The 125,473-nt window shown below is 41.5% G+C and overlaps 1 protein-coding gene across 5 annotated transcripts; it reads left to right on the forward strand.

Annotated features, from left to right (window-relative positions):
- Positions 1-37,765: 37,765 nt before the first annotated feature.
- esrrga (estrogen-related receptor gamma a) lies at positions 37,766-114,635 on the forward strand. Of its 5 annotated transcripts, none has more exons than XM_058088713.1 (9): positions 37,766-38,146; positions 46,491-46,649; positions 63,016-63,440; positions 71,123-71,251; positions 79,914-80,024; positions 82,484-82,645; positions 106,553-106,659; positions 106,747-106,909; positions 110,138-114,635. In XM_058088713.1, exons 1-9 carry the CDS (start codon positions 38,091-38,093, stop codon positions 110,380-110,382), a joined length of 1,557 nt encoding a protein of 518 aa, XP_057944696.1. In that variant the 5' UTR covers positions 37,766-38,090; the 3' UTR covers positions 110,383-114,635. The 5 variants fall into 5 exon arrangements, with proteins under 5 accessions (XP_057944696.1, XP_057944698.1, XP_057944694.1 ...); XM_058088715.1 differs by having other exon boundaries at positions 37,767-38,150; positions 82,463-82,645; XM_058088711.1 differs by having other exon boundaries at positions 37,767-38,146; positions 82,463-82,645.
- The last annotated feature ends 10,838 nt before the right edge of the window (positions 114,636-125,473 follow it).

Consider the following 125,473-nt stretch of genomic DNA (forward strand, 5'->3'; position numbering starts at 1 on the left):
ATTCACACTGTCATGATCTCTTGATGGCGAAGGGAAAAAGGCTTTGTCTTTTTGAGCGTGGTCGCATCGCAACGTTGTTGTTGATGTTGGACGCAGTGAAACAGTTTGGGTCTTTAAATTTATATACAGTAGTAGAAAGGATGCTTATACTCCCATAAGAAAGCTTATTACCTACTGTATGAAGCTACTGACACTACTGTGGTTACACTGGTAGCATATTTATAGAAGATATGACATATTTCCTTCTTGCAAATTTGACATGCCATGTGTCCGTTAGGTTCTATATTATCATCTGTTAACACTCTTGATTGTTTTGCTCCCTCCATGCATCCCATCTTTCATCCATCCATACCCTGCCCTGTTCTCCGCCTCTTCCCCACTTTCATTTCTTCACGTCGCATAGCAAGTCTGTGAGATACCGAGGAGATCAATGCCTATAGATTAGCTCATTGGAAGCCATTAGTTATGGCATTTTATAAAGCTAGTCATTATTGTGTTTAATCTTGCAGAAAATTAAATTTAGAGTTGTGTACAGTGTTTTGCTTAAAAGTTTTTTTTTTCTCAATCCCCCTCCTCTTGTTCACTTAACAGCTGCCAGACTTGACTTCATTTAGTATTTTACGGCACACGCCATACCTGGATGGGTGTCAGTCCTGATTAACTATCATCTATCTTGTCCACAAGCATTCTCAGCAAGGCTTCAGGAACATTGCTTTGCCACAGGATAGCTCACATACTGCATATTTTTTCACAATGTTGGCAAATCTCTATTGTCTGAGGCGTCAGTACTCAGTGGATTTAATCACTTAAAAGTGATGGTGCTGCTGTTTTTTTGTTTGTTTTTCCTGCCACGCAGTGCTTTTGTTTTCATGTCCAGCATGGTCCAGCTGGGACATTCGCCATCAAGAACTCCCGGGCAACACGTTCTTGTCTTTCATCCCTCTGCTCTGTCTTTGTCCATGCAGATGTCCACCACTTTATTTTTCTATTGTCTTTTTCTTCATTTTTTTAATTGCACTCCCTAGCTGGACCACAGAATACAATACACATACAGTAGAAAAAAGTGGTACCATTTGGAGTTCAGCCATCATTTTCAGACAAAATTTGCCTCAAAAGTCAAACACACCATCGCCATACAGGAAGTTTAGCCCTTCTTCCTCTATTTTTTTTTGCATTTTTTGGAAATTTTTAACTGCAAACATGTGTTTTGCTCTTTTTTTGACTGATTTGTGTTTTTTGTGATACCGCCACAGAAGGCACCAGTGATTGCAAAGAGGAAAAGTGTGACGATAACCATAGAACAGGAAATACAACCTCCATAGACATAGAACACTCAATAATGAGAGTTAAAGAGGTCGTTACCAGTTACACACCCAAAACAAACATAATTTTATCCTTGCCACACCATTTTTTGTCATGCTACATCATTGTTATGTAGCATTAGCCTACATAACTCATTTTCCTCAATGCATTTCACCTCACCTGCCAGCTTGTCAATTTTCTCTTTTGTCCGTCCTTAATATCTTCCTGCTTGCCCTCTTGTCATTGGGTTCCTCACCTTATTCCCACTGCCCAAAATCTGCCCCCCTCCCCCCACATCCTTTATAACTAAACAATAGATGCCTTGAGGTCTCAAAAGATCACTCTCTCAACAAACGTCAACGCCACCCACCCGGTGATGATATGCAAAGTACGGCAAACGGTGCTCTTTTGTTTAGCTTTGGCACAAATGAAAATTGCTAATCATTTTTTTACCCCCTCTTATTTCATGGCATGTAGTTCCTGCCCCTCCCCTGCCAGCTGTCATTGTGGGGATGTGGCACGAGGGGCTGAAAGCTTCATTAGCAGGCGGGACTACATGTTTTGCCCCTTAGCGCTCTTTTCACAGAAAGACGAAAGATAGATAAGAAAGATATAACCTTTCTTGTAATCCATTGTCAGAAATACTACAACTGTAGTACAACTGTACAACTTTTAGCATGCTCATAGATTGGTTCGGATTTGTGTATGTTGTCTGGAAGACTGTGGTGACAAAGAAAAAACTAAGGAACACACTAATTGGCTATTGACAGTTCCATTTTACCATCCACCAGTGTGCGTCAGCGCCAGTGTTCACAACGTGTGTGTGTGTGTCTGTGACACAGCATGCTGGAGCGTCTGAGCCCAGTGGAAAAGCTGGAAGAGTTGCTAATCCATGCAGTTGGCCCAACTGAAAGGCCATTCATATTTTTAGCTGACTGAATCATATTCTGTCATATAGATGTCCAGTACTGGGACACGTGCATTGCTTAAGAACAAAATGGATGTGTGGGTCTGAAAGGAACAAGAGTCAAGATCCATATGTATAAGGTGATTCCCCTGAAAGGGGGTACCGGGGAGGGGGCTGTCACTTTGATTGGCATAACTACAGTGATTTGAAGCTAGAACCATATAACAAAGATACTTCAAACACATTTAATAAACAGGGGATACAGTGTTGAATACTTTATGTGTGTCGGTTGTGTATTATGATGCCAAAGACGATGAAAGAACATCAGCTGCTGTGATTTCTAAAATATAACATCTCATTGTGCACCGAACGCATTTTGCTATATTCCAATTGCATTAGGTTTATTTGCTCAAACAGAAGGAATTTAACCTTTGTATACACCTCATTCCGAAAGAAAAGTGCAAATCCGAATTAACATATAATCGGATTCCCATGAGTGGAATATTTGTTTCCCCAATCCGATTGAGGTATCTTGTACCCGCTCAAACGGAAAGTTGTCAGGGTGCGTTCTTCTTGTTTTTTTTTTCTTCTTCTGTTGTTTATTGGCGGTTGGCAAGCAGCTTTCGGTGTGCATTACCGCCATCTGTGGAACAGAATCTAAACTCTTCTATACGCCATTCACAAGTCCAGTTTTTATTTAAAAAGAAAATATATATCTATATAAAACATGTCCCGAGTTTAATTATAAAATATTAGCAAGATTGAGCTATTCCTGTTTAAATTTATCCCGGGTGCGTTCTTCCAGGTCATACTCAGATATGATGTAACTCGAGATGTTCTTCTGTTTTAAAAATGGAGGCGAGCAATCGGCACTGGACTGCTGTGGAAAGTTTGTTTTTGATCCAAACTAAATTTCAAGACTGGATGAGCGAAAAACCCGCAATACGGAGTTATTCCAAAAAGTGAAAAAAAACTCGGGTAAGCCGATATCACGTGATGTTGATGTTAACGCTTTACTGCGCATGCCCTATTGGCTATTCTGGTTGATTATAGCGGCGCATGTAGACCAGAGATTGGAATATTCCTTTTCTTAGATACCATTGTTGTAGGAAAAGTCATTCGGAAAAAAGAAAAACTCCTCATGTAAACATGAATATTGATTCTAATTCAGAACGTTGACCATACATGTTACAATCCACTTCACAATACAATCAATACACTTTGAGGAACCATATTTTTACATCATGGTTTGGCCGAAGATTAAAGGAAACAAGAGAAAACCAGTTAGTGTAATTTAGCTAAAGTCAACATTTGCCCACCCGTCTTTTGACTGATGCTGATAACAATAAAATACAGTACTCCATGTCCAATTTGTGTCCAAAGTGCTGTTTGTCACTCATCCATAATGACGTCACTAGTGGATATCCGACACCTTGCGCTCTGCATCTTCCGTCTGCAAGAGGGTGCCCCCCAGATTCTTAGTTTGGGCCCCTCAATCAACTTCATCTTTCAGGCGTGTTTAGGTTTGTAATGTCACAGTCAACGTGGGAATTCACGTTTCCCTCAATGAAGCTCTCTCAGCTATACAAGCAGTACGCTGACTACTCTAAAGTATTTTTCTTAGGTTTCATTTGTTTAATATTGTCCATTTAGAAGATATACTCTAATAAAAAATGGGCTTACACACTTTTGTGAGACACTGAATGTATGTGTGTGTACGTTTCCTCTCTCCTCCCTTGAGTGCTGTCACCCCCTCAACCTTTACACCCTCCCGCACCCCCCCCCCCCCCCCCCCCGACCGAAACTAGGTCTCCCACTTCTTTTTCTTCCCATCTTCCTCCCATTACATCGTCTCGTCGTCTCTTCTGCTTTCTTTTCTCTCTATTTCTCTCTCACGTCTTCACAATGAAGATACACTGTACCCCCTCCCCCACCTCCATCACAGCACCCACAGCGACCCAGTCCATGACCACTGACCTCAGGGGTAAATGCAAGGTCCCACCTCACCAGGAAATAAAAACATTAGCTTCGTCCCACCGTCTGACCCCGCTCACCTCCCGCATCTCCCCTCATCCCCTTCCGCTCTCGCCTCTCCCTAAATCCCCTCTGTACCACCTCCTCTTCTCTTTTCTCTTGCCTCACATCAGACACATCTCTCCATCCCCACTCTTACCTTTTTGGTGCCGTTATATTCTGTGATGGAGTTCATCTTACAGAATCAAACTGACTTTATCTCTTATATCCATGGATTTTATCTCAGTCAAACTGAGGATATCCTATAGCTTCTAAATGCAAGGAGTAGTTCATTAATTAATGAAAACAGTTGAGGCAATTAAATTGATTTAATTATAGTCCAGTGGGGCTAACATACTGTATATCCTAATACTTAACTTCTACTAAAAAGCTGAAGGAAATGTACACATTTAATTGAATTTCACTGCGTAGTGGAACCTTTCAAGTCAAACACAATTATAATTGCAATTTGCAATACACATGGAAAAAATATGCACCCATTTGCACAAAATCTCTGGAGTTTAAACCCCCGTCAGGCATGATGTCGCACGAGTTTAACTCTGGTCATAGATTTTGCTTTTATTGCAAAAATGAATACATTTTTTTCCAAACATACCTGATGCTGAGACATGTAATGTATTTTAAAGCATTACACATCCGGAGGTGAGATTCCAAAAGTGTTTTATTGGTTTATTTGTATCATTAAGTGGTTAACATGCGTGTGCCCGTTAAGACTATGAGCATGAAGAGTTGAAGTCGTCCATCATTAGAGATTCCACCGCTCACATGCAAAACTCTGAACCATTGCTCCCTCCACTTAATCATTCCCACTGATTTGTTTTCTGTGGTATGATCATGACCACACAATCCTGAGAAACAACTACAACTACAGTAGTTCACAGTCTTCTTATACAAAATCTACTTCAAAATATCCAAAGTTTGCATATACAGGTCAAAAGCAACTCCAAATGAGTTTGAAGGAATGGGCATAAATAGCATAGAATGAACACTCCTCTTGAAATCTACTTTCAACAGCAGCGTTCCAAAGCTTGCATCGTTAGTGTGTTGGTTTTTCCACTTGAGTGTGATAAAACAACAAATTGTTCCCAGGAGATGGCTCTCCTATCTCCCTCGCTCCCCTTGTTCCTGAGAGGAAAAAAAAAGAAAACCCGACAGTCATTTGAAGCAGCAAGTCAAGTCGACACCTGCATGTGGCTGCTCTCATCTCATGCATATTCATAACTCTGGCTTTCCTTATAGGCTATAGGAGACAAACATGGACTCAAAACTGAGTGAAAACTTGATGCGTTACTTTTCTTAATGTAAACCCACCTCACTTCCACCATGATTCAGTAACTTTTTCGACAAAAACTGCGAAATAAATACCTGAAATACTGGAATTCCGGTTGTTTTTTGTAAGGGAATCAGGTATAAGCTATCAATAATGAATAAATTATCATTGAGTACAATAGGTGTGTTAAAAATGCACTACAAAGTCAGGATGAAGAGAGTCCAGCTTGTCTTTTACTGACTTTAAATATTGTAATCCAAACCTGCACTTTGCACCCTAAGGTGAGGGACATTTTGATCAGCAAATTATTGTGGTATGGTGCGTTCATCTTTCTCACCCTTACGGGTCGATGGCAGTAGGGGCGTTTTTTATACCGATAATCCTCCTGATCAGAGCAGCCGTTTGAAAGATCGGTGCAGCGAGTAATGTGGCCTCCTTGTACCTTTTTACCGTAGAGAGGCTCGGGATGGGTCCTCCATCTTGATGACGTGCTTAACAGAGACACTGAACAGGATACCGTGGTGAGGTGGGTTTATGGTAATAAGTTCTGATAATCATGAGACCAAACCAGGAGAGTAAACAGATACTTTACATGTGAAGTGACGGCAGATGGCGTGCAGTCGTGTAAGGAAACGTAGTAATGCAAAAGAAGAGTACGTATAAAAACGCGAGTGTAAATGTGTGACAAAATGAATAAACAGTCAACAAAAATGACAGCTTCCTCGCCTTTACTCTTTTCTGGGATGTCTGGGATTGCAGCAGCAAAGATTCCATCTGTTAAGGAGATTTCCACGCCTCTGACACAGTAATGGATGTGTACTTTTTGGAATCGCACTGCCCAACCAGGAAGTCATCACTCAACAGTTAGTTAGCTAACAGCCAGCTAAAGAGGTACTCACACTTACGCCATTTGTAGTGTCCTTGGGACAACTTTAGGGCTTTCATTTGAGTGATTCCGGTTCCGATTCTTTTCAGAGGTCGAGTCATAAAAAGTTTGCATGGTTGAAATGAGTATGCTAACCAAAGTTCTTGGATGACATGTCTGAATGTCTCTATGGTGTTTTTTTTTAATGATATGACCTTTTCACGGCTGCATGGTGGAAAGTGGTTAGCGTGCAGGCCACACAGCTAGGAGACCCAAGTTTGATTCCACCCTCGGCCATCTCTGTGTGAAGTTTGCATGTTCTCCCCATGCATGCGTGGGTTTTCTCCGGGTACTCCGGTTTCCTCCCACATTCCAAAAACATGCTCGGTTAATTGGCGACTCCAAATTGTCCATAGGTATGAATGTGAGTGTGAATGGTTGTTTGTTTGTATGTGCCCTGTGATTGGCTGGTGACCAGTCCAGTGTGTAACCCTGCCTCTCACCTGAAGATAGCTGGGAAAGGCTCCAGCACGCTCGCAACCCTTGTGAGGATAAGCGGTAGAAAACGAATGAATGAATGTCAGTAGTGCGTGATTGTGTTGTGGCATAATCAAATGCTCTCAGCACCATGGACAGATCCTGTCTGCACTCTGTGAATAGTAAGGTGGATGTTATGCTGCTTCAAAAAGTGTCCATCTATTTTCTATACTGCTTATTCTATCAAAAAGTGTCACTTATGTTATTTCAAGCTCCTAAACTCATCCAAATCATTTGAAAACCTCAAAGGCTCGTCTTTCTCACCTTCCTTGAGGACATGGTGGGAATCAGTTCCCAATTGCACCAGTTTAACACTGATAAACTCCAGCTTGGCATCTCTTTACTCCAGAGACCCAAAGGTATCTTCACATGGGTGTCACTTCGGGGCAATTTGTGCATCCACAAGACGTTGTCAGCCACAGGGTGAAAATATAGTTCATACAGTTATTCTTATGATTAACTTTTGAATTATATAATGCTTTCAAAATTGGTGAAATAAGTGATAATTAGCTGATGGCAATAACTGGTGACTGCTTAATTGATCCATGTTATCTTAAAATTAACAATATAACTCTTCTACTGTTGTTATCTAACAATCTTTGGGACACTTTTGTGCTAGTGTGACTTTTTGTCTCACTCATCGTCCCTGGTGTGTGTGTGTGTGTGTGTGTGTGTATGAGTGATAGGAAGAAGGCATTGTTGATTTTCACTTTAAATACTAACTTGAAGAGAATATCAGCTTTATTTGAGTTATTTTTCAGTGTCAGACCAAACCATTTTAATATCTATTATTTTATAGCTCATATCAAACATAATGAGAGTTGAAGCTACTTCAGTAAATGCATGTAGAGAGATTGTACCCCTCTTTTTGGCAATCTTGCGTTTCCTTTCTCTGCTCTCATCGGCGCTGCCCCGTCTGCCCTCAGCAGCAAATCTCTGCTTATTAGGGAAAGACAGAGAAACAGAGACTGATGGGCGTGATGGCACAAACACAGACCCAGGGAGCAAATCCTGCTTGTCAGGACTCCCCGTCTGTCTCTCTCTGTGTGTGCGAGATATATTTTTTGCTTATCGGACAGGAAGTGGATCTCTTACAATAGCATTCTGACATTTTCCTGCTCTCTAAATGTGAAAAAGTGTTGTTAAGATTCCCATTCCAGATACGATGCATACAGGCGCACGTACACACACACAGTCATAGACGTCATAGTGCTGTAGATAAGATGCAGCTGCTGTGCTGGAGGTAAAAATCACCTGAGTCAGCCATATGTATTCACAGACGTAAGACAATCATTAAGTTTATGCAGACGTGCAGGTGAACATGGACCTTATATTCTATATTTGATTCAGTTGTACCTCAGATGTCTGTTCAGGGACACCCTTCAACCTGCCTTGTGTTTGAATTTAAAATCGGAAATAATGTGAATGGAAGTTCTCAGTTATTTACACCACAGGTATTTAAGACTTAGTTTGACATTCTTCTTAAGTGTATAAAGAAGTTAACCGCTCAATATTAACAGTCTATAAAAAGACTACATTTAAAAACAGTCATGGCTGTACTAAGGAATCTTTTTCTATTCAGAGTGAAGGTAGCGGACTTTGTGCTTTACATTCCTTATATTAAAACATCATCATATATAACAACATTATATTAAACATCCTTATATTAGTCTGCATCTAAAATCTTTGATATTGACACACAGATCCAAGCAGTCAATTCCTATATGCCTAAACAGGTATTAAGCCAGGATATCTTAGTTATCCTAACTCAATTTATCCACGATCTGGTTACACAAAAGTTGGATAGTGGGGAGTGGGATTTGCTATGACATAATAAGTTACCATGGAAATTGATTCTGTGGAGCTAGCCTGCTCCAGACCAGGCTAATCTCATCACTTCTCATCACATCTCACTCAGCCGTCACCATAAATGAAAGAAAAACCTCAACATTAATTAGCAGTTTGGATTTTAATTATGATGGTTTTAGCGGAGCAGTGTGTGTATTTGTGTACTACTTACAGTTTGCACCAAGTATTGCAGATCGCTTTCTCTCTTTGCTTTATGACTGTGGAAGTGTCACCTATCCTTTTATTTGCTATTTTACCTACTCGTACGCCTCCATGAGGATTTCCACATCGGAAAGGGAAAGGATGCCACTCTCGTTGCCATGGTGAATCTGTGATGGATAGCAGGGTTTATGTAAGGAAACTGCATTCATGCTCTAATTTGGGATGGGTTTCACCTGGCTTGATGAAGGACAAAATGTGTGAAAATTGTATTTTAAACATTCATTCATTCATTTTCTACCTCTTATCCTCATGAGGGTCGCGGGGTATGCTGGAGCCTATCCCAGCTGTCTTCGGGTGAGAGGCGGGGTACACCCTGGACTGGTGGCCAGCCAATCACAGGGCACATATAGACAAACAACCATTCACACTCTCATACCTATGGACAATTTGGAGTGCCAATTAACCTAGCATGTTTTTGGAATGTGGGAGGAAACCGGAGTACCCGGAGAAAACCCACGCATGCACAGGGAGAAAATGCAAACTCCAAACAGAAATGGCCGAGGGTGGAATTGAACTCGGGTCTCCTAGCTGTGTGGCGTATACGCTAACCACTAAAAAAAGAAAATAAGTATATAATAAACCCATTTTCTAAAAATGACTTTGATTTGAGATTGAATTTTAGAGCATGAAAAGCTGCTATGGGAGATATCTATTTCAATGTCGATCTGCACATCTGTAGTTTTTCAGCTGTGCTAAACAAAGTTGCATATCGATATATGCACAACCTGCTTGACTGCTCAGCTCAAGACCCAAATTAGAAATAGATACATATTCAATAAACATTTACAAAAAAAAACCCAGAAAAAGAATGTAAAATTGCCAGTCAAGTAGCCAGAGTAAGTGAGTTGCAGGTTGAAATCAATAGGGAGCGTTTGAATAGAAAAGCTTGAATTGAGTGGTGTTCCCGTTACTTGTGATGAAAGAGAGATCACATATGAAAGAGAGATCACATTTTATATGTACCACAGCGGGGCCAACTATTGTCAGACTGATGAACAAACAGTTGGGCCATCCCTAAATCCCAGTCGGAGGTTACACACACACACACACACACACACACACACACACACACACACACATAGTGAAATCCCTCTGTGTGTGTGAACAAACAGAGGATGAAAGGCAAGACAGAGAGGGGAAGAGCACATATAAGGAGCTGCTGTTTTATTAATGAAACTAGAAACAGGCTTGGGATTCTCAGGATGTGTGTGTGTGTGTGTGTGTGTGTGTGTGTGTGTGTGTGTGTGTGTGTGTGTGTGTGTAGCCTCATAATAGAAGAAACCAAGGTGGGTGCCTGAATTGTATTCCTACACACACATACACACACAGAGTCTCTAATAAATTCAACCTGATTCATTCTCTCCCCTCTCTGGGGACCAAACAGCGGTTTGCTTGATCTAAGGAAGCTTCATGTTACCTCCACTAAATAATTGATGCTCTCCCTCTCTCTCTCTCTCTCTCTCTCTCTGTCTCCCTTTTTTCACTCTTTAAGTTGCACTCACTTGCTCCCTATTTGAGTGTTTTCTGTCCACCTGGTCTCATTTTTGTCTCATGTTTTTCTAGTCATACACACACACGTGTGTTTACAGGTCTAAACTTTTAGACTTCCTGTTTCGTGACTAAAAGACCCATAATTGTTTAATAAATGATTAGAAAAGTAATCTAACAATAAAAGACTATTGTGTATTTTTGTTGAAGGAATTATGTTGTGACAATCGGTTGCCATATAGATGCGCCATGTGTGTGAATATGCTTCTATGTGTGTGAATGTGTGTGCAGGACCTTCTTCCCCCGCTACCACAGGGACCTGACCCCACTAACCAGAGGTTAAGTGCTCCTTCTCCCTTTCTCTAACATTTATCTTGTCCTCTCTGACATGTTATTCCCGTTTCTATTTTCCCTATCCCTTGCATTGGTGTCTTGCTCTGCCTCATTTTCTGCTGCCAGATGTTCACTGGAATGCAGAAGCAAATGCTGATGGCTGATAATGTTGGGATTTAGAGAAGCAGGGTCCATGCATGACACTGTAAAAAGAGAAGGGGCTCGGATGTTGGCCAAAGACATCAGTTCCTCGAGTGGACCCTGAAGGTCCAAAACAAATGTTGGTCAACTTCTAATTTGTTCACACAGTATGTCAAATCCATATTGTTGGATAGAAACTGAATTAATCCGTTCCAGAGTCAACCTCTTTTCATCATTGCCAACCTTTACATTTTTAATCAGGATGTGGCAAGAATAAAAATAATCGATGTTAGGATTGTTAAAGTCAAATGAAAACGTTATGCTTCTCATATTCTTATAACCACTGTGTACTCAACTTTAACTTTTATCAACTTATAGCCAACTTACCCATATTGTACTGAGCAGCCAGGACAGAGACTTTTAGAAAAGTTTTTTATAGTTTGTCAATTTCCTGATTATGAGGCCAACATGTGTGGGGCCGACCAACAAAAATCTGAACCCTTAATTCTTTAGATCACTGTTGTCCAAAGTGTGGCTCGGAGGCCAGTTTCGGACCGCAGCTTGCTGTTTATTGGTTCTCTGCATAGTCTGAAAATGTAATGAATTCATTATGAATAAAAGATATTATTAACTCATTCGCAAATATTTATTTACAGTTTTTTTGCGCAAGAGGCACAAAGAGGTGATGATGCAACTCCACAATAGAAGAGAGCACATTCAGTGCAGTTTGAAGCCGAAAAAAGTGCATTTCATAAGAACTCTGCATGCATCCTTACCATTGAAATACAGAGGCTCTGCAGCAACTAGGAAGTGAAAAAGCATTTGTCTGTGTTGTGTGAAAGAAGTTACATACTGAAGGGAATTTTTATTGCATGCAAACGTTTGCACACGCGGTCCAGTTACCAATGTGAAAATTTGAAATGGTTCATGGTGTTATATTTGCTTGGATGAAATGTGGCACTTTTGCACGATGTCATATGTTAACGTGGTTCCACTGCTTAATGTTTAACAGTAACAGGCAAGTTACAAATTAACTGACTTAAATGACATTCTGCTTCATTCAGAGGTCCTGCACGATAATATAATCATGACCAGAACAGAGGACAGAAACAGGTCTTCAAATTGTGAGGTTTTTGTTTGCCCCATTTGACTAATAACTGATCTTTGACAGTCCCTGTAATCCAACCGTTACTGAAAAAAAGTTGTGCATTTATATTCTTATAGGTACTGTTTTTCCACCAAAAACACTCTTGCTAACCTACCGCTATATCATGAAGAAAAAAAACAACTTCTATCTGCTGTCAATCCCCCAAATTCCTCATATTCATTCCTAGTTGACCACGAGTCATGTATGCGCAGCAGTGGAGTGAAATGTAAAGCAGCTTTGTGTGCAGCACCACACCTCCTGTTTGTGTTTGCATGCGAAGCGAGCATTTTGCCGCTGGTTAGCTCTTCACTACGAGAGACTGAGAGAGTCAAGAGTCCCTAATCCTTGCCATCAGAGACTTCTCCGTACGCACATTCACACACATTCTTATCAGCTTGCCCAGCGAAGCATTAGGATGTGATGTGTGCATGCATGTGTGTATGCGTGTCTATGTACAGTACGTGTTAGCAGGCTGATGAGGGGATACCAGTTTTCCCATGGCAGCGGTAATCCTGTTTAGTGGCAGGTCTGGATATCCCAACTGGTACGCGAGTGCGCTTGTGTGTATCCCATAGCGGTACGTCATAGAGCCCAAATCTTCTATTTGTGTGTCTGACTGCCACTCTGTCAGTCTGGTTGCCAGCGTATTCTTTACTCGGTTTGCTGTGTGCAATTTCATTTGCTTCTGCAACATTCAAATGTTCTCATTTTGAACATTTTTTTTTTTAACAAAGGCACTATTTATTGTTGAGTCTGGTTCCCAAAGCTGTATTATTGGTATTTACAGTATTGCATACGTCGTATTAACCTTGCAATGTTTTAGTTCAAATTGAACCAATCTGATACACAGTCACTTTTTTCAGTCAGTCGACCCAATCAGTGATGGTGCCGAACTGCTTGGGTCTGTAAAGATTAAGTTTGCAATCGCACTTATGGTTTTGTACTCTGGTCCGGACCCAAACTAAAAAGATACTTGGTGCACCCTTGATGCAGTTCGGTTAGCAATCACATTGTTATTTTGGTCTTGTGACCAAAGGTTGCACAGTAAATAACGACTGGATTAATTACCTTTTCTTGACAAATCATGCACCGTAAACCAAAATGTAGTAATAATTATTTGGTACCATATTGGCGCTTCTGAAATCTACAGTAAACCTCGGATATATCGGATTCAATTGTTCCCACTGGTTTTGTCCGATATAAGCGAAATCTGTTATATGCGTATACCGGAAAATGTCCGTTTTACGCATATATCGGATTTATATCCGTTATAAAAAGGCACTTCCTTGACTATGTTTCCAATGTACCTGGATGCGCAGGCAACGCTGCAAACGCTGCAAATGACGTCGTATAGCGGCCTGTCACGATTCGGCGAATCGGAGCGCCACGATGCGGCCATCCGATATATGCGAGGGAAATTTAATGGAAATGCATTGGAACGGGACTGGAGATTTTGTCCGAAATAGGCGAAATCCGTTATAAAAAATCCGATATATGCAATGATTTATTGGAAATGCATTACAGAAAAATCGGTTCTTTTTTATCTGTCCGTTGTGAGCGAATTTCCGATATATCCGAGTCCGATATATCCCAGGTTTACTGTACTTTTAATGAGAAACAGCAATTTTTTGCTACATTTTTTCTTTCGACAGATTTGTCATTTCTGAATGCTTTTTGCTGTCATTTCAACACCGGTCCATATCTTTGGTCAGTGTAGTATTCACATTTGAACTACAATAGTTCACTTGCAAGTGGACCAAGACCCCTTGAGAGATGGTTCTGTTCACACTTAACCAGTGAACTAGAGTTTATTTTAACGAAAACAAGTGTGAACTCACCCTAAGTATTAAATGTGTGTGTGTGTGTGTGTGTGTGTCTGGCATGTTTAGCAGTGCTCTTGTGTTTTGGGAGCACCACGGTGTCTGTTTTCCAGCGTACCAGCGGGGGGCTAATGGAACGGCTTTGTTGGTCTAACAGAATTACCAGCGTTCTCCGCCAAAATCAACTCCAGTCGGCTTTGCTGGCAACATGCAAGGCTTACGGCCACACCATTGAGAGTACCTACCAACAACACAACACAAACACACACACACACACACACACATGATGTGGACGACTCTTGTGAGAGAGCTGGCTCAATGAGAGGATGGGGGTAAAACAAAAAAGCGAGAGAGGTATGAGGTGAAGAGACGGCGAAGGAGGAGGGCAACAATGGGAGGGTAGGGGAGAGAAAGGGGGGAGATGAGATGCTGCAGGGTTATCAGTGATTAACAGTTCCACCCTATAGAACATTGGGTTGGACTTCAAAGAAATAGCTTTTCATTGTTTGGAGGCCCTGAGTGCCACGCTGTTGTTTTTATTTTTTATTTTTTTTTACTTTCTCCGTACCCTCATATGCACTTGTCCCTGTTTAACAGTGAGGGGGAGGAAGAGGGAAGGAAGGTGAGGATGAGGGTCAAGAGTGCCTGACAGAAGACAGACAGTTCACAGAAAGCAAGAAGAGTGGAATGACTCAGTGAATCAGTCGCTGCATGGAATTGATGGTATTGCTGTATTGTGGGATTACATAAGTATATGCGGAACAATGCATATGTGCGTCGGAATGTGGGTGGATCGCAATTAATATAGTAGAAAAAAAAAATTCAGAGTCAGATTGTGTCGTATTTGACCAGTTGAGGCTTGTTTATGGTACTAATTGGTTAAATGGACATATTTCTTGTGAGTGTAGCTGATTGGCGTCTATTTCGAAGCACTCAAGACTTAATTTCGATATACAGTGGTATGAAAAAGTTTGGGCACCCCTGATAATTTTGAAGATTTTCCCTTATAAATCTCTAGTTGTTGGGTTCAGCCATTTCAATTAAATATATCATATACCAGACCAATACCGTGATAGACGAGAAGTCAAAGTTTATGGGATTTACAGAAAGTGTGCAATAATTATTTAAACAAAAGTCGGCAGGGGGGCGGCACGGCGGGCAAGTGGTTTTGCGTGCAGACCTCACAGCTAGGAGACCAGGGTTCAATTCCACCCTCGGCCATCTCTGTGTGGAGTTTGCATGTACCCGGAGAAAACCCAAGACAGCTTGGATAGGCTCCAGCACCTCCGCGATCCTCGTGAGGAAAAGTGGTCGAAAATGAATGAATGAATGAAAAGTCAGCAAGTGCATAAATTTGGGCACCATTATTGATTGGAATGCCAGGGTTGCCCAAACTCATACTATAAGTCTATAGTATATGTATACTATATATTATATACACACAACATTCCTCTGCTGGCAGCAGTGAATAATACATTGGAGTTCAAAAGTTGAGATAAGGGAAAGTGATAAAGGATCATTGGGAACGCTGTCTTTAATTCTTGACAAACACTTAGTGGAGGCCTTTGGGCTCACACTTGGGATCAGGCATGTGTGCCTGCATACCAATAGCAAACACTGTCACTCCTCATCCAACTCAGACGCTTTTGATGTTCTTGTCAGTGATGTGAATGTGAAGAGCGAGCACAAGGAAAGGAATAGGACCAGAAATAAGGAAGAAATCAAGGTTGCTGGATGACAATGTGGAAGGAGTCATTATTTTTTCAGTAAACTAGAATTTTTCTCACACGTTCCTTCCTTTGGTCTTTTCCCTCTTGGTCTGGCTGGCTCTTTTCCACTTTGTCCAACATCTTGATCACAGGGAGGGGAAAAACAGCTGACGGGAAGAGGAAGAGAAAACCAAAGAGGAAGACAATGGATTCCTGTCAGTAACATAATGGTACATGAGTGAAAGTCTTGAACTTGGCCCTCTGTTGCTGTCTCTTTGTGGTGGTGCAGGGGTGTCCAAAGTTTTTCCACCAAGGGCTGCATACTGAAAAGTTAAAAGATGCGGGGCCCACTTGGATATTTGTATAAACTTTCAATGAGTTAGTGAATGATTTGCATTTAATATTAAATGCATGCAACTTGTCAATGTTGTGCGCTGCCAGTGTCAATGCTACTCATATAACTACGACAACAATGGTAACTAACAATGGTGAAAGCATGCATCTGGACTAACTTATCCCTGCTTGAGCCATTGCCTGGTTGTAGGGGTGTCATGTCAGCCTCGCTACAAAAATCTCAGCAAACTGTAATGCCCGTGCTTATGGCTAAGGAAGACATAGTCACAGTCAAACAAGTGGAAAATGCAACACGTTTTAAACATACTCATACAACCAGAGTTGCACGATCATGCTCTGCTAACCACAGTTCCACTTACACTAGCTGACGAGTAAACATTCTCCGAGTTACAAATGACTTTCCAAGTTATTGGTTCGGTGACTTCAGATGGCCTCTTCCGGGACGGGTGGGTTTTTGTGTTTATAAAGAAATACCACCATGAATAAGAAGTCCACTGGGGAATATTTTCATACACAAACGCACCTTTTCCTAAGGATGGCAGCATTTCATTCATTCATTCATTCATTTTCTACCACTTTTTCCTCACGAGGGTCGCGGGGGTGCTGGAGCCTATCCCAGCTGTCTTCGGGCGAGAAGAGGGGTACACCCTGGACTGGTCGCCAGCCAATCACAGGACACATGGACAAACAACCATTCGCACTCACATTCATACCTATGGACAATTTGGAGTCGCTAATTAACCTAGCATGTTTTTGGAATGCGGAGTACCCGGAGAAAACCCACGCATGCACAGGGAGAACATGCAAAGTCTACACAGAGATGGCCGAGGGTGGAATTGAACCCTGGTCTCCTAGCTGTGAGGTCTGCGTGCTAACCACTCGACCGCCGTGCCGCCATTTCATTCACATTATGTCAATTTTTGCATGAAGAAGATTCCGGGAATCACATGGCATTACGCAGCGCCCTCTCTTCCAATCTTGCTTGTCTTTGGTTCCTCCATTTTTGGGTACCTTTGGCAATTTTTACTCTTTAATGGCGCTCTGTAAAGGAGACATTGCCTTGTTCAAAACAGTAGCTAAAAATGTCAATGTAACAAAGCATTAGTTTAGATATATATGTTTATATGTTTATATGTGTATTTGCCAAAGTGCACATGCACTGGCAGGCACAACCCCCCCCCCCCCCCCCCCCCCCCCCCTGCAAGATGATAAGTGTGTTAAGAGGCAAGGAGAAATTATTAATTATCAGGCTAATGGGCACTAGGCTAAGTTCTGCTTCATTAAGCTCAAGGTGTTTATGTGGGCTTGTTGTGATGTGTATTGGTCGGGGGTGTGGGGGGTAACAACAAAGATAGGTGAACACAAATTTGCATACACACACTGTTGCACGCCATTCTTCCTTTGCTTCTACCAAGCGACGTAAAAATGTTATAAAACAGAGAGCGTTTGATCTGGTGATACCATTAGACCACAGCTTTTTCATCTGATGGCTTCTGCTTTAACCCCATTTAGAAGCTGCCAATCAGCATCAGCAGCAAGTGGTGGCAAAGCAAGTGTTCACCATCTACACTCCACAGTCTGACAACACTAAGTGGTGATGCACTGTGCTCCCACTCCATCCCTCGCAGGGTTGTGCTGGCACCAGTATGATAAGTAAAACCAGCAGTGACGTTAATCTGCCTGACTCCCACTAGGAAAGATAGATAAACAGTGGGTGATTTGACATGCATTGGGTGGGTGAGACTATGAAGAGAGTCAAACTGAGAAGTTGTTGTTGCCATTTGGATTTGATGGATGCAGGCTGACTTGGTGTAAGAACACACGTTAGAGGTGCTATTTACATTTGCTTCATTCGTTATGCCTGACATGGAAAATAAGCTTTCACTGCTATTTGATTGCATTGGTTTCAACAAGTTCATGTCTTTATGCAACACACCATGCATACTCACACAATTGGAGCCATTCATTTCAAAGACATGCATGGTATTTTTAGAGGGAAAATACATTTTTAGAGGAAAAAACAGGTCTGAAAGTAGCGGTTTGTGAATCCATGGTGGGACACTGGGCTGTTTCTGCACGTAAAAGCTAAAGATAATGCGGTTTTTAATGATTCTCTAATGCAGTGTTTTTCAACCTTTTTTGAGTCCGTTCTTGAAATTTAGTTTGAATCAAAAACAAATTTTGGTTAGTCCCATGCCGATTGCTGGCCTCCATTTTTAAAACTGAAGAACGTCTGGATCTGCGTGTTACATCATATCTGAGCATGCGCTGAAAGAACGCACCCGGGATAAATTTAAACAGGAAAAGATCAAATTCAATCTTGCTAATATTTTATAATTAAACCCAGGCTATGTTTTATATAGATATATATTTTCTTTTTTAATAAAACTGCACTTGTGAATAAAGTATAGAAGGGTTTAGATTCTGTTCCACAGATGGCGCTAATGCATACGAAAGCTGCTTGCCAACCGCCAATAAACAACAGAAGAAGAAAAACACCACGAAGAGGAACACACCCTGACAACTTTCCGTTTGAGCGGGCACAAGATACCTCAATCGGATTGGTTAAAGGAATATTCCATCCCTGTTCAATTCTTTCCGTTTGAGCAAATAAACCAAATGCAATTGGAATTTTTGAGTCCATGTATACTATTGACATGATATTTGAGAATGATGATTAATAAATGTTAATTATAAAAAGTGATATTGGATAATTCCTCACGGCACACCTGACGGTTTCTCAAGGTGCACTAGTGTGCCGCGGCACAGTGGTTGAAAATCACGACAATAGGACAAAAGAAATTGTCCTTTTGTTTGATGTAATATGCATAATATTGTTATCATTCAACAGGCCTCATAGGCATTGTATGCGCTGTGTATTCTGATTCCTTGCCTACCAACATCTCGATGACGGTGTTCATACTGGAATAGATGCATAAGCTGTATGCTGCTTTGCCATTTTTCTGTCACGTTTCTTGGAAAATGTAAATTTGTAAAAAAAATGTAAAATTAGCTTTGAATGTGTTAAAGTATGAGAAATAAGAAACCCTTCTTACTAGCAAGTCTAGTTTTGTGCCAACTATGTGTATTTGCGTGTTCACATGTGCATGTATACACATGTGTTTCCCTATAAATAGCACTAATGGTAACATAAGCAGGGGCTGAGGCGTAGTGGTTTTTCCCCATTGATTGGCTAATGCACACGTATTTCCACTTCTTATGCATACACATAACTTCTGCACTGACAGATGCCAAAAAGTTGATTTTTAGTATGACGTGTGGTAGGAGTGTGTACATTAAGTGGTGGTGCTCCACCAATTGCATACATGCCATTGTATGTGTGTGTAGTGTGTTCTAGAATTACCCAGAATGCTTTAGTCATTGACTGCTTGGCTAATGGTGGGCTCTGTTTTCCTCTGATGGACATTGACTATAGGTCTTCTTGTCAATAATTGTTTTTAACAGCTATTCTAGAGTTGCGTGTGTGTGTGTTGACGCAAATTGAACCCCCCCCCCCCCCCCCCCCCCCCCCCCCGATGATATTTACATCCCACCCAAGCCTTATTCAGTTCATTTTTTAGGTGTCTCTCTTCACTCTTCTCTTATCGCTGTCATTTTGGTCTCCCATACCCCCTGCAAGACTATCACCACTCCACCCAGGAGACCACTCATCTCTTCCTTCAACCCCCCCCCCCCATTCTATCCATATCCATCCAATCGATTGCAACTATTCCTGGACTCCTGTTATCCCACTCTGGTCCTGCTCAGGTTTCCCTTCCCTTTCCTTCTCACCATAGTCAGTCTGCGTGGGCTGGGGCTGTTTGGAATACATCCATGCATCTCTTGCATGGTAATTCATTGAGATAATAACACATTTAGACTCAATGTGACTGGACTTGTTAGTAGTATTAATGATCAATAAGAAACTGTCAATCCTATGAGAAAAGATCATACTGTAGATAATACTGTTTATAATTTATATAATCTGCAATAGCCATACTCTAGTCACTTCATTGCAATACTGTACATATTACTGTTATTATATATTGTCACATCCATACTGTGCATACTGTTTATAATCTGTATAATCTGCAATTGCCATATTATAGTCATTTATATCCCTGTACATATCCTCACTGTATTATAGTCATAGCCTGTTATAGTTTGTACATAGATCTGTCCATTTTTCTACATTTACTTACTACTAAGGTACTTATAAAATTGCACTTCTGGTTGGATGCTAATTGCACTTTGTTGCCCTGTACCAGTGACATGAGCAATAACAATAAATTTGAATCTAATCTAATCTAATCTAATCTAAAAGATGAGGCCTGACTTCTAGAATGGAGCTCTAGACCGGTTATTCTTTGCTGCTCACTAAATTATGACTAACAAGAACCGAGTAGAATTCCGAAACATAATATGGTGTTTCAATTAGTTGTAAGAATTCCCCAAATTCTTCAATGATGCTTTGGTTGTGGAAAGTAGAAAATCCGAATTGTATTGTCAACTGTGGTGACCATACAGTACGTTATCACATACTACAGTATTAATTGGCCCTGTACCCTAGAAACCGCCCATGAATGATACGGGAAAAGGCCGAAATGATACTGTGTCAAAGCCCAGGGCAGTGATACTGATAAAATATAGAGTTTAACCATGTCCAGTATCAGCCCCCGTAGCTGTCCACTCAGAGCGCGCTGCTCTGGTATCGTGCCCGTGAAACAACCAATCAGAGAACAGCGCACGAGCGTGAACACACAGTTTACACTGTTTAGATATAATACATGTAATAAACTGAAAATTTTCTGGAAACAAAATGGTCTTTTGATTAAATAGTACGTGATAATAAGCTCATGATTAAATAGTATGTGATAATAAGATCATCACATGGTTTGTCTGGTATCAGGCCCAGTATCATGCCATGTGATAACCTATAAGTATCAGACTGACCAGACTGGACCTTCGTGTAATTTGAAGCAAAGTACCAACACATCGGTCGTTCCCATTGCAGTAGGCCGTGTTTCATTTCCCGAGTTGTGTGTTCATCCTAGCTCGCAGCAGAATGTAGGACAAAGTAGATCATTGAGACCTCGAGATGCCTTTCTGGGGCCAGCAAGGGCGTTAATGTTGTGAATATTCTGTGTCATTGGACTAAGTCCTCTGTGCCTGTATTAGTGTCCATGTCTTTACCCGAGCACTAGATTGAATGCACTTCCACACACCTCTATGATAATGAAGTGACACACACACACACACACACACACACGGTGGGACAATCAGGTCATTCCAAGGTAAAAGGACTTAGATATAGTGAAATATTCATACTTTAGAGGTGCTGCCAGTGGGTGTGTGTCTTTAATTGAGGTCCTGATGCCTCAAGCAAAATGCTTCAGCGAAAGCCAGTCACCACACACACACACACACACACAAGTACGGCAAGCTGGCTGTACTATATAACTACATGGATAAAAGTTGTCTCTATTTACAGTAGTGAGCTATAGTGGAATTAATGTAATTATCAGATGACTGTTTTGTGTTGTGTTACCATTGAGCAGCTCTTTTCGCTCTTTGCTACCTTATCTACGTCTCTGACCCGATAAAGAGTCAGCAAATATGTTTTCTCTTAATTGCCCGATCGTTTCCCATCGCTTCTCTTCTTTCCATTTCAATCTGCGGCTAATTTCCAGCCTCCCCCTTTCCCCGTTCTCCATTCTCCTCCCACTCGTATTTGGAAGTCCGACAATAATTTGAGGAGCCAAGGATGGGAGGGAGAGAGGTGCGCTCTACCCTCCATGCCTCCTCCCCGCCCCTCTTTTCCTCCACCTTCTAATCCCTTAAAAGCACTTATGAGATTGGCGCTGCCCGCATGCCTCTGCCTGCTTGTCTGCCCGTTGGTTGCCACGGCAGCTGATTGGAGGGAGGGAAGCTCCTAATTGGATCATGAGGGTGTGATGCAGGCGACAGCAGCCACATTATGGGGAGCTGACTTTGTGCAGAGTAACCCTGCCAGGATGACCCTATCCTTATGTGTGTGTGTGTGTGTGTGTGTGGGTAGACTGACCTCAATGTGACTAAGAGCCTCCACTTACTAAGGCCTGCTGGCTGAGGCTGTAGTGAGTGAGCGGATAGGTTGATGAAGAGATGATAAGAAAGTGGAAGCAAAAGAAAATATAAAGACATTTAATTACTTACATATACTTTCTACATGCTTATTTCTTTTCCGCCAGTCAATGACGAGGTAGTTGTAATGACATAATGCGGTGTACCACTTCCCCTGAACTTACTGTGTGTATATTGGTGTCTTTCACTTTGGTGCAAAGTGACTGTGATGACCGTTAATTGACTTGCCACGTTATAGTAAGCACCGCCTAAGCTGCGCCTTCATTTTTCCCCCAGGATTTCATATCTGCTCTTAAATGAATCCTTTACAAACAAACACACATTGACAATATGTTACTAATATTTGCTATGTAGTTATAAATAAAGAAATAAAATAATACATAATATAAAATAATCAAAAAGTAGGTGCTATAATATGCATAATAAAATAATATATTGTATAGTTTAATAATATATTTTTGTATTGTTATAATTTATTTTGTTTCAATAATTTGTATACTACATTATTTTATGAATAATTTAAACTTTCATTAAAAAATACAATTATATATGCCATATCAATCATGGCAAATTTTTTCGTGTGGCTTATATGACCAACCATCCACCCCTCTACACCCACCCCAACACACACACACACACACAATTATTATGTACTTGTTCTGTTTTGGTCAATTTAATTCTAAAACCATAATTTATTTAATTTAATTTATTTCATAATTTATACATTTATTTATAAGTTGATGGTTGTCTGTCGTCCTGCCATTACTGTGACTTCAGTGCTCAGTAGACGTCTGTATAAATGTGTGTGTGTGTGTGTTTGACCATGAAATAAAAGTGTGAATTTGTGACTGGGTCAAAACCATGTTCACAGTAAGTGTGCACAAGTGCAATTTGCCTTTGTGAGTTGGTTTGTCTAAGTGTGTCAGTGTGCGCACGTGAATGTGTGTGCGTGTGTGTCGGTGAAATGCAGTGGTACAACCGGGGCGTCTGATCCCTCCACCTTTTAAGAACATCAGAGGGTGTGAAAAGCACTGATTGCCCTAACCACTCTCATTGGGACTCAAACCCCTGGCTTAGTTGTGCTTGAGCGACTTTGGAGAGACAAGGCAAGGGAAGATGGAGACACGTGTGTGTGTGAGTGTGTGTGTGACACAGTGAGAGAGAAGAGAGGGGAAGGATGAAGAAGCAACAAGGGGAACGCGCAATGGTTGCAGGAAGAGAGTTAGAGGAAATGAAGGTTAGCGAGGGGTTGGGGTAGCGACGGGAAGAAGACAGACACACAAACATACTGAGTGAGGACCGGTTACAGAAAAGAAAGTGAAAGAGGGAAAGTTGAGTGGGGAATGATTTGTCACTTGTTTGGTTTTGTGGTGCGATTGCTCTGCTTGCGTTGTTCCTTTGAGCAAGTGCAAATGCACATCATCTGAACCCAGGTGCACTTCAATCAGCTGAACTCGTTCTATATATTATTTTAAACCACTACAGTAATCCAGTTAATTGGTTCCAGACCCAATCGTAATATAGGAATTTCCGCAAGGTCGGATTCAATATTAATAAACGGAATACTTTCCTACTTAGAGCATGGAAAACGTGTTTACGACTTTCTAAATATACATTATTAGACCTAAAATAACACCATATAGTCACCTTTACAGTCCAATTATTTTTTATTTACCTCACATTGTGCAGGCCATGGAATCACTACAGGGACGAAAGATGGCTACATAGAAAGCTACGGAGCTAACTCGTCGGCCTCTCCAATTTAATTAATCTAAACTTAAAGTGTTTCAAACAGAGTGGTGAAGAAGGACAAACAAGTCAAAAAAGTTACCACTTCCACAAAGAATGAGAGGAGAACCTTTTTTCACTCAATCTCAGCCATGGCATGCGCGCTCGGCTCTCATCGCAAAATGTTTCTGGTTTTATTTTATTTTCTTGAGTCTGCCAACTTATGGGCCAATCCAAAAAAAGGGACAGTGGGAGCACTAAACAAACTGTATCAAATTTGAACACCATGAATGATCTTTTAATCCGAATTAGATTACTGAATTGCAAGTGTGAACACAGCCTAACCCCACAATGTAGATCAGGTGCAGGGATTTCCTTTATCAACAAATGCATGTTTTGACCAAAAAAACTTTGTGGTAATGGTCTTGCTCAATTACACATACTCAGAGAGAGAGCAAGGGAACAGTGAGATGGACTCATGTTGTTAGGACACACCCACACACACACACACACGTATCCACAACCACACACAGCATGGCCCAATAAATTTATAAGAGCCAACAGGGTCATAAGGTCAGACATCAGGGGTAACCCGAGTCCTGACCCCCCTGGTTTGAGTATTGGGGCTCAGAGAAACACATGTAAACACACACACAATGAATGGAAGAGTATAAGTAAGATGTGGATGATTCATGAATTCATGTTGTAATAGATGTAACAAGTTCATATAGTTGTTCATTGATAAAATGTATATAAAATACTTCCGATACCCCAGTACAAAAATCACATACACACACAGGCCCATCAAGGTGGAGGTCAGGTGTGGGGGTATGACTGCGAGGGTCTCTAATAGGTTCCCTTGACACATGATGTGTCAACACTGGGGACAGAGATGTCATCTAACACACACACACACACACACACACACACAGGTACACACAAAACAGACATAATACAATCCTAGAGAACAAACCAAGTTTATTTATACAGCCCCTAATCACAAAGGGCTTTTAGCAAAGTATACACTGATATAAATACCATAGACATATAAACTACAATGAATGAGTATCTTATATGCACAGAGATACTTTCATCTGTCTAAGTTGCTGACAGAAGTTTGTTTTAACTCTGTTTAGTATACCGTATGAGCAAGGCTATGGAAGATAATATGCATCCACTTGCGTGTGTGTGTGTGTGTGTGTGTGTAAATGTGTGTGGTGTGTCGTTATGGATTGCCACGTTGTGGACTTGACAGGATCATAATTACGAGCAGTGATGAAATCTACCAAGTGGTCTGTCCCTGCATGGCTGCTTTGTGCGTACGTGTGTGTGTGTGAGTGTGTGTGTGTGTGGATGCACCCGCCATATTTGTCATCCATGGCAGCACGCTCCCTGTTAGCACACAGGAACCATGATCACACCTCCATCTTCCACTAATAGGATCACGGCAGACAAGCAGAGAGAAAACGATGAAGAAAGATGAGATAAATGGAGAGATAGATAGATAGAAGGATGGATAGAAAGAAGTGTTGTTGGAGTGAACATGTTGGAAAGATGAGGAGTCAACAGAGAGGCCTCAGTGAGAGAGAGAGAGAGAGAGAGACCAGAGAGGCGCTCAATTTGCCATCACGGGTGCAACGGGGCAGAAAGTATCCAAGAAAGAGTGCGTCCAGTGTGTGTGTGAGAGACATGGCAAGTGAGTGTTGATGTGTGTGTGTGTGTGTGTGTCTAAAGAGGGAGAAAAGACAACTAATTTGAATGTCAGATAGAGGGAATCGTGGCATGAAGGGAGGGGAGGGATGAGAAGAATGAATATGGATTACTGGGATGAAGATTCTATTATTTTCTGCCCGTTTCTCTGATCCCTTTGTCGCATTGCTATAGGCCTTTGTGTATGTGTGTGTCAAAGTGTGATACAAGTCCAGAAATGTGACAGAAAGAACACGTTTGTTTTCTTAAGATTCGATGAAAGTAAAGGGGCAAATTAAAGTGTTATTATATTAAAAAGCTCTAAGTCACTACACACCGGCAGCAGGAAAACAAATATTGATTTTCCAATTCTTGGGATGTCATAATGCTGATGCGTTATGTTAGTGTTTTTTTTTACCCCCCTCCTTGAGCTTTTAGCATTGGAAGCACAATATACAGTACATCATGACACAACACTGTGCTTCCTTCAACATAGTGAGAATTTCCTCTTCATTCTATTTCCCCTCAAGCCCCTTCCTTCCTTCCTTCCTTAACATCCTGGTGTCTCCTCTGATGCGTATTGTTCCTCCTTCCCCCCACTGTACACACATTATCAATCTTTTTTCCCCTCCTTTGACTCCCTCGCTCTCTGCGCTTGAGTGGCGAGCAGACAGAGGGAGCGAGACAGATGTGAGTCTCAGCTAATTTGTCCTGACACATTGAGATGCTCAGGTGGGAGAGAGGTGTCAAACAACTTCAGGAGAGAGAGAGAGTCTTTTGTAGGCAGGGAGCGAGCTAAAAGGGGGGGGGGTGACAGTACAGACAACCTTATTACATTATTAGAATAGTAAATAAAATATATATGTAGACTTCTATTATTTTCAGCATGGAGAAAAACATTTTGTTTGTGTGAGGTGAGCAAGAGGGAGGCCAGGATCGGGGGGGTGCTGGACCCCCATGATTGCACCCTGTTCCCCCTGTGTGGCGACAGAAAGAGAGCGAGAGAGAGAGAGAGAGTGGCATGGACAGAGAGAGATGTCTAATCTTAGAGGGTAAGGGAGCGTGGACTCCCGAGGGCTTGTCGTGCTCAGCACCTTGTTAACCAGACGTCTCTTCTTCCATCTCTATTTCCATCTCTCTTTTTCAGCTTTCTTGCTCTCTTCCTCTGTCACTGTCTTGCTCGTTCACTTGTTCCCTACATCTCTTTTTTTTTTTACCTCGCTGTCCCTTTTGTTTCTTATACACTCATCTTCCCCTTTGTTCCTATACCACTGTTTTCAATCGTTCTTATTAAACTACCATATTTCCTCATCTAGTAGTGGCCTCTCTTCTAAAGAAGACACCATGACCCAATTCATCAGCATCCAATTGAAGATATAAACATCTCATTTCCATAGGCATTCATTTCCCCCCTTTGGGGAAACACAACAATGGCATTAAGTGACTATTAATTACCTACTGTAACTGACCTCACGGTAGACATAATTACCACAACATGCATTACATACACAGCAGACATGCCATCTGTAAAGCTGAAGTTTACAAGTTTATGCAAGGAAAGCTTTTTGAGTGGATTTACAGTTATCCCTCACTCTATAAAACTGAATGAATAAAGAAACATGGCTGTTTTGTTTTTAACTACGGCCCATTATTAGTCCAAACTATTGAAAGTTGCATGGAATTTGCAGTGGCATGTATGACATGAAAAAAAATGTTCTCCTCCCATTCTCTGTGGAAGTGGTACATTTTTGGCTTAATACTTTGTACTTCTTCCCTACTCCATTTGAAAAACTTTATTTATAACTAATGAAAGTGCGGCTGCACGGTGGGCGTGTGGTTAGCTCGCAGACCTCACAGCTAGGAGACCCGGATTCAATTCCACCCCCGGCCATCTCTGTGTGGAGTTTGCATGTTCTCCCCGTGCATGCGTGGGTTTTCTCTGGGTACTCCGGTTTCCTCCCACATTCCAAAAACATGCTAGGTTAATTGGCGACTCCAAATTGTCCATAGGTATGAATGTGAGTGTGAATGGTTGTTTGTCTATATGTGCTCTGTGATTGGCTGGCGACCAGTCCACGGTGTACCCCACCTCTCTTTCCCGAAAACAGCTGGGATAGGCTCCAGCACCCCCAGCGACCCTCGTGAGGATAAGCGGTAGAGAATGAATGAATGAATGAATGAATTGGAGGCTTAGTAAGCTCATTAGCTTGCTATATGCTAGCAGCGTCCGTCTCTTACAATATGTCCCTGCACTAATCTCGTAGCCTGTGCATTTGTGGGTGTAAACAAACAATAATAAGAGTGTAAAAGTGGATATAGGGGTGTTATTTCATACCTGCAGGGCTCTAATAATGATAAACAGGTTTTCTAAGCCCTTACCATTGTTGGATCCGTAACCAATTATAACGGCGATAAACAAGATGGCCTTAAAGCATGTCTTTGCTGCGTGTTTACCTTGCTACCCTATATGCACAGTAAGTGGTACTAATTAAGAGCATTTTTCTGAATGACACTGGGTTGTGTTTTAGCTCATGAACACCCGGGCCTCTGATTGGGCCTGCTGGGCATTAGACCGTTTGGTGCTGAGCTTTGAGCTTCCAGGATGCTGTAAAACAATGTGAGAAGCACTTTCCTCACATTCAGACACTGGCGTAATGAGAAAATACTCTTAATCTGCCTCACAGAGACACACGCACACACCGACCCAGGCACAGAGAGGCACATTTCTGCTGGCCAAAGGTTTCTGGGTGAAAGCATATTGCGGAAGAAGCAGTTTAAGGAGTGGCAATTATAGTTTTGGACAACGTCATTGATTTGAACTCCTGATTAGAGGCAAGGTGACAGAGGTATATATGTGTGTGTAGGGGGAGATACCATAGTACAAACACACAGACACACATCGTCTATAGTCTCCATCAGTCATGGGAATGCCTTAGAATGGCTTCAAGTCTTCTCTTCTCTTCTTCTCTTTCCTTCTTTCTCTCGACACACATGAGTGAAATATTGATGTCTGCCAAACACTGTGGTTAGAGTCTGTGGTGGTTGTTTATGTTTCTAGGAACCAGTCGCTCTCTAACAGACAGTCAGTTGAAATGCATTTACACCGTATACATCTTTACATTAAATTGTTTATTACTTGTAATGTAATATAAGTTGATAATATTATGGTAGCTGCACAGAGGATGAGTGGTTAGCGTGCAGGCCTCACAGCTAGGAGACCCGAGTTCAATTCCACACTCTGCCATCTCTGTGTGGAGTTTCCGTGTTCTCTCCGGGTACTCCGGTTTCCTCCCACATGAGGAGTTACCGGAGTTATGAATGACTTTTTCATTCATTCATTTTCTACCGCTTTTCGGGGGTGATGGAGCCTATCCCAGCTGTCTTCGGGCGAGACCCTGGACTGGTCGCCAGCCAATCACAGGGCACATATAGACAAACAACCATTCACACTCACATTCATACCTATGGACAATTTGGAGTCGCCAATTAACCTAGCATGTTTTTGGAATGTGGGAGGAAACCGGAGTACCCGGAGAACATGCAAACTCCACACAGAGATGGCCGAGGGTGGAATTGAACCCTGGTCTCCTAGCTTTGAGGTCTGCGCGCTAACCACTTCACCGCCGTGCAGCCCTTATGAATGACTTGTTACCAGCAATGTGGTCCAAGCTCACAAGGACACCGGTCATCCCGGTCATTAAAGGTCACATAATGGGTAAATATGAACATGGTACAGTATCTACAGTATGTAATACCGTATTTTTGTATTGTGATGCAGCAGTAATCGGCTGCACGTCGGTCGAGTGGTTAGCACACAGGCCTCGCAGCTAGGAGACGCAAGTTCAATTCCACCCTTGTGTGGAGTTTGCATGTTCTCCCCGGTTTCCTCCAACATTCCATGCTAGGTTAATTGGTGACTCCAAATTGTCCATAGGTATGAATGTGAGTGTGAATGGTTGTTTGTCTATATGTGCCCTGTGATTGGCTGGCCACCAGTCCAAGGTGCGCCTGTTGCCCGAACACAGCTGGGATAGGCTCCAGCACCCTTGCAACCCTCGTAAGGATAAGCCGTAGAAAATGAATGAATGAATTTTATAGTAGTAGCAAATTGTTATATCAGCATGCCTGTGCATTTGTCAGGCTCCAATATAACATGCACACATATTGTTCAAGAATATTAAACAGCGGACTTCTATGTTTTGAATTAATGCTTGTCCCCATGGAATTCATTTCCAGCTACAGAAATCTAATACATATGCACACGTGTACACATTCATAAGCACTTCCACAGTGTTAGCCTTTTGCATTTCATATTAATATTAAACGAACATTGTTTGTATTTACTGTACATACTCACCTGCAATATATTTTCTAAGAGAGGTCCTACAATGAAGACACTAACACCAATAGAAGGACTCAGACACTAAAAGAAACACAATTATCAATAATTGATCGTGCCTCCAAAAAGTTAAGGATGACATTCACCTTGAAAAATATGAATAAAGACGATAACCCAAATAATACAAAAAGGGAAGTGTTCTGCCATGTTATTAAGTGATGACAAGTAAACACACACAGTACATCTGCGGTTCATTCATCTGAGCTGACATTTATTTGAGAGTCGTCAACAGACTGCACAGTCCCACCAAATTGTCTCCATTCAAACGGACTCAAGAACTCCTTTTCTTTTATGTTGGCCAAAAGGTTGTTTTCCAATCAATTTGCAGCCACACTTTCCTGCTGGCCACACTCGATAAAAATGTCAGCTAAATGCTTCTTAGTAAATAGAATTACCAGGGAACACTCAAACACTTTGTCTCCGATACCTCTTTCATTGAGAGCCTGATGAAGTCTGCGATATCTGCCGTGTTACACCATTCATTTAGGGATGTGTGTGTGTGTGTGTGTGTGTAGTCAGGCAAAGCTGGGCTCTACAAGCTTGTTGTCAGATTGTAATTGAGTAAGCCCAGTTCGAATGCATCTCCATCAGTGCTTTCTATCAGCGTGAGCGTGCACAGTGGATAGCAGCCTCTAATCCACCAGCCGTTACTAACGCGCCAGGGGGGACGCCAAAGTTGACTTCCAGGTATGTCTTTCCCAAGGATTCACTTCTGTTTGGCATTTTCATATGGGGCTTATTAAATGGTGACAATACAGTACTACAGTTTTTATTTGACTTATTTCCTTAAATAGTGGAAGTGTACACTTGGACTAATGCTTTGTTAAGACTTGTGCTTCGAGGCTCAGGTAACAGTATATGCAGCTCACTCCGCCCCCCCTCCCTCCCAAACCCTGGTGTGTATATGGTAAATGGTATAGTGCTTTTCCACCTCCATGGCACACAAAGTGCTTTGAAACTGTTATTTTTGGGAGTTTGGTACCCCCAAAAGCGGGGAATATATTGTAAAATGACTACTTTCTTGCACATTGCATATGACTTTTCTTTTTGGTAAACTCTAGTTGAACTTAAGAGGGCTACGTGACTTGAGTGTTACACAAGATGTTTTCGAATGTGTTTGGAGTCCAAGATGGTCTGCCAAAATACTTAGGTCCAGTCATGACCAGATAAGGACTGAATTCTGGAAATCCACGTCATTGCTATTGTTCATGAGGTCTATATAAGTGCTGTGTTAAATAAACACGGGGACCCTTTTCCTACAACTGCAGAGGTGTTGCATTATTTGCCAACATTAGCACATTTACCGACTGATGATGCAGCATCAGGACCAACTAGGGGTTCAGTATCTTGCCCAACGATACTTTGGCAGGACGGAGGATCGAACCCATAACCTTCAGGTTGGGAGACAACCACCTGAGCCACGCCGCCCCCCAAGCATGACACACACCTAACAAAAAAGCAACTCAGACCATAAAACCTGTGATTGATTCGCTCGATCAGGCCACCAATTATTATCAGCTGATTTTTACATGGTCTCCACATGTGCAGAAGGTGTTGGCAGACTACCTCTTTTTAGCTGTTTTTATATCTGTAGAATGCCAGTGGCAGAGTCAGAAAATGTTTCATTGAGGTGGCCAAGGTGAGACCAATTGCAGTAAGTTAATACCTGAAATGGTGCCCGCAGACATCTGGCACTAAAAACAAAGCTTTTCAAAACCTCCAGTCAAAATGTGGATTTGGAGAAAATCCAGTTTGTAATTGTTAGTAGTTACATCAAGAAGGGATTGTGTAACTATCTTGCATTAAAAATTGGTATTCCTGCGTCCCTTCGTTCTTGGGTCCTATCAATAATGGAATACATTTGGAAGAAAGTCAACTTATTCCTTGATTATTTCTTCGCCAAAAGAACTTCCTGATCATTGCCACTTAAACAGTACGGCCAAAGTAATTAATGATTGTGTAAAATTTCTGAGCGACTGTGTGTGTGTGTTGCAAACATGTCCTCAATGTCCCTGGGTTTTTCCCCACACTTTGTTTTTCCTCTCAAAAAGTCACAGCTTGATAAGGTGCTGTGCACTGTAAAAATTACGCCTTGTTTATACTTATTTATTTCCTCTTGACAGTTTAATTATTTCTGGGCCCCATTGGAGGAAACCATATAAAAACGTGCCTTGTTCTTACAGATTCTAATTAGGAATGCAGCGAAATTAAAACATAGTTGTTTCGAAATGCTGTCATTTTTTTTTTCCATGGCCTCATCTTGGAATTATGTCTCAATCAGCACAAGCGGAAATAATTACTTGTATACCTTCTAACTGCCAGCATTTACCAAATGGCAAAGCAATTTACAGCCATCATGGCCCAAGAAGCAATCATTGGGCCAACGATAAATTCACAGGCTGACGGTCTGGAGCGCAACATTGAAAGGAGAGGTTATTGTGGAGAATTAGAGATGGAGATAAAGGAGAAAGGTCTCCCTTTCTGCTTCTTTTCCTCTCCTTTTCTCCTTGATAATCTCAATGGGTTTTATTTTGCCCCCCCCCCCTTCCATCCCCACTTCTAACAAGTAAAATCATCGCACCAAGAAACACACACACACATTAAATAGAAGCAGTGTGACGATTAAGTGATTATTTCCACACACACCATTAAACCCAGTCATTGCCGGCAAAAAAACACATAGACCAAAGCCCACACAGAGACATGAGCATTTGCACCGCATGCACTTAAAACACCCACATTCATACTGGCTCATAAGTAATTAATCACACACGTCATTAGACACTAAAACAGATGAAGTGGAGTGTGTTTATGTTCTGTCTGTCTCGCAAACTGCTCTTTACGCTCACACATCTACAATAACAAATTAACTGCATTTGACCATTTGTGAGATTAATGTTGGATAAAACATTGGAACCGTACTTTAGTGTATCTTAACTGGCCGTAAGTCCACTTTGCCACAGTTTGGACACTTTGAATTTTATTTTCTGAGTCAATAATGCAATTTTGAACTGACTATAGAAGATTTTTCATCTTCTAAACCAGTGGTCTCAAACTCAATTTACCTGGGGGCCACCGGAGCTAGGTTCTGGGTGAAGCCGGGCCGCATCAGGTTTTCCAAAAAAACCCAAAACGCATTTATTAAAAACTCTTGCTTCTGCTATACCCTACACTTTTTCAGTACTTTGGTTCCGGTTTTCCACACCAAAATATCTGATAAAACATTCCGCTGTTCACAAATATCTTAATTTTTATTTTTCTATACACAAAATAAGATTAAAAAAATAAACAAATTAAGAATAAAGACAATAAATCAATCAATCAGTAATAAATAAGTAAAATAATAATAAAACAGCAAATAAGAAAAACGTAAGAAACCACATACAGTTGGTAGAGAAATTATTTTTTTCAGATTCAAATGTACAGTATTAACAGTTATTTAACCTTTAACATTAATGAAACTTAATAATTGTACCCAATTAGCAAGTTAGCATCGTACTCAGTTCCATCTGGGAACAACGTCGTAACTTTAACAACATGTTTGATGAGATGCAAAATCATGTTAATTGTGTCCGGTGTGCACACAGCTTTAAACTGTCATTTCAACATTAAACTTTGGTATCAAGGTGGGGGCCTCAAACTAGCGTCTGTGCGAGTTTGAGACTCCTGTTCTAAAGTCATTAGAGGTGGTCCTCGGTTTATGGAATTCCAATTTTCACCTTAGTGTGGTTCTGTATGTACTGTTATTAATTATTCATTTTACGTTTAGTTAGTCTGATACATAGTAATCGTAGGTGGTTGAAGACACTAGCAGACTTGTAGAGCAATATTGCAAACCTGGCAACTTTCTCACTAAATCTGGCGACATATTTTCTCAAAAGCGACTAGTGACAAATATTGTGACTTTTTCTGTTTTTCTGGGTTGCGGCTGAGTGGTCCGCCCAGCCTGCCTTAAACATCATTAAATACACTCCTTAATACTACACTAAGCCTCATTCGGACTCAGTCTCGTATCTGTCAGCGTGTCAGAAGGTGGGATGGAAGAACTTTGGCAGGCCTAACTGCAAGATGGTAAGCACTGGCCGCGATAAAAAGTTAAAACTATTTTATTTTGATGAAGTGATGATCAATTTTAAATTAATCAACCAACAATCAAGTTTATTTGTAGTTCTAAATGTAATTAAGTTGTTTTTACTCACTTTGTTGTTTCTCCTATGACGTTATGCTTTTTTCCTACAGCATCTCTTACAACATCATATGCAAGGTAGCCGATGACATCATCCAGCAACTTTTCGAACAGCCAATGGCTACTTTTCTTACTGAGGAGTTGTAAACAGTGTGGCGGAGGAAGGACAACATCATTTTTTTTTCTTTTTAGTTACCTATTTAACTTGAATCTCCATTATGTGTTCCATGGTCGTGAAAGTAGAGGCAGATTCATCTGGTGGAGGCGCGCAAAAGTTCAAGTCCAATTAGACATTGTGAGATGCTGAATGGAGAAATCAACATTGGCTACATGCCCAGTCCAAGCTGCCGAAATGCGGCGACCATCGCGAAGGATGAAGATGCTAATCTTGAACATGTGAAAGGAATTGCTAATGTGAAATTGACAATGATAACAGGGGAAGCATTGTTGAAAACTTCCTTCTCCCAATAAGCCTGTCTCTTCCTCCTTTTTAGCCCCCTTGAGGTGTTCTTTTAGGTATAATCATCTAATTTCGGCATCAAAGCTCACTCCCATCAATATCATCTAGACACGCAAATGCTACTACTACCTGTAGTAATCACTTTTGCAGATTAATTTTGCAAATTTCCACCTTCTCATTCAACAGCATAATAATATATATTTGTTGCTCTCACACACACAAGTTTTTCTAAATCTCTTTTGCATGTCTGACAGCAATTGGGCAGCATTGAGATTTAAAAGAAGGGGTGTTTTTCATATATCACTGGATGGTGATAAAATCAACTCCATTTCTAACCAGACTAGAGTGCTTAAAGATTGTTTTGAAACTGAAAATATATCAATAATGTCATGCAAATGATGCGTTTTTTATTGGCAATTCTTTCTGCACTCACCATGCACATACATATAGTATATACAGCTAGTATGTTGCAGATGCTGGGCTCTTAAGTGGCCATAATCCATAGCGCCCTCTGTTGGCTATTAGTGAATTACAGCCTCACTGGTCTCCTTCCCCCTCTTTTTTCGCTTTGCTTTAATTTTGTGTTGTGTTCTACAGCAAGGCCACAGGACAGGACTTGTCGATGTAATGTTGTTTATATGACGGCCAGACATTTATCAGTGTGTGTCACTGTGGTCAGGTGCTTAAGTGACCAGCTCTTTGAATTTGTAGAATACTGTTTTGACCCAATGGCACCCCTGCGTGAACTTTCTGTGGCCTATTGAGTGGTGTGATTGATGACACTATGAGTTGCAATGGATAATTCTCCTGCACTTCACACACACACACACACACACACACACACACGCACTCACACATGCAATAACATAAGAAAAGCGAGAGGTCTGTTTCAACCGTAGACGTCATATTTCATTCACTGCTGCCTATTATTACATATAATACAGAATTTTATCATGTGGGCTTTTTCATGTTGATGTCTTATGCGATAAAGGGACTGAACACATGTATACACGCACACGCGCCATCACGCTTTTATAGTGATAGGCTTGTGTTTTATGAGCTTTACCAGTGAAAGAGCAAGAGAAGTGGCCTAAAGGGGTCACTGTCAACATGCACACTGATTGAGACAATCAATAGTCAGGGGAAGGGGTGGGGGGAGGTGAGGATGAGGGTCACAGAGGGGATAGAGAAACCATAGAATGGGTTTTCGGTTGTGACCATTTCAGGGTGTACCCCGCGTCTTGCCCAAAGTCAGCTGGGATAGTCTCCAGCATAGACCCCCATGGATGGATGAATGGATGGATGGCTCTGAAATAACCTGTTTTATTGGTGGATGCTGTGAAAAGAATGGAACGGAATGTAGCACATTCTGCTTCTTATTTGTTTACATATGCAGTGATGCATTTAAAAAAAACACATGATAAAATGATGCCTACTTTGAGCAGTTTGCATTCATTAATGTCTTTTTCTTGCAGCCTGTCGTTAGTTTTGCATAGTTCAACTTGCATCACTTATTATTTTCCAACTAACGTCATATCCATATACTATATTTTCCCTTTTGGAAAAGGATGAAATCATATGATTTCAACACATATTGTCTTTGTGTGTTTATCTGAGTGAGTATGTGTGTTTGGGAGGTTTTGGTAAAGCATTTGTTTGCTCGGTAGTGACGGCAGCATTGATTCACACTCATCTTTGTCGATGCTTATAAGTCCCTGGATACATCATAACTCTGTGTGTGAGTGCGCTTGCTTGTGTGCATGAACCTCACAGCAATTGTGCGTGCACTTTGGTTTGACTCAACACGTTTGATTATTTGTATGCAAAGGGGAGATTATCCTAATATTCCCTATCATGTGTTGAATGTTGACAGGATAGGTTTTTCTTATGTAAAAAGATGACCATGATAGTTAACATAACACAAAATAACTAATTAATTCCACTCAAGTTATAGCGAAACCTGGACTTTCAGCTTTCAACATGACAAGAATCCAAATCAACACAAGAAAATCTAAGATGATGGTATTGTCCAACCAGAGCCCAGACCTAAATCCAATTGAACACTCAATTGGTGCCCTCTGCATGAGAGACGTCCTCACAATCTAACAGATATAGTTATGTATTGTTATTTGTTGCATTTCATCATTTCCCTTTTACAACAAACATGCTAATTTAGTTGCATCATTTGCACCGCATGCAATATGCATGAATGCATCGACTATACGTCACTGGAAGAACTTTGACCAGTAAAGACCTTCTCTGTTCCACCTTAAAGATTCTTCATTTCATCTCAGTATCAACACATGCAACGCCACATTCAGATTTGATCCCGGTTTCGTTTTTAAAACAATGCTAATATGCTAAATGTGTGACTCCGTATGTCAGTTTTCCAGGCTAAACACGCACACACACACACAAGCACGTGCACGCATTTACATCAAAGCGACTGGTTTGAGGAAATGTTTTATTATCTGCTCTCCTCCAAAGCTGCTAATCACAACCACTTTCTTTCATCTTTGCACCCCCCCCCCCCCCCCCCCCCGTCCCTTCCCAGTTCTTTCTTGGAATCTTGAGTTAAAGATCCAGTCAATTTTTGCCCTCATATGTAGTAGTTTTCATACGTTCTCCTCAGATGCTCTTTTTCTCTCATCCCAATTCTGTCGGAAAGTCCCTATTTGCAAAAAAAAAAAAAAAATGTATGGAATTATGGAATACCGCCACTCACAATATAGGCTACAAGGGCAAGGTGGCGAGCTAAGAGATAAAACTCCAAAAGCATACACGTGCATATCATTCTGTAACAACGGGCCTCGGAATTGCCTTAATCCTGTTTTTTACTGCCTATGCCTTTTTTGATTGTGTCCTTCCTTCACTTCAGTTGATCTCTAAATAAGATGTTTGTTCCAAATACTTCACACGTCTTCCTGAAATCTTTCCCTCACCTGTCTCTTCCTCCTCTCTCTTCCCTTGCATCTCTCTTTGTCTGGTCCCTCCCTCTCCACCTGCTCTCCTTCCTCGCTCCGCTCGCTGCCCTCCCCTCCTGTCCCGCCCCTGTCCCCACCCCTCCCCGCAACCATTGGCCGAGGGTCCACCAATGGCGGCCGCTCCGGCAGCCATGAGGGACTACATATGCAAAAAAAAAAAAAAAAACCTCTCCTGCTTAATATTCATGAGTTGCATTTGAGTCTTTAAGTCGTTGATTAGGACAGCGGCACAGCTTTCTGTCCCAACTGCCTGCCTGACTGGCTGACTTTGTGTGTGTCTGTCGCACCCCCCTCTCTCTCACTGGCCATACACACACACACACACACACACACTTTCTCACATCCACGCTGAGCAGATCAGTGCAGGCAGGCAGTGCTCAAGCCCGCTAAATTGTATTGCTCCCTCCAAGTGGAAGCAAGGACCAAGAGACCGGAGAAAGAAGAGGACACATATTGAAACTTTTCAAGATTTTTTTTTTCCCACAAAACTGTCTGTTTTTTTTTCTCTGGAGGAGGTTGACATGACAATGATCCGTTATCGCCGATGGATTTGGTAGGACACCCGCTCTCCGAGTGTTTTTTAATGCACTCTGAACAAGAGTAGGTAAATTTTACCTTTTATTCTAATTGCTCATTGTGTTCCATCATGTGTGGGAGTGTGCATGGTGTGCAGGTCAAGGTTGTTTCCGCTGTCATGTAGCGTATGTATGTCTGTGTTTGTGTTGGGAGCAGCAGTGTCAGGACAATGTGGACATCACACCTGAGACATTTCCACGCATACAAGTTTTTTCACTCGGTCTGCTCGTTCATCCAAGCGGAGCATCAACAAGGTAGAAGGGGACGCCGAGGTTACACGCCTCACACTCACACACAAGTGGGGGGGGGGGTACGAGGGCCCGTAAGTGAGGGGGGACAAGGGCCCATAAGTGAGAGGATGAAAAGAGGGGAAGTGCGCTCTTAAATGCCAGAGGAGGTAGAATTTCAGACGGCCGACTCAGCGTGTGGCCCTGCACAGGAATTAGACACACACACACACACTTTAACACCAACAAGCTAAACGACTTGCTGCTCATTTTAAGTCAATGTAATGGAGACCGAGAAGTTAAAGAAACATAGATTTTCATGCAGATGCGGTCTAAGGTTGTTCCTGGTAGATTTGGAGTGATGGGTGTGATGCATGAGGTGTGTCTGCATGCAATCACTATGACCATCGGAAAGAAAATATCTCCCAATGCTGTGCACACAACAAGTGTTTTTTTTGGGGTTTTTTTTTTTAGTATAAAGCTAAAATCCAGAATCACACCCTCTATTTAAATGTCTTTACAACAGGAAGTTCACTGCTTAGAAGTGCTGAGAAGAAAAAAAAAAACGGAGGCCAATGTTGCATTTACTGACCTGCATCTGAGGATGTGTTTAAATGAAAACAGAAAGACTGAGAAAGTTGATGAACATACACTTTATTGATCATTCCCTCTTTATAACCCTTTTTCTGCATTGTTAGAAAATATTCTTTATAGATTGAATGTCATTAATTGATTTGTGTGTGTGTGCAATGATTTGAAGAATAATTTGAATGTCTTAAATTAATTAATCTAATGCAAGAACATTTATATTTTTTCCTATATTTTATATAAAAAAAATAAAAAAGGCAGTGTGAGTCCGTCTGCTGATCTTTTAGATGCAAACCAGTGTGACTAGTTTGGAAAGCGGCCACAGTAAAATTGAACTTTCAGCACTTTTTCTTCAGCTTTCACTCAATAGACGGGTGAAGAATGGTGCAAATAAGTTGCATTTTGTTGTTGTACATTTTACAACAGATGCATTGTGTAAAATAGGACAACTTTTGAGCTTTTTAGCAATTTCAACACTGTTTGTCTTATCATCCATCCATCCATCCATCCATGCTCTCCCCCCGCTTCGGTGGATTCCCCTGCGATGCTCTCAGGCACTCCTTTCTAACACTAATTAAAGTTACCAATCATAATGATGATGATACTGATATTAATAAAAATAATAATAACATCAACAAGTCCCGCTTAAGCTATTAACATAATTACACTCCCCTTTTGCCATCGTATACATACTATTAGCATATCATTAAAGTATATTGTCCTAGGTGACTTTGAGGAATTTGTTGTTGTTTTACGTTGTCGGTATGCGTTTATACTAAAAGAGTCACGGCGGCCGTGCATGCAAAACGTGAATTCCATGTTCACATAGTACAAGATAACAGGAAGAAATTATTTTATCTTAGGATTTGCAATGGATGCTTCACTCAATGAAGATTTCTTTAGTGAATTCATCCCACCGATTAAGGATCACGCCATCAAACGGTGAGACGCTACAGATAGCACTGTAGTTGTCATCTTTTAGCAACATTTTTGAATTATTATGAATGAACATGACGGAAATAATGAGAATTTTTGTCACCAAGAGTTCCATTTAAAATCATATCAATGTAGAATATTTGAAATATAAAATATTTGCTTGTGATAAAAAAAAGTGTGATGTATTGATTTTTTAAACTTAAATACACAGACATACATTCTATTTTCATGGCTTGTTTTGCCTTTTTTTCTTTTTTATTTCCGATCAATTCCTAATTCCACAAGGAAAAGCCAGTACTAGGGAGAGAGACAGAGAGATGAAGCTGAGTGGTAGGAGGGGAAGGAGGGGAGAAGAGGAGGTGGGGGTCGACCAAAGAGAGATTGCGTAAATTAAAATCCTTTTAATCTCCTTATAAAATCATTTACTTAATTCATCTGTCAGGGCATGTCAATATGTGCCATGCTGATTTGTAGCTTGTGTGCTTGTGTTTGTGTACGTGCATGTGTGTTTGTGTGTGTGTGCGTGTGTGTGTGTGTGACCTGCACGGCTGGCCTCTGAGGTGTCCCTCTTTTTGTGTGTCCGTTTGCCTGTCCCTGTGTCCCGATGGCATTTGTTATCTGTCAGGTTTGTCCTCGCCTAAACTCACTCACACACACACAAACACACACATACAAACACACACATACATACAAGCGACGGGCCTGGCTCCTGTGTGAAGGGTCCGAGCATTCCGGCAGTAATTTAGTCCTGTAAAAAGGGAGGGAGGGAGGGCGGGTGAGAGGGATGCAAAAGAGTGAGACAGAGAGGAATAGGTGGGAAGGAGGAAGACAAGGGTGGGGGTGGCTGCTTTTGTCTGACACCCCTGCTCTTAGTGGTCTGCGGGACGCATGAGCGCACACACACACACACACACACACTCGAGCATGCTCTGCAGCTTTTTTCATCTTATAAAAGTCACACATTGTCTTCAGTGACATGTTATGTGAATTTGACTGATTTCCAGTCAATCAATCAGTGTGTATATGTATGTGTGTGTGTGTGTGTGTGTGTCATGGGTCAATGGCGGCCTTGATGTGTTGAAAGAGCAGTACGAGGGGACCATACCAGCTGTGACACATACTCACCGCATTTGGCCGCCACACCGCAACCAAGCCAAATGTGTGTATGTGTGTGTGTGTGATTGAATGCCAAAGAGATGATTGAAAGAACACAGAGAGAGAGAGAGAGATAGTAAAGAGAGGGGCAATCCTGCTCATCCCACCCCCTTCTTGTATCCCACTCCCCTTCTTTTCTGTTTCACATCTGCCCCATTCTGCAGCCACCACTCATGTAAGGGGGATCCATACATCAGAGTGCATTCATTATTATCACATGCTATCAAATCATTTATGGTTCCGCTGCTTACCAACACGTATTGACCCCATTTCAGATGTGGCGCATTCAAGTCATGCGGGAGAAAAGAGGTTTTTCGCAGTGAGAGTGATCAATTTCAAAATGGAATCCTGTGTATTTATAGTTATATATATTGTATTTATAGTTATATATATTTCCAGCAGATGGGACGACGCTAAAACTAAAACAACGTTAGCCAGCATTGCGTCGCTGTTCTGTAAGAAACAGCGCTGAGATTTTCTGAGGTCTGACAAGTACTGTACATGTCACAGCACAAATCGGCGCTGACATCCTAATTCATTGGAAATATTTACGGGAATATCCCGCTTTAGCAGAGAGTCCATGTAAGAGGAGTAAATGCTTGTTACGGATTTCGACGGAAAACTTTCCCTTTTCGATTTTGTTGACATAACACGAATATATTCCTGTTTTCTTTAGCAGCTACGCACAAAAATTGGTCGCAAGGACATGCAAGACCGAGGCCCGCTGCCCCGAAATCCCACACTCAGCAATATGTCGTTGGCGTTTTAGCGCCCCATCATTGGTTCATTCTTAGTAGACACTTCTTTGCTTTATAGTTCAAATTTGACGGCGTATTTAAAAAAAATCAAGCCATCAGTGTGTGTGTGTGTGTGTGTGTGTGTGTATCATGTAGTGCTCAAGGCTTCTAACAGTGGCCCTAATGGGAGGAGACAGCATAGACTGGCCCACAATAGAACAAATTTAGATGGAGAAGTGGCGTGCATGTGTGTGTGTGTGTGTGTGTGTTTGTGTGTGTGACAGCAGAAAAGAAAAGGAAGGTCCCGCTTTTTTGGCCCCACCTCATATGATTCAGTTGTTAGGCTTTGTGCGTAAAAAGAAAGGTGTAGTGCAAAGGGGCGGAGAGCCAAAGAAATGGATGACCATGCCACCTGCAGACTGACAGTGAAATATTCCTCCACTCATCCTCCCATCATGCTTCATGTGGCAGACCACGCCACATATGCAGGTCTCTTTCTTCTCTCGCTCGCGTTGCATCTTATATTAGACCTTTCCTCACTTCTATGGAAAACGCATGGGACGTGACGCGCTGGGCAGCAGCATACATTTTTTTTAACAAAATATATATTTTTTTCAATTTAGGATACATTTTCATGTGCTGGATTTAAAGGTTTTGGGCACATCATTTTACACAAATTTGCTTGAAATAAGTTGAAAAGTGCATTTTAGGTGTGATTATAAATGATGCAGATTAAACATTAAGATTAATTAAGTGTAATTTTGCCGCTTGCCACAAAGTCATCTTTTTTTGTCAGTAGCATGCTTGCAAAAATATATTGGATATTTAAAAGAAGTGCGGCCTTCATAGACGATGAACTGGGTTTTATATATTACTATATAATGAGAAACTAAAATATCAGAGCGAGGGAACAAGCATTTTCTAGCAACAGAAAATAAAAAAGAAATGTCACTTCCTTTTTTACATATCCTGTGGATGAATTATCAGCTCCCTTTTAGGTCTATTTGCTTAAATCGCTGTCAAAATAATAATAATAAGACGCTAGTTGACACTTTGTGCCCTCAGGAGGTCTGCGCCTCATCGTAGGCGATCCTCACTTTTGTTTTTCTTCTTCACAGAGGACAATTTATCTCCGCTTTATCCCGTTCTTCCCCCACCATTTACCTCCCAACACGCTCTCCCCTTATCCCTACCTCCCTCCGTCCTCACGCTGCAGGCCCCTCCCGTGCGGAGCTGTCACCTTTCTGCACCCGCTCAGTCCCTATTAAGAACGACAGCCCATCTGCCGCCTGCCCCGCTAACAGCTCCCGTTGCTAACGCTAACGTGTACACACACCCGCTCACACACACACTTACACACACACACACACACATACACACATGCCTACAGCATACTGCATCTAGACCCATCTGCCCTGATGCAGACATGAGACCAACACACACATCTGTATAGGAATATGTTCTTTATGAGCACATTTCAGCATCGTACATAAGGATTTGTTTAGAGCTGGCGCGATAACAGCGGATGGATTATTTTGCAGGTTGGAGCGTATACGTAAAACACTGCAGTGACGCACTTTCAGAAAACACCGCCTCAACACACACCGCTCAAAGTCAGGGCATTAGGGTTAGCGCTTGTTTAATTACAGGCCTCAGCGGGAAACTCAGAAAAGTTATTAGCGATGGGATTTTTTTTGGTAGGTATGAACTCCCTAAAATACACATTCCCCCGAACATGCAACATTTTAGTTTTGTACTAATTACAGTTTTGTATGAACTCCCTGCACTCCTGTAACATGCAAGACGATTGTTATCCTCCAACATTTTTATGAACCCCCCCGCAAAAATAAATTTTCTTGTCATTACAGTGTATTCTGTATGAATACCTCAAACCCTCCCTCTTTTTATGGCACATTACATTTAAAAAAGTCAACATTTCGAAGAGACACCCCACAACCTCCCCACGTATTACAATGCATTGCTTTGTGCATTAGCTCACTAAACTACTCTACCGATGTAGAACTTTTGCTATTATATACACTACACCGTTATTATTTCCCATATAACATGTCAGTTTTGATGAAAGTGCATTGTTTCTTTTCTTGTATGAACTTCCTAAACTCCGCCAACATGCACAGGTAGCGTATTAGACACTTTTATCTTACTGTCATATTATTTTCAGCAAAAAACACCCAACTTTTAACTTTTTAACCCCCACTAATTGCAGTTAATTCTTTTTTTTTTAGTATGCACTCCCTAAATCCTCCCTATAAGCACATGCAGAGCTAAGGCTATTAGGCTCCTTTATCTTTTTATGGCACATTATTTTACCGTAAATCACCTAAACATCCAACTTTTTAAAGCAATTAAAATTAAAATATATATTTTTTTGTATGAACTCCCTCTATGCCTTTTTTATTGGGTACATTGGTAGGAAATATTGATACAGGATGGACATTTTTCTGAATGAAATGTTTAAACCTTAAATAAGTTTGACTGGTTTCCAATAAATAGCATTTAGGGATTGACATTGAAAGATTTACTGTGTTCAATATCAGGGTTTAATGTTGTGATGGGTTTTTTTTTTTTTGGATTGTCTTGATGACATCACACTGTCTAGCATGTGTGTGTGTGTGTGTGTGTGTGTGTGTGTGTGTGTGTGTGTGTGTGTCCATGTGCTGTGTATGGTGGCATTTGTTTCCTTCAGGGGTAGGTGCCTTTTGCATTAGTAAGAATGGCAACTGTCTCATCAATCACTACATCCCCATGTCTCTCTCTCTCACACACACACACACACACACACACTGCCATGGTCACTCTAGTCACAGATGGGCCAGCAACACATGAGCGAGTCACCAAGCAACACACACACACACACACATGCATACAGTCTAGGCTGGAATAGCTGTGTACAATTACTGTTCACGTTCTTAATGTGGGAGATGATCATCTTTATATTAATAATTTATTAGACTACATCTGAAATTAAATATATTTTATATTAATAAGCCACAGTTTACAACAAAAAGTACAAATGATCGGTCAACCATCCGCATAATGCCGGATGTCCCTTCATCAACGATGACGCCATGACGGGAAAAATGTACTATGAAGTGTTTTCTGTCTATATCGTATCGTGACACGGCGAGCAAAGCCAATAAGAGTGTGTGCGGCTAGCTAGATATCGATTGGTCCGATTCAACAGAGTGGAACTAAAACCAACAAATTACACAGCCCGACCCCTCCACCTCCCCTCACGTGGAGAGAGAAAGAGGAGGGTAGTGTTAGCAGTCACAACATACTGGAATGCTATTATAATATTTATTTATTTGCGTGTACAAACCACTGTATGAGTTGCTGGCACTAGCATTATGCAATCACCTGATTCTCAAAAAAAAAAAAACAGCTCCTCATTCCCTACCGTATGCATGGTAATCTTCACCATATTTTCTGCTCTGTTTATTTGTTTTCCTTTTCTTTTTTGTCAGAAACTTTGGTAATGCTTATCCGCCGGCGTCCCCGTGTACTTCTTCTCCTTGGTTGTCCATGCATGAATAACATGCATGCAGGCCATGCATGAAGACACTGATACGGAAAGCCCCTCTACCCCACTATTTGACAAGCACAGAGCTAATTAGACACATTAGGATGTAAAATAAATATGTTTACTACTGTGATGCATCATATTGACAGCTGTCGGCAGTTCGACATCACTGCAAACCAAAATAATACACATCAGTATTACACAACAACTGTACTCATTGGATTGTATTAAATTGTGCATGTGTGTGTAATGAAATATTCCGTTCCTAAACTTTTTCCACCAAGAGCCGCATACTGAAAATCAAACGATGTGGGGGACCACTTTTTATATTTTCATGTATTTTTTTATTTTCTTTGTTGTATTATTGGTAATTTTGTATTTCTTTTTTTTCCTTTCAACAATGTGCCATAGGTCTAAAATATAAGTAAAAAAATAATAAGTTGTGGACCTGGTATAAACTGTTGTACATAAGTTGGTGACACCTCCTGCGGCTTCCTTCACACAGTCTTCACACTAAATGTACAATTAATATTAGCATATACAATATTTATACATGCATTCATTCATTCCATTTCTACGCCGCTTCATCCTCATTAGTGTCCTCATTTGTGTGCAATTGAACACATCACCGGAGTAACAAGTTTCACTTTGAAGTTTGTATTTCCACTATTGTCAACCATAACCATTTTCATAACCTGTCACTTTTGATCAATTAATGTTGTTGGGGTTTTTTTTGCAATAGAGAATTTAGGTTGCATTGACTGCAGTGACCTTATCAATCCAGTGACAACCTCTCTCTCCCGACACCATGGTGCCTTTGATTTGACACACAGTGTGCCCTCCAGGGCTTTCTGCTTTTTGTCCCCCCCATCCGATGGCCTTATTCACTGGAATGGGTGTGTGCATGCACATCTTAAAATGTTATAGGACCGAAGTGTCCTGTTAATGTCCGTCTGTGTGCCGACAAATAAAATCACATACATGACTTTTAAGTTATATGGTGTGTGTGTGTGTGTGTGTGAATATGGATCAGAATCTATTAATAACATTTGTTCATGTATTGTTTACTCAGTTTTGCCATGCTCTTTTTCTTCTGTCTTTTGCGTCATAATTTCCAAGGTAAATGTTTTTATCTTCTTCCCCTTGTTGGACTTGCTAATCAGTATTTTCACTCCTTCCAGAATGAACTTATCGAAGGGTCCACTGGTGAACAGCAGCACTGACGACAGCTCCAAGTCAACGTACGGTAAATGCGGCGCTGGCGCCTGGAGGATGCACCAGAGCTACGAGCCGCTGGAGGCCAACCACATGAGAGACCCCCATGCCCTCTACAACCCAAGGTAAAAACACCAAAATACTTTAGGTTTCAGTTAGATTTCAGCAAAAGTCTTTTTCAATTGAATGGGCTTTTTTTTTTTGACGGCAGTCATTTTCAATACATTTCAATAAAAAGTGATGCATGAGCCATAGAAGAGCCCATTTGTTTTTGTGCCATGGAAAAAAAAAGCTTCTGCAGCCAAACGTGTGACATTTACTAGCTTTCTCACACAGCTCAACTATAAAATTTGTAGGGGATTGACAAGCACATGTCTATACAATTTGAGCAAGATCGGGTGAAAAACATGGCTGCCATCAAGGAAAACATTACAGGGACAGAGTACAAACACAGGCTATGTCCCTACAACTAATTGTCCATAACTTATTTCTCTATTGATTATAAAGCTTTGATATTCTGTATTACTAGTTATTTTTGGGGGATCCACACATGCTATGTAAATAGTTATAATAATGAGTACAGTAATCCCTCATTTATCATCGTTAATAGTTCCAGACCCAATCGTAATAAATGAATTTCCACCAAATAGGATCCCTTATTTATCAATCGAGTATTTTTGTAGTTAGACCATTTACACAGGTATTACCTGAAAATTAGGCATTGTGTTGATGTGTGTTACTGTAAATGTGTTCTCGTGATGAGATCAGGGAGCCCAGGAATGGCCGTCAGGGTTTCCGAGTTGAGTGTTAATTTGGTGTGGATTTCAACCACAACAGTAGCCGCTGTTAGGGATTATTGTGTCTGTTGTGAGATCATTCAAACCTGCAATAAGAAGCCTGTTCTGGCCAGCAAATGTGGTGACGTTTTTACCAAGCAGTACAGTAACATTACTGACACCTAGTGACCTGTGTAGGGTACTGCATGTCTTCACAACGTCTTTGAATGCCACTTATGATTGCCTTATATTATTTATCCTTGTAAATGTTTAATTAAGGCAAAATTTTGCTTCAACACAATAATGATTTATTAATTAATATATTTTTGAAAAACCATGAAACTGCAAAATTTGAAGTGGCGAGAGATTATTGTAGAGAGCAGTGGTCAGCAACCCGCCGCTTCTCAGCCTTATTGTTACAGCTCCCTTCGCTGAGCAAAGTGATTTTTTTTTAACACCACGTAGAGCAACTGTGCAGTTTCAAAAAGAATATAAAATATCCAACTCACCGCAAGTCTATGAATGCATCTGGACTGTTCTGACTGCTGATTGGCTGAGCGAGATAAGATGAGATAAGATGTGTCTTTATTAGTCCCACTAATTCCAGGTTTACGGAAGCAAAAGTGCAAGAGCACACACCATAGCAGAGTATAAAGGTAAACAAGAGCATAGAAAGAACAAAATAAAGGTCATAGCAAGGGGGGTGGGGGGGTAGGCTGGTGTGTGGAGTGAATCTCACTGGAGAGAATCTCACTCTAAAGTACATTACTGTGCAGTAAAATAAAACTATGTCATTAACGAGAGCATAACAACAAGTTCTATAACTTGTTGTTATGTGTTTGGAGAACATGACCCGCTAATTGGCAAGGTGTTGACTGGCCATTGACTGCTTGTGAGGCAGGGCGGACCTCTCGGCAGCAACCGTAGAAATATACGTGCTTCCACTAAGTCTAGCAAAAACCACCGCTTCCACTACGCCCACAGTCCCTACATTTGTAGCTAGTTGCTTTTGGGAAATTAAGTCACCAAGTACCGTATTTTCCGCAATTTCCTCAAAAATCGACAAGGTGCCTGATAATCTAGTGCTAAAATCTGTAAAAATGTTGTGTGTGCTACTTTGGTACGCACTCCACCTGAGTGTTGGACCATCTCCCACTGACACAGGGACGTAAAACGTACGCTGGCAACAATAAACCAATCAGAGAACACGATGCAATACGTACAGTATGTAGCCTAATTGGCTAAAAACAACATTGCGCCTATCTCTCAATAGGACTATCCATCTCTTTTCTATGCCGCTTATCTTCGGGCAAGAGGCGGGGTACACTTTGGGGTACACCCTGGGGTACACCCTGGACTAGTTGCCAGCCAATTGCAGCAATAGAACCATCAGTCGTAACGCTACTGAGCAAACAACACTGACATGCAGAAATGTGAAATCTGATTAGCTTTTTTATGTAAAAGTTGGCTACGTTTTCTTTTCATTTTGGGTTATTTTTTTATTTTATTTTTTACTGGAAGAGAAGGCAAAATGTCTGGTTACCAACCCTTGGTATAGACGAAGAGGTAGCTAAATCAACATCAACCACGTGAAAAATGTCCCCCCGTCTGAGTGTAGTTCCAAACATTTCAAACTGGGGGCTTCCATATTTAGAATGACAACTGTAAATACGCTGTGTGTTTCATGTCTAAACAAACAGCCAGCACATTCCTCTTCCGCCCTGGCGTCTTTTAATCATTTTCAGTTTGTCTGGAGAAGGCACACAGTTGTCATTGTGAGTATGCCATTTGTTCCTAATTAGCAGTATATGGTGTTGTATGCAAAGGAGGCAAGACAAGGCAAGTTTATTTATAGAGCACAATTTGTAGACAAGGTCATTGGAAGAGGTTTTTGCAGTATTTTGGGTAAAATCACATAATAATATTTAAAAAAAATATTCTAAAATCATTATATAAAATTCCATAAATCATTGCATAAAAAATTAAGTGCGCAAGTACAGGCGTTTTCAACCTGGGTTTGAACATTTCCAAATTTGAGGTTTGTCACACACCTTCTGGAAAACTGAAACAGCACCATGTAATTTATGCTTACATTTCTTGTGTTTGATTTCATCTTGTTGTTGCATTCTAAAAAAAAGTATCAGTGGCTACCATAATAGCTAACCTGTTAGTTATTATGTTACAACCCATCGCCACGCTATCGATGGGTGTGTTGTTGTTGTTGGGCTTTCTGCAAAGCCTTTTTTATTTTGTGTGATTGTGTGTGTGTGTATGTGTGTTTGTGTGTAGACTAGGAAGTCTTAGTCATAGGATTGTAGGGTTAGTCTGGGTCAAGCCAATTAGAAGTCTGGCAAACCTTTCTCACGCAGACCCTCAGCCAATCACTAAAGGGTGCGTTACCAGCACTGTGTGTGTGTGTGTGTGTGTAATGGCAGACAGTGAAGTCTAGTGATGAGAGGAGTACCGTTTGTCACCACGTTCAATTCATTAGGTAACAATAAGGTAGACAATAATGCTCATGTTTGATTGACACCCTCAGAGGGGTACAGTATACACATAATAATATTTTTGTTGGCTGCACGGCGGGTGAGTGGTTAGCACGCACGCCTCACAGCTAAGAGACCCAAGTTCAATTCCACTTTGGGTTTGCATGTTCTCCCCGTGCATGCGTGGGTTTTCTCCGGGTACTCCGGTTTCCCCCCACATTCCAAAAACATGCTAGGTTAATTGGCGACTCCAAATTGTCCATAGGTATGAATGTGAGTGTGAATGGTTGTTTGTCTATATGTGCCCTGTGATTGGCTGGCGACCATTCCAGAGTGTATCCCGCCTCTCGCCCGAAGACAGCTAGGATAAGCTCCAGCACCGCCACCTTGTGAGGATAAGCGGTAGAAAATAAATGAATATTTTTGTTATTGCGGTTGTAGTTTGCAGCGGTGTAGAACTATACTGCAGAACAGGGCGGTTCTAAACTTCAAGTATAAATATGAAATTCATAAGAAAAAAGCAACATTTCTATGTCCAAGCATCCTAACATGAACGCCACAATTAATGTGACCATTTTCCACATTCACACCCCAGCAGCAGAAGGCGAGCATCACATCACATGAGCGCTCCTGCCAGTGTGAGCGACCTCCGACTGTGTTGATGAGATTTGTTTACAGTTTACTTCACACACTCACATGCATATACTTGTACTTGCGGCGTCTCGGGGTCCATGCAAAAAAAATAATACATCACAACATTAAGCATTTCTAAATCCTTAATTATTATTATTATTAAAGCTACATTAAGCTATATTATCCAGCTATATTAACATGTTTCCGCTGTGTGCTATAAAGTTTGAAGGTAATTCCAGGGATATGTTTAATTTGTGTTTGGAGTTGTGTGGGTTTTCATTGGACGGCAACAATATTATTCCCCATTTTATTTAGGCCATCAAACCATGGGAATGTGATTAATGTCAGCCAGCCACGCACCCCTGGCACACACACACACACACACACACACACACACTTTGCTGTAAACTGAGCCCAATGTAATCATAATGATAAAGCAGATTGCCTTAACACACAGATGGGCCTCACAACAGCTCTGTGTGTGTGTGTGTGTGTGGACAACGCTGATTGGATTGCAGATTTATAGAAGAGGATTACTGGCGGAGCAGAGAGAGAGCGAGAGGGAGAAAGAGAGAGACAGACTTTCAGACACTCACCTCTCATTAACTTCCACCCCCCCCCGTCACCGCTGCCCGCCTTACACACACCTACACACAAACATGGCCACACATAAACATACACAACGGAGGTCACATGTCAATGCATACCCCCCCCCACACACACACACACACATAAAAATTGTAGACCACAGACAACAGACATGGAGGCAGCGCTATAGTGGACACTCCAAAGCAATGTGATTATGACCGGATGTGAATTAGATTCCTTAACAGATGGTCCAGACACCAAGCTCTAAGGTGCATCAGATGAGGGAGGGGGGTGGGGGGGGGGGGGGGTGAAAGCGGCAAGATGAGGAGGAATGTCAGCAGCATATGACCATCATCATAGAATATGCAGCAGCCTAATTCCTTCATTCATTCATTTTCTACCGCTTTTTCCTCACAAGGGGGTGCTGGAGCCTATCCCAGCTGTCTTTGGGCGAGAGGCGGGGTACACCCTGGACTGGTCACCAGCCAATCACAGGGCACATATAGACAAACAACCATTCACACTCACATTCATACCTATGGTCAATTTGGAGTCACCAATTAACCTAGCATGTTTTTGGAATGTGGGAGGAAACCGGAGTACCCGGAGAAAACCCACGCATGCACGGGGAGAACATGCAAACTCCACACAGAGATGGCCGAGGGTGGAATTGAACCCTGGTCTCCTAGCTGTGAGGTCTGCGCGCTAACCACTCGCCCGCCGTGCCGCCCCAACAGCCTAATTATTTATCCTTATTTTTTCTTCATACAAATGTAACCCTAATCCCATGCTATTAATCTCCAGTCACAATTATTACGTCTTTACTTATTGGGTGGACCCCACCTCTCACCCAAAGTCATCTGGGATAGGCTTAAGCTCAACCTTAACCCTAAACAGAATAAGTGGTAGAAAATGGAGTAATGATTTCCGTGCAGGACAGTTTGTTGAATGTAAAATGTAAACAGGCTAAAAAAAAAAAAAGGGAGGCTATTTAGGTCAGATTGTGAAGTTTAGTGATGTGTGCATTGTTGTGCATCCTCCTCCGGTCGTCGCTCACAGTGATGGATAGGTGTAAATCATGGCAATCCTGACATGACAGCCCAATTTCCTCAAATCTGATCTGCTTAAAGAATTCACCTCACTTGTGTCTCCTCACTTCCATTTCTACTTATCCTCTTTTGCACTCTTTCCCCCCTCGTCATTCCTTCAATGTACTCCCATTTTACTGCACACACTCCTGTCCTCACGTTTTTTTTTTTTTTTTACAGCTTCTCTCTCACACATTCCCTCCTTGTCGCTTCTTCACATCCTTCCCTTCTCACATTTGAACGCCCTGTCATATTTACTCGAGTGGAAATCCTCTTTCACCATCTGCTTAATAAAAAAAAGTGTTTTTAATCCGATTCGGGATAGTTTTTTTTTTATGTACTTATTTTTATTATACCCGTGCGTAATAGCATCTGTTTGCAGCAACTTAACCGGGTTTCTAGTGTGAGGTAGCAGAGAGGATACCACAAATACTTGATGATAACGCATGTATATATATATATATATATATATATATATATATATATATATATATATATATATATATTAGGGGTGTATTGTGTCTCCACAACACAAAATTGTTTGCTGAGTGAGTGATTGAAACCGCTGCACCCATTTCATCGTCGTTTGTGCGAATCAAACATTTGTTTTTAAACAATTCTATCGTCCGATTGTGCAGCCTCGCAAACGGTGGCGTTCAAGAGCATATCAACCTAACTGCTGATTTAGCAGAGCGACAAACACAGTCGGCGTGACCCGTTTAATGGCTGTATTTTTTAAATGGTTCTATCATAGAAGTTTATATTACAGCCAAACATGTTGCTGAAAGACATAGAGTTAAGAGAACCTTTTGTTGTTTCTTTTTTCCTCTTTTATGGTACTTTTATGTAGATTTCTTGATATCCACCCAAGTGGCAATGCAGTTTTGAATTGGGTTTGTAATCCCATTGAGTTGAATTGAAACATTGATAATTATGCCTCAACATTTATTGGATTCTATTGATACTTAAAGTACTCTTATGAACTGGAACTTTAGATATTCCTCCTCCTCTTCTTGGGGTTGTCAGCACTGTTCTGTTACAGTAGAGAATCACTCCTGCGAAAACAGCTGATAAAGAAGACAGAAGGAAAAGGGTTTCGAACGTGTGTGTGTGTGTGTGTGTGTGTTGTAGTGACAAAGATAGCAGCAGACGGCAACACATTTATCAGCAAGTGCTCACCAGAAAAATGACCAAATCATTAAGATTCTCATCTGACAGTGTTTGCCGTGCACTCGCCTTGCCGCTTGAACCCCCGGACATGCTCGTGTCTTGTCCACGTAGTACTGTCGCTTCTATCACCTTTTACTACACTCTGATATCTGAATCTGACTCCAGAGTGGGGGGGGGGGGGGGTTGACATCTGCGCCGTGTGACGACAAATACGACAAAAACACTCGACATTCTCCAGTCGCCGGGCTGCTGTTTGGAAAAGCTCATAATTCCTAATCAATAACGTTTGGCTGAGCTTGCCCTGCATGTGTGCGCACAACAACCAACCCACCCACCCACCCACCCTCCCACAGCAGCTCATCCATTCACTGGAGGAGAGAGAATGTTGGTGTGTAAACTTGACAAACCCCAGGATCCATCCTAATAGTCCCACTAGTGGGGCCTTGGAAGTCTTAGCTCTCATTACGTCACACTGTGGGCGACCTTGCATAGTGTACAGCTATAGTGTTGTTTGCAACCATTGGGGTGTCTCTTTTGTCACACCTATGGCCAAAAACTCATTTTATCCAAGTATTTTTATTTCCTTTTTGGATAATCTTCCCTTTATCTACTGCTATGTTTTGTGTTTTTGATTGTGTTATACGTAGCTTTATATTCACTATATGATATTAAAGATTAACCTTTCTTTGAGGGCAATGAACGATGTATAATTCATATTGGAGAATCTCTGTCTAAATGTTCTGAACTCAGCATTATTCAAAAACAGGAATAATGCTGAGCATCATGTATTCAATGTAGCTCATGTCATGTTGTACTTCTTGAGTCTGAATAAACAGCGCCCCTGCTGTTTATAGCCGAGTAGTGCACTCCACTTTAAGTCAATGGCTTCAAGACAACAATGAATCATCATCAATCCATTATTATGAAAGAGTGTTAATTACATATTTTAATTGTGTTTTTGATCGCTTAAAACAGGAAACCTTCTTGCGTATTAGAACTTTTCCAAACTGAAAATTTTATTTTGTTTCTCATAACTTAAAAACACTTTTTTCTTTAATATTTCACTGCTATGCTACTTATAACGTTACACGTTTAGTCTTGTAAAATTGCAACATTTTTCCTTAGTAAATTACTTTTTTCCCTCCTAATATCCCTGCTGTTGTTTTTGTAATATAGATTTTTTTATCTTAAGTTTTCTTATCATAACTTTGACTTTATTGCCATAATATCTTGACTTTATTCTTGTTACATCATAATTATAATTTTTTCCCAACCTAAAGTTCTAAAAATTAAAATTTTCTACATTGTTTTGTATGTTTTCTATAATATTGTTAATAATATAATATAATAATATAAAATAATACTAATACTAATACTTTTTTTTTTGATATTGCAACTTTTTTTGTTTTAATATTTTGACTTCATTCTCGTAAAACTGTTTGCTCTTTTAGTTCCTTTTTATTTTTAGACTATGCTGCAGGCCAATTCAAACGGCCCCCGGGCCACACTTTGGACACACCAAGACTAACTCTAAGACAGTATGGCTTATATCACCGTTCTCTTACTAACCTGCAAAGGTTTTCTTTAAATTTGGAATAAAACTATCAATGCATTTTCAACTGCGTAGATTCTTATTTAGCACTGAGCCATTTCGGTGTCTGTACAAGTCAACAGCCCATTGGATAGAACATGTTGGCCATTATGACATCGATTGTATCTAATCAGGGGTTTACTCAGCAGCCAATGAAGAGAATTACAGGGTTCCTGCCCGTCTAACACTGTAACAATTGATCTGCTCCCTGGTGTGTGTGTGTGTTTTTTGTGTGAGATGTAGAAATGGCGACAAAAGAGCCAAAAGATGTTAGAAAGGGAGCTCAGTGGGAGGGAAAGTGCTTTGACTCAACTCTCGCTGTTGGATTTTGATTTTGCTCGGTTCACTTTTGTGTCAGGTAACAACTATAATCATCTACACACTGTGCGTCTCTCCGTCTAAACAAAAGCTTCCACAGCACATTTTGTTTTTCTTTCAGACTAATGTCGCATTCAACACTGCAGACAAGTAAGAACTATCACACTTAAGCATTACTCCTGAAGATAAACAATCTTATTTGTCAGCATCAATCATTCATTCATTCATTTCCTAACGCTTACCCTCAGTATTTAGCTTGACTATGTCATTTAAAGGGACAGCTGTATTAGGAATGTTGCCTTAATAATGCTCCATTTGTTAATATCAATTTGTCCAATTTTTTGGAATCTTGAAAATCAATGTGTTTTATAAAAAGTCATTTATTTCTGGGATTTTGCAAAACATGTGTTAATGGCTATTGTTCAAAATTATTGTTATTAAATATTAGTTGGGAACCCAAATTTGCTTTGTCTTTTTGATAATTAATAATTAAGTAGGATTTGTTCGTTCCAAAATCCCAACAAAAGGGTTGGGTGGGGGGGGGGGGGGGGGGGTACGGTGATCTGTCAAAGTGGGCATGAGAGGGAGGGAGTACATCCAATGCTAGTCCAGACCTGCCAACATGTACACATTTATTGTACTCAGCATACAACTGGACTCAACTGTACTCACTGCTTCTCCATTTTGTTGTATTTGCCTGGTTTCTGTTTCAAGTTCCAATCAGCCTATCCCAGCTGTCTTTGGGCGAGAGGCGGGGTACACCCTGGACTGGTCGCCAGCCAATCACAGGGCACATATAGACAAACAACCATTCACACTCACATTCATACCTATGGACAATTTGGAGTCGGCAATTAACCTAGCTTGTTTTTGGAATGTGGGAGGAAGCCGGAGTACCGGGAGAAATAACCGAGGGTGGAATTGAGCTCAGGTTTCCTAGCTGAGAGGTCTGTGTGCTCGTCAGCATCAATCATTTTACCAAATACCTTCATGCTGAGAATATAGCAATTCAGCGGTTTCCATTCAGAACGTGACATTTGTAGTGGTTTACGTTGTCGTTCCATTGTCCCCAGGGAGCGGGGTGACTCAATTTATCCAGGAATTTCGGATTTCAGTATCATTTTATTGTACTTGTCAGAAAATTGTCAAACAATTTCCAAATTACGGTGTTTACGATGCGTGGCTGTATGAGAAATTTCAAGTCAAATCCACTTATGAGATCAAACATAATTTGCGGTGAATGTTTTGACACATTTTGACCCTTTTATGTGAGGCGGGTCGGGAGTTAGAAGAGTTAGCTTACTGTCATTATTGTATTAACAATGCACGATCAAGACGGCTACCTTGCTAGCACAGAGAAAGGAGTGTGTTGTGTTGTGTTTATGCATGCAGCCCTGCAGACTTCAAGTATTGAACATGTCACAGCAACAACAAGGCCCAACAAAAAAGAAAGCAATTCAGTCTATTGATGACATGGTTGTATTCATTGGACTATGGAAATATAAAAGAACTTTCTCGGCTGCTCTCTCTTAGCCCGTTCTTTAATTCAATATATTTCCCATCCTTTTCCATTCCAAAGCATTGCCAGTATCATACAGATAGAATTGTGTAAGGTTTTTCTGCTTATTGGACTGTGTGTTCTTATCAGCATGGCGAGCACAATGCTGGGTGTGATGGAAAGGTATTAGCCAGCCACGCAGGCTACATTGTCAGCACTTCTAGCGTCTCTTCCTCTAATGCTTTCTTCAGCCTCTTTTGCTTTCTCCGCCTCCTCCTCCTTCTCCTCCTCCTCCTCCTCCTCCTTCTCCTCTTCTTCGTATAGATTGGATTTTCTACTTATGTTTGTCAAATGCATTTGCTACAAGCGGCTTTCATCGACTTACCATTATGTTTAAACAAAAGGCTCACATGGAGCAATTTAAGAGGAAATTTCTTGTTCTGACTTTGGTGTGAATGCTGAGTGACAAAGCCCCCCCCCATAGTATTGTACATCAAGTTTTTGTTGTGATGTGATTATAACATCAGCATCTCACTCAAACAATTACAGGCTCCAAACTAAAAAAAATATATAATCAGATATTTTTATTTCTAAGGTGTGGATGCTGAGTCCACCCTGGACTGGTTGCCAGTAATGAATGGTATCTGGGACATTTTTTTCCGGGTATTTCCTCTTTATGGGCGGCACGGCGGTCGAGTGGTTAGCGCGCAGACCTCACAGCTAGCAGACCAGGGTTCAATTCCACCCTCGGCCATCTCTGTGTGGAGTTTGCATGCGTGGGTTTTCTCCGGGTACTCCGGTTTCCTCCCACATTCCAAAAACATGCTAGGTTAATTGGCGACTCCAAATTGTCCATAGGTATGAATGTGAGTGTGAATGGTTGTTTGTCTATATGTGCCCTGTGATTGGCTGGCGACCAGTCCAGGGTGTACCCTGCCTCTCGCCTGAAGACAGCTGGGATAGGCTCCAGCACCCCCGCGACCCTCGTGAGCAAAAAGCGGTAGAAAATGAATGAATGAATGAATGAATGATTTCCTCTCTATGTTTCCATGCCTCAGAATTCAAGTTCAGTTGCTGAGGCAATTGCAAGTGTTGCTCTCAAGCCGGTTATTTAGTAACGTCTAAAACCTTTGATTTGGTCCAGGGACTTCCCTCCACTTTTGGGAGTGGATAAAAAACAGTTTGGAGTTGTTTTCGATCTCACTTTGTGTTTATGTCTCGCCATCTAGCAAAAAGCTGCAGTCCAAAGACTTCATATAATCAAAGAGTGCGCTGGGAAAAATAGAGCATGAGCGGCGCGGCGACAGAGTGAGCAGACTGAGCTCTAATACGATGATTGTACGTTTGTCCCTGCCAGTTGTCAGGCCGCTACATCAGGTTGGCCGCTCTAATGACAGCTTGTCATGGCACTGTGGACCACCTTCCCTAACAACACAAAAACCAAAACACGCCTCTCTGCTTGGATGCTTTCTTTTTTTTTCTGTCTCCAACATAATTCCACCTATTGCAGTCCCTTAAAGAAGCCAGGGATCCTGGAGGAAAAGCCAAAAGACAAAATACGATGGATTGCAAACAAGATAGGAGAGCTGTCCGTGGGATCTTGGACACAGTCACATACCGAAAAAATATACAAGCTGTCAGTCATCATTGAATATCAGGTTACATTTGGTTGAAGAGGAAACACCAGCATAGACAAACGTCATTGTCACAGAGGTATTCATTTAGTGGTTGCAGTTTGTGGTTCACCATTTGTTCTTTTCTCTGCTTTAAAGAGTTTTTTTATGGTAACTGAAATAGAAAGTGGTTTGATGCCGCGCTCTGCAGGGGGAAAAAAATGTGCTGCGACTTTGACTCCAACAGGGGGCACTATCTTGGGAATTTATTCCCTCGACATTTTTCACTAGGAAGATTATTTGGGAAGACATGATGTTGTAAAACTGCACGTTTTCTTATGGGTGTGTCCATTATTTGCAGTTTTTCACCATTGTTCTTCAAATGTAACCCCCACAAATAGCTCGATCTGAGAGTGGGTTGCAGGTCTTTGCTTAGGGAAAAAATTTTTAAATATAATGAAAAGACATTATTGCCTGCACTATTTGCTTGTTACACCACTGCGGAGTGAGTGTATGCCATACTTGTGGCCGGTTATCAAACCTGAGTGGGAGAGGAAAGACATCTAGTGATGTTGTAGATATCTGCTGGAGAAGAGACATGGTCTCAGTGGTGCAGCTCACAATGTGTTGAAAACAGTTCCTCACGACATAAGACGTATGAGAAGTCTCAGTTGGAAACATTTCCGCAATTTGATTGGATGATGGTGGGTCTTGCATCATACTTACAATAATAATACAATAAGGCTGCACGGTGGATGAGTATTGAGCACGCAGGCCACACAACTAGGAGACCCAAGTTCGATTCCACCCTCGGACATCTCTGTGTGGAGTTTGCACCCGGTTTTCTACAGGTACTCCGGTTTCCTCCTACATTCCAAAAACCTGCTAGGTTAATTGGCGACTCCAAATTGTGTCCATAGGTATGAATGTGAGTGTGAATGGTTGTTTGTCTATATGTGCCCTGTGATTGGTCAGTCCAGGGTGTACCCTGCCTCTTGCTTGAAGACAGCTGGGTTAGGCTGATTGGAAAGTCGAAACAGAAACCAGGTAAATGCCACAAAATTTGAGTCCATATTTATGCTGAGTACAATAAATGTGTACATGTTGGCAGGTCTGGACTAGCATTGAATGTACTCCCTGCCTCTCATGCCCACTTTGACAGTTCACCGTGCCCCCCCCCCCCCCCCCCCAACCCTTTTGTTGGGATTTTGGAGAACAAACAAATCCTACTTAATTATCAAAAAGACAAAGCAAATTTGGGTTCCCAACTAATATTTAAGACCAATAATTTTGAACAATAGCCATTAACACATGTTTTGCAAAATCCCAGAAATAAATGACTTTTTATAAAACACATTGATTTTCAAGATTCCACAAATTGATATTAACAAATGGAGCATTATTAAGGCAACACTACTAATACAGCTGTCCCTTTAAATGACACAGTCAAGCTAAATACTGAAATCATCCCGTAAAGCACGATTGCGTTCACTTCTCCTCTTTATATAAATCTTTTTCAACACTTAAAAACATAAAGGAGAGACGAGACACGAGCCTTTCCTGCTCTTTCAACACTCATCTGGGGAGCGCACGGGCACAATAAGATTGCTCTTTCAGCAGCAAGCCGCCGCTACATAGCGACATAATTATACTGATAACATACATACATAAATGCATTCAACCTCTCGGTCGGCACAGTGCACTGACTGATTTCTTAATCTTCTTTCCTCCTCCTCGCATGTTCTCCCATTCTTTTTTTTTTATTCCTCCCCCTTCCAGGGCCATTATTTTTCATTTATAAGCAGAGAGAAAAGGTGTGAGCGAGGGAGAAAGGAGAAGAAGAAGGAAAAAATGGCACTTAAACTCTTACACTTAATGGCACTTGGAGGGATTGACGTCAGAAAGGGAGGGACACAAAAGTGCATAAAGAGCGAAAAAAAGATTAAATCATGGCCATCACGTCATCTGCTTAAATGGCTCCGCTGAATTTTTTTTTTCTTTTTTTTTTCTGTCATCGCTGTGTTTTCTCTGCCTTCAGTGGGGCAAATCTGAGTGATCTCCTTCTATGCCATCACTCATTCCTGCCACCTTCCTCTTAACACCCTGTGTGTGGATATGTCCTCCTTTTTACGTGTCTTGATTTGCATCCGGAAACTTTCTCCCTTCATCCTCAACTAAAGGCCTGCCTGAGCATCAGATAAATGGATTTATAGGCATTGCTGGATAGCACAAAGCTTCCGTTAATGGACTGGCTTGAATTAGAGTGACTTTGAGGCGGAATAGTGGAGGCTAAAAATCATCAAAGTCTTTCTTTTAAGGCAAGTCTCACCACTCTGTCGCTATCTTGGTAATCTGCTAGATTAGCTTCATGTCTATACCTTGAATTTATCACCTTTAGAAACGTCTCGGTCTATGTCAGCCGCTTCCATGCCATCACATTTTGTTCCTTCAAAGCTAAAGCAAACAATTGACATCAAATATCAAGCACCCATAAAGCCCCCAGGATGTAACGGAACACATTACAACTTCATAATATTACAAAAATCATCATTTGGCATCAAATGGTTCTATGGTTATCATCACAATTTTTTTTTTTTTTTAATGTGATGATACAGCTAGGAGACCAGGGTTCAATTCTACCCTCGACCATCTCTGTGTGGAGTTTGCATGTTCTCCCCGTGCATGCGTGGGTTTTCTCCGGGTACTCCGGTTTCCTCCCACATTCCAAAAACATGCTAGGTTAATTGGCGACTCCAAATTGTCCATAGGTATGAATGTGAGTGTGAATGGTTGTTTGTCTATATGTGCCCTGTGATTGGCTGGCGACCGGTCCAGGGTGTACCCCGCCTCTCGCCCAAAGACAGCTGGGATAGGCTCCAGCGATCCTTGTGAGGAATAAGAGGTAGAAAATGAATGAATGAATGATGATGATGTGATGATAACCATAGAAATTGAAATATAACTTTTTGCAGTATAAGAAAGCTGCTCAGTACAATTTAAAGAATACAAAGTAGTAAATCTCAATTATATCCGCTGTAACGTGAGTATTTTTTACTTTACTAGCACTTGTGTTTAGTTGTATGGTTCAATGCTGAACACAAATTCCCTATTCAGGAGGCCCTTTCAAAGCAAAGAAAGCATAATAAGAAAGGCAGCCATTCTTTCCTTACATTCCGTCTGCCTACCTGTTTCCCTGTCCATATCCATTCCCCGTCCCGCCCCCAACCCCCACCCTCAGCCTCCCTTCTCCCATTCTTCGTCAAGACGCTGCCTCTGTTTTATGGGTCCCAGTAGAACAGGGATCTTTTACAGCCCAACTGGACTTTAGAAGCCCCTCGTTTAGCAGCATCCTGCCTTAATTAAAAACCCCTTTTGTGCTTTCTGCCTTTAACAATGAAGAGAGGGAGAGGAAGGGTTTTAGTGGGAGAGGGAGAAAAAGAGAGTGGAAATGCAAAGAGCAGGAGAAAGAGATAGATGGCAGTGAATGGGAGGTGATAGGGAGACAGGCAGAAAGATAGTAAAGTGGACAAAGGATGGGAAGAGGAGATATAGACAGCAAGAAGATAGTTGTTAATTACAAGTGCCATTAACAGGACTCTCCTTAGGGAGCGGAATAAGGAAACGCACGGTTGTGGGCAAGGCAACATAGCAGAAACAATTTCATTACCAGAGGAAATTGTTGTGCAGGTTCATTTTTAAATTCCATAAGCCACCACTGTGTGTTTACGTGTGTGTGTGTGTGTGTGTGTGTGTGTGTGTGTGTGTGTGTGTGAGTAGCTGTCTTTGCGATGATGGAGCAGCAAAGAGGCTGCCTACTGATTACCTTCATGTTGAACAAGCGGCTATTGACTGGTGAGTGACGGATGAGCGCCCGGCCCCTGCAAGCATGCTCATGTTGTGTGAGTGTGTGTGATACTGCTCATGCCTCCCTGCTGCTCTCTCCTACATGACCTGCCCCTAGTGGAACACTTTTTTTGTATTTTCCCAACAATTTTCCCCGGTTTTCCGAAAATGTACAACAACTGAGGAAAAGACAAGATAATGGATGGATTTCTCAGAGCTTGGCTGCCTGTCAGAAAATGTAAAGTATAACGACACACCCCTTCATCAATTCTTGAATCAATTAGTGGTTTGTCCCCTCTGAATGTTAAGTCTTTTTTAGAGAACCCGTGCCTCCAATTTAGTTTGAACATTTTGGGAAACACCCTTTTATCCCATGCATTAACAAGCTCCATGAAAGCATGCTTAGATAACTTTGACGTCAACATGAGTCCGGACCTGACCTCATCCCAATCAAACACCTTTGACTTGAACCAGAATATCCACTTTGTGTTCCACTTGCACGTCCTATTTGTATAAAGTCCGGGTATATATGCACTTTCCCTGCACAAAACCTGCTCAAAAACCAGGCTGCATCAAAAAGCAGTGAAAACAGGGACACACTTACAAACAACAACAATGGAGGAGGTCATGTGTCTACTGTATTTGCATATTTTCTTCAAAAGGAGGTTGCAGACAGCAATACAGTAGAGTATAGTGGAATCCTGAACTACAGGGACCAATGAGCAACCAGGAGTGGCTCAGGTCAGCCATATGGTATCACTGTAGTACCAGGTTTGGCCAATGGAAAAGCATTGGTGGAGAGCCCAATAGGTACCATATACAGGGAAAAATGCTGGCATTGATCGTGATTCAACAATATTAATATGCTCTTCCTCGTATTCCCTCAGGCTTCTCTGCAGAATGTCCAGTAAGGAGCGCCACCTTGAGTCCAACTGTCCGTCCTCGTATATAAAGACAGAGCCATCAAGTCCCGCCTCCCTGACCGACAGTCTAAACCACCACTCTCCCGGGGGCTCCAGCGACGCCTCAGGCTCCTATTCGTCCACCATGAACGGCCACCCCAACGGTTTAGACTCCCCGAGTCTCTACGGATCCAACGCAGGGCCCTTGGGTCCCGCCGGTGGCCCCGGATCCAAGCGCTACGAGGACTGTTCATCAACGATCGGGGAAGATTCACAGATAAAGTGCGAGTACATGTTAAATTCCATGCCCAAGAGGCTGTGTCTGGTGTGTGGGGACATTGCTTCCGGGTACCACTACGGTGTGGCGTCATGTGAGGCCTGCAAGGCCTTCTTCAAACGCACCATCCAAGGTTAGTTTTCACTTTTATTCTATCTATTAGAATGCTGGATAGATAATGTGTTTCTATGATTTTATTTCTGACAGTAGAACATATGTTAACAAATTCATGGAGGAGTCCATGTCATTGTACCTGTCTGGTTTTCGCTACAATAACTATGGTCATGCGCCGTGCATTGCTAGTTTGCACCTGCCTTTCCAACGTACTAAAAAAAGAGGCAAAAACAAAGGCCACAAACAGGTTTCAGATTTTGTTCAATTGCATTGTGGGTATGTGTGTGAATGTCTACATACAGTAAGAGTCTCTCTTGTGAGTTTCTATCTACATGCATGGGTTCAATTCCTTCCTCCCAATATAACCCTGATCAAAATTGTGACAATTAAGAAGTTAAGAAGGAGGTTGGTTCCAAGCAGAGCTTCAAAATGCAAAAGGAAGAAATTTTGAGTAAGCAGTTCAGCACCCGATGAAAAGTTTAACACCATAACTCAAAAAAGATGAAATCCCCGTAAAATAGAAACACAATTCTCAAAAAAGGACTTTCTAATGAGTAGCCCCGCCATTCTTGTTGTGTTGCCGTTTGACGCCCCTGCACAAGTAAAAAAGCACGATGGCACCCCCGAGTCGAAAACACCTCAGGTGGGATCTCCTTGTCATGCCAGTAACATTGGAAGCCATCAGGACCATCAAGGTTACTTTAAGGTCTCATTAAAGAATAAAACCTTCCTCCACCCTTCAATGTCCCACCTTTGGTGCTCTTGTGCAAATTCCCAATCTGCAATTTTGTGGCGTTGAAGGAGACGTGGCCTTTCAAGACATTTTTTTTTGCCGTCTGATGGTTGGACTCCATTCAATAACAACCTTCATTTAGACTGAGGATGGACTCGTGTCTTGACGGACAGCCAATCACACCCTCCGACTCAGCGCTGGTGAAAGTGTGTTGGGTCTGCCGCTTGACCTTTTTGTTCCATAACCCTCAGGATCTTTTAAGAAGTTTAAAATGAGTGTCTTAATACGTCCGACCTCAGCAGCGGAGATCTTGCTTATGCAGCTGAACACACCGCATTCAAAGAGAGAAAGCTTTTTTTTCCTTTGCTGTCAAGAGATCATGACACTGTCAATACCCGATAGACACATTTTGGCCAGGGTTTGGGCTTTTAAAGGCCGGAATGTTCAACTTTTCATCGGCTGATGGACAGCCTATTTCAGTTTAATGCTTGTTTGCAATAAATTGCTTAGTCCAATCCTGGTTTCAAATTATAGAACCTTAGACATTCCACATTGTACTGTATATGCTGTTACTTTTGTTGTGGTCATTACAGTATACTAATATCAGGTCTTACATTTTTGTCTTGTTGTTTTGGACAAAAACAGATGAGTGTGATATTTTTTTAATTTAGTTCACTTGTAGCTCTAGTATTCTAATCTCTCTCCATCATGCATACACACTCTAATAAGTATCAATTCATCTCCGAGCATGACCCTAGCTAGACATGACCCTATGCCACTAAATTTCAACCTTGACCTCTGGTGTTAAGAGCAAAAAGCAATTTGCAGTATTTCTATTTGCATTTCTACATCACGCCTCCTCTAACATTGTTGGTGACAATAAGGTCACAGGTCATGTCTGAGGGAGGGGGTCAGGGGTTCAGGTTAGGAGTAGAGAGGAGAGAGAGGATAGAGCAGTAATCCACATGATGAGAGGAGTAGCAGGAATTAGGCCGGCTAATCCTTCGCTCGACTCTTGTTATAGGGCTTCAGGTAGAGTTCACAGGTATTTGGAGCACGCGATTGTAATTTCATTTCATCCCAAACTCTTGGACATTATATCCCGGATGGGAAGGGCACAAAATGACATGATTAGACACCCACTTGCTTCCTTCATTTAACATTTTATGTCTTAGTGATCAAATGTGCATGATATATTATAGACAGATGTAAATGAAGCCAAGAGTAGTTATAATATAAACATGTAAAGCATATACTGTGTTATATAATATAATAAAACTGTTTTCTCGCCGCTGTAGAACAACCAGGTTTAGAGACAGCTACTTCCCCCTGGCCATCAGATTGCTCAATGCCAAATAAGCCCTCTCTAGCTGCCCACATGCAAAATTATTGTTATTTATTCCAAATTATTTAAATTATTTGTACAAATTACTGTTTATGCTGTACATTGTTGTTCATATTTGATGTAATCTATTTATTCTCCGCATTATTATTTATTATTTATTATTTATTATTTATTATTTATTATTTATTATTTATTATTTATTATTTATTATTTATTATTTATTATTTATTATTTATTACACGGGAGCCAGGCAACAACATTTCGTTGGCAATTTCACTGATGTGTTATTATATTATATATGTAATATATATATATATATATATATATATATATATATATATATATATATATATATATATATATATATATATATATATATATATATATATATATATATATATATATATATATATATATATATATATATATATATATATATATATATATAATAAAGAAAGTCTAGTCTAATATTTATACATTTACAGACGAGTCATACCTTGGCATGTACAGTTTGTAAAATACTAACATTATCTAATAAGATACAGTGCAATTCTAATAATAATAATAACAAATCATATTGATATTACCGAATGGAGATGACACACTTTATCCACAATCTATATGATATCTATCCATCTGAATGATATCCAATACAATATAATAATATTAATAACAATATTGATGCATTTCTATTTTATGCATTATATCTCTGCATAGTTCTGTTGTACTTTGCATGTTTGTTTTAATGCTTAGTACGAGAATAGGTCAAGTTTGTGAGGACTAATAGACCCATGAGTGAGTTGTCAGTCATCCCGCTCAAGGAAAACTCAGCTTCCAGCCAGCCAGTCAGTCATTATTGATCTATGGAGTCAGTCGGTCAATCATATCAGACAGGATTCATCTATCTACCTTTCCATCCAACCACCTATCTGTCGCTGCTTTCTTTTGCTTCTGATAAGCTGCTTTCCCAGCAAAACCCTAGAGAAAACAAAAGAGACAAGAGGGAGGGCGGTGGTGGGGGTCTTATATCCACTAGATGCTCACCACTGCCCAGAGATGACCTGTATGTGTTTATGATGGGATGAGATCAGGCCACGGTACACGCCTGGCAAAGAGATTGGAGCCCACGCATGTAGAGATAAACTCACACGAGACACACTTAAATAGACTGTCACACACATACAGACGACCTTGTAATCACTCTGTGTGTTGCTTTGACCTCTAATTCATCCGCTATTGCGACACTGTCTAAAGTGGCCTGTTTCATTTAGAGAGGCTTGTTAAAAGTTCAATAGGTGAGGACTGGTGGAACAGATGAAAAACAAGAGAGCCGTGACTGTATAGATATGATGCACAGCTTATTTGAGTGTGACCTTCCACTGTTTGGCCACCCTGCTCTTCTTCTATCATTTTCACTCCGCTTGTAATCCTGGCTTTCCTTGGCTGGAGATGGACCGTATGTTGCAGGTCATGGAGGTCTGCATGTTGGGATTGCAGGGGCCGCTGGCAGGAAATGGAGGGATTCTAACTTTTGGACAGTTAATTAGATACACCTGCACATATTAAACACTGAAAATTTAGCATGAGTATAAAAAAGGCAGAATTTTTCATACAGCTATTGCTTTGAATGTGTACCTAATATTGCGTTCAGTGAGTTTTTTTTCTTTTTCTTGTCTTAAAATAACTTTTAATGCGTCCAGTCCCCATTTGATGATGATGATAATAATAATCATTGATTTTATTTTTCCAACCTTTTTATTTACTATGCTGTTAAATAACTCCCCATATGATAATAATATGACACCTTTCCAAAAAAACAAGGACACTTTACAAGCAATGGCAAAAATAAAATAAATGCCACTGAAGGCAAAATAATAATGAAGAAACAAACACTAAATAATACCAAGACCAAGTCAATATTTATGTGAGTCTGATATTTCATTTGAGCATGAATATGAATCATTTTAATTCATACTTGATGATGATGGATCATTCCAGTTGGTATTCCTTACTTATGTGCTAGCTTCTATCTTCTGGAGCAAATGGGTCATAACATTATCTTTGGCCGCCATGCAAGCCAAACTCCTCCATGGAGTGTGTGTGTGTGTGTGCGTGTGTTGGCCTACATGCGTGTGGGCTTGCATCCATGTCAATAACATGTGAATGTGTTTGTGTTGTTTACCTTGGCTAGAAAGCCATGCCAGCCTCAGATGGGCAATGGCAGCCATATTGGTATGTTTCAAGCCATTAGCCAATAAAACCGCAGGTAATCACCAAAAAAAAACCCTTCCAGCTGGACAGGGAGGAGGAGGAGGAGAGTTTGGAGTGGAAAAAAGAAAGTGAGAAGAAGATAGGAACGTTGAGAGTAGGCATTTGAATGGACAATGTCTTTAGACGAGAAATGTTGGAAAGTTGGGGGGAGGCGTGTGGATGGAGTGTGTGTGTGTGTGTGTTTGTTTGTGTGTGAGTGTCACAGCATGGAGGAAGTGGCTGTGGCAGCTGCTGTTTCTGTGGCGTCAGTCCAGCAACACCTGACAACGTGCATCTATCACCCCCTTATTGAGAGAGGGGGATACATAAAGGAGCGAATGGGGGAGTGGCATGGAATGAGATCACAGACATAGTAAGACGGATAAAATTGTGGAGAAATTAAAAGAAGTCAACTATATTGTAATCATTTAAGGAACGTTTTTATGCCAGGAAATGTATTTCCATCACAGTTTTTATCCCAAAAACTCTAAACTAAAACAAAGACAGAGTCTGCACCTAATGATTATTTTCTTTAGTCAATTAATCTGAAGCTTGCTGTTTGGATTAATCAAGTAATCCATTAGTCCCTCAATGGACCAATATGAAGCAAACACAAACAGTTAGTTGTTTGGTCTGCAACATATCAGAATAGAATCAAAAAAGTCTAATCTGTGTGTGAATATCTTTTTTATTTTGCCTAAAACACAAAAATAATAAGTCTTCTTTCATGGATGGTGAATGAAATGTTAAAATATTCACATCTGATTTCATTTTAAAAATCATACCAGGATTAATCACCGAAATTAATTATCATCGATTAATCAATTAATCATGGATTTATTGATGATTTCTTCCAGAGGTAGATGAATTTGTGATCAGGTTTTTCTTGCCATCCAAGCCATCTAAGGTTTTTCCCATCATGGTTTGGAATAAAGGAAATGGAAATAATCTGTTCCAGGGTCAAACTAGCACCACTATAAATAGTTTTTAAATGATTATTCTATGGCAATCTAATGATGTATCATAAAATATCAATACAGTTTTTATGATTATGTACGGTAAACGGTTTACAATATGTCACCTTGTTGTCCAACAGTCTCCATCACAATGCTTTGTTTATGTAGCACAAAAAAGGAATGTTCCATTGTGTCCACAGTGGTGGTCAATTGACTTGCAGCAGGTGAACACACGCACACACCTCAAAGGAGATTGCAGGGGATTTGAGGCCCTCATATATCCCCCCCTCACAGCCACCAACAGTGCACATATTATACAAAGAAGCCTCCAAGAGGAATCATTGGGCTTTATAAGCCGGGCCGGGTGTCCAAGAAGAGGCGTGAAGGCAGAAATAAAGATGGTCACATGAAGGAATGACATTCCGCTATTAACCCCTCTCTGTGCAGCTCTCTGTGTGTTTGTGTGGTAGCATACAAAGATTGCCAAGCCCGGACTTGAGAGTCCTTCTACTAATGGAAGTCAATATAATATGTTTACTATGTAGCATCCTTCATGCAAACATACTCACATAGCCCCAGCTTTGAGGTGCCGCAAATCACCTGCTTATAAGTGTCTCTTCAGCACACTTATTCATTTAGCTACTCTAACGAGATCCATTACTACGGTTTGGTGTCATTAGCACATCTAGCCTTAGCGCTTATAAGTAATTGCTGAATTAATCTGCTGCACCACCAGTATCTTCTAGCATGTCCCATTAGAGGCGTCCATTAGGTTTTCCCCCAGTATTTAGCATGTTTAGCCAGTTACTTTAACTAACATGGTCCAATTAACGAGCATCTTGTTACCCATTAAGACGAGTTTGTGCGTTTAGTCTTTTTTTTTTTTCCCAGGCTAACTAGCCCCCTTAATCAGCGGAGTAATGAGAAAACATCCTCTCCTCAGCAGCAGTCAATAGTAATCACTGTTTATTCTCTTTCACAGGGAGACACTTGAGCTTGCTGGGATGCTGGTTGTACTCTCGCTGTTTGCAGGAACTATAGGAATAAGAATGACATTGTTATTTGGTGCTTTAAATGTACATCTCATTATTGCTTACTTTCCTAAACAAGACAATCCTGTTAGGTGCATTTGGAGAAGGCATAACTGTCTCTAAAATGAAGAAAAAAAAGCTTTCCAGGGAAGCTGTAAAGCAGGATAACAAGATAAGACAGCAAGTGGAGACAGAAGAGAGCATAGAAATGCTTTACACAACAAATAACAGATAAATACAAATATACAAATATCAGAGAGGGGATGGATAAAGTATCTATCTATCCACCTAGCTGTCAGGTAAATATGAATATGCGTATGAATTATGTCAGCTCCCTACAGTTCATCAACAAAGCAGTATGACACCACAGTCCAGCATTTTTTAATCACTGTCCAATTAAAAACAAATCTGCAAAAAACAATACAGTACTTCAGTACTACAGAATTTCCGCAAAGTCGGATTCATTATTTAGAAATGAAATATTGATTTAGCTGGAGCATGTAAAACCTGATTATTATTATTATTGTAGCCTTCTAGACATGAACTGACACACCTTTATTGCTATATTACGCTATATAATAGACATAAATAAGACTAGTTGCCAAGGGGAACTGAGTGGTGGGCGCAGAGGAAGTGACATCAGGGGTTCAGAGTTGAGTTTCAGCTTGGTATGGGTTATGGCCGAGACAAGAGCCTATGATTTTATTATTGTCACAACCTGCAATAAAAGCCTGTTGTTCCAGCTGTCAGGTCAAATGCTGTTTGTCTCGCCAAACATTACAATACTGACATCTAGTGACCCGTGTAGAATACTAAATATCATCCACATCATTTACGTATGCGCCCTCTCAGTGTGTTTTAGTTCATTTACCCATTTTTTTATTCTTAACACATTTAATGGCAGCCATTTTCCTTCTCGGTATCGTCCATTTTTGATGATTGTGAGTGATTTTTCAATAACATTGAATATTGTGTCCTATGGCTATATAAACATGGTATATACTAGGTCTACAACATCAAATTTTGCAAGTCAATAATTGTGTTACAAAATATGACAATGTTTTCATTAAATTAGTCATAAGGGGTGTCATTCCCATTTGAACCACTAGTGTACCCGTGTGAGACATTAGCTCAACACAGACGTTGTATGTATGTTTTTGCTTCCCGAGCACCTCTAGTAGTACTTTGTTTTTTAATCCCAGTTGGGAAAACTGTCCATGTTAGTCGCCTGTGTTAATGCTCTCATTGTGTTCATTCTATTTAAAACGGAAATATTTGTGTGGTGATTTATATCAACGTATGCTGGCTCCGTGATCACGGATAATTGTCTTTTTTCTCCAATGTGTTTACCTATTGATCTCACGTTCTCCTCTATGGTGTCCACAGGCAACATAGAATACAGCTGTCCAGCCACCAATGAGTGTGAAATCACCAAGAGGAGACGCAAGTCCTGCCAGGCCTGCCGCTTCATGAAGTGTCTGACAGTGGGCATGCTGAGGGAGGGTAAGGGAAAAGGTCTCTTCCTAATCTTTCTCTGTTAGCTGTGTTGCATGTAGCATTAACATAGCAATGCACGTGTACTATCATATTCTATTAAGAAAATACACTGCAATGCATAAAAACAACAGATGCAGGACAGGGATCAATATTGTGCCACAGTAATTTAACTGGAACCAGTATAAAATATATGTTATTAGTAGAAAATAAATGTTATATTTTTGCTGCTACTATTACTATTTACTTTTGACTCTGTATCTCCATTGAAATTTGAGCTTGAATTCCAAGTGGTCTCTTTATTTTTCTTTGACATTTTAAACAATAAATACAATTTTAATATTGTTTTTAATAAAATTTTACACAACTAGCATCAGAACATAACAGGGGATGACTAGGGCTCTCCTGAAAAACAAACACAACAAAAAAAGACAGTTTAAATGTGGAATATTACTATTGATATCTCACCAATGCCCATTTTAACGGTGTGATCTCAATTTTTGTCATTCACCTAATCCAAATGGTCAGACCAAAACCAAAACATACTAAAATGTAAAGCATACAAAATAATGTAAATTCACTGAATCCGTTCCAGACACCTAAAAGTTTTTGGCCCCATGGCAGGTTATTTGGCAGTCCCACTGTAATAAAGTATGCACCGACAGTGAGAGTCAGCAATGTGTAGGGTGATGTACTCGTTTTTGGGGAATGATACATTATAGGGCAAGCAGACTAGTTAATGTTGTACAAAAACCGAGGCAACATTTTGGCAGGAATGTTGACCAAAACCGAATCATGCAAAAACTACGGCATACGAAAATCTGGGTTTGAATGTATGGGCTGTAACACAAACCTTAAACATACACATTTAGCATTATCAGCATAATTCCTAACTCCAATGATTTACATATAAAAATGCTACATGCAACACAATTTCATGTATTCTTGTTTCATTGGTTTGGTTCTATCGGGTCCACTTTCCACATCCACAGCCATTATCCATGTCTTAATGATGAACGGGTAAATGATTGGATCATTTCTACTCCAACATGAACCAGCAATGCCTGAAAGGAAAAACTGTTATGACTGCCATGGCACCACTTTGATTAAACACACTCCATTTCTCATGTCCGCACCCCCCTGGTACCGCTACCTCCCTCTCTCCCTGCCTTTGGTCTTGTCACCTCTGACCTTTCCACTCCCACCGCACTTTCGGCCATGGAAAGAAAACGATGGAGAAAGAAACAGAAATAACGGTATCGAGGAGGCTTGGGAGAGGAGATTGATTTATAGGAGCTGAGGAGAGGGGCCGGGGGGAGGATGAGAAAGGCCAGGTGGGGGAGGAGGGCGGGGGCAGGGTGTCCGAATGAAGTAGAAAGTGTGTGTGAGAGAAAGCAGAGGAGGGAGAAGGAGGTTCAAGGTTGTAATTGATGAGAGACCTGGTCCACGCCCTCCCTTCGCACACACACTTTTACTCGCTGTGGTCAGGGAATGTGGCTCCTCACCATCCATTCTTGTCTTCTTCTTCTTCCCACTCACTGTTATTGGACCACTTCATCCATCCACTCACCTCCACATCCCACTGCTGGGCAGTGTCACACTCACTGGACACTTTATTAGGTACACCTGCGCAATTTCTCACCTTCCAGTACACGGATGTAATGTCAGTGTAATGTATTAATAATGATATTACATTGGAGAAAATGGTGTAATATTCTGTAATGCATGAGAAAGTGCACAGGAACACTTGACGACCCATGATACTTCAAATGCAGCAAACCTGACTGACTTTTTAAAAACTGTATTAGGAGGTTGCCTACAGCCGCAGCTGGTAATGTCAATGCCTTCTGGCAGCAGTTATTTGCTTTTGTAGACCACACACCCAGCAGCTATAGTAGATGTAGCTCTTTCACTTTCACTTTGACACAAATGTAGCCATATGGTATATATTTAGAGGAAATGTCTAAACATCTAGGTCACAACATAAACAACTCAACAACTGTTGCAGAGCAGGGATTTCAATGGGAGAGATGCATGCTGAGCTCTTATAAAATGCACTTTTTTTTAGCTTAAAACTGCACCAAACATGATCTCTTCCATTGTGGAGTTGCATCAACACCTCTTTGTGCCTCCTGTGCAAAAGAAAAAATGTAAAAGACGTATAAAAACGTCTTTGGGAGCAAGCGGTTGGGTTGAAAAAGAAATACACATGAATACGTCTTTGGTAGCGAATGAGTTAACATGAAGTTGAAGAAAAGTGCATTGACAAAAATAAAAAGAATATATGATTATATTGGAATCTACTTATTTAATTTTTAGTATGTTACACTCTTCTGCACTCTGTGTGTATGCCAGCAGCCCCGCCTCCACCCACAAAACAAAAAGACTGACAAAAGAGCTCACTCCGTTCATGCCGTTGTTCTATGAAACAAACATGACAAGGTGCAGAAACTCTTTTCCTGCCTATTCCATATTCCATATCCCAAACGGGTAGCATTGCAAAAAAAAAAAAAAAAGCAGAATAATTTTCTCGAGAGTGTAACAAAATCTTTCTCCCCACTGCAATTGCGAAGTCATCCTTTCTGTAGTTCCTCCACACTTTTTTCAAGCTGCTGCTGTAGCATTTGTTTTCCCAGTCCATCCGACTTCTGCAGAAGCCATGTCCCCCATGTCTGCTTGTATGCTCCATACACATGTAAGTGTGTGTATTATTGGCAGCCCCCACTTGTCTCACCATTGGCTTGATGTGTATTATTACTATTATTTGTTCAATTCAACTACTAGAGGCTTTTGCAATAAGGAAGGATCACAGCTATTGTCTTGCAGTGGAAGGATGTGATCCCGAAGCGCAGAACAAAATAGCTACCTTTAGTTGCCGCACATGCATCATAGGCCTACATACATATAGTATATATCAACCTGACAAACCGCAGCCGTGCCATTTGTATTGGAGGCTGTGAATTTAATACACATTCTACATATGAATAAGGGTCATTTGGAGAGGCAGCTTTTTATATGTTTTAATTCAAATAAGAATGAGAAAAGATGAATGGCTCTTACAAGAAGCTTAATGTATCCGTTTATCTTTTCTTTTTCGTACCCTGGATGCTTAGTTCTTGCTATTAATCTGAAAGCATCAACAGCCACAACATTAGGCACAGCTGCAATATGTAATAAGAGCTATATAATTCATGTAATAATGCAGCATATTGAGTATTTTGTACTCCTGAATACAATTGTTATCATTTAAGTCCAAGCATCCAGCCTTTGAGTGTCTCCTGCTTCCAACGAGTGAGAAGGAAAGAGGAGTAAACAAGCAGGGGGGAGGGAGGAAGGCAAGGAGGGACGGAACATGGGGGCGCCCACCCACCAATATGTAGCAGCTAATTTCTGGAGCGAGGCAATTAAAAAGCCTGACTTTATTATGAGAACTTCCCCTCTGGCAATGACTGTCTGTCCATTTTTAATGAGGTCATAACGATGCGTCAGCTCGAGCCCAAAAGGTCACAGGGGCGGGGCTTTGACAGAAGTGTGTGTATGTGCAAGCGGTGTGATAGGTAAAAGGCTGAAAATAATAAAGAAAGAATCACCTGGGGAAGCCGTGGTAGCGGTTTGATTTGCGTACATTTGTAGAAAAATGAAAAAAAGACCGTCATCACACATAAGAAGTAATAATGAGAATACAACCCGCACATCACAGAATTGAACATAACCATTTTGGCAGCAGACAGTGCATGTGTGCCGTGCATATGCTCCTACTGACAACAGTGCAGCCACGTCTCACAAACAGGCGTCCTGCTTTAAAGCCACACAACATGTCCAAGCTTCCATCTCTATCAAGTCGTAAACGGCCAGCTGGATTCAGATGGTACACTAGCAGGGACACAAGACCACGCACCGCTAATATAAACCCTGGCATGCGGCTTCGCTTGCACACTCGCATATAGCCGCAGCTCGTGCCAACTTGGGCCATGCTCCCTAAGACCTAATGAGGTAGATTGGTTGGAATGCCACAGTCTGTGTCACTGGGTGTGTGTTGTCGTCCATATGCAGCTGCTGCTGTGCTGGTCCGGAATAGATTTAGGTTTCATTCATTCATTCATTCATTTTCTACCACTTAGTCGTCGGGGTGCTGGAGCCTATCCCAGCTGTCTTCGGGCGGAGAGGCGGGGTACACCCTGGACTGGTCGCCAGCCAATCACAGGGCACATATAGACAAACAACCATTCACACTCACATTCATACCTATGGACAATTTGGAGTCGCCAATTAACCTAGCATGTTTTTGGAATGAGAAAACCCACGCATGCACGGGGAGAACATGCAAACTCCACACAGAGATGCCCGAGGGTGGAATTGAACCCTGGTCTCCTAGCTGTGAGGTCTGCGCGGTAACCACTCGCTCACCGTGCTGCCCTAGATTTAGGTTTAAAATGTAGAATTTGTCATTTAAAGGGTTAAAATAAATATTCCTCACTTATTTTAGTGGACTTTTTGGAATAATGGAATTGTCCGGAAAGGTAAGAATGGTGAAAATATAAGATAAGTCAAGGAAAGAGGAGTGCAGAGTGATGTGGAGAAATGAAAGAGGATGGTGATGGTGCCAGACAACCAGTGGCGTCTGGTCCTTCCTCATGGGAAGCATGCGGCTAAATCTGGCCCTGTAGTGTCTCTCCTCACTAAGTGTACGTGTGTGTATGTGTGTGTACGTGTGTGTATGTGTGTGTATGGGTGGCATCTGGTTGCAGCTCCATCCAAAAAGGAGCGATAGCGCTGTGACTAGAGCTCAGTCTAAGTGGTCTGCTCTATCCCACCTATTTTATTTTAGCAGGGAGTCTACAGAGTGGAAACCACATACAGGCAGGGTCTAGTCCAGGGCTTTTCAAAGTGAGAGGTGGAAGAAGACTTCAGGGGAGGCAAATACGCTTGAGAAAAATAAAGTAAAACATATGATTCAAAGTTAACATGAGATATATGGGACTTTTTTTAGTTCCAAAGGTGACACTCTAGCATGTTGAACAAATCTGATATAGGATAGGCTGCACAACAACCGAGTGGTTAGCGCGCAGGAGTTCAATTCCACCCTTGTCCATCTCTGTGTGGAGTTTGCATGTTCTCCTTGTGCATGCGTGGGTTTTCTCCTGGTACTCCGATTTCCTCCCACATTCCAAAAAAAACCATGCTAGGTTAATTGGCGACTCCAAATTGTCCATAGGTATGAATGTGAGTGTGAATGGTTGTTTGTCTATATGTGCCCTGTGATTGGCTGGCAACCAGTCCAGGGTGTACCCCGCCTCTCTTGCCCGAAGACAGCTGGGATAGGCTCCAGCACCCCCGTGCGACCCTCGTGAGGAAAAGCGGTAGAAAATGAATGAATGAATGAATATTCTAAGATAGCTAATTTGTCCCACTAATGTAGCCATAGTACAGTGGAACTGACATTTGAAATGATGCCATCATGAACTTTTGTCAGAACAACAACATTTGACTTTAAACAAAGAACAATTGAAATTTTCTCTGTAATAACTCTTTTATTTTTTTAAATAATTAAATATGTGATTATGCATTTTTTTAAACGGTATATACTGTATATACATTACATACAGCAATATTAGAAAACCCACTTCAAGTGTTTTTTTTTTACTTTGTTTGACGATCCTCCAACGCACCACATATGTGTACCCCATCCATCCATTTTCTGCACATGGGCAAGAGGCGGGTCCACCCTGGTACACCACATATAGACAAACAACCATTCACACTCACATTCATACCTATGGATAATTGTGTCATCAGTGAACAATGGCAATTGAAGAGAGAAGGGGAGTGTTTTGAAGTTGATTGTAATAATTATTCCCAAAAAAAGTCACCCTATTGATCTGAAATTGGAATAGAATGTCAACAAGAAGCTAGCAAGAAGGTTTAGAAGGGTGTACTTCATGAATGTGGTTTCTTAGAAATACACATGGCCATCGTCTTCCACACACACATTCACACATGATCACACAAGCGTAACCACGGCCACCTGCCCACCGCCTCAGGCACTGCTGCTTAAGATTTGTTCCGTTTTTTAGGAGGGAAAAAACAATAAATAAATGAAAAAGTCCCTGCATGACACTACACACACACACACACACACACACACCTTTCCTCTCCTCAGTATCAGCTCTTTACTTTTATCTTTCAATTCAAGCGGCCCTTTACCTAAGTCAGACTACAGCAGCAATAAAGGAAATGCAAATGGTGTCCTCTTCAATGCCCTCAGCAGAAACAACTGGCACTTTTATATAACTTGGTTGCAGGGTGGGCATATCTTTTATATTTTTTTTTTTAGCAAAGTCAAAAGCTTCCCTTTTTTTTAGCTGTCACGCTCACACATTCTCACTTTGGCTTTTTGTCACCCCTCAGTCCCGCTCCTTCTCTTAGGGGCTATCAACAAAGTATCAACAAAGAAAAATGTTTAAAAAAAAAAAAGTATTTTATCATTTCAGCCTTTTAGACACACAGAAATTACGTTCTATTTTTTTTAAACAGGGTCAAATCTGAAAACGACTCCTTGTCGTTTCCGTGTAGACAAGCAACCCGCTTCTTTAAGAAAACAATGACGTCATATGACCAGTTTTCACCCAGTGATCGATTCCCATCTGGATGCAACTATTTACAAAATCGGAATAAAAATCCTTGGGACAATTCCATGCGGACAGGGCCTTCTAGCTGCTGCTTGCAGCTACTTGCAAAGTAGTTGCAAACATTTTATCATCCCTCCCTCTTCCTGGTCCAACCCTGTAAGCTATGCTATGTGGTTGTTTGTCTATATGACTATATAGACAAACTATGTCTATGTTTGTCTTTATTGCCCTAGATTGCCCTGTGATTGGCTGGTCACCAGTCCAGGGTGTACCCCGCTTCTCACCCGAAGACAGCTGGGATAGGCTCCAGATACCCGCGACCCTAGTGAGGATAAGCGGCATAGAAAATGGATGGATGTTCTCTTAAACCGGTCATCATCCCATTCAACTTGTTCTTCCGACTCTCTTTTTACTTTCTACCATTACCTTATTATTCTTTATCAGTCGTATCAACATTTTATTAAAATATCATTCCCCTTTCTAGTCTTCTCTCCTCCATCTTTACATATCTTAGCTTATATTTTCACTCCTCTTCCCTTTATGCAATTCTTTATGATTTGAAGGCTCATTTATTAAGATGAGGTAGAAGCACTTCCCCTTGCCTCGCCTCCTTACGGCTTTTTTTTTCGGTGGGCTTTGCAAATATAATTTTCATTTTTTAATTTGATTCATTTAGATTTGATCGTTAATCAGCGGCAAGGGAGAGTTAATTTGGTGTAAAATAGATGAGGTAGTCGGAGAGGGCTCTTTATGAAGTGACTGTCGGCTCATTTTAAGTTATAAAGGAGAGAAGGGGGGAAATTGGACATTTCTCCGTGTCCCATGGGTTGGCCGGGAGCATCATCACAGTTATGTGCTTGGGTGTTGTCGGTCGGAGAGTTTCTTGACCATTTGACCAGTTCTTGATCACTGACTAACAAACACCATTTTTTTTCTGTGAGTGTTTTTCAACCGCGCAGGCCACACAGCTAGTAGACCCGAGTTCAATTCCACCCTCGGCCATCTCTGTGTGGAGTTTGCATGTTCTCCCCGTGCATGCGTGGGTTTTCTCCTGGTACTCCGATTTCCTCCCACATTCCAAAAAAAAACATGCTAGGTTAATTGGTGACTCCAAATTGTCCATAGGTATGAATGTGAGTGTGAATGGTTGTTTGTCTATATGTGCCCTGTGATTGGCTGGTGACCAGTCCAGGGTGTACCCGGCCTCTTGCACGAAGACAGCTGGGATTGGCTCCAGCACTGCCGCAACCCTCTTAAGGACAAGCGGTAGAAAATGAATGAATGAATGTTTGCAAGTGACCCAGTGTGGCTCTTTCAGATTAGTTGTGTTTGTTAGGCTAAGGAAGTAATCTTCACTGGATTATCCTTAAAATGCCTTTTCTCCTCACACTGCAGGTTCTTGACTTTTTAACACACACACACACACACACACACACAAAGAATCATGTCTTAATTAAACAATTGCGTGCGTGAATCCTTTTTAAAAGATTACATCTAATTTTGTCATGCTGGTGAAACTCATTCTGCGGGGCCCGGTGCCTCCTCAGTATCATCTTCGAATGAAGTCCAACAAGAGCTCCAACATCCCTCATCTGGGCCTACCAAATACTCGTACTAATCCTATTTTATTATCTTAAATGAACTTACTCCTCAGGTTCCGCTTATTCTCCAGGGTACATGACACCTATGTCTTCCTTATCCATCTTTAAGTGGTAACCACGGTAACATCCAATACCCTGAGAGACAAGCCTAATTAAATTAAGGCTCCTTTGTGTCAATTAATTAAGGTGACACAGAGAGAGGGAGAGAGAAAGTAAGGAGTCCAAAGCAATTGGTACGGGTAACAGAAAAGGGGAGAGTAAGACCTTAATAATATTTTTTGTTGTTTTTTTTTTGTTTACAAAGCTGACCTCAGTGAAGTGATGAGCATACAGTATATGCGGGTGGTACGTGTCATGAAGAAGTCACTTTTGAATAACATGGCAGCTATAAACCAAAAGGAAGGTCCCATTTTGACTTTAAAGCTTGAAAATGTGTATCTGCATTGTTTCCAGGTGTTCGTCTGGACAGGGTTCGCGGTGGAAGACAGAAGTATAAACGCCGGATAGATGCAGACAACAGTCCGTACCTGAACCCTCAGCTGGCTCTGCCTCCCAAGAAGCCATGTAAGACCACACACACACACACACACACACTTATTCAATCATGAAGTGTAAAAATGTGAATTATTATAATTGTATCAGTGTGTGCAGGCAGGGTTCATGTAGGTAACAAACAGTTGGACCCTAAAAACAGGCACACACATAAATGGAACCAGGCTGGTGGGGAGCCCATCTGTTGGGGACCTAGTTTATTTCCCTGTTTCTACTGCTACCAGTTTAGGGTCATAACATTTTATGCGTGTCATATTTTACTCTAAAGATGTTCATTTAGCTCAACTGTCAAGTCCGGTCATCGCCAAAAGCGGATGATTGGAAAGTGAACATGGGTGAAAGAATGGAAGTGAACGCAAATGTTCTCAGAGAGATGGAGAATAGGAGGAGAAGGTAGGGTGGGAGAGACCAGCCAGAAATTTAATCCGGATTAAATCCAATCTGGCAAACACATCAAACTAGCTTTAGCTCTCTAGCTAACCGTCTGGTGTCTCTCACACACACACACACAGATTGAGCAGTATTTACCAGCTTGCTCCCTACAGCCCATTTTGCTTAAAGCTGGAGCATATTCTGATTTAGTCCAATATGCTGAATGGCTGCACGACAGTTTAAGACCACTTCTGCTACTACTAATCAGGGAAATGATGGGATAATGCAATTGTAGCCGTGCTGCTGTTTGCACACACACACACACACACACAGAAAGCTTCCACTAACCGAATGACCAATTTTACTATTTTACCTCCATCGCTCACAAGAAAAAAGAACAGTAAAATATAATAAAATCATTTAAAAATGATTTATAACATATTCATTCATTCATTTTCTACCGCTTTTCCTCACAAGGGTCGCGGGGAGTGCTGTAGCCTATCCCAGCTGTCTTTCGGGCGAGAGGCGGGGTACACCCTGGACTGGTCGCCAGCCAATCACTGGGCACATATAGACAAACAACCATTCACACTCACGTTCATACTAATATTGAAATATTTATTTGTGAAAACACCTTTCAAAAACTCACTTTATTTAACTTAAAACATCAAAAAAAGGGCAGAACGTGAACAGGAAGAACAGGAAGAAGGCATTTTCTTCTCTTTATGATGACTTCCAGAGGTCGTACTTCAAGGGATGCTCTTTGGAGATTTATACAATGACTCCAAAAATGGATGCACCTTTAATAAATGTACAACTGGCGTTCAAGTGTGAAGTTTTGATGTTTTTTTCTTATATTTTGTAGGCGGAGCGTGGTGGCAAAGTTCAGTCATTTGTGATGAAAATACACACTTCATCATCTCTTTAATAAAAAGGCCTTAAGACAAACCTATATCCAGTCAAATAAAAATATAATAACTAAATAAGAAATAATATCCATAAATAAATATGGATATATATATGATTCCCATTGGACAGTGATGCTGTGTACTGTATTTATATAAATTACATAAAAACCGATAACCTCCCATATAAATGGCATCATTTTCCCTCCTGCACAATTCAATAGAATCAGAGCGTAGCTCCGTGTGTATAATCCGTGTGGCCCATGTGTGGAGCCTCAGCATCCACATTGATTGTGTGGGAATAGAACAATAGCTCAGGGTTTGGAAATGGGCTTTCATTGATTCTAATTAAGGAAACATTAAATAAGATTTACCTGCAGATACAGCTGCGGCCGCTTTTGTGACTCGGATCCTGAGCTGGATAAAAAGGGAATATAAAATGATATTCCTGTAAGACATCTTGTGTTCCTTCCTTATTTTTTTGGTCTTAGCTCATCTTGTGTTGTTATTCCTGTGCTTGATTAATCAGTGGATTAATTTGGGAGCAGAGTATCAGTGTGTTCCTCATGGGCCATAGAGATCTCATCACCACATGTCACTATTACCAGATCAGCTGTTTGGCTTTTAGTATTATCTCCTCCTCCCATTGGTATGGAAACGTTTGGATCACATGCACTTTGGAACGTCCTTATCCTTATTGATAGGAATGGGTATTTTTCCACCTGTTCCATTTAAAACATAATACAATTAACCAAATGATCTATGACTTTATTGTTCCACAGGACATAAATGTTATCGTATCTTCTTGTTCAGCCTTGATTCCTTTCTTATTTGCTCCATTCATATAATTTTATTTGCTGTTAACTCATTAGTCTATAAAATACAGTCTATAAAAATTAGTGTGTTTCGCTTGAACATTTCATGGCTAATCAGACACTTTTTGCTGTGTTATTATTATGATTATACAGTGTGATTTGCATGCGAAATAGTGTTGAATTGAGTTGCCCCCACCTTTGATAACGTCTTTACATACAGTATGGTGGGGGACCATTTCATGTAAGAAGTATTACAGTATTATTATATGGTATATTTGTGGCCAACACGGATGTGAGACAACAATATATTCACCCTCTCTCTGTCTCTGTCTTTCTCCTTGTCTGGTGGTCATGTCAGTTGCCTTTGGCTGCCTTGCAGATAACAAAATCGTATCTCACCTGCTGGTGGCCGAACCAGAGAAGATTTACGCCATGCCTGACCCGACCGTACCAGACAGCGACATCAAGGCCTTGACTACGCTGTGCGACCTGGCCGACAGAGAGCTGGTGGTGAACATCGGCTGGGCCAAGCACATCCCAGGTAGGAGAAGTCTACCGAGGCTCACTTCATGCCGCGATATGGGCACATACATACTGGATGGTAAACCCTCATAGTAGACATGCATGCTGCTTGTACTCAGGCCATGACCTGACCTTTTACCCAAATCCCTGCACCCAGACAGTTTGAACTCTTGACACGTCCAACTGGCCGACCAAATGTCCTCACATACTGTACACGCAACACGCAACACGCAAGGAAATTGTGACCTTATGAAGCAGCCTTCTTAAGCTTTTCTTCATGCACACTCACTGCTTTAAGTACCGGTAAGTGTATATATGAATTTTGAAGCAAAGGTAGCAAAATCTTCAGATTTTGTTTGCACCAGACTTGATCGCCAAAACAACAGGCTTTTATTCCATGTTTAAATTAACAATCATAATCATCATCATCATAATTACACAGGTTACTGTGTGGCTGTATAGCACACGACAAGCCAAAAGACTGAACCCCAAATGTCACTTCCTGTCCTCCACACGGAACACATTTATTGCCTGCCATTGACTTGTCACCAGTCCAGGGTCTACCCCACCTCTCAGCTGGGATAGCCTCCAGCATATCCCCCGCCACCATGGATGGATGTAGTACACACAAAAAGTTTTAGATACATTTTAGAATGAACCTAAAATGTACGGCTGTAGAAACTTTACAGGTGACCTTGATTTGAGGTGCACATGTCCAACATGGTGCCCTGTGATTGGCTGGCGACCAGGTCAAGGTGTGCCCAAAATCAGCTCCAGAATATGGTATGGCGGCATTGCCGTCGTAAAGAGGTTTTCTATGCTAAAAATGTTCCATTTATAAAGTAGAACTCCTACTTTGCGGACTGGGTGTGGAACCAATTAACAGTGATGAACGAGTGATTACTGTAATTCCTAAAACCACCAGACAGAATGTTCTTTAAGAGGGAACAGAAGAAGAGAAGACACCCGTGTTGAGGTTTAGTTTATGGTGATTTCAATAACTAGAAATGCACAAATATGCAACAGTAGGTGGAGATAAACCAAGTCAGTTATGGAAATCGGGGGGCGTGTTTGAGTTGAGAAGGACTAATGAAAGAAATGATTGGTTTTGTGAGGAGGGAATAGATATGCCACAGATTTGCACTACAATAGAATAAGAAATACAATATGACTCCTGTTACTGTTTAAACAGCGCAGTCGATGGTATCAGTGCGCATATTACTGTGTAATCTTCCATCATATACCATCAATGGCATTCATCATGGGCATTATTTCATCAATACAAGTGAAATATGGAAATAATACAAGACATGATACTATACATGGCTTGCATTGATCTATGTGCTGACATGCACTTGCTTATTGATCCTAATGCTATTGTATGTTTAGCCCAGTGACAAGTTATTTTTACTTCAGTGGAAGCACCTTTACGTTTTCTTTTACCCTCTCCTTTCAAGAGAAGCCAGGCTGAGTTAACCTGGTTACCCGCAGGCCACAGTGTGTGTGTGGTGTGTGTGGTGTGTGTGTGTGCACAGACAGAGCGAAGAGCAACGATTGCTTGGCGGTGGAAAGAAGATGGTGTGATTAGATGAGCGAGAAAGGCAATCCGCAGCTCTGTTTACAACACTGAACACTGATCTAATACACACAACACACACACACTTCCAAAGTGATCTAGTGTGGAGTGGAAAGGATTGTCAGAGTGAAATGCAGGAGCTCAACATTTGTTATCCTCTCACGCGTAAGATAAAAAGGTTAACAGGTCTATTCTTGTCAATACATGGCACATATATGCCGCTGTATTGTAGGACGCACACACACACACACACACACACACACACATCTTTTTTGCTATGCTACAGTAATTTTTTAATCAAATTGATGGAGAGAGACAAAGAGAAAAAAGACAGAGGCAGAGTGAGGAGAGGTGAAGCCAATTTATGCTTCATGATATGGTTGCGCTGCGCTGCTCACATGCACACACACACACACACACACACACACACCGTCACACACAGTGGTAACAACGTGTCAAAGCGAGCGCCAGGCAGCTAATTTGAAGTCATTAGATGTCTGCCGTACTGGCAACAATTTGTTACGCTCACACATGCACAAAGGCACGCACACAACAACACGACACGGGCGTGCACACTGAGTTAAGAGCCGTCTGCAGATAGCGAGGAGGCTAAATTGTAAACTAATTTAAACATCACTCAGCGTTAGAGAGGCTGCCTGCAAGACAGGCCCCCGGATAACAAGGCTGCGCTGTGTGTGTATGTGTGTGTGTGTGTGTGTGTGTCGCTGTGTGTGTATGTGTTTATGTGTGCTGCGATTCATGTTTGACACACAGACCGGGCCAACCTTAGAGGCTGGTGACACGCTCACACACGCATGGCTTTGATTGCTTCTTTTATTCCAAGGCTTGGCTTGTATGCATGCGCACATTTCCATACTGATATGGTCTATATGCAAACATTTGATATGTCATTAGGGGAGGAAAATGAGGTTTCAGTGAGTGTGTGTCTCTTGATATCCCACAAAGAATATTAAAGCACACACAAGTGCATGAAAGGGCGTGTGTGAAGAGGAGAGAAGCGTGTTGAAAAGATACTGTCTTGTTGCTGTTGAGGATTTACACACATAGACAATCATGCAGTGTCATATTACTCAGGCAAGTCAGGGTTTTATGTACAGTATATATGTCGAAACCTGTCTTCCTAATTCAGGTTTTACCTTACTAGAGCTTTGTTTGAACAACGAGGGGCAGTAGGGCGGTGCAAGGGGACATAATAATATATTTTAGCAAATATAGGACATAATTAAAGTATTAATTAGAGTCAAACCTTGGTTTTCACACACTCCAGTGTTCCCAAATTTAGATTTTCATACAAAATAGCACATAACAAACTGTCCGGTTTGCACTGTACTGCATCGTTTTCAAACTGGAGTGCCCCAACAATGCTGTTTCATGCATTTCTCATTGAGTGCGACAGAAATAACTCGCCATGGGCCCCCAAAATGTTTGAAGGTGCGACAATAAGTGATCAATAAGTTGAGAAACACAAGGAAATTTGAAGTCACCAGAATGTACGGAATGTCTACATGAACAATAAGTTCCATCCACTTGTCCTTTTTTATTATTTCACACTGTTTTCTGCATGTCAACTCTATTTATTCTCTATAAAAATGTATTTTTTATTAATATTTTTGGGGAGCCTCAAACAGATTATTTGGATTTACATTATAATTTACTGTATGTGTATAATATTATTATTATTATTATTATGCATTTGATTATGGCTATACCACTCAATGGATATGCATGTTCTGCAGGTGATGTGTGCTATGTTCAAGAAGTCAATTGTTGCAACCATTCATAGTAATGTTAACCAGAGAGGCAAATATTAAATATTAGGTACCTCAAATTGTTTATTTATTTATTGTAATGGACATCCAGAGCATCATAACTGAGTGGAGGTCACTATTTGAGGAAATTTGCTATATTATCAGAGGTCTTATTACCAGGACGTGACAGGCCTGGGCATCCCATCATATGGATTACCGAAGACATGTCATGTTAATAAGAGACAACCAGAGCTAGCATGTCACCATTAAGTGTGGATGAGGAGCAGTCAGGTGAGAGAGGAGACGGCCTGGCAAATATTTAAACAAGAGCCAACGAGAGTGTGAACGAAAAGAAAAGACCATTTGTATGCCTGAAGAATGAGTCTTTTTATCCTCTCTCTCTCACTCGTTCTCTTCATAATAGCTAAATGACTAGCAGCCAGTCATGCTAGCAGCTCTTATCTGGACATGGCCATACAAAAGGCCAAGACAGGCAGGCAAGGCGAGCACTTGACTTGAAGGAAGTGAACAAATGAACCAATCAGCGGACAAGAAGCTCTAGCGCAGTATTTTACCAAAACCTGAGGCCTCGTCATAAGAGCTTTTTTTTTTTCTTTATTCAAGAAAAGAAATTACTCTTACGCCCGCCCCCATTCTCTTGCATCGCTATCTACTGATACTTCCTTTCCCCTCATCCTCAGCTTTCTTTCATTCCATTTCAATTTTGACACTCGAAGGGATAAGCGGACTGTAGCGTGTTGGCCGTGAGTCATTTTGATTGAGCTGTTAAAACGCCAGAAGTGAACAGTCTTTTAATCGGCCTCTATGAAGATTTTGGAACCTTGTCGTTTAAGTGGTGGAAATAGGGAAAGTTGCGTGTCTCTTCTGTCTTTCATTCTGTCTTAACCCATTCCTGATCGTTGTTTATTACAAAGTTTTGTTAAAGACCATATTAAGGTGAAAAATGTTGATTGTAAATATAGTAATAATGTGACACACTGCTGGCAATTCAGTGGAATGAGGTTCCCCGGGTTAGAGAAGTTAGCATGGCAATATTTCCCCATTCTGATCATCTAAAAAAGTTGTTTTTAACTATGACAACAATGTATCTACCAACCATACAGGCTGGTAGCTAATGAATGGAGAGAGGTTCCCCGTGCTGGAAAAGTTAGCACATATCTCTGCATTCTGCAACTGTACCTTAAGTCATATTTATGACTGCTTTCAATGATCACAGTTTGTTACAGCTCGCATCTTTATTTCAGTTAGACAAGGTTTAGCTCTGAGCCACAGACACTGTGCTTTTTAGTCATTTTGTCGCAACTAGTTTGATGTTGAAACTTATAATTGAACATAATGAGCAAGGTAAATTTAGCAGAGGGACCATTATGAACTTGAAAAAAACACAACATTGATGATAAATTCGATAAGAATACAGTATAGCTACCAAACACACATAACGGTGGCTGGTAAATGGAGTTGGGTTCCCCAGGCAGGAGAAAGCTAGCGGAAACATTCTGGTTCTGCAAGCTGCCTTTACACATATCGTATTTTGTTACGCATAGCTTGTGTATTACAGTGAGAGGAGGTTTACCTCTGAGCCTCAGACACTGTGCTTTTTAGTCAGTGTGCAACAACCGGTTGATTATAAGTATTATAATAATGTATCGACATACCACACAGACAGGTGGTTAGTAAATGGAGTGAGGTTCCCCTGACTGGACAAGTTAGCATGTCAGTAATTGCCATTTGTAACATTCATTTTAGGTTTAATTTTACCTTCATATGTTCACATTTTGTTATAGCTAGCTTGTAAATTTGTAAGAGAAGGGATATAGCTTTGAGCCTCAGGCACAGTGCTTTCTATTCTTTTTGTTACAATTACGAGTTGATTCACCAGATGGTTGTTTTTTCTCTATGTGTCTTGTGATTGGCTGGCGACCAGTCCGGGGTGTACCCCACTTCTCGCCCAAAGTCAGCTGGGATAGGCTCCAGCATACCCCCGTGATCCTAGTGAGGATAATTGTCACATATAATGGATGGAATATATACAGTATGTTGCTGTGGTTATACACTAACACAGCCATTCCCAGCCAAAATAGGATGCAGAAGAAGAGCAAATTGAAGTAGAGTAGAGTCGAATGGAGGGAATGGTGCTGCATGAGAGGTGAATGAAAAGTGTGTAGGGTCACACACATTAGCTCCGATACCCCCAAAGAGCCTTTAACACAATACCATTCTGACCTGTTTGGCTAAGTACCCCCACCTCACCCCTTCAACCTCTCATGCGACCTTCCTCGCTCTCGTTCCGCTCGCTCTCACATGACCTTTGACCCTCTTCCTCCAGTGTATCTTTAACCCCTTCATTATACAGTCAACCTCATCGCTCACCTATTGCCATTCACCGCTTCCTTGGTGGTGTGTGTGCATATCGTCATCGGTCCACATATATAGTACGTCTATGCAGATTGTAGGCTTCTCTGGTTGTTGCTAGCCAATCAGTCGATCAGACACTCAGCAAATATTGATTTATGGAAGTGTCCTGCCCCTTTTAGCAAATCAAATGTTGAATCTCAGCACACACACACACACGTTCATAGATATTCACATCTTTGACTGTGACACTGTAATTTCACTAAATGAACTCTGATGCTCATTATGACACTTCATTGTGTCTATGTGTTTCGGGGCAAAGACACCTACCACTATACATTCATTCATTTTCTACCGCTTTTCCTCACAAGGGTCGCGGAGGGGTGCTGGAGCCTATCCCAGCTGTCTTCGGGCGAGAGGCGGGGTACACCCTGGACTGGTCGCCAGCCAATCACAGGGCACATATAGACAAACAACCATTCACACTCACATTCATACCTATGGACAATTTGGAGTCACCAATTAACCTAGCATGTTTTTGGAATGTGGGAGGAAACCGGAGTACCCGGAGAAAACCCACGCATGCACGGGGAGAACATGCAAACTCCACACAGAGATGGTGGGAGGGTGGAATTGAACCCTGGTCTCCTAGCTGTGAGGTCTGCGCGCTAACCACTAGACCGCCGTGCCGCCCCACCTACCACTAAACATGGACAAATTGGAGGACACTCAGTTAAGATGAAATGTCTTATTATTTTTGAATGTTTTCCTCTGTGGTCCACACATGCGTTTGATCTCTCTTTGCCATTACCTCCTGTGCAATAACTAAAATGTCAGGTGTGTATACACACACACAACATGCGCATTCTATAAAGTCGGTGGCAGCTTTGGCCCCATTCTGTCTGCTAACACTAGTTCACCTTGACAATCACAGCATGCTCGCTGCCTTCTCACACACGCAAACGCTCACCTTGACACACACCAGGCACACTACTGTACTCTATGTAAGGCCACACGTTGCACCAATGCAATATTTGGGTATTCCTGTTAGGAGAAAATTAGAGTTATGATTTGCCGGTAATAACATTTACAATACCTCTTGTATTCTAATGGCATTTCTCTTCAATGTATCCTATTTGGATTTACAATTGTATTTAGTCCATAGTGTTTGTCAGTTTGTTTCCTTGTGTGCTCTGTAATGCTTATCTTCATGAATGTGTTTCCACTTGCTGTTGATTTTCTCACAGCTCTGTTGGGCATCTTTGATTTCCATTCTTGTTCCTCCCCTCCGCAGCATAACACATTTAGACGCCAATGCTTCACTTCTGAATGTGTGTGTTGTGTGTGTGTGTGTGTCCTGTGCTCCATCTTCTTATCTTTGCATTAGAGACATCCTATCTTCCAGTGGCGGTCGCTTATTGCAGCCCACACAAACAAACACATCCCTGTTTGCAGATGAAAACAAATATTGGTGAAATCAAATTAGCGCAGGAATATTTGATATCTGATCTTTATGTTTGGATTAAGTGGGGCTTGCTATATTGGGTTAAAGGCTGCAGCAGGTATTGAAGGCTTGTTGTCAATACGAGAAAACAAAGGGGAGAACTTTTTACCTTTTTACTTGATTTTTATGTTTTGTATTTTCTCATTTGGTACACTTGCACAATTTTGAGATGCAACACGTAGGCTCATAATAACACACAGTTTTCACGTGCCACAAGCAATACTATTTGACAATTTTCTTTGAAAATATACCAACATTTTTAGATCAGCATGGGCTTTTAAAATTTTTTTTTGTCATGCCACTATTGAAGGGTACCTAATTGACAGCATGGTAGAAAAGTGCAATGATAACCATAGACTTGCACATTTTGGAACAGATGATGAATTAAATATCCCAAATCTTCATTAACGCTACTCCGCGACGGCAACATTTTCTACTAGTTTCACTTTCATTTTATTTTTGGCTTGTTAACTCCTCTTCACTCCTGAATAAAATATTACTCAAACATTTTGAACCCAGAACGGACAATTGAATTTTACATGACTTCCTATGGGATCGTACATTCATTCATTCATTTTCTACCACTTATCCTCACTAGGGTCGCGGGCGTGCTGGAGCCTATCCCAGCTGTGAGGCTGGGTACACAGCCAATCACAGGGCACATATAGACAAACAACCATTCACACTCACATTCATACCTATGGACAATTTGGAGTCGCCAATTAACCTAGTTTAGTTTTGCAATTAAAGCAACATGGAGCTTCCACTGTAACGTAACTTTATGTGTTTTCATGAAAAAGCTGCATAGTTATGTTATGTTAAATTGCTTGAATGGGTTTCCAATGGCTTCGCTGTTGTGCACAAGCAAACAAACAAACCCACAGCACCCTCATAAAGCATCACAGTGACACGTACCTTCATCAGGTCACACGTCGGTGGTGACACAACCTAATGTCACTGCAGCAGATGGAGCTGACACATCATGCAGACACGCATCTGCACACATGACTCTTCTTTTCACACATGCTACCAGCTGCCACAATGACTGTATTCACCTGTGTCACACCGTGTTAGGACCACACCTTTTTAACACTCAAGTCACCTGAACGGTTACAATGTTGATCTAAAGGAAGGAAACACTGTCAGTCGATGTTTTTATATAAAAAAACCCAAAACAAAACACTGTGTTAAGATTTGCACTCAGCAGCCCATTGCTGTTTTATCCTGATTACATTAGCAAATCAAATCCATTTATCTGTCAGCCTGCGATGTGAGCACAACGTCTAATCTGCATCAAATACTGTCTGTCACACACCCATTGTGTAGACGTGTACATTGCATCAACATAGACACACACACACACACACCAAGGCATGTCAAGACTTAACAATTTAATACAATGAGTAGTGACAAATAAATCAGCATCTGAGGCCATCATCCTCATAGAAGTTGTCACGAGCAAACAGTCAGCTTTTACTACTTTCAATTTGTGTGTGTGTGTGTGTGTGTGTGTGTTAGAGTGAGAAAGCTATGGGAAGAGAGAGAAGATGTGATGTGATATGATATGATGGCGGGGCATAAAGATAGATGATCATAATTACACACAGGCCAAACTCCATTTCAAATCATCATCATCCCATTCTGTCTGCTGCTACCCTGCACACACACACACACACACACACACACACATACTAAAAGCCATATGAAAAGTTCACGCATACAAAGGCATTGGCATACATGTAATGCTCACCTATGCATGCGGAAAATCTAGCGGAAGAAGCGACATCATTTTTGTCGGTTCATGCAAAGTTCACAGACAGCCATGAAATAGTTATTCCCTCCCTCCTTCGCTTTCCTATTTATCGGTTTACTTTTGCCCTCCTTCTCCTCCTCCTCTCCCATTTACCTCCTTCTCTCCCTCCTGCATCGCATCCACCCTCGCCCATTTTCCCTTCATTGTTCTTAAATAAGAGTGTGGAGGATTCATCCATTCCATCAGGGGATAAGCAGGTGGTAAAATGGGATTAGGGAGCGCCTGTCAGCAGCTGAGGAGGACGTATGGCCTGTGCACAGACGCCATACAAACACATATATAGGGATATAATGTAAATATCATGAACACACACTCTTCGCAGCTGCTCTCTTCATTAGTGTGTGTGTTTCGAATGGTGTTACTGTCATAGTTGACCAGTTAGTGTCCCCCCATTGTATGTATTGTAGCTGTTTAATGAAACCAATGGAGCAAACCTGCTGCAAAAACGCTAGTTAAAGATATGAAACAGTAGCACTGTGCTGTCCCATCTGTTAAAAAATGCATTGTGAAGAAGGACCTGACCCGACCACGATAGATTTCTAAAAATGATTTTTATCATAATTAGAGCACTGTAGATATGGAATAACACCCCTATAGCCGCCTTTAAACTCCTGTTATTCTTTGTTTACAATATTTTGCTCAACTGTATTGAGCAGTAAGTAAGACAAAGACGGTAATGATAAAGTAAGAAACCAAAACCTTACCACTTCCACATGGAATGGTAGGAGCACTGTGTCGTGTCATGTAATATTACTGACACCGAGTGGCCAGAATACTATATATAACTTGTTTTGAATATTATTTGACTAATAATAATCCATAGAACAGCGGACGAGTGGTTAGCAGGTAGGCCACACAGCTAGAAGACCCGAGTTCAATTCCACCGTCGGCCATCTCTGTGTGGAGTTTGCATGTTCTCCCCGTGCATGCGTGGGTTTTCTCCGTCCGGGTAGTCCGGTTTCCTCCCACATTCCAAAAACATGCTAGGTTAATTGGCGACTCCCAAATGTCCATAGGTATGAATATGAGTGTGAATGGTTGTTTATGTTTTTGTCTATATGTGCCCTGTGATTGGCTGGCGACCAGTCCAGGGTGTACCCTGTCTCTCACCCGAAGACAGCTGGGATAGGCTCCAGCACATCTCGTGACCCTCGTGAGGATAAGCGGTAGAAAATGAATGAATAATCCATAGTCAACGACAAAAGAACAGTCATTTATTAGTTAATTAATCTTTGAAAAAAAATAGTGAGGGAGTGATGTTCAACCGTGATATGGCAAGGGATGACTATAATCTAAAGAAGAAGATGAATATGCTAAATTAACATAACAAGCCAACGAGTCCAGTTAACATAAAGCAGGTTCACCAAGCTCCTGATCTAAATCCACATCATTGAATTCTTCATTCTCGGAGTCGCTAGCACCACTAGCATCCTCTCACAGCTGTTGTCAGTAATGTTCACTCTTTGGTGCATGACTGTCAGTATCTTGATATATATATATAAGTCCCACATGGCTATTACTCAGGAACAGTCTAGAAAATACAATATGTACTGGAAAAATACAAGAAAAGATCCTCAATATGAAACTCATGGGTCAGTCAGGTATCACTCATGTGTCGTATTTAGCCCACAAGCCTCCAGTTGAATAGCACTGGTCTAAAAAGTAAAACTTTCCCTTTCTAAATCACCATCAACGCCTGTCTTTGGTGAGGCCTGGTCGGGTCAGAAGCACCATGTCCTCACACAGCGGTGCACGCACGTTGCTAGCAGTGCTCCAGCTTGCGTCCATAAAAGCCCCGGACACACTCCGGCGCTCTAATTTATGACAATAACGCACCATAAACCTTCTACATTTTCTTTGTGTTCGATCTGAGCGCGCCTTATAAGCATGCTGATGGGATGTTTCATCTGCAGGCTGCTATCACAGCTGTCTGCCTCATTGTCTGTCCCAGATGTATGGCAGCACAGTGTGTGTGTGTGTGTGTGTGTGTGTTTGCATGGACGTACATTGGTCAGATTGTTCAAATAAATACACACATTTGTCCTCACATGCATTTTGTATATCTAAACACAACATGCCAAGATGAAGAATACATACATACATACGTGTGTGTGTGTGTGTGTGTGCTGTCCATCAAGCCACACACTCAGCCGAAGCAAACCACTGGCTTGCTTGCTGATGATGACATATGAGTTCCTGGCCGTGGTAATGGCTGTTAAATCTCATAATTACACGCTTCTTTATTGCAATGCATAATGACCCTGCAGCACTATTGGACAATTAATTAAGATTTTCAGCCCCAGCCTTTTTTTTTTTCCAAGCCCCAGATGACGACGTGGAATGAGGTCTAAATGTTCTTGTCTCCAAGCTAGGACATTACAGCGCCAGTGAGAAAGCTCTGTGCGCATCACTATTCATCTCTTCCCCCCATTTTGTCCATCTTCAAGCTTTTCTCTCTCCATGCTCGTCATCCTCAATGATGATGATATTGGAGAGAGTATCTCTAATCTGTCAATGCTAAATTAATCCCTGTGGAGTTTGTGTGCTTGTGGTTCCATGGGAAGCTAGCGGGGATTAGGGAGATAGGATCAACATGGCCTCATAAGCTCATATTTGGACAACAGGCCAGGAAACAGGAAGTGATTAGAGTGTTTGTTTTAAAGCAACAATCGGCCTGAATCTTAATTCATTTTATGAAGACCGGTGCTTGAACGAGTTCAATAGGATGCGTTCATTGAACACGTTTTCTAAGAATGTTGAACTGAATGCAAAGTATAACGTTCAGATTATGTGAGAATCATCTCCACCGTGTAGGTCCAGTTACAATCTGATCAAACACTTTTGGGCTGACATAAAACAGAGGACGTTTTCCATATTGCAGCGATATTTCTTATAGCTGTTTTCTTCTTCTAGCTGTAATGGCTAAATAAGTAGACATTTTTCCAATGCTTGCTCTCCTCTGCAGGAAAAACATGTTATTGCGGGGAAATTGTTCCAAGAAAGTAATCCAGCAAAGGATCAATAGACAGCCACAACACAGTTAATTGAACAAACTGGGAAAATGAATTCATTACAGATCAGATTGATACATAGATAGCTGACTGGCCTTAAACCCCACTGCTTGAGCTTAAGTCCTCGCGCAAGCCTCATCTACGGTTTTAAATGGATCTACGTGGAATTCCTGCAATAATTGCATTGTGGTGCACAATCAGTTATTAGCCAATATTTCGCTGTTTTTCATGACTGTAAATTATGCTTATATACATGTAATACAGATATACTCAAAGTTTAATATCACTTAGAAATGCTCAATGACGTACAGAGAATGAGTTGCTAAGTCCTGCTTGTGCTCCTGCAAAGATGCTTTGCTGGATGGCTGCCATGTTTTAAGTCAAATGTGTTTTGTGAAGAGTTTTATCAGTCAGTTTGACTTTTGGGCTCTTTAGGGTGTAATTACAACACCGGGTTGAACCCGGGTCTCCTAGCATGCTATCCATTCATCCACCGTGCAGCCAGAAAATAATGAATAGAGCAAATATGTTAGATTTATCAGCACAACTTCTTCTTCATTTGCCACTTTTTGTTTCATTTCCAACTAAAAGACACCGATTTTCAACTAAAGCTTGACTTTTAATCAAATAAATGTAATAATTTTGGTCCATATAGTTTCGGTACCAACAGACACCTACAGTACACTATACTTGCTTTATTCTTGCTAATTGCAGTTTTCTTCTCTTTCTCCTGCAAAAATGTCTGTCAGCAGTGTCAATGTGTGTGGGACCCATAGAGATTTAACACGTCTAAGCTAACACACACACACACACACACATACCATGGTCATTCCTGCCTGCATCAGCAGTGAATCATGAAAGGAAGAGGAGGGTGCAGGAGATACACAAAGAAAAGAACTATGTCTTCAGTGTGTCCATTGCAGAGTGATGATTGTCAGTTAGACAGAACTGTCCACGTAGAGTTAAGAAGACCCAATTGGGTCTTCACATTCCTACACACACACACACACACACACACACACAAATCACACTGGTGAAGCTGGAAGTGGGTAATTAAAATGTAAATATTGATATTTTATTATTTGAAATGGCTCCACTGCAGTGCTCTTAATGTCACTCCATCTGGCGTCTCCACAGAGACCCAGGCTCACCCCCAACCATCCACAATGCCCCCTCCGAGGCGACCCGGGCCCACCGGCACCCCACAGCCACCTCAGTGTGGTCACACTTTCCAATGTGTCTCTAATTAAGTCTAAATATTAGCAGCAGCGACCACAGAGGCAGCACACTTGACACATACACACAGACACTGCACAAAGCTACTCTCTATTTCACACACACACTCATATCCACTAAAGCAATGGGAAGATTTTAAGTGTTAATCTGGCAGTGGTGCTGATGGTGTCTAATGTATGCAATTAACAGTCAGCCAAGGCTGAGGTTTGGTAATTAGCTGGCTGTTCACACTGATTAGAGGCGAGCAGCCCTGTGACTACTGCACTCTCCCCGAGGCCGCTCACACTGGAAGGGTGGAGGTGGAGGGGCGCTATGTGGTCCAAGGAGAGGTGGAGAGGGGGGTTGGTAGGGGAAGGAAATGGAGAAAAGATATTTTCACCAACAATGGGAGAGGTGGTGAAGGTGATTATGTACATAATTAATGTGTTTCTAAGCAATGAAAGTGACTGATGTGGTGTCACTTTCCACCCAATGTTCCTACGGAAGTCATTATTTCATCAGAGTGGACCACCAGCCATCGTCAGGACAGGTTTTTTATTTTTAATATACAGTGAATATAGCAAGTTCAGTGCAACATGTTTACTTGCAGGTTGATTATTCATTCATTCATTCATTCATTTTCTACCGTTTTTCCTCACGAGGGTCGCGGAAGGTGCTGGAGCCTATCCCAGCTGTCTTTGGGCGAGAGGCGGGGTACACCCTGGACTGGTCGCCAGCCAATCACAGGGCACATATAGACAAACAACCATTCACACTCACATTCATACCTATGGACTATTTGGAGTCGCCAATTACTTTTGAAGAACATGCAAACTCCACACAGAGATGCCCAAGCAGGGGATCGAACCTGGGTCTCCTAGCATGCTAGCCATTTTTTTCCACCGTGCAGCCTACCAGAAAATAATGAATAGAGCAAATATGTTAGATTTATCTGCAGCACAGTTTCTTCATTTGCCACTTTTTGTTTCATTTCCAACTAAAAGACACCGATTTTCAACTAAAGCTTGACTTTTAATCAAATAAATGTAATAATTTTGGTCCATATAGTTTCGGTACCAACAGACACCTACAGTACACTATACATGCTTTATTCTTGCTAATGGCCAATTAACCTAGCATGTTTTTGGAATGTGGAAGGAAACCGGAGTACCCGGAGAAAGCAGGTTGATGAATAAAATGATAATACTCTTTGAAATGAAAGTAAATTTTGATTAGAGATTCACCTTCACAACAGAATAACGCTAACCAAGGCACCCCTGTAAATGTCTGTTCTTGGTCTTCCAAATAAATGACTTCCACTCCAAAATGAACCCAGTGAAATGACTTTCACTCCACACAGAATCCTGCAGTGAAATAATGCGTTACAATGCAACATAATCCAGCATTTGAGAGTACCCCTTACACTCTGGTATCATCGCATCTCTATTGGAGATCTGATTCATATCGTATGGGGCGCTCACTTCACACCATTCCGTATTGGTGCCATTGACAAAGAACGAGAAAAAGTGAGAAACGGGCACAAAAAGCCAAAGAAATATGACACACAACCACAGAGTTAATCCTTAGATGTTCACTAAAATGAGGTCTGGGCCAATGACAATAGTTTGAACTTATTAACTGGCTTTTGAAGCCTAGTTTGTACTCAAAAGCTTTGGGTTGTCGACATTTGTACACCTAAAAAAAAATGTTTTCATTGTTTTGTTTTTTTTTTTGTGAGTGAGTGATGTCATTTCTAAAGTGAAGTGCCTATTAAGCAATCCCCCGACAATACAGTACACATGGATGTGTGTGTGTGTGTGTGTGTGTCTTTAAAGCTTTCCAAATTAACTGGTTCTCTGAGTAGATTTGTTTCCATCTCGTTGCGCATCTCTGTATAATTGGGTCAGCTGGTGAGTGTGTGCATGTGAATGTGTGTGTTTGTGTGTGTGTGTGTTTGAGAGAAAGATGACATTTGCCACTATGCTTTCCTGAATGTGTGTGTGTATCTTGTTTATTTGAGCTTGGCCAAAGCCATCACAGGGGGTTCATGTTCATTTGGGCTGGCGTCTGGCCGTATGGTACCAAACAGTTTGAGGTACACACACACACACACACACACACACAGAGACACAAGCTGAAATAACTGAGCACTAAGGGATCTTTCTTGACACAGCATGCAACAATGAGCTTCTGAAGCAAAATTTAAACACAAACGCATATAGCGAGTCAAATGAGAGCGCAACAGTGTGTGTGTGCATGCAGACACACACATGCAGCGCTGACTGTTGGGAACTTCACAAGTCCGAATGCAATCTCTCTCGCAGTGGGCCACTGGGCCTCTTGAAATATGTCCCCTGCAGAAGACAAGACTACAAAAGAAACATAATGTACACTTCAACTGTATTTGCTTTATTTATTGACATAGATGCACATACTATATTAAAAGCCTCAACAAGTGGTAAGCAATTATTTACTATCATGTTTTTCCCATAGAAAATATTGGAAATAAAAAAAAGATATATCCAGTGTTAAACTGTCAACATAAAACATGTATCAACCATACAGGAAATGTTTGAAAGTGTATTTTAACATAAGATAACCGCATATCAATGAGTGCTGACTATGGGAATGAAGGCTCAGCACCTCCATGTGTTCAAATTCGGCATACTAGCTAGAATATTGCCCAAGGGCTGTGGCATTTTGCTTTGGACGCGTCTTTTTCCCTCTTAATTTTTACTATGTTGCTTTGCATTGGGCGGCACGGCGGTCGAGTGGTTAGCGCGCAGACCTCACAGCTAGGAGACCAGGGTTCAATTCCACCCTCGGTCATCTCTGTGTGGAGTTTGCATGTTCTCCCCGTGCATGCGTGGGTTTTCCCCCGGGTACTCCGGTTGCCTCCCACATTCCAAAAACATGCTAGGTTAATTGGTGACTCCAAATTGTCCATAGGTATGAATGTGAGTGTAAATGGTTGTTTGTCTATATGTGCCCTGTGGTTGGCTGGCGACCAGTCCAGGGTGTACCCCGCCTCTCGCCCTAAGACAGCTGGGATAGGCTCCAGCACCCCCTGCGACCCTCGTGAGGATAAGCGGTTGAAAATGAATGAATGAATGAATATCACTTTTTACATTTCCTGTACTTCTTTTGCATTTTCTAACTAAATTATTGTGATATATTAAGCCTTCAAATGTTTGCCCTAAAAGTGTTTAGTGTGCATTCCAATTGCTTTGATTGTGTTACATTTGTATGACAATGTGTGAAACTTATTCCTACTCTGCTGGTGTCTCAGCTGCTACATGGTTGAGACAGCATGATGGAGTTTTGTGTTATTGTATCCCGAGGCTGTGATCTAATAGGACAGAGCTCAGTGTCGTTGTTAGCACAGAGAAGGTGCTTGAAGGCACCATCACTTTATATATGTATTCATATTGCTAACCTATTTTTCTTCACATGGAACGGCGATGTATCTTTTAATAGAATGAACATTCATTTTATCTCACCGCTGCAATGCTGCAAGACACTCTGCTTAAAATAGAAGAAGTGGAAGGTTTCAAATGAAATGTTTCAATCTGTGAAAGTGCAAAGGTGGAAGGTATTGCTATGATAGCTGGCTAACACAAAAACGACTCTGGTACTCCGGTTTCCTCCCACATTCCAAAAACATGCTAGGTTAATTGGCGACTCCAAATTGTCCATAGGTATGAATGTGAGTGTGAATGGTTGTTTGTCTATATCTGCCCTGTGATTGGCTGGCGACCAGTCCAGGGTGTACCCCACCTCTCGCCTGAAGACAACTGGGATAGGCTCCAGCATACCCCCATGTAAACAGCTGGATGATTGGTTAGATTTGTTCCCCCAGCACCAGAAATGTTAGAGTCACAAATGGTAGAGTCCATCCATCCATTTTCTACACTGCTTGTCTTCAATAGGGTCATTGGGATATGCTGGAGCCTATCCCAGCTGACTTTGGGCGAGAAGCAGGATACACCCTGGACTGGGCAGTCAATCGCAGGTTATCAAACAAAAATAAATGTAGTAATTACTCTTTGAGTTACATTAAAACTGTTCCCCCACTCTAGAATTTTACAAATCTGAATTGACTTATGAACCAGGAAACACCCTGCTAACATACTAACGGATAAACACACCTTAAATATGGCGCTTCTGGCTTTTGCAGCTTGGTTAGAGATCTTACATCACTTAGGTTCCATTATCTTACATCACGCTCAGGTAACCAGGAAGTGGAAGGCCAACCAACTCACTTTCTGAGTTTGCTGTTAATGGTACAGTCTTGTTACTTGTGTCATCAGCCATGATTTAATAGTTACTTTTGTACACACTAACACTCAAATATGACATGCAGCGGTTTTCCAGTTGGATAACAGACATTTGTCTTTTTGACATTTGAATTAGGATTAAACCGTTTTCCCCATGCCAGAATCGAAAATGGTAAGGTGCCATTATCTTACACCATCCTCTGTGATCCAGGAAGTGGATCCACCTTGGCAGAGGTCTGCACTGTCCTGAGTGATATCCTCTTGATATCTCTTCTTGGTTTTCTAAACATTCAAATGTCCTTCAAATGTCCACATTCAGTTGACAATGTGCGACAATAAGTCATGTGTTAATAACGAGGGCCAGATCACCACTGCAGCCTGTTTTCACACCTGTCATATTATTCCACACTCACACCATCACCTTCTTGGATGCGTCACTTGTAGCCCATGCAATGCCAATGCACACACACACACACACAAACACACAGGTACTTAGAATCATCACACAGTCCTCAGTGGTTCTCATTTGCCCTGAAACCACCAGAAAACAAATATTGGTGAATTTGTGTGTATCTGTGTGCAGTAACTGGGGCATGAGAGAGGGCTATCCTATGTGTGTGTGTGTGTGTGGGTGCGAGTGTGTGTGTACCAGGCTGTTGTGTGGTCTCGGGTGTAAACGTGCAGTCAGGACTCATTTGGCAGACAAACAGGCCGCAGGCTGGCTAGGGAATCTATGCGTGTTTGTGTGTGTTTTTTCTTTCTTTTTTTATGTGTGTTTGTATTTGATAGACGAGGAGAGAGGGGGGGAAGAAAGAGCCCGTCAGAGCAAGCAGTGGAGGTTAAGTCTGCCTGACTGCGCTTCAGCCTCTTTCTGTCACACCATCACACACACACACACACACACACACACACACACACACACACACACTGCTTTTTACTCTCATAGCTGACACACCTTCACAAAGTCCTAACAAAGTCGCTACCTCCTACTAATATGTATAGTTTAACATTGTGTATTTTTGTGCTGAGGTTATTGTAAATGGGATCATTTCTTTGTATGATGTCAATGTAATACCTCAATCAATTAGTGTTTGTATCAGTCTGTGAGTATAGAGACCGCTGTGGTGTAGTGGTTAGCATTCTGGACTTTGTAGTGGCCATCTCGGGATCGAATCTCCACTAGTAAGCACCATCGGTATTCGTCCGGAAGGGCATCCAGAATATAAAACGCTCAAACCAAAAATCAAGATGCGGAGCAATAAAAAAGATCCACTGTGGCAACCCCATAATCAGGGAAATAGCCGAAAGAAACAAACAAATCAGTCTGTGAGCATAGTGGACTGAAAAGAAAGTTCAATTTCTTATGTTCAGACCAACTATTTAAGGTACGTTTGATGGAAATGTTACCTTCATTTTATAAAAAGATAATCAACCGAATCGAGCTGCTATAGTCGACTGGCCAACACAATTACACTCCGTTAGGGGGAGTAGAGTGGAGTGGAGTGTAGTGTACATCCATCCATTTTTAATATACATCCATTTTCTATGCCACCTATTATACTGTATATCACTTATGGTCACATGGAACCTGGAGCCTATCACAATTACATTGTATTATTTTGAAGTATAATAAAAGTACCGGTGATAATAATATATTGCATGTATGGTAGATGGCCGCATAGTGGTTGAGTGGTTAGCATAATGGCCACACAGTCAGGAGATGGGAAGACCCACGTTTGAATCTCTGTGTGGAGTTTGTATATTCTCCCCATGCATGGGTTTTCTCCAGTTTCCTCCTACATTCCAGATGAAGTTAATTGGTGACTCCCAATTGTCCATCGGTATGAATGTGAGTGTGCCCTGCGATTGGCTGGCAACCGTTCCAGGATGTACCCCGCCTCTCGTCTGAAGTTAGCTGGGATAGGCTCCAGCATAAAGCGCGAAGCGTCATAGAGAATGGATGGATGGATGGGTGTATATACACATTTTCTAGGTACTCAAAACTAGTTAATTGGATTATTTTAGATTAATTATAACTTTAACACACGAAAAATAATAATGAAAAATAACTAAAGCAGTGTATAGTAGCTGATTGGAAAGGGTTAATTAAAAGAAAGATTATATGCCATTACTGTACCCAGCACGTACACAAACACAGCATGAGATGTCTTATCAACGATGAGCAGAAAGCACATGTAATTAGAGCCCAATAAGGAAGTCAAGTGAAGTCACAGGTATGAAAGAAAGGTCTCCAACACCCCCCCCCCCTCTCGGTTTTACTTTCTTCCCCTCCTTCCATCTCACTCATCCCGATGCTCTCTCACCATCAATACCTCCCCCCCTCCCCATCATCAGCACTAAATTCCCATTGATGTTTCTTTTCTTCTGCCATATCGATCGCTTCATGAGAAGCAAGGGGGAGGGGGAGAAAAACGACGGAGGGGGGGGGGGGGGGTTGAGATGGCGTTATCTGTTAATTAATTTGTCCTGAAGCTGGCCGCCTATTAATCAGACAGATAAGAAGCATTGGATGGCTGAACGGCGCAGACAGGCTAGCGAGGAAAGGACGGGTGAGGGTGGCGGTGGAGGGGGGGCGGGGGTGGTCAATGGTCTCGTATTGGGCCTCGCATTTGCACAACAGAATACACACACACACACACGGTGCTCAGTGTGTATGATTACACACGTGTTGATGAAACAACACATGCATGCATGCACAGGAACAAGCACAGGAAGTGCTTGTACACCGCAAGCTGATAAAATCATTGAAAGGTTGCACTTGGCCTCAATAAATTAATCATGAGGCTTTTAATTATTGCTGTTTGCCTTTATACCTCAGTAAGTGTGTGTTTGTGCATATCAGTTGTAATTAGGCGAGAAATTTGTCCACAGCAAAGTGGGTATGTTTCTGGCTGCTGGTAAGCATCCATAACAAACCATTGACTTTTCATTGCATAAGGAACCATATATGGGAACTTCAATGGATCTTAATGGATCTGCGAGAGAAGGCCTTTACTGCCTGAACTTAACGCATGCAACTTTTCTGTCTCATCTTGTGCCAGATTAAATCCAAAAGCCTTTCTTTCAGCTGGGATAGGCTCCAGCACTCCCCGCGACCCTCGTGAGGATAAGCGGTAGAAAATGAATGAATGAATTAATAATAAGTTCATTTTCTACCGCTTATCCTCACGAGGATCGCAGGCGTATGCTGGAGCCTATCCCAGCTGTCTTCAGGCGAGAGGCGAGGTATACCCTGGACTGGTCGCCAGCCAATCACAGGGCACATATAGACAAACAACCATTCACACTCACATTCATACCTATGGACAATTTGGAGTTGCCAATTAACCTAGCATGTTTTTGGAATGTGGGAGGAAACCGGAGTACCCGGAGAAAACCCACGCATGCATGGCGAGAACGTGCAAACTCCACACAGAGATGGAGAACATATCATCCCTCTAAAACGTCCAATGACAACTAACCACTTGTCCACCGTGCAGCCCTTTTTCCAATTCATTGTTGCAAAATAGTATAGAAAATTTGCCATTCCAGATAACAATAGCTTCTTCATGCTGGTGTACCAGAAACAAAAGTGGAACTTATATGGCTGATTCATCACCAGTGCTATTAATTTAGGGCACAAACCAACCTTATATTGGGCTAATAAATTTGTCGAGCACCATATGTTTATATGTTTATGATAATAATAGATAGCTGAAAAGATGCGTCAAATGTCCCTTGAAAGTTCTTGACTTTGAGCTTGGAAGAAGTGTATGAACCCTGTTAACAGATTCATCAAGTGTGTGCGCGTGTGATGTTGTGTTAATTTTAGTAATGCCATCACTTATTTCCTCCGTCCGCCATGAGTGCTGAAGTCCTAAAGGACGCCCTCAAGACGTCTGCTTCCCTTCTGTGTTTGTGCTCCGATGAACACCTACAGTATATAATCTCCTCTGATGATGTCATTAGGTAGATGACACTTGGCAATGGTACGACCCACCTTTCACCGTTTACCATTGTGTCATTAGATGTCTTGTGCAACTTTGTGTGTGTCTGTGTCAGTAGCCGGAGATGGACTGAATTAGAGCACAATTCAAACAATAGCCTGCAACCTGGACATAATGAGACGCCTGCCATTAGCCATCAACACACGGGGAGATAAGAACACACACACACACACACTGGCACTCAGTCCTCCATCTCAAGAGGAGGTGCATGGCAGCAGATGTTGTTGAGGAAATATCTTGCTTCTCATCTGTGCGCTCCTACTGGCAGGATGTGAATCCAACACACACACATACACACACACACACACATTGGAGTGCGGTGGTGCAGTCTGACAGGTGCGCTCACATGGGCCACCTCTCTTATGAAGACACACACTCAAGCGCAAGTGTGAATAGATAGGTGTGTGTGTGGAGAGGACAGCTGTGAGTGGGCATGTGTTCCATTAAAGAGGACCAAGTGGAATGCTTTCATTGGGCCAACCAATTTTGATATTTTGGACAGTGCTTCCAAATTAGCGTTTGGGCATTTTTCTGTTACTTGTGCAGAAAGTTACGTTTTTTGTAAGGAAAAACTTTGGGATGAACTAGAACAGTAATAACATTCCAAAATCTACATTATAAACAAAAATGACTTGTCCATGGGGAATTCTTAACGTGAGAACTACTTGCCCGAACTTACCCCATGTAAAATGAAAAGACTGCCATAATGATATCATCTAATTTTTGTGGCATCACATGAGAATCTCAAATAAAATTTAAATGATTATCATTTCTTGTGATTGTTTTCCTACATAGATCATGACATTGCATGGAAATCTGGATTGTCAAGAGACTTCTAGGCACTTTGCCTTTTATAAGTTGTGCACCACAATGAAACATTATTAAATAGACACATTTGTGTACTAGTAAAGTGTTTTTAATCCAGAAAAAAAATGCTCAATGGTCAAACAATAATTTGTGAAGCAAAGGTGAGAAAAATACACAGAGAAATGGAACCGCTAGATTTTGTAGCTTTTGTAAAATCAGTACTTGGTATTGGATCTAATCGGTGGTGTTTCATTGTGACCACTTCAAATTGTCACAGCAATGTGATTCACTCACCTGTGCCATCATTTGATTTGCTGCCGCTAATAAAATACTTCTTTAGGAGGCACTGTTTCATCACTTTTTGGTGTTTTCCTTCAGAAGTTGTTGAAAAATTAGACCATAAAACGCGTAAAACGTAAAACGCAGACTGTGGACTGCGGACCGCAATCTAAATAAACAATTCTGATTGGTCCATTTCAAGATTTGCAAGGATTGGTTTGCAAATTACCACCGGAATTACGCAGTCCATGTTTTACCAACACCCAACAAGAACCGCTTTTAAAAGGTATAGCATGCCAAAGTACACTTGCCCGACGGGAATATCACTGATTGGATTTACTTGCCCGAATTTTGTTTTTACTTGCCCCGGGCCATCGGTACATCGTTATTGTCCAGCCCTGAAAATCTTCATGTTTCCTACCATTTTTACTTCCTGTTTATGTCATGACCTTGTGTCCCAATACTTGTGTCCATATAGCATACAGGTACATAGAAAGCAATGTATTGTGAGTGAAGTAAAGAGGAAATTTGGAGCCATAGCTGCAATTAGAGAGCATGTTTGAGTGGTGCAGCAACGTTGGCCAACATTGATCCATGCAGGTTGTGTCAGGGGGAGATAAGGCTTACCTGTCCCCAGAGAACAGCCCTCAGCACTGGGCGAGGGAGGGAGGGAGGAGGAAGGACAGGAGGAATCTACAGGAGAGGCCATTTTTGATCCCGTCGACCCAACCATTTGTCGTTTTTTTTTACCTCTCAATTGCAATAATATATTTTATTTTTACACTCAATGTCTTCACTGTCATAGCTGCCCATAGTGCATTTGCTTTGGATAAGGATGATGAAGTGATTCCTTTGTGCAAAAAGCATGCAAAAAATCTAATTAATGAAATAATTGAAAACAAACCACACATTTATCTTTTAAAAAAAATCATAAAAATACATTCAGAGTGGAGGAAAATGTCAGGAATGTCGTCATTCATATATATTGCATCACAGTATGGAGCTGAAGAAGGCAAACCTTTATTATGATGATGATTTTATCATGATATTATGAATATAATTTGAACTGTTCTGTCATTAGTGAGCAATATCAATATCAATGCATGGTGCTTATGCATTATTGATATGTTGGTGGCGTTTCCAAAGGTTTCATAAAAAAAAGATGATACCATAATCTACTGGGGGTTCAATATCTCGCCCAAGGATCAACGACCACGCTCACCTGAGCCATGCCCCCCCCCACCCCCAACAGTAGTGTTTCTAATCATGCCATTTGCTTTCCTCTGTCTTCTCAGGTTTCTCCACGCTGTCTCTAGCAGACCAGATGAGTCTACTGCAGAGTGCATGGATGGAGATCTTGATCTTGCGTGTGGTCTACCGCTCGCTTTCTTTTGAAGACAAGGTTAGTAGCTTTTGGAATTGGATGTTGTTGTTTTCCTTAAATGTTTAGAAAGAGTTCCTAATTCTTGAATGTGTGTGTGTTGACTAGCTGGTGTACGCTGAGGACTACATCATGGACGAGGACCAGTCGAAGCTGGCTGGACTGTTGGACCTGAACAACGCCATCCTCCAGCTGGTCAAGAAGTACAAAGCCATGAAACTGGAGAAGGAGGAATTTGTCACTCTCAAGGCCATCGCGTTGGCTAACTCAGGTTGGTTGGAAGGTTGTGTGTGTATGTGTATGTGTGTATGTGCGTGTGTGTGTGTGTTAATCCCATGGATCTCCACTCCTGTGGGACTCATCAAAGAGCTTGTTTCAATCTCCAATCCTTTTCATGCAAACACATACTTGACTTATTCACTCACTGTACAGCACATGCATGCATTGTGCTACCCACCTTCTACAAAGTGGCCATCTTTTTTTTTTTTACAATTAGCATAGTCGTCTCTTCAGATGCCTGTTAAATAAGGTGAAATCATTACAACCCAAAGTCTGTCGATAAAGGGCCCTCTCTGATGTGTCCGGCCGGCATCGGCAGCTGACTGACACTCACACACATACACACCATACACACACCGGGACGCACACACACACACTTTCCCCCTCCCATGACCCGTCTTTTGAACTTTGTCTTGGATGGCGGCCAGCTCTTCAGTACTCTTTAATTACAAGGGGGAACTGTCAATACGATGTGTTTAAAAGAGAGATGCAATGGAAGGGAGCTTTAAATGGGGAGGGAGGAGCCTTTTGTTGTCATACTGTGACACGAGCAACACATTGACGCACCAAAATCTCACACACATGCTCTTTAACCACAATGCTGGGATGAACATGCAACAATATTGAGAGGCTTCCTGACTGGTACACTAGTATTATAAGTAATATTATAAATATAATATTATTATTATTATTATAAAGCACTAATATACAATACATGCTACATGGTAATGCAAATTTAAATATGGCATTTGTCTTATTGTTAGTCAAATGTCAATATTTTGCTTCTATAAGCAAATAGGAAGTAGTATAACAAACATTTAATTTAGCTGATAATTTTTTTTTGGGCATGAGTTGTTCATTGCTTTTCCTCACAAGGGTCACGGGGGGTGTTGGAGCCTATCCCAGCTGTCTTCGGGCGTGAGGCGGGGTACACCCTGGACGGGTCGCCAGCCAATCACAGGGCACATATAGACAAACAACCATTCACACTCACATTCATACCTATGGACAATTTGGAGTCGCCAATTAACCTAGCATGTTTTTGGAATGTGGGAGGAAACCGGAGTACCCGGAGAAAACCCACGCATGCACGGGGAGAACATGCAAACTCCACACAGAGATGGCCGAGGGTGGAATTGAACCCTGGTCTCCTCGCTGTGAGGTCTGCGCGCTAACCACTAGGCCACCGTGCCGCCCGGCATGAGTCGTTCATATACAAAATTTCCCCCAGGCACGTTATAATCTTTATATAAAATCCAGATATAAATATCACTGTCAGGCCTGAAGTTACATACGCTCAGTGAGATGTTCTGCAATATTGTCTCATTATTCTTGACGCTGAAGATGTCCGTCACATTTGAAACGGCAAATGACAATAACGTGGCATCGTGGTCCGCTCATCAAGACAACAGAATGCTAGCATTAGCATTTTGAAGGGCACTGACACTAATTAATGCACAGGATGCTAATCATCTGCATTAATGAAGCCGAGCCTTAAGAAATGTTAGCAAACGTGCGCCACATGTAAAGACACTTCAACTAGCCATGGAAAACAGGAGGCCCGTGTGTCGTGTGTGTGTGTGTGTGCGTGCATGCATTGTTGCATGTTTGAACATGTCACGCTCATTAAGTTGTGCTGTTTAGTTGCTGAGCGTACTGCAGGTCACATCGCAGGCAGTGGCTATGTCTAGCAGGCAAAACACTAAACACACAACATTAATTACACCATGCATTTATTTACGTTTGGGGCTCCAATTTCCATAAATCCTCCCGTAAAGATAAGAGGGAACAGTATGTGTGTTGAAGTTACATGTACTTTTACTACCGGACATTGTAATACTCTCAGCTAAATATGATCTAGTGTATAAAATATGAGACACTGAGCCAAGTGGACCACCCAGTCTTTTATAAACTGATACACGCTGAGTCTGCTATTGATCCTTATAGGACAAAGCCAACTGGTCTGCTCCTGCATACTGATACATGCATTACACTGTATAGATCCAGGTTTGTATATACAGTATGTGTGTGTTTGAGAGAATGCATGCATGTGTGATTTTTCACTCTAAAGTATTAGATAGTATATACAGTATGTATACATAATCATACTGCTCTCTGGCAATCAAAACTGATCATTCATTCATTCATTTTCTACCCCTTATCCTATGAGGGTCACGGGGGTGCTGGAGCCTATCCCAGCTGTCTTCGGCCAATCACAGGGCACATATAGACAAACAACCATTCACACTCACATTCATACCTATGGACAATTTGGAGTCGCCAATTAACCTAGCATGTTTTTGGAATGTGGGAGGAAACCGGAGTACCCGGAGAAAACATGCAAACTCCACACACGCCAAGGGTGGACTTGAACCCGGGTCTCCTAGCTGCGAGGCCAAACTGATCATTATTATCCTAAAACCGGATTATTGGATGTCATTATGTACAGATGTACCTAATATTTTGACCTGTGTCACATGTGTGTGTCTGTAGCATGCATCAGTAGTTGCCTTGTGATTATTATTTAACATGCATGTAGCCATTGATCGTAGCCATTGATCAGAGGTTGGGGAGCTAAAGGCCAGCTGGCATTAAGACCGGGCTTCCCCAAGGGCCAGGATGGAGCATTATTATTGAGGGACACTCTGACACTCTGCCACATATGCGGAAACACACCTTACATGCCAACAGTAAGAGGGATTAGACACACACACACACAAGAGCTTTAGGTGTTCCCGAATCTCTCCATCATCCCACAATTCCCATTTTTTAAAACTCCGCCCACATGTCTGTGTGTCTCTTCATTCATCACACCCACTGCTCCACGCTTTAACCACAGATACTGTCGGACAAGCTCTGAATCTAAAGGGACACCGTTGTTATTTGTATTTTATTTTAGTATCAAGATACATACATAGTCATGTATAGGAATGCATTGGTGCCTTATTTAGCCAATCACAGGGCACATATAGACAAACAACCATTCACACTCACATTCATACCTATGGACAATTTGGAGTCGCCAATTAACCTAGCATGTTTTTTGGAATGTGGGAGGAAACCGGAGTACCCGGAGAAAACCCACGCATGCACGGGGAGAACATGCAAACTCCACACAGAGATGGCCGAGGGTGGAATTGAACCCTGGTCTCCTAGCTGTGAGGTCTGCGCGCCATGCCGCCCTCATTTGTAACAATGATATTTAATATTCCCTCCCCAGACTCCATGCATATTGAGGACGTGGATGCTGTTCAGAAGCTCCAGGATGTGCTCCACGAGGCCCTGCAGGACTATGAGGCTTCCCAGCACCAGGAGGATCCCCGCCGGGCAGGCAAGCTGCTCATGACCCTGCCCCTGCTCCGCCAGACCTCCACCAAGGCCGTGCAGCACTTTTACAGTATCAAGCAGGACGGCAAAGTCCCCATGCACAAACTCTTCCTGGAGCTGCTGGAGGCCAAAGTGTGAGGGGCAGAGTCTCAAAACTACTTCCTGTGACCTTTCCAGCTTTTACACACACACACACTCACACACACACACACATACAGGAATATGCTCCTTAACTACGCCCCTTATGACTAAACAAGTAAGCTCCTCCTCTTTCCTTAACTGTCTAAGATTTGAAAAAACAAAGGCTCACTTGACCTTTTGCTTTTGGGGGGTGTGAAAGCCGACAGACTGATATGACCCCGCCCCCTTTAATGGGGCATAGAAGAAGACGCTTCCTGCTGTTATTGTGCTGAGCAACAACACTGACAGTAACACTCACATATGCATTTAATGATGACCTAATTCATATGAGGACAGAAGAAAATGAACACCGTTCATCTGATGACCGATGAGACTCTCCCCCTTCTCCTCCTATATCATTTTTTTTAAGTGTTTAAGAAGATAACTTAAAGGGAAAAAACACTAAAGAAGTATTAATGACATTTGTAATCACATGATCTGTACATTGACATTTGGATGGACAGAGAAGAAGAAGAGATTTGCCTGCCAAAAGATGGAACACTTCCATTCAGCGGATGCCAGCAAACACGATTATCCCAAATTACTGAACAATTACTTTGCTTTTATTTTGAAATCCCCAGGCTGTGGATGGGTTTTTCTCTTTCATGAATTATTTCAAAGCAGCAGGGGCTGATTTATCCTAAGAATCACAGTTGGAAATGTTGTAAACACCTTGTGCTTCTTCTCAAATGAAGCATCCGGTTCCCCACAATGCCCCTGCTTGTGACACTCGAAGCTGAAAATATCTGTAGACTTTTTTTTTCCACTGTGCGCTACCAACTCATCTGGTTTTCCGCAAGAAACTGCGATAACCAGGCTGTAGTGAATGCATCACTCATACAAAGACACACAAACATCACAACACGACTGTGGGGGAGAACTTCTTTATTTACATATTTTATCCAACAGGAGACTGAGGGCAGCAATGTGGAGACTATGGAGTATAATATTGCATTGTCCACAGCAATAGTCCAAACTAATATGAGCTTATTATTGTCATTGGACAAAATGTTACAATACCTATACCGTATGAAGTCCAGGGACTAGAAGTAGTACCTCATGGTCCCTGGATTTGTCAGTGAAAAAGCTTCTATAGAGCCGAGTAGGTACCATGCAGTGGACTCCACACATTTTCCTCCTGTGTGCGTCTGCAGTATTTTCAGCTTCTCTGCTTTAGCCTGGTGGTACAGCCCACCACCTCGTTGAACTCCTCCAATGTGCCAACTGTCACGTGTCACCCTCAGTGCTTCCCTGCGTACTCACTTCCCTTCCCGCGAGCCCCACAAGATCATCTGTGTAAAATGGCCTCAGTGCCACCGGGACGGAGGGTGCTTTGTCAAACCCGACGGAAGCTTTGCTTTATGTTTTATTTCATGGGGTTCTATCTGGTAATAATCCTAGCTAAGGTACCAATAACAGGCTTGTAAATAACGGTCATCTTGTATATGACAAATAACAGCAGCTTTTGTTTTGGACCCTCAAACCCAGAACTTACTTCTCTCTATTAGCTTGACCACAACGCTGCTGTCATGTATGTACAAAATGAGTAATAGCATATTAACAAATCAAACAAGAATGGGATTTGTTGATGGGGGGTCAAGGGGGGGTCAAGGCAAGCAGCTAGTACACAGCAGCATTTTCTCCAAAGCCATGTAGACAACATATGACATCATAGCAGCATGGCGGCATAACCCCAATGACTTATGTTTGTGTTTTGTGTTAGCTCCGCCCCTTAGGTACCAACCCAGGTGACGATTATCAAAAGCCCCTTTCACACAGCCGGTTAAAGCCTGGATTTTCACACCTTTTTTTTCCAAGTTTCTGTTCTGTATATAGAGAATGGATATGAATTGGGGGGGTGAGACAATATTTCTGCTTTAGAGCTGTAACAGAGGTGACAATTGGCCTGTGTGAAATGGAACTCGGCACTCATGTCTCCCTCCTGCTGTGTTGAAAGCAGATGTCGCTACCAGACAAAACTAAGTACAGTATCTAATCATCCGAAATGACAACAATTATGGCAATATCACACTTTGCTGTGTAAAAGGCACAGGCCAATAGATGCAGATGGATGTTCTGTTACGGCTCTGATGCTGCTGTGTTGGATATCTGTGTGAAAGTGGCGACAAACTACTACAGTTCAACAGGCATGAATAAAGATGACAGATATGTGTGCTGCGGGAAATGATGCAAAAACAAAACATTATCTTTTATCAATATCACACAAATGTGACTTTACTATCCCACTTCCTGTTTTAAAAATACAATCAAGTAAGTAAAATACAAAAGCTAGAGCATGTTAAGGCCAATCTATCATACATTTAGTTGTATTTTGTTCCCAAATATATCCTGCAAACAGGAAGTAGGGCACAGATCTGCAAAGAAGCATTTTATGTCATGATAGCTTTAACACTTTAAACATCATATATCATCATGTAAGTTATTGATAAAGCTGGATAACAACGCCAAATGTTTGTCCAACCTACTAGAAGCTGGCAGCTGAGGATTCAAGTGTAGGCCACCTCTATTGTCATCAAGAAGCATCTTTACAGGCTATTTTCTCAGCCTTCTTTAACATTGTATATTGTAAATAGAAAAGGCAGATTACACTTCTAACTTAAGACATTTTATGGGAGGGGAAAAAAAGCAAAAAAAAAAAAAATTGTAGCTCAAACCTCGATGTATGTTTCATGTTTTTTCTATGAAGGAAAAACCTTTGCTTTTTAATCCTCAAGTCTTCCTTCCTTTTTTTTTGAGCACTCGGAGGCGTGGCCGTGTAACTTTTCTCGTGGTGATTCCTGTCCTTGTGCCATGCGCTTCCCCCCTCTTCTTTAGCCAGCACCGCATAGACTTTTAGAGGCCGTGAGGTCTGGCTGCCGGATCAGTCGGCGGTTACGGATTCTTCTAGAACCGCCGGCCTGGGGGGAGGGGGGTTTAAAACACAGCTCTCATCTCTTCCCGGCTATACATACTTAATGAATTATTTAGTATCTAAATGATAAAGACAAGTATTTAAATGGGGGAGGGTGATTTGTGTAACTTCCCTGTAGAAGAAACAATATTCTGTATACGTATCTTTTTAAGTTGAAATAAGCGACAATGGACTGAGAGGCATTTGAGTAACTCTTAGTGGACTTTTTTGATATGCTCGCTGTACATAAAGTACGTAACTACCGTCCACGCAGCTTGGCAGCAGTTCAGTCGTTTTCTTAAAAGTTGTTTTATCATTTCTAAATCATTTTTAGGAAATTATTTTCTCTTCAATGCCATAAAAGTGTAGCATTATGTCAAATCTTTTAAGGCTGAGAAGCGTCCTGTACTTTAACGTAAAATGTATCACAAGGGCAAAAGTAACGCAGTTGTTACAGAATTATCACAGCTTTTCAACATCTTTTGCAGTTTAATGTTAAATTGTCCAAACCTGTGGCAGATGCTGCGAGTTTTCCCAAATGTGCACTTGATTTGACAATGACATTGAAATTGAATATGGGGACATACTTGTACATTTATCATAGGCCATTTAAGTCAATAAGAAATCACACTTATGGTCCAGCAATATTTTTGTTGACTGTTGCACTTGTGATAGATGACTTTAAATGTTAATTAAAGTGTTGTTTTCCATGAGGTGCAATGGGAAAATGAGTCGACCTGGTTGCACTTTAAGCACCGTGTTGTTTTCTTTCATCTGTTACTAAAACCCATTAGCTGCAAATATTCTATGTAACCATCTCTCAAGCTCAACTATGACTATGAAGGATTGTCCATCATTTCGTTGGATTTAAATGTGGGCTGCATTTATGAGGTGATTGAGCAAAAAACTTTTGGGGATTAAAAAAAAAAGACCCTTTTGAACATAGGGACGAAGCCCCCCCACCACCACCCTAACCCCCAACCCCACCCCTTGTTATTAAAAATATGTTCGTAGATTTTAGATGTGCTTCACATCAGAAAACAGAGGAAAAAAAAGAAAAAAAAAACAACTACCTGTATATTTTTGTGATGTGTATCATACAATTGTGCTCCAATGATAATGTCCATTTGTGTAAATGTATTTATTTCACACTGTATATATTGTTCAATGCAAAAAGAGAGAGCTATGATTCTGTAAGTTAAACAACTATTTGTTTGAAACATTACATGTGTTACTCCAGACTATGCCTTTCAGGATTATTACAGTAGAGCAATATCAATTAAAACCAGGCTTCCACTTTTGAGACTTGTCGTCAAATTACTCTTTCATTCACCGCTCCATATTTTTATCACATTCATTCATTTTCTACCGCTTTTTCCTCACGAGGGTCGCGGGGGTTGCTGGAGCCTATCCCAGCTGTCTTTGGGCGAGAGGCGGGGTACACTCTGGACTGGTCGCCAGCCAATCACAGGGCACATATAGACAAACAACCATTCACACTCACATTCATACCTATGGACAATTTGGAGTGGCCAATTAACCTACCAATTAACCAACCTGGAATGTGGGAGGAAACCGGAGTACCCGGAGAAAACCCACACATGCACGGGGAGAACATGCAAACTCCACACAGAGATGGCCGAGGGTGGGATTGAACCCTCGTCTCCTAGCTGTGAGGTCTGCGCGCTAACCACTAGACCGCCGTGCCGCTTTATCACATTCATTTCTGACAATAACATCCATCCTTTTCCATTTTTATGCCCCTTGTCCTCAGTTGGGTCTCAGATGAGCTGGAGCCTATCCCAGCTGACTTTGGACTGGTTAGCAGCCAATCACAGGGCACATACTGTATATCCAAACTAAAAGAACTAACATACAGTGCAGTGCAGTGCAACATAGTGCAGTGATCTTTGTGCAATGTGGCGTCTTGACGTAACTAATAACATCTTTGGCAGTGTCGTCCTCCCACTTTCCCACGATGACAGACATGTATGAAACATAATTGCCAACACATGCCACGGAAACTATCTTACGTGGGGTAGCACGTTAAAAGCGTTAATACGGCATTTAAAGAATTGACGGAGTATATAGTCATGTGACTAATACTATGTTTGACAGTAGGCTAAGCTAATTACCCGAAAAATCATTGAATTAATCCAACAACCACCTGTGATTGGCTGGCGACCAGTCCAGGGTGTACCCCGCCTCTCGCCCGAAGACAGCTGGGATAGGCTCCAGCACCCACACGACCCTCGTGAGGATAAGCGGTAGAAAATGAATGAATGAATAATCCAACAACCAGTGGAAGATACAGAATTGGCTGAGTGTTTTATCACCTACCTGGAATTTCCACTAATGTCCTCTCACATCCAAAGTCTCCTTAAAGAAGGCGTGTCATCCTTCGGAGTTTCACCTGTGATATATGTTTTCTTCAAAACGTAAGTCCAATATGTTTTTCTCTAAAGTAAGGCAATTTTTTGGTTCTTTCTTTCATATCATGCAGCCAGGAATTCTGGGCCACATGAAGAAATCACATTCCCCTCAAAGGGACTTTGGATTTGTCCGGGCTTTTCCACTTTATATAGCAAACCTGGCCAATAGCATTATTAATAAAAGCATGATTAGCATTATGTTATTAGCCGACGGCATTATAAATACTTTGAAAAATGCATAATTAATCCATGTGATTGGTATCAGTGTTGGATGATTTCAGTCCTGGATGATCGGTATTGGAACCAGTAGCATAAAACCCAATCAGAACATCCACGTGTACGGTTAAAAAGTTTTGTTATTTTCTAAACTTAGTGAACGTGACGTGACTACGGACTGCATGTGTTTGGGTGCAGGCTGATGATGACAGCTGCATGCAGAGTACAACTGAGTTTGCTGATGTTGTTTGGTTGTGGTTGTGTTTTGAGATTGCCGGCCGTCATCCTCACAGCATCCATGTAGACGTTACAATATGATGTTATTCCTTAACTAGTTCTAGATAACTAGATAACTGTCGATTCTGAAAAGCTGAAGTGAAACTAAAACACTTTGAAACGGAACAAAAATCCAAATTTTGAATGAACACTGGCACCTGAAGCTGAAGCTTGACTGAAATGCTGTGGAAATATGCTAAAATGTATGATGAAAGTAAGAGTAAATTGGTAGTTTGAGCCCAAATCGGTAATGGATCTCACCTTAAGTCTGAATAGCAAAGTTCTGAGTGAGCTGAACATTTTCATGTTGGATATAAATGAGGGGGAATAAGAAGAAATAAGAAGAAGAGGGGGTATACATAGATGAAAATGGCCGACTACAATAACATATACATGTGAATGTTGAAATTTGAAATTTATACAATCATCGCAACAGTCGAGCTTTTGACACAAGTATGGCCACATAGTGTTCACAAAGTGATTTCCTCCACCGCTGCCAAAATTACCTCCAAAAATGATGGGTGTTGTCTCTGTTAAACACCACTCTGTAGGTTGTCATCTCTGTTGATATTTCTCCATTAAGATTGTTTTATCCCTTCAAAAAAAGCACCAAGTTACACATTTTCTCCCAATAGGGTTCCCCCAAATGTCCAATAATGACTCACCCATGGAGATCCATCCCTCACCAACCACAGCATTAGCACATTAAGTGGCTTTGATGTATGAGAACATATTTACAGAAGCAGTAGAAGAGCGGAGTTTGAGAGAAAAGTTAATTTTCCCTCACCGACTGCCCACCAGGACGGACTGGTTGAGAAGGCATGAAGAGGTGAGAGGAAGTGTGAACAGCTTGCTCCAGTGGGTGGCTAACTACTGTCCATTTGGAAAAAAAGCCCCATCTCCTCCTCTTGCCAAGGGCACCACACACACACACACACACACACACATGCACGTGTGCAAAGACATGCTGTGTGTAGCACTAAACAGACGATAACATTCAGCCATGTCTGTTGTTCCCTCCCCTTTTTTATTCTCTTCCTGTTTTGTGCCTCTAATAGCCAGCAGCAGTAAATGGGATGCAGAGGCCAAAGATTTAATGTAGCAGAGAGCCATGAAGCCTTTTAAGAAGAGGAAGGGGGGGGGGGTCTGACCTGCAGGCAAATACTTTTCAAACAGATGACATAAGAAGATTTCAGCACAACATGAGCAACATTTTATTCCTATTTTTTTTTTTTTAGCCCAGATTACTCTTGCGCTTTTTTTTTTATTATTTCAATGTAGGTGTCTGCCTCGTGGTCACATATGTTTCCTTTTAGTTGCTGGCCTTTTTGGAGTTCATTTATTTTATTTTATCTTTGATTCATTATTATGATACGATAAAAGCTACTTGAGCATTTCAGCTGCCGAGGGGCTCTTATCGTTAACCTTGTGGAACGCCTGTAAGAGTGGGCGCCGCACGCCGCATCGCTAATGGCCGACTTAGCTCCTTGCTTCCTCCTCCTCCTCCTCCTCCTCCTCCTCCTCCTCCATGTTCTGGCTTCATCTACAGCTCTCCTTCAATCTCCATCGCTCCCTGAGCATCGCTCAGTCAGACATCATCTTTCATGGCCTCCTCTGTCAATGAATGTTAGCGTCGTATGTTTCAGGTACAATCAGATACCAATCAGATACGATCCTTTTTGTTGCTTTTTTCACATTTTTACATTGAACTCATTTGCTACCAAAGACATATTTATATATTTGATATTTGCTTGCCCCAAAAGTTGTTATTTATGCATATTTTACGTTGGGTTTTTCTTTTGCCACATTGAGGTGATGATGCAACTCCACAACAGAAAAGATGATGGTCTCTATGATCCGGTTTTAAGACAAAAAAACTGAGATGTGCATTTTATAAGAGTTCGGAATGTATCGCTCCCATTGAAATCCACGCTCCGTAACAACCAGGAAGTGAAAAGGCAGCTCGCCATGTAGCGCATTAAAGGGAGGTTTTAATGCATGCACGCGCACCCATGTATCAAATGTATCTTCACTCAGCTGATATTTAGCTGGAACTTACCTATGTTCTACTGCTGATTACCAAAGAACAGAAAAAGGTAGAAACAAACTTTTTTTTTTAAATTCTGGTGGAAGATGAGAGTCTAACCTATAGCCCATTCATTCATTCATTTTCTACCGCTTTTCCTCACGAGGGTCGGGGGGGGGGGTGCTGGAGCCTATCCCAGCTGTCTTCGGGCGAGAGGCGGTTTACACTGTGGACTGGTCGCCAGCCAATCACAGGGCACATATAGACAAACAACCATTCACACTCACATTCATACCTATGGACAATTTGGAGTCGCCAATTAACCTAGCATGTTTTTGGAATGTGGGAGGAAACCGGAGTACCTGGAGAAAACCCACGCATGCACGGGGAGAACATGCAAACTCCACACAGAGATGGTCGAGGGTGGAATTGAACCCTGGTCTCCTAGCTGTGAGGTCTGTGCGCTAACCACTCGACCGCCATGCCGCCCTATATAGACCAATAATACAATATTCTGTGCGACTTGAAAAATCTGATCAAAATAATCAAAAATATGGTATTTCATAGCTCATGATTGGCTCTTGTCAAGCCTTGGTTCTTGGCTCTTGGTCCTCACGTGTCTTTTAATGACATGAACAGCTTATATATGTACAAATCTGTTTTTCTCTAATGTAGCGTGTGCAGCTTAAATACCACCCTGGAAGATACGGTTCCATACATGGCTCTACTTGATGTTGACGCTTCTTACTTATCGAAAGCAGGCACTAGCAAGTATTTCTAATACAGTATATGCACTGTGGACAGCTATCCCATTATTTGTGTTTCTCTTTGTGTTTGTGTCTGTGTGCGCGCACGCTTGTGTGTGTGTGTGTTTATATGTCAGGGGAGGCTAAGTGATGTGAAAGGCCATTACCACCAGGAGGCCATGTCACACGGCCTGTGAAACCCTGGGGAACCACCCTTCTGATACAAGCACACACACACACTCACGCACACACATTAACGCTTTCAAGTGCTTCAAACAAAGCTGGCAACCCAATGAGATTGTCTATAACAACACAGATTGGACAATAGAGGAGGGGAATCTTGGACCAACAGTTTCTTTTGTTCATGCATTACACAAAAATGGTGAAAAAATGAAGCCCAATACGTATATGTATTTATTATTTTCCTGTGTTGTCTATGCTGTTATTTTTCTGACACCACATTCTAGCATTCTAGTCGTTAAACCCCAAAGACTACATGTCAAGATTGCCTTGAAATTCATTCATTCATTTTCTACCGCTTATCCTCAAGAGGGTCGCAGGGGTGCTGGAGCCTATCCCAGCTGTCTTCGGGCGAGAGGCGGGGTACACCCTGCACTGGTCGCCAGCCAATCACAGGGCACATAGAGACAAACAACCATTCACACTCACATTCATACCTATGGACAATTTGGAGTCGCCAATTAACCTAGCATGTTTTTGGAATGTGGGAGGAAACCGGAGCACCCGGAGAAAACCCACGCATGCACGGGGAGAACATGCAAACTCCACACAGAGATGGCCGAGGGTGGAATTGAACTCGGGTCTCCTAACTGTGTGGCCTGCGTGCTAACCACTCGGCCGCAACGCAACCCTGATTTGAAATTTGAAATTTCACCATCAAATTTGACTGACGAGTACACGTTTGTAAAATTTGAGGAAGATTGATTGCTAAAACATGGACATCATCAAACAAAACATCTTTTTTCTAAAGAACCATTTGTCTAAAAAAACGTTTGATTCATTTGTCTAAAGATAGCTAAACAAGTGTGAGGTTATCCATATTACATGTATGTTAGCATGTCTTCAAAGGTATTTTTAGCACAACCCATTGGGGGTGCCACTAATCTCATTTACAGTTATCACTGTTAAAAGTTGAAAGGGCTATGCTGGAGCCTATCCCAGAGGCGGGGTACAACCTGGACTGGTTGCCGGCCAATTGCAGGGCACTTGACATGCGCTGAACCCCAGCTGATCAGGTAATGTATGAATACAGAGACAGGTGAGTGTTTACAAGTAAGTTGAAATGATGAATGAGAAGATATGACACCATATGTATGTCTTTATATGCTCCTCCCTTAAGGATGACACAGCTCCCATTACTGCCAACTACAGGGCCGGAGTGTAACTGCAACATTCAGTGAGTGGCTTCATGTTTCTCATTGGGAATTGACTCTAAATGCCCCTCATGACGTCCATGTCAGCCCCACCCTTCCTCCATTAGCTTCCTTGCTATCTAGCAATTAATGTCCAGTCGCTGGTGCAAACCTTCAGTGATTTATATGCTCTATGCTCTCTTCCTTTATCTGCCTTTTTTGACACTTCCTGTCCACTCTTTTCAATCCTATTCATCATCTCTATAAATTATCTTTGCCCGCTTCCATTTTCTGTCACTACCATTCTCTATATCCCTTTTCTAAAGCACGCCGCCCCCCCCCGCCAAGCGTTCCCCCCACGTCCCTCCATCTCTCAGGGTGTAAAGTGGCATGGGTGGCTGTGCGTATGTGAACTGCATTTGCAAGCTATAAGAGGGTCAGCTGTCTATTTGCACTTTTAACGTCTTAACTCTATACGATGGGCCATTTATTCTCGCTCTCTCCTCCCTCCTTAGCCACCTCCCTCCCACCTTGTGTGTCTATCTCTCTCGAAGGACACTAAATGTTTTAACTCTCCATTCTATGGGCCATTCATTAAGTTAGTGTACTTTAATAAATAGTCTGATGTGTCAGTGGCCAGTGAATTAGTGGCACTTTAAATCCCCCGCTAGTGGCCCATAGATAGCCACAGCGTTTGATATGTAGCAACCACTTTTACTCAGTCAACCAATTAGAGCTCACCGGAGATGGCACGTACTGTATGTTAATAACACCATGCAAGCATAAAACATACTCGCATATTTCAGCATGGTGTGATGCACATGAATAGCCAAGTACTTTTAGGCTGCATTCACAGCAAATTTAATGTGTAAGAATCACCGGGGGGTGCATGCTGCCTCTTCCCCAAAGTCAGCTGGGATAGGCTCCAGCTTACCTATAACCCTAATGAGGTCAAACTGTATAGAAAATGGATGGTTGAAACAAAACTGTATAGTAACAGCTTTAAAATCATTATGATTTTACACGGGCGGCATGGTGTTCCAGTGGTTAGTGCGCAGACCTCACAGCTAGGAGACCAGTGTTCAATTCCACCCTTGGCCATCCAGCTCATCTGAGACCCAACTGAGGACAAGGGGCATAAAAATGGAAAGGATGGATGTTATTGTCAGAAATGAATGTGATAAAGCGGCACGACGGTCTAGTGGTTAGCGCGCAGACCTCACAGCTCGGAGACGAGGGTTCAATCCCACCCTCTGCCATCTCTGTGTGGAGTTTGCATGTTCTCCCCGTGATGCGTGGGTTTTCTCCGGGTACTCCGGTTTCCTCCCACATTCCAAAAAGATGCTAGGTTAATTAGCGACTCCAAATTGTCCATAGGTATGAATGTGAGTGTGAATGGTTGTTTGTCTATATGTGCCCTGTGATTGGCTGACGACAAATCCAGTGTGTACCCCGCCTCTCGCCCGAAGACAGCTGGGATAGGCTCCAGCACCCCCCGCAACCCTCGTGAGGATAAGCGGTAGAAAATGAATGAATGAATGAATGAATGAGTCTTGTGTATCATTTGACGGGATTCTGGTAAGGTTTAGCATAATCACGAGAGAGCATTCTAACTGCCATTACATTCAAAACATTGGCTATGCCTTTATTGAGAAAGTTTTTCAGTCATCTTGGACATGGAACATGTTCCATCCATGCGTTTTTTGTACAACTTGTCCTCACTGGAGTCACGGTATGCTGGAGCCTACCCCAGCTGCACGGAACATGTAAAAAAATACATAATTAAATACCTCTTCCTTCTGACATTTCCAGCCAAAATGTATCCTTTAATTAAATACGCATCTGCATTTTAAACTCCACATCTGGCTTGGGTATGAATAATTTTGAGGATCACTGTCATTAATCTTCATTGGAAACACTGACAGTCTCTATTTATCGGCAAAACGCTTTTACTGAATACAAATATAGCAGCAGAAACCAAAATACTGCATAAAAATACAATACTGTACACTAACTGTAATTTGCAATGCTAGGTGGAAAAATAACAACAAATGAAATACAGTCCTGTCATGGAAAAAGGTAAGTGTCATGATAAAGTGCATATGTATGTGTGTCTGTGTATGTGAGAGAAGGGATGATTATGCGTATGTGTCGTCAAGAGAGGCAGGAGGTTAATTCAATCCTATAGACACGCAGCATGGAGGGGATTGGACAGCACAGCCCTGAGGGTGCCACTGGCCCCAACCCCAATAGGGGGCACACACACACACACATACACACACACACAATATGGACAGTGTGACTTGAGGGTATGAAAGCCGAGGAAAAGACAAATTGTTTTTATATCTAGTTTCTGGTGCATTTCATTTTGGAGTTGAGGTGTATATATGATAAACATGGATTAGAATATATTTATTTATGTTGAGAAAATGATGCATAAAATGGGGACAAGAAACGGAGCACATTTAGAAAATAGTGAAGGATTGAGGCCATGGTGAGGGGACGGGAGGACTGTGGAGGATGAAGGGTGTTCATGGATGACAATAAAAGAAAAGAAAGGGTCGGTAAACGGCAAAGCACATCTCATTCATTGCTGTATGTTTTCCTTCATGGTTTTAATAAAGTCTATGAATTACGTTATCTGTATTAATTATGTTATCTTACACAGTGGATCCTGACACATTTATAATTCAGTATTAGCTGCTCTGCAAATCTGTGGATGGTTCTTTTTACGGCAGAAAACATAATTTATAAATGTGTCTGAGTGGTTAGCGTGCAGGCCACATAGCTAGCAGACCCGAGTTCAATTCCGGATCTATTCCACATCTCTGTGTGGAGTGTGCATGTTCTCCCCGTGCATGCGTGGGTTTTCTCCGGGTACTCCGGTTTCCTCCCACATTCCAAAAACATGCTAGGTTAATTGGCGACTCCAAATTTTCCATAGGTATGAATGTGAGTGTGAATGGTTGTTTGTCTGTATGTGCCCTGTGATTGGCTGATGACCAGTGCCTCTCGCCCGAAGACAGCTGGGGTAGGCTCCAGCGCAACCGCGACCCTCGTGAGGATAAGCAGTATAAAATGAATGAATGAATGTACATGTACCATTGTTAGAAAGCCCACAACGTTTAAATGTTTGTGTCTTTATGCGTCAAACGCCCTTTGACGGTCCTTGAACACAGCATAATATTATAAACACACCTGTGCTGTGGAACATATAAGTTTGTTTGGCTATGTAAGCATTAGCTTCGGCACTCAATCCAGTGTTGGAACGGCAAGTTGAACACAAATTCATATATTATCATATATTAGCAGTGTGTATTAATACGTCCATGAGAAAAGCCTTTCCTAACCTGCTAGCCTCTTGCATTAGCCACCCAGCTGAAGGCTGCACCCTGAATTCTATGTGTTCATAAATCATCAGTAGTGGTGAGTAGTTATATGACATTTTTATGGGTGTACCAATTACTCAGATTTTGTTTTTCGCTGGTGGTCCCGGCGATAACCCCTGCAAAAGAAAGGCTCTACTGTATCGAGTTTTAGGCTTATATTGTACTGCATTTAGTATAATTACACCTTGTGACTTATTGCTTAATGTTTATTTTCTGAGGTCATTGGTAGTTGGTAGTACCTTTGCACTACAGAGGAGTATGATCAATAACAGAGAAGAATAACCAATCCTTTTGAATCCCTGGGAAGTGGAAAAAACCCTTGGTTTAATATATGCAGAAAATATGGCTTCCAAGCGAGCAGCCCATGACATCCAGCCTGGACATGAAATGTATTCCATGTGTCCAAATCAGCTGCGAGGCCAAGCAATACATATTCATGTTGCTGTGGTGATTGAGAGAAACAATGTATTTACAGCAGACATTACCATATTAGGCTTAATATCATTAGACCAGCAAACACAATTTAGTCAAATATAAGTCATACATAAGTCATTTAGAAAATGAGACAATATTAATTGTGTGATTAATTGCGTGTTCCCGTTTTTAATCCGTTTTGTGTGATAGCACTTCTCTGGAATTGAATGCATCTGGCTGAATAAATTAGTGCATATGATGAGAGGATGAGAGGTCTTAGAAGGAGACACTCTCGAAGCTCTAAGTGTCATCCATGCATCTAGCCATCCATCCAAAAGTCCATCTTTGTATATCCTCAATAAAAATAATCATCTCTACATGCATCGATTCATTCATCCAGACAACAACAATTTTATCTCCTATAGGAGGAGCATCTCAGCAACGAAAGAGCGAAGAAGCTCCAACAACAATCTTGATGTTGCAGTCATGGCTCTGCACGCTCGGTTTTACTGACATCAATGTGATCCAGACTTCCTTATATGGGCTGCAGATTTCCTGCATATCCGGAAGTGCTTGGGAGCGCTTGGGAGTGTGACGATCACAGAGGTGTGGGCGTAACTTGAGGAGGGCCGTGGTTGGAGTAAATTAAGCAGACCATTTGGGTTGGAAGCAGGAAGTCTACAGAAACACTGTGGAAAGAGGTGCAGAATCTGGAAGATCTAGAAAGCTTTCTGGGTTCTGGTCTGGTCTGCAGACATACTCTACTTGGCCACACCATCGCCTTTTTCCATCTTTAGCTTTCCCATCAAAGCACTTGTCATCATGGAGGTGTGTTTAGGATTTTTAAGGTTGGAACGTGTTGGAAAACTAACATGCAGCCCTGTTTCCCAATGTAGGGGGAATCATGCTCTTCTTTGGAATGTCAGAGTACATGATGGAATTCATGTTTTTCTCAGGGAACCGCAGTTTCCCACTGCTGACAGCGCTTGTCCATTACACTACCACCACCACATTTGACTGCAAGCAGGACACAATTATCTTGATACTCACTTTTTGTTGCCAGCGGAGAAAAAGCCATACTTCCATCCATCCAGCCCTTCATTCATTCATCCATTCAACCCTGCTACCATTCTTCATATCTAGGATATTGATTTCTCTAATTATACTTCTCATAATTGCTTTTGGCTAATAATTCAGATCAAGTGTGGAGTCTCGTTCCGCCTATCTCACATGCACCTTCCACTTTTCCCATCCACCATCAATCAC

Source organism: Doryrhamphus excisus, chromosome 12, assembly GCF_030265055.1.
Source record: "Doryrhamphus excisus isolate RoL2022-K1 chromosome 12, RoL_Dexc_1.0, whole genome shotgun sequence".
NCBI classification, from domain to species: Eukaryota; Metazoa; Chordata; class Actinopteri; order Syngnathiformes; family Syngnathidae; genus Doryrhamphus; species Doryrhamphus excisus.

Excerpts from the sequence above, each read along its gene's own strand:
- esrrga (XM_058088711.1), top strand. The coding sequence starts at position 38,091 with ATGGATTTGGTAGGACACCCGCTCTCCGAGTGTTTTTTAATGCACTCT. Across the intron at positions 46,650-63,015 it reads CATGCCCTCTACAACCCAAG|GCTTCTCTGCAGAATGTCCA; the intron begins GTAAAAACACCA and ends GTATTCCCTCAG. Across the intron at positions 63,441-71,122 it reads CTTCAAACGCACCATCCAAG|GCAACATAGAATACAGCTGT; the intron begins GTTAGTTTTCAC and ends TGGTGTCCACAG.